Below are 122,370 nucleotides of genomic sequence, written 5' to 3'. Positions count from 1 at the left end.
GTACCGGAGCAAGGACGCAGCCTTGTTTCATGCCATTGGAGATGTTGAAGCGATCGGAAGTCTCTCCACCAGATAGGACTTCCCCTGTCATGTCTACATGAAAGAGCTGGATCAGTTTGACGAATTTTGCTGGGCAGCCGAGCTTGCTAAGGATCACCCACAATGCGTCCCTGTTCACTGTGTCGAATGCCTTTGTCAGGTCTATGAAGACAATGTAGAGACTCAGGTTCTGCTCAAGGCATTTTTCCTGCATTTGCCTCACCGTGAAGACCATGTCGATGGTGCTGCAATCTGGTCGGAAGCCACATTGTGATTCAGGCAGGTTCTGCTCTGAAAAAGATGACAGGAGTCTGTTGAGTATAACACGGGCGAGGATCTTTCCAGCAGTGGAGAGTAGTGAGATGCCTCTGTAGTTGTCACAGGCTGCTCATGCGCCTTTGTTCTTGTATAGGGCTATGATGGAGGCAACTCTGAGTTCTGGGGGCATGTCTTCCTCTTCCCATATGCTGGTTAGTACTATGTGGAAAGCCTGGAGCGCCTTTCCATTTAAGGCCTTGTACACCTCGGTTGGGATCCCGTCTTTACCAGGTGCCTTGCCTGCACTCATTTGTTTAATGGCTTTTTGGACTTCCTCTATTGAAGGAGGGACGTCAAGTTGTTCAATGGTGTGGTTTTGGGGGATCTGGTCAAGGGCGCTTTGGTTGACTGAAGAGGGTCGGTTGAGAAGCTGACTGAAGTGTTCTTTCCACCTGTCGCTGATGCTTTTTTATCTTTTATGAGAGTGTCACCGTCAGAGCATAGCAAGGGAGTGGTGGTGGGTTTTAATGGTCCATAGACAATCTTGAGGGCACTGAAAAATTGTTTGTAGTTTTCCATATCAGCAAAGCACTGGATTTCTTCTGCCTTTTTTTCCCACCATCGGTCTTGCATCTTCCTGATCTCACACTGTGCCATGGCTTGAAGAGACTTGAATCTGTCCTTTTTAGGAGCAGAGTTTGGGTAGTATTCAGCTTACAAAAACAAGTTTGTTCCTTTTTGTTGGTTGAGGACTCCTGGATAGGCTTGGGAGGGAGACTGATGAAGGACAGAAGGGGCAATGAACAGCTCAGTTGCTTCCCTTGCCTTGCCTGAGTTGGGTTGGAAGCACTGGTGTTTTGATTTGTAGGTCAAAGGAAGGGAAGGGGAGCTGACAGAGGATAGGGGAGGAGCCTTGTATATTGCCTATTTGCTGCCTAGTCAGTCATCCCTTCCTAGCCCCATCATTGGAGTGCTCTCTTTCATGAAGAGGAATAAACAACTGCCTCTTTTTACTCCTACCTTTTCCCCCAAGTTTCTCTCTCTCCCCCCCAACCCCCGCTTCCATAATTAATTTTTTTTCAGTGACAATAATCCAAGCACATTGAGAAGAGGAGTCATCTTTTAGCATGAGCCATCTGCGGAGGAAGCAAACAGATTGTCCCTTCGAACAGATTTCAGAGTCTGTATTGAATCGTGGGTGCTCAGAATAGTGAATGAACAAGGGTTCTGCCCAAGATTCCAGGTTTCCAAGAAGACCTGGTTGCTCTAAGAGGGCCTGATTTTCTTTGTATCCATTTCCTGCCTAGAAACATTACCCACAGAACTCTTCAGCATCTTCTGAAAATCAATAGGAACACTTGCTGCAAGAAATCGATTAGGTCAGGAAAAACAATCTAATGGCAGACCACTGAATAGTATCATGCTTCCAAGGCTCATTATGAAGTTTTCTTCATTATAAAAAAGTGGGTGTATATATGTGTGTACATATATTCACATGCATAGTATATATGTCCATAAAATTACACATATGTAGATACATTATATCTACACAGACATACACATATGTATATATTACACAAAAAAAGCTAAGATACAAATTGCATAATAAAGTCAGAGGCAAAGGGAGAGAAATCATTTCAAAGTATCCAAGTAACTTGTAGCTACATCATTTCAAGGTCAGACTTTTAACACACTCAAAAAGCATAGCAAGTAAGCTTTCAGATTCCTTAGGCAACAAAACTCTAGACAATATTTAAAAAAACAGCTCATATTAACAGATAGCATATTAACATAAATGATGTCTGTTGAATTGAATCAATCAGGAATCTTGGAATTAGAAGTAACTTTTGAAGTTTGTAAGGAACAGGTATTTAAAGAGGGAAAGGACTAGAGAGTTTACCTAGCCCAGGGAAGAAGAAGAAAACAAACATTTATTAAGTGACCACTATGCCTCAGGCACTAAGCTAAGTAGTTTACAAATATTATCTTATTTGATTCTCCTAACAACTCATTAAGGTGGGTGCTATAATTATTTCCATTTTACAGATAAGGAAACTGAAACAAACAGAAGTTAAGTGAACTTGCCCAGGGCCATACAGCTAGTATGTGTTCTGATTAGGATTTGAACTTGGGTCTTCCTGGTTCTTGACCGATCATTCTACCCACTGCACTCCTAGATTCTTGATCATTTTATAGATGACCACCCAGAGAACGGAAATAACACTTAAGGTTAAGCAGAACTACCTATTCAAAAGTATAAAAACCACAATTCAAACCCAGAAATCATCTCAATCCTGTGCTCCTTCTACTATACAAGTCTATTGCCCCTAAATAATATAGTTTCACCTCTCATCTAATGAAGAAACCCCCTCCACAATATCTTGGCAAGTAACCACCCAGCTTCCATTTGCAAATTTCAAGAAAGGGAGCTCACTATCCACAAAGAAACTCTTCCATTGTTGAAACACAGAATTATAAAATGTCAGAATTGGAAGGGACTCTGAGATGATCCAATTTAATTTATATCTGAATAAGAATCCCTTCTAACAAGGATCTAAGTGGTCTTCCAGTCTTTGCTTCCCCTCTTAAGAAGGGAACATGGGTTTCCCTGGAAACTCCCTCTATTTCCCCTTGGAATAGCTGGTGTTGTAAGGAAGTTTTCCTTAGGCTAAATCTGCCCCAGCCACTTTTTTGTTTAGCCCTCCAGCAACAAAAACCCAATTCTATCCTATCTTTCATGTGGCAATGCTATAAATATCTCTAATAGCAATAGTGGTTCCCCAGCTCTTTGGCCCTGTGTGGAGTGAGAAATTAGTGTGTTACTCTCAAGTTATTAAAAGTTGTTAATACCTAAAGGTTACTCTCTCTCTCTCTCTCTCTCTCTCTCTCTCTCTCTCTCTCTCTCTCTCTCTCTCCCTCCCTCCCTCCCTCCCTCCCTCCAGGCTTCCAGGCTGATGGTTTTATGGTCTTAGATCCTGAAGGACTGAGGACTAAAATTTAACCACCAATCTTCAGTAACCTTTTGTTTTAAGAGTAATCTCCTATTGTATTTTTGTATTTGGATTATTGAATATTCTAAGAAGAGGTTAAGCCCAGTGGTTTCAATGATCTTCTCCTCACCCCCTGCTACATAATCTAGTCCTGAATTCCTCCCCTCTTTATATTTGTTTACAATTTAAAATACTGATTTGTTTGGATGTACCCATGATTTCTTGAAGATATTAATTAGCTTGAATGTGTTCATTGTCAATATAAAACTATTCAACAGGGTCTCTAGCTTTGTAAAATGTTATAATCCCTTCTAGGAGACTTGATTACATCAGGCTCCTTTACAAAGGGGATTTTTCTGTGAATTATTGAGCATTTGTCTTGCGTCACAACTTGAGGCAGTGCCCCACATTTTCTCTGTAATCCCTTGGGGCATCTGTTTTGGGTCTTTGACCTGAGACAATGCCCCACCCCCCCAATCTCTCAATAAAATATTATATTTTAAACAACTGACATCCAGAGTCATATATTTTTTAATAAGTGGTAAAAGAGGGTGAACTTTGAAATTTCAAAGGCCCCCTCAATTCCCACCCCATATACCCCCTTTACACATGGGTCCCCTGAAAGCTCTCCCAAGTCTGAGGCATGTCATATTCAAGTTCCTTGATGATTGATTTCTTTTTTCCAAAAAATAGAGCCCTAATTAGTGGAAAGAAAAATACTTAGATAATTTCAGTCATTTTGTGTCCAAATTTTTGTGTCTCTATTTTGGGTTTTCTTGGCAAAGATCCTGGAGTGTTTCCTTTTCCAGTTTATTTGTCATATGAGGTAACTGAGATGAACAGGGTTAAGTGACTTGTACAGAGTCATGCAGCTAGGAAGTACCTGATTCAAATTTGAACTTAGATCTACCTGATTACAGGTCTAATGCTCTATCCACTGGGCCACCTCCTGATTAATACAGTGAAATAACTGATGAATAGTTCCTCTTCCCTACAATAGGCACAAGAGGTATATATCTTCCCACATCCTATCTGTGAGAAAGCAGATATACACAAGTAACATGTAGCCTGGGAACCCATATGATGCAATGGACAGAACGTTGGAGTCAGAAAGTCCCAAGTTCAATCCTATTTAGGCTCAGACTCTTAATAGCTGTGAGACCCTGGGCAAGTCACTTAACTTCTCCCTGTTTCAGTTTCCTTATCTGTAAAATGGGAATAATACAACATTTCCTTGCCAGGCCTGCTGTGTGGATCAAGTGAGATAATATTTATAACACTCTTTGCAAACCTTAACAAGCTATATAAATGTTGAGGCAGCTAGGTGACCCAGTGGATTGAAAGCCAGGCCTAGAGATGGGAGGTCCTGGTTCCAATCTGACCTCCGCTACTTCCCAGATATATGACCCTGGGCAAGTTACTTAACCTCAGCTGCCTAGCCCTTACCATTCTTTTGCTTTGGAATCAATACTTAGTATTCATCTAAGACAGAAAATGAGTTTAAAAGAAAGAAATTTAAATGCTAGCTATTACTATGAACTCACACTTTTGATGCTACTGCTTATTCCCCAGAAAATCTTCCAAAGCCTTTTGGTGATGGCATCCATCAGCTGGTGTCCTCTCCTGACCAGTTCTCTCTACCACGCTGCTCTCTGTTGGGATCTTCAGGGAGCTGCCCTCTCCTGGATGTCTTCACTGTTGTTGCTACTCACTCTATTGACAGTTGCAGAGTTCTGAATGCTATTAAGCATCCTCACCAATAGGAGGAAGTATCTGTCCACTTTGTCTCATATAATGCAGCCAGACTTACTCTAGGGAGCAGCGAGCTCCCTAGCTAGCAAAGCTGTTAGGTATTTAAGGATGTTTGGGGAATTGACTCTCTGTCATGCCCCCTCCCTATCCTAATCTCACATAGGGTTTGTTCATGTTTCTCTCATTCTCTTCCATTACGACAAATACAAATCAATGATGATGCTTCACTTTGGGGAAGCATTAGAGGTCTTGGTGATCACTGGCTTTTTTTTTTATTCCTGGGGTGCTTCAAGGCACTGGATGCCAGCTTGGTACCCCTTAAATTGCCAGATCCACCAGCTCACCTTTGCCACCCTTACATTCTGGGTGGCTCAAGGGATTTACCAAAGAGTACACAAAGAGGACATTTAATCTTGCAACTCCAACTAGCTTTCAGATATCCAGTCGACATCTTAAACTCAACACATCCAAAATAGAACTCATTATTTTTACACCTAAACTCTCCCCACCTCCTACATTCCCTATTTTCTAGAGAGGGAACCACCCAGTGCTTGAGACTCACAAACTAGGAGTCATCCTGTATTCCTCACTATCTTTCACCCTGACATGTTCCTGTTTTCCTTCCCAAATATAATCCCATCCTCTATTGGAATCTTTCCCCAAGTCTTTCCTTAAGTCCAATGCCTTCCTTTTTATTCTGTACATAACTTACTTGGTATATACTGATTTGCATCTTGTCTCTCCCATTAGACTGTAAGCTCCTTGAGAACAAGGACTACCTTTTGCCTCTTTTTGTATCTTCATCATTTAGCACAGTGCCTGACACATAGTTGGTGCTTAATAACTGTTTGCTGATTAAATACATAAGGCTCCAGTTCAGTTGTGAAAGACTTTATATTTCAAAAACAGGAATTTGTTTTGCCCCTAAGATGTAACAGGGGGCCAATGGACTTTACTGATCATGGGAACAATTATGGTAGACTTTAGGAATACCAATTTGGCAGCTCTGTGGTGGATGTAGTAGAGAAGGAAGAGATGGGCAATTAGGAGGATGTTACAGGAAGATGTGAGGAGAGGCATTTTTTCTTGTTATTAGAAACAGTTTTCTGTGCTATTCATGAAGATGGAAAAGAGAATGTTGTAGGAAGGAAACAAGCATTGTGTTTACTATTATTGACTGGTGTCTACAAAAATGCTCAGATCTTAGGGCAACTAGGTGACTCTGTGGATAGAGCACCAGGAGTCAGGATGACGGGTTCAAATCTGGCTTAAGATACTTTCTAGCTGTGTGAGGTTGGGGAAATCACTTTACCCATTTGCCTAGCCCTTACCCTCTATCTTAGAGTTGTTACTAAGATAAAAAGTAAGAATTTAAAAAAAGAATGCTCAGCTCCACCCTTAAAAAATGCTTGACACAACTATCATGTCAAGCTGTCATTCTACATCTCTTCCTTTTCATAGTCAAGCTCCTAGAAAAAAAGACATATATATTCTTACCTCTGCTTTCTCTACTCTCTTTCATTCACTTTTTTAATCCATACAACTTTTACTTCTCACTTTATTGCTCAACCATAACTATTCTCTCCAAAGTTAATAAATGTCATTTAACTGCCAAATCCAATTAATTCTCAGGTTCTCCTTTATTGTTCTATAGTATGACAGTTGACTATCCCTTTTCTTATTATTGTTTTCCTTCTTTGGATTTTCACAATATTCCTCTTGATTCTTTTCCTACTTGCCTACTGGCCCACCATTCCTCATTCTTTTTTGATGAATCATCCTTCATATCTAGGGATCTGGCTTATACTTGCACTTAAGAGTTGATTGTTAAATTTTCAGTATGAGCATTTGCATTTGGGAAATGAGCAAATGCTACAAATCATGGTTAGGTTTATGGTTTTGTTGGTTATCTAGACATGACATCTAGTGATAAAAAAGTGAAAATCATGAACATTAAACTTTAAAGTGTATCATATATATATATATATATATCCCCTTGGGAAATGAGTTGTTAAATAGTTACCAGGTCATTCCCTGCCCATCCCCCCAATCTCTTCTCCTTAACTATGGGTATACTCCAAGGCCCTTTCCAGCACTCTTCTCTATATATAATCTTTCAGGAACCTCATGAAATTCCTTAAGTTCAAGAGGACTTTCCTGACCTGAGGTTTAGTTCCACATCAGCAACTGCCTGTTGAATATTTGAAACTCAATCTGTCCAAAAGAGAACTTGTAATGTTGCCTTCCCAAAACTTAACTGTGTTCAGAACTTCCCTGTTTCTATAGAAGGTATCACTATTCCAGTCATGTGAATTCAAATTCTTGCTCCTCATGCTCCCTCATCTAAATATTTGTTGTTGTTGAGTCATTTCAGTCATGTCTGATTCTTCACGACCTCATTTGGGGTTTTCTTGGCAAAGATACTGGAGTGAATTTTCATTTCCTTCCCAGCTCATTTAACAGATGACGAAACTGAGGCCAACAGGCTTAAGTGACTTGGCCAGGCTCACTCATCTAGTAAATTCTGAGGCCAACTTTGAACTCATGAAGATGAATCTTCCTGATTCCAAGCCCAGGGCTCTATAAATTATGATACTTACTGTCCCCCATCCCCATACATAATCTCATTGATTCTACTTTTTCCATCTCCATTCTCTTCCCTCTACTCATAGGTCTATCACATTATTTCAGACCCTACACAACTCTCATCTAGACCACTGTAAATTTAACAGTACTTTTGTTTCTCTTTCTCTTCTTCTTCTTCTTCTTTTCCTCCTCCTCCTTCCTACTCTTCCTCCTCCTCCTTCTTCCTCCTCTCTCCTGTATAATTGGAAATCTGTTACCCTAAAAAAGAACTACATTTCCCAGGAGCCCACTGACTTCCTGTCATTATGTACTTCCTGTAGATAGGGGATATTAGGTGGGGATGTGGAAGGACACACCTCTTTACTTCTGGTCCTGAGCTTGGTGGTGGTAAGGTGGGTGTTTGAACTGGCTGATCAGCCATGGGCATGTAGTCTTTATTTTGTATCTTCTTTATTCCTTGATTTCTAATGATTATTTAATAAATCCCTTAAAATATAATATTTTTATTAGATATTAATTTTTACACTCCCCATACCTTCTCTTTTGGTATCAATTCTAAGACAGAAACACAATGACTTTGAATATAACATGCATATAAGTTATTTTCCCTTTATACAATGTAAGCTTCTTAATAGGAGAGAGATTTTCCTTTTATCTTGGTATTCTCAGGGGCTAAGTCCAGTGAGGTTCACCACTAGGATGACTACAGGGTGATGAATTTTTTGGCTGTAGTAACTCACAAAACCTAATATCAGCTCAAATATAGGGAGGTTTTAATCTATGTCAGTGGAGATAGGGTCATCAGTATTTATAAAATCATGCACTTTTAAATACTGAAATAATGCATTATCATAAAAATATTAAAAGATCTCTAGCCCAGAGACAATTTTTATGATCCTGATGATATCAGGACTATAGCAACCATTAAAAAAAAAACATTAGACATGTTTTGGTAGATGTCTGTTGTTTATGCTTACTAATATTTGTTCCAGGGGTCATGCCTCTGCAAGAGACCCTTCCATGACCCATTTTCCTCATTAAAAAAATACATATGATGTTTAGAGTGATCTCAACTTTCCCCATCTGTTTTAGCTCTTCCATAGAACCTCCCCACAGATGCTCAACTGTTTTCCTCTCTTTCAGTTCAGTCCTGGGCATAGAATGAATACGTTAATAGGGCAGGGCAGTGGAAGGGTACAAGGTTCCATTAAATAACCATTATCTGACAGACCTTACAATAACCCTATGGTTATTATTATGACATCATTATCCTCATTTTACAGGCAAGGAAACTGAGGCAGAGGTTAACTGTCTTGCCTGGGTTTACACAACTAGTAAGTGTGTGAGGTTAGATTTGAATTATAGATCTCCTATCTCAAGGTCAAGTGCTCTACTTTTGCATCTTCTTAGTGTAGTGAAAAAAGAGCTTTGGATTCTGGGAGGATTAGAAACCCTGAGCTCTATTCCTAACTTTGCCACTAGGTAGTTTAGTCAACCTCTCTAACCCTGTTTTTGTTTTTTCACCTAATTTGGAGTTAAAAGTCCAAGGTTTCAATCTCCACTGGGCTCCTTAATTCCAAATCAGTGTAAGTTTTTGTTACTATGAAAGAACACTGACAATTATGTTTTCAAATGATTTTTATTTTTTCTTGGGAGTGGTGAAGACAAAACTTTTGGTGCTATCTTGTCTTTCTCTGTACCTCAACTCTGACCAAACTCTGCCAAAGCCCACATCCCAAAAGGCACCAGTACACCATCCTGACATGCTGTATAAGAACAAAATGGCTCAATATTCTGGGATCCTTCATTAAATGATCAAAGAATGACAACATTGAATTCATGTATTAAAGCTTCCTCAGTCCTTTGTACTCTCCCAATATTAAATATGATTAAACGAGGTATACCTGGGGAGGGATGACACGTTAAGAATAAAATTACAAGTTATCTGGACACAGCAACAAAGATATCAATTACATGTTCAGTAAGAATAGAAAGCTACCCCCAAAATCTCAATTAATTAGGCCAGTCTAAGGATCATGATCCTTATGATCCTCATGATTGGGTGATGTTTATTGATATCAACTGTGGCTGGTCTATCATTTAATACTGAGGAATGCCTGCTTTCTAAAGAATGATCAAATGAGGCTTCCCAAATGAGTCATCTCTCCCCCTTCAAGTCCTTGATTGCTCCTTTGACCATCCCATTGCATCTTTGTGTATACAAAGGCCATCATTTTTCACATTTGTGTCCCCCATGCTAGTACAGTGATTTACATGTAGAAATCACTCAATGAATATTTGCTAAGTTGAGTGGAACCGAAATGCCCCACCACACTGGAGGCTGTATGGGCAAAAGGTTATCCCAGGGATAAACTACTATCTTCCCAAATGGGAAATATCCCTTCAACAGACCTTTGTGTTCTGGGCAACCTGTTTATGATCCTTCTGCCCAGGGAACACTGGGATACCTGAGATTTTTTATTGTTGTTTTTCAGGAGAAATGAGAACTTATTTTGGACACACAATCAGAAAAAAATGTTTCACCCAAATGACTGCAAGTAGGCACAACACTGAATGAACAAAAGGAATTTTTAGTTTACCCTGAAATAAACCACATATATCTGTACTTTTGTATGCAGTATCACCCACTAGAGTATCCTTAAAGTCAATATTCCTCAAAAATTAGTTAATGGAACAGATATTCATATGATGCACTCTGAGAAGGCGAAAGATGGAAGAGATGGCAGCACTTCTTTGGGGTAAAGGACTTTTTTTTTTATTCAGCAGCAGCTCCCTGGCAAGTGAGTGATATAAGCACTGTCATGCCCTAGCCACTGAAGTTCATGGGAAAATGGCATCCATTATGGACAGTGGAGACTCAGGTCTAGGACCAAAAGAACCTCCATAAAAAATACTGCCCCCATTGAGATCAGACCATTACAAAGGAGTGTAGGCTCATACTTGAAGACTCTTTTCCTCCCAATGGCAGAAGAAGCTTGGTTAGATTTCTCCAAATCCCAAAGAATTCTCTTGGGACTCCATAATTCATGGATTTGAGCCAGGATAACCTAAGGCACCTTTAGTAGCAGGGGCTAAGAAAATGAAAATGATCCTAAGGATCACCAGGGCTCCTCCTTTTAGAAATTAGAGATAGAGATGGGAGCAAATTTCCCAGTTTGTCACTGGCCTAGACTTAACAACCAGGCACAGTGAGAAGAGAAATGGTCCCAAATAACTTAAAATAGAATTGGCAATATTAAGAAAAATACATTAAAAAGATATAAGAAAAATAAAGAAGAATTGAACTTAATTTTATGCAACTTAAACATAGTCATATTGATAGAATGAAGCAAGGGATGGGGGGATGTGAGTCTGAAGTCCAGAGGGGCTGGGTTTGGGGGACAGGGATTTTTAACATTTTCTGTCTTATGGACTCCTTTGGAAGAGCAGTGAAGCCTATGGGACCCTTCTCAAAATCATGTTTTGTTAAAAAAAATTTATTTGTTTGTTGGTTCCATCAAATTCCCAGGTGTCTCCCTTCCTCCTTCCCCTCCTTATACTTGACAAAAAAAGCATATATAAACTGTGTTTTTCATGTTTCTATTTATCAAGTCTTTTTCTGGAGGTGGACACTCATGAGTTTATTCCACAGAATCATGTTTTTAAATGCATAACATAAAAAATATACAATAACAAAAGGCACCAAATATATGGAAATGAAGATGTAATTTACTTCTCATTTAAGTTCAGTGATCCCTTGAAAATTTCCCAAGAACAGAACCTCTTCTCTAGGATTTCTCCAGGGATCAGCAAGACACAGTAACTGGAAAGCAAGGTTGTTGGGGATTCCTGTCATCCTCCTTTGAAATGTTCTTGCAATGCTATTGTTTTCATAGAAAACAAGGGAATCTTCTCTTCCTGGAAAGCCACCCAACTCAACACTGTATGTGCCAGAGTTAACACACAACATCTCTTAAGGTGTGCTATAGAAAGCAATCTTTACAAGTCAACTTTGATATTTTCCAAAGGAAAGTATTCAGGGAACTATGTGCCATTCATGTTGGCTCCTGAAGCAGCAGCAGGAGCAGCAGCATCTATGGCCCATTGATTTCCAATGAACTTCTAATGCAATCTGGAAAACAACTATGGAAAGTAGAAGTCAGAGAGGTAATGTCTGAGCTTGTCAATTAGCAATACAGATTAAGGTCAAGACAAACTAAAAGCCAGCTGACAGAGATCATATGCTCTCTTCCCCAAAGCTAGAAACATCCATCCCTTTTAGGTATTCCCCTTCATGGAGAATCAGGCTCTACTCCCTAGTTCCCTTTATGCATACTTTTGGGGGGCCTTAATTCCAAACAAGATCCTCCAGCTGCTCCAGAAATCATTCCATTGAATCAGAAAGATCTGGGGGCTGGAAAAGATACTCCTTCAGAATAGAGATGTCAATCATGTGGTCCATGAGCCCTGGTCCCACAACACTACTCAGTGTAGCTCTGGCCAGATTAAAATGCAATTGGGGGGCATCTAGGTAGTTTAGTGGATTGAGAGCCATGCCCAGAGACAGGAGGTCCTAGGTTCAAATCAGACATCAGATACTTTCTATTTATGTAATCTTTGGCAAGTCACTTAACCTCCATTGCTTGACCCTTCTGCTCTTCTACCTTAAACCCAACACTTAGTATTGATTCTAAGATGGAAGGTGAAAATTAAAAAAAAACAAAAACGTATAATTGGTAAATATTTCACTAAAAATAAAATTGAATAGAACTTATATATTGTTAATATGTGGTTTTCTAAGTCGATATGCAGCTCTCAGAGATCCTTATACATAGTTTAGTGGATTTCCTTTCTATTTGAATTCACGCCATTGCTCCACAGGTCCTGTCTCATTTGACAAATCAGAAAACTGAAGCCATGAAACATTAAATGGCTTATCTAGGGTAATGTAGCAGAGATGTGAAAGAGGTAATATGAGTCCCTCATCAGTGGGAGCCAAACCGCTAAAACTTCAGAAAGCTTCTTTGAGTGGGTTAATTTTTATTTATCTCACATCTCTCCAATTAAAGGCACGTGTAGCTAAGGTAAATCTTTAACAAGAATTCTCATTCTTTTGGCATGGACCCCTTTGGCAGACTGGTGAAATCTACAGACCCTTTCTCAGAATCATGTTTTATGGTCGATTTTCACAATTGAAGGAGATTTAGAGGCTAATTAAATTAGACATAATTTTTTTTCTTTCAGTTTCCTAGAGTCCGTGACATCTGTTCAAAGACTTGGGGGTGGTCCATGGACCCCAAGTTAAGAACCCCTGATCTTTAGGTTTAGAATTCAGCTAGAAGCTCAAAATTTGAGCCTTACCACTAAACAATTATGAGCTTTCAGGCATATCATTTCCTTTCCTGGCACCTTTACCATTGATCTCCAGTGAAAAGGGAAACACTTATCTGCCTGATGAGGAAGGAGTGCTAGTAAGAATAAACAATAAATACTGTTTAACATTAAATAACGATAAGGATGTACCTGTTAGCCTATCAAAATGATAAGACAAATTCACACTTCCACCTTCAGGCAGAAGGATATTCCTAAGATTCAACTTATTGAAATATGTCCTTTGTCATTTACGAACACAGATTTATGCTCTTTGGCCAGTGAGTCACATATTTAAGCTAATCTCAAGTCCAAGAAAAGTTTAGGATGCTTTTCCAATGAGAATATCAGAATTTTCCTTGCTGTGGAAATGTCTCTCATACTTCTCTTCATGTCCCAAAGGAGATTTCAGAGTCCAGAGGAGCACTGTCTACCTTCATCCTATTGCTGTTTACTACTCTTTTCTGGGTTCACTGGGAAATCTGTCTGAAGCCAGAGGCATGAAAGATGGTTTGAGGACTATGGAAAAGACCTTGATTTCCTCATTTGATCATCTGAGTCTCTTCATCAGCATCATAGAACTCTTCTTCATAACTTTCACTGTCATCTGGGCTCTCCTTGTCTTCAGACTGAAACGAGGAGAAAAAAGATAATAGGAAAGTCATGGGATGGAGTTTCAAAAATGAAAACCAATATCCAAGACATCCAACAAATAAGTAGGTTTAATATTATCCTCTACTCCTTATTGCAGGAATTAGCCTCTGAAATGCCTTGAGAAAGCTAACAAATCATCTGTTATCTTTACTTCATAGAAAATCTGTAGCTATTAGGGTCCAAATAGTGTTTCTAGAACATCTATCTCAGTTATACGTAACCTTGTTCAAGAATTCTTCTTTTAAAACTGAGGGGACATCCCTTGATTGGGATATGATGGTGATGGAATACTATATTGCAATAAGGAAAGATGAACAGGATAATTTCAGAGAGAAATGGAAAGACCTACATGAACTGATGCAGAGTGAAATAAGCAGAACCAGGGGAACATTATACACAGTAACTGAAATATTGTGGGATGATCAAGTGGTCTTTGCTACTAATAACTACTAATAGTAATACAATGATCCTGGACAATTCTGAGGGATTTATGAAAAAGAATGCTCTCTACCTCCAGAGAAAAAAGTGTTAGAGTAGAAATACAGAAGAAAACATATAATTTATCATGTGCTTATTTGGGTATATGAGAGTTTTGGTTTTACAAGATTATTCTCTTACAAAAATGAATAATATGGAAACATATATTTTTTTTTTGTTTTGAGTGATAATACAGGTGTAACCCAGTGGAATTGCTTATCAACTCCAGAAGGGGGGAAAATAGAGGGGAGGGAGACAACATGAATCATATAACTTTGGAAAACTTATGTGTATGTTTGTTGCTGGAATAAAATAAAGATAACATTTTAAAAAAAGAATCCTTCCTTTTTCAGTCTACATTTGCATCTAAGAGGTGGATCTGAATGAGTAAGAAAAAATGTTGATATACCAGTGTGTGATCCAGTACTTGCAGAGATAATGCTTCATCCCCCAGCCTCCGATATGAATACACTTGGAGATCAGATAGTGTTTCCAGTAAAGGTCTGTTTAGGGTTTCTGGCAACAATAGACTGAGGAGCCCAGAGGACAGGCCAGCCACCCCAAATATGATGAAAGGTAAAGACCACTGCACATATTTCTGTAAGAGGAAAGAAGAAACTCAGTGTCAATTTCTTTTCTAAGCTATTATTGAACAGCACAACTCATCATTTATTTCATTCCTCTCCACCATGATCCTGTTTATGAGAACCTTTTGGCCCTCAAAGGAAGCATCTATCACGGGTAAATTACTTAAGCCTTCCGTGAGCATCTAGAGGTATTATTTAATCAGAAAGATGATGTGGGTGCAATCAGTGAGGAGCAGGAGGTTGCTCAGTGTATACTAGTAGTGTGGAAGATGAGAACAATCTGACATACCTGTGTGCAGACACCTGAATCTGTGATAGGGATGGATGCCCAAGTCTAAACTGTGTCAAGTACAAGATAAGCACTTAAAAGAAACAGGAAACAACTTGTATTTTAAAAATGGCTACCATTGGTAATTGAGATCTTAAAACATTCTATGGGGGAAAAAATTTTAAAAGAAATGTTTCAAAAGTCAAAAAGGACTTTTCATTGGAGGTTGTATCTCTGATGGGCATTTCTGATAAACAAACTAAATCTCCCTTATGTGAGGAACTAGAACATTTTATGACTTTGTTGGTTTTGTCTTCCAGAATTAATATTGATGGCTCCCCATAGATATAACTATTATCACCTAAGACCTCCATTCTGATGACTTCTTCCGACATTTTCTCATTTGAAGGATCACCATCTCCCAAAAACAAAAACCAAAAAAAAAATCTCCTTCCATCCTTACTCAGCACACAGATTTCCATATATATACTCTAAGTGCCTTGGGCCATGAGATTGAGTGAATTTTATTTGTCCAGATAAAGAGAAAAGGTGTTACAAGTATTTTCTTTCACCTAAAGTCAAAAGGAATAAACAGAAATAAATATGTGGATAGATATTAAAATATTCTAGGATATCCATCCAAAGAGAAAAACATTGTTAATCAACAAGTAGCCAGCTAGTGCCTGGTCTAGCTCAAAGAACAAGACATGATATTTTGTGTTAACTTTGTATATAATAGATATTTATTTATTTGTATACACGATATGCTCCCTTATCCCCAATAAGGCATATAAATAAATGCCTTCTGTAATGAATTGAATATGATTCCTTTATAAGAAGGAACAAAACATTAAGGAATTATAGAATAGAGAAGAATATAATAAATGATATGGTTCTTGTTCTATATTTTTCTGTATTTGTTACTGCTCCCCCTTTGAGCTGTTTGTTTTTCAAACATTTTCTGTGGCAGACAGAATGAAGGAATGCCTTATACATGATGTCCATATTGTATACTGAATACATTTTTCCTCCCTAAAACTCTAAGACCTTCCATCTTAGAATCAACGGTAAGCTTTAGGCAAGAGAGGTTAAACGACTTGTCCAGGGTCACATAACTAGAAAATATCTGAGGACAGAGTTGAACCCTGAATCTCCTATCTCTTAGTCTGGTTCCCAGTCTACTTACTGAGCCATCTAGTTGTCCCCTGAATACATTTTTTTTTTCTAAAAAGGAAAAGCCCTAGATATCAAACATACTTAAATTCTGTTATGGAGGTTTTTACTGGAATTTTGTGAGAGAAAGAGAGAGAGACAGACAGAAAGACAGACAGACAGAGAAACAGACAGAGAGAGAGAGAGACAGAATGGCCCAGCTTCAGGATGAACAGAGCCTCTTGTGTCTGGGGGTCCCCTAGGCTTTAGGTCAAAACTTGAAGAGTCAGCATGGTACAGAAATCTCAGCCCCAGATTTGGAGTTGGAAAGATCTGGGTTCAAATAATGCCTCAAATATTTACCAGATATGTGAACCTGAGCACTTAATATTTCTGAGCCTCAGTTTCCTCATCTGTAAAGTGAGGAGGTTTCGATTCATTGCCCTCTAAGATTATTTCCAGTTCTAAATCTCTGATCTTGTATACTCAGAGAAAGATGACATAAAACTGTAGTAACCAAAAGGTGCTCTACCTTTACACTACATGTCCAAACCAGGGAGTGGTTCAAAGAGGCTATTTTAGGATTAACTGAATTCATAGGACTCAAATAATCTAACAGTACTCAGCTAGTAATACAAGGATAAATACTGAGGCAAGCTGACTAGACTTCTTGCCATAAATCCCTTGGTTAGAAAAAAAATTACAGGTGGGTAAGAAAAGAACAGGTTCTGATATGAAATCATTGGGTCTTTTTTTCTTAGAGTTTAAAGGGATCTAAAAGTTTTAGTCTAACTTCTTCATTATGGCTAAGAAATTTGGAGATATAACAGCAATGCTATGAACTCACTTCTACTTGCCGTAGCTGAACTGGCATTTAGGTCCACAAGAACAGGAAAACCTTTTGGTTCATTTCATCCAAAACCCCAAGAATGTTTCCTTACCAAATTCAGGCCATAAATAATCAGAATTTGGAACTGGAAAATAAAATTCCTCAACCAACCTTCATATTTTACAGCTGCGATCTAGAGACTTGTTCAATGTCATGAAGTTAGTGAGTGGTAGAAATTGGGATGGACTCTGGATTTCCAGACTCTCAACTTAGATCTCTCCTCTATAATAGGCTGCTGCTCCTCCTTATATAGATAACAAGAGGCAAATAAGGATGCTAGGGCTAATAAGAGACAAGAAAAGTTCATCACCTTTTAAAACAATCCTGGTCACATATGATAAGACTTCTCATTCTCTAAAATATTTATAAATCTAGCAAAAAAGTCAGGTAAACATGAGCATGACTTTTCCAGTGAGCCAAAAATATTTGCTAACAGTTTATCACAGCTAAACTAAAACAACAATGTCAAACAAGTTATGCCTGGTCACAGAAGGAAGTGACTGACCTGAAACAGATATAGTTTCAACAATAAATCCAGAAATAAATATAAAATGGCAGTATAAGGAAAGAACACCTTTGTTTGATGAAAATATCACCAAGCTGCCATTGGTAGAACACATATTTGAATAGTTTTTTTCTTCAATGATTCACATAGTATCTTTGGATCACAGGCTATGAAGTTGGCTGAAATGTCCCACAAACCCTGCCAAGTAGCTGTCCATGATCAAAAGAACATGGAAAACAATAACTAGTTGATTAGAATGAGGCCACCTTTCTCAGCTGGATAGCTCAGTTTACCCCCATTGCCTAGCTCTGACCACTCTTCTGCCTTGGAACAAATACACAGTATTGATTCCAAGACGGAAGGTAAGGGTTTAAAAAAAAAAAAAGAACGGGTCCACCTTTCAGATAAGACATGAGTTGCTTAGATTCACAATTAGGAGAAAATTCCTCATGCCAATCTTTAGACATAACCTAGGTCCTTGTTTGGATTTCTGGGTCTCTGGACAGCAAATACAGGTGGTTCAGTTGCCCAGTCACACAGGACTAGGTTCAAACAATACTCAATTTCCACACTCACTGACTTTCTTAGAGTCTGAGCAGGAGAGAGCAAAACTTGACCTAAAGTTCCCCTGGGATATAGAACATATCATTAGGATTTTATTTACATTGCAGTTTGCTTCCCCCTAATATCCAGTGGGCAAAGAGAGTGAAATGTGGGTAAAGCCACATGGACCAAAGTGAACCATGGGTAAAGCCATACAGATCAAAGTGAACCATGGGTAAAGCCACACAGATCAAAGTGAACCATGGGTAAAGTGACGTTAGTCCCTTGAGACACAGAGCAACAATTGCTCAAACAAATGACCCCTTCCTTAGTAACTAAAAAGCATTCCTGAAAACCCCTATATACTCTCTTATCTTTTACACTCTTTATTTTCTCACTCTTTACTTTTACTCATCCCCTTATCGTATTTACTTACTATACTAGCTACTCTGTTACTCTGTTCTCTTATAATAAAGTGTGTTTCCTTGGAATAGAGTCATTTTGAGTCACCAATCAAATTGTTTTGAGATGAGACCTAATTAGAATGAGCCTCATCAGCTATAGAACTGTGGAGTGTCTTGGAGAATATTTAGCCCAATTTCCAGTTTCTTAAGGTCTAGATAAGTGAAGTGAATTTTTCAGGGCCATAAGGTAGTAAACAAGAGCCAGGATTGGAACCCAGAGACTTGTGAAATCTAAATCCAGTGCTCTTTTCAAGAGTGCTATTCCTCCTCCCCTCTGAAAAGGGAGAGAAGGAAAGAGGGGTCCTTTGGGATGTCATATGACAGAACAAGGATAGAATCCCTGAGGAGAGGGGTCCTACTGGATACTCATGGCATCCTTAGAGCACAAAGCTCACTAGTCCCTATTATAATGCTAGAATCTGAATTTAAAACAAGTACATAACCAATGCCCAAAAGGGGGGAAAAGTAAAGTAGGTTTAGAGGACACATGAGAGCTCCTTTATGTAGATTTATTTAGTATCTGTTAATTAGTTTTTCATATTCAAGGCATAAAGACAACTACTTCTACAGTCAAAAAGCCAGGGAAGAGAAAATCAGGAGGTACAAACCAACCAGTGAGGGAATGAAGGGTGCAATAATCCCACCAACTCGGGAAAACATCGAACACATTCCTAGTCCAACATTCCTGAAATAAAAGACAAAGGAGAGGATCAATGGCACTTCCAAGGAAAGATTTATAGGGTCCATTTTTAAAAGGAACACAAAAAATGCCTAGAAGCATCCAAAACAAAGACAAAATCCCTTAAAAATTACATTGACTATGGTGTTCACAAATTCTGCAAATTTTATAGCTACTGTCATCTATGATGACTTGGGAATATTTATCATAGTCAAGAATTATGAGACAGTGAGAAAAATAGGTAGATAAAAGTCCTGAAAAGAAATATAAAAAAAATAAACTAGAAAATGACATGATTTTCAGTGACTCAAAGAACAAAGAAAAATCAGCAAGAGGAAGGAAACCAATTGGAAAATTATGATCTGTACATAATTTCTATTAGTCTAGACAAGTGAACCCCATTACAAGTGCATTCTTGCTATCTCAGGACCCTCTAAATATTGCCTCTATACCTCCCTATGAGAGGTTAGGTCTAGAGTTTATTTTCATTATGCTTGCATCATTCTAATAATATACTTATTTGCTATATTCTTTCTTCATCTGTAAAATGGTATAAAAGGAGAAGCCTGGTTCAAGTTATCCCTATGATTCTTTTTTTTACAATTTTTCCCCTCAATTACATGTCAAAACAATTTCTAACATTTGTTTAAAATTTTTTTTTTAGTTCCAAATTCTCTTCCTTCCTTTTCTTCCCCTCTTGAGTAGGCAGCAATTTGATATAAATTATGCATGTGCAGTCATACAAAATACCTTTCTAAATTAACCATGTTATACAAGAAAACATAGACCCCTCTCAAAAAAACCCAAGAAAAATAAAGTAAAAAAAGTAATCTTTCATCTGAATTCAAATTGTATTAATACCTTCTCTGGAGGTGGCTAGCATTTTTTATCCTGAATCCTTCAGAATTGTCTTTAATCATCTTATTGCTGACAATAGCTGAATTGTTCACAGTTGAATGCTGTTACTATGTATGATGATCTCCTGATTCTGTTTACTTCACTTTGTATTAGTTCGTATAAGTCTTCCCAAATTTTTCTGAAATTATCTTGCTCATCCTTTCTTATGGCACAAAAAGATCCCATTTCAATCACATACCACAACTTGTTCAGCCATTCTCCAATTGATGGGCATCCCCTCAATTTCTAATTCTTTGCCACCAGGAAAAAAAAAGAGCTGTTATTGATATTTTTGTATATCTAGGTTCTTCTTCCTTTAAAAGAAAATCTCTTTGGGATACAGACTTACTAGTACTATAATTGGGCCAAAGGGTATATACTGTTTTATAGCCCTTTGGGCATAGTTCCAAATCACTTGCCAGAATCATTGGATCAATTCATAACTCTACCAAGAGTGTATTAGTGTCCCAATTTTTCTACATCCCCTCCAACATTTGTTGCTTTCCTTTTCTGTCATATTAGTCAATCTGACAGATGTGAGGGGGTACCTCAGAGTAGTTTGAATCTGCATTTTTTTAAACAGTAGTAATTTAGAACACTTTTCCTATGATCCCATTTTTTAACTCAAAAAAAAAAATTCTAACAACCATTTAGGAACTAATCAGGTCTTTGGACAATGTCACAGCTTCCCCGTGCCTATATGCAAGATATTCTAAAATGATGACAATCATAGAATTGTAAGGTTTGTAAAGAAATCTAAAAAAAAATCATCTCATTTGATCCTCACAAAAGTCTTGTGAATATCATTATCCTTATTTTAAAAATGAGAAAATTGAGGCATGGAGCAGATTCAATAGTTTGTCCATAGTAATACAGATAAATGTCAAAAGTATGATTTGTGCTCAGGTGTCTCCTAATTTTTAGTCTAGTTCTATTTCTCCTACATCATGCTGCACCTCTTATTAAGACTTCAGAGTCAATGTTACCATAGCAGAAGCTTTTGTGGAAGACAAAAGTATCTGCTATCATTTATCAGACCACATGAAGGGACAAAAGAGATGCCTGAAGACTGAGAGAGGTAAAATGATGAATCATTCATTTTTGGAACAGATAATACAATTGTAAAAGGCTAACCTTTAAGAGTAGAGGCTAGTCTAATTGCCTTTAGTGATAAGAATAATAGAGTAGATTTTTAAAAAAAGCAAGAATGAAATGGCAGCTTATTGTTGTCCAGTTATTTCAGCTGCGTCTGACACTTTTGTAGCTCCATTTTGAGGTTTTCTTGGGAAAGATACTAGAGTGGTTTGCCATTTCCTTCAACAGCTCATTTGACATATGAAGAAACTGAGGCAAGCAATTGGTTAAGTGACTTGCTTAGGATAATTCAGCTAGGAAGTGTCTGAGGCCAGATTTGAAATCAGGAAGATGAGTCCTCCTGATTGCAGACCTGGCACTCTACCCACTGCACCACCTAGCTGCCCCTACTTTCAATATATTGTGCTTATGCTTACATGTATACAAATTGTTTGCCCTGATAGATCATGAAACTCTTGAAGGCAGGGACTATTTGCTTTTCATCACTGCATTCCTAAAAACCCAATACTCTGTATTTTGCATAGGATAAGTATTTGTTGAATTGAATCTAATAGAGAAACCTAGATAATGTAAAGCAAAAAATATTGTCTTTCACTCAATTATATCAGGATACTTAGTCCACAATATGCCCAGTAATAAAATACCACAAAGGAACCAAGATCCAAGCAAAAACTGTCATCCCACCCCAGTGACAACCTTCATGACATTTTTACAGGTTTAAAAATGCTCCAAGGTTACAAGGCAGCTATAAGGTAAGCTTGTTTTTGACTGAAGCATAAAAGGATATGGAAGGAGGAGTTTGGAACAAATAGACTACCTGGAGAGGGCTTCTTGGATGGCTCCTTACCTGATGACCGTTGGATAAAGCTCCGATGTATAGATGTAAATAATGTTAAAAGCAGCACTGATGGTCAGTTTCCCTAATAAAGACAAAGAACGGCTATTCACCACTGCAAACACGCCTGTGTCTGGAAAAGAAAAGACAACCCCATGTAGAAGATCATTAGTAAAGATGACAATCCTTTTTTGAAGTTATACAGCATTTAGAAAAAAAAAAAGGATGCAAATCCAACCAGTAGGATGGCTGTGGTCGCTGCTACTGGAAGAAGGCTCAGAAATCAGAAGATGGACCTTTGTCTGTCTTCCAGATAATATGCCTTACAGTGTACCCAGAGCATGATAGTTATTAAATGTGCCCAGCATCTAGATAGTTCTGACAAACTGCAGCAGTCACATGCAACCTACACAGAGTTATTCATGAAATCCAGTAAAGCCCAAAAGGTATTTTATTTGATAAGAAACTAACTTGTACCTCTTTTATATTTTGATATGTACTTAAGAACTTCAAGAGAACTGCAGACACAGAGCTGAAAGGGGGAAGGGAGAGAAGGGTTCACATTTGAATATGGAAAGACAGTACATATCTATCCTTGAGAGAAGAGGCTAGCTTGTTTTTCTCTGTTAGATCCAACACAACAACAGAGCCTAGCAATAGTAGATACTATATAAATCATAGTTATTATCAATGTCAGGCTTTTTTTTTTGAAAAATTTATTTATTCTAATTAGAACATTATTCCTTGGTTACAAGAATCATATCCTCCCCCCCCTTCCACCACCCCTCCCCATAGCCAACACACAATTCCACTGCGTTTTACATGTGCCATTGATCAAAACCGATTTCCACGTTGTTGATATTTGCACTAGGGTGATCATTTAGAGTCTACATCCCCAATCACATCCCCTTGACCCATGTGATCAAGAAGCTGTTTTTTTTTGGTGTTTCTACTCCCACAGTTCTTCCTCTGGATGTGGATAATGTTCTTTCTCATAGATCCCTCTGGGTTGTTCAGGATCACTGCATTGCTGCTAGTAGAGAAGTCCATTACCTTCGATTGTACCACAGTGTATCAGTCTCTATGTACAATGTTTTCCTGGTTCTGCTCCTTTCACTCTGCATCAATTCCTGGAGGTTGTTCCAGTTCCCATGGAATTCCTCCAGTTCGTTATTCCTTTGAGCACAATAGTATTCCATCACCAACAGATACCACAATTTGTTAAGTCATTCCCCAATTGGAGGGCATGCCATATTTTCCAATTTTTTCCAAATGCCTGGCTTTTCTTGACTAATCCTACCCCCTGTGATAGCTTCTACCCATCTATGATCCCATAAGCTCATATATAATAATTCACACTATAGCAAATCATGTCTTTTGATATTCTGCTTTGTAATTGTTTAACATGAAATTTTACATTTGGTTCTTGATTTAGATTCCATGCTTTGAGAGGTCAGACTATGCCTTTTGCTTTTTAAGGCTCTCACAGGATCATTCCTACAAGATACCACATAGAGGTGGTCTTGAGCAACTATTTATTAATGATCTGAGGTTTGAAAGACAAGAATAGACCTTAACTGTATGCAATAATGACAGGAACTTATCCTTTAGACTTCTCTATTCCCCACAATACTTGGTCTGCAGGACATGTTTGCAATCGATATTTATCAAATGAATAGCTAGATGGATGTCTGATGAGGCTCTTCTTGGTGGGAGAAACCACAGTTCCACTGACTTCCTGATTTCTTTGCTGGAAAGGAAGACAAGACCTACAAAGAAAAGCCTGCTCCCAGCAATCAGAGAATCACCACAGCATCTCATTAGGCATCATCTTCCCTGCTTGATTTTCAAATCAATCTTCATGTATTTCCAAGTCCTCATCTATTTTCAAGTTTGGATATGCCAAATTGTGCCATCTGGGGCCATATCTTTCCCCTCTTGCCAGATTATCTGGAAAAGAAACCCAGTCCCTGTTTTATATGCCCTGTGGGGGGGTGTGGGGGGGAGAGAGAAATAACCTGGAAAACCAGAATTCACTGAACAAATAATGACTTGTCTTTTGGTCTTTGTTCTCTAGGGTATGTGGTTGGGCTTTTAACTATTTCTTTTTTTTTTCTTTCAGAGCTAAAAGGAGAACAGGCCAACTTCATCATTATTTTCCCCAAATCTGAGTGAGTTAGTATAACGAGTTGGGGCAGCAGGGGAGCCCGGAGAGGTGTGCTCCTCTGCTGGCTTCTATAAATGATCTTTCAAAATGATGTGCTATGTGGTCTTCCAGATAGCACCAGTATGGAGGTATTGTATATCTTTGGCAGTATGCTAGGGGCTTACCGCCCTAGAGTTTGGACTATTAAGCAAAAAAAAAAAACCCTCACTGAAAAAATAGCATCAAAATATCTATAATAGGACTCACATAATGATAGCTAAGTCTGGAAAAGATCCATCACATATGACATTGGAACCATTAGGCAGAGGCCAGCAGCAGACTCCTAGAATTCTGAACATGGGATAATAGATTGACAGTAAGGAGGGACCTCAGAGGCCACCAAATCCATTCTTCTCATTTTATAGAAGAAATCTGATCTATATTTTTTAAAGTATTTTGTGTTAAAAATTGGTTTAAATTTATTTTTGTTAGCTCATTATTTCGTGGGTTAAATTAAAATGCCCAGGTATCTCTCTCCCTCCCTCTAGAGGAATGCATTGCTTGACAAAAAAAATCTGTATGTATAAATGATGTCTTTCATGTTTCTATTCATCAGTTCTTTCTCTGGGGGTGGACACTCATGAGTAAGTCTTCAAACATTAATTCTGTAGCTGTATATGATGTTCTTTTGGCCCTATTCATTTCACTTTTTATAATTTCACGTAGGTCTTCCATTTTTTTTACAAATGTAATCTGCTCATCATTTCTTACTGCACAGTAGTATTTCATCACAATCATATGCCACAACTTGTTCAGCCATTCCCCAATTGATGGGCTTCCCCCACAGTTTCCAGTCCTTTGCCACCATAAAGAGAGGCTATAAGTATTTTAGAACATATAGGTTCCCCTCCTTTTTTCCTGATTACCTTAAGATATAGACTCAATAATGATATTGCTGGTTCTAAGGGTATATACAGTTTTATAACTACCTAAGCATAATTCTAGATTGCAATCTTATGGTATTCTTTTTTTTTTAACCCTTACCTTCCATCTTGGAATCAATACTATATATTAGTCAGAAGAGTGGTAAGAGTGAGGTAATAGGGGTCAAGTGACTTGCCCAGGGTCACACAGCTGGGAAGTGTCTGAGGCCAGGTTTGAACCCAGGAACTCCAGTCTCTAGGCCTGGCTCTTAATCCACTGAGCCACCTGGCTGCCCCTCTTCAGGTATTCTTGAATGAATGGTATCTAATGTGATCTCTCACTGCCTTCTATGCATAATCTGGGCTTGGTGGTAACACAATGTATGGTCTAGGAGTTGTGGTAGAGACTTGAAGAGAGAGAGGTTTTGCAGGACATGCCAAGATGCAAGAACCAAGGCTGGGGACCTGTCTGTCAATAAAGAAGAAGGTTCCAAATGGAATGTTACCAGGAGAGGCAGTTGGGGGAGCCTGACCAGAGGAGAGGAATTGGGACCTTGGGACTCACTCTCTCTCTGGGGGGTTATTGAACTGAGGAGGCTTGGTTTGGGGCTCTGACCAAAGGAGGAACTGATTCCCTCTCTGGGAGTTGAAGCTGACCAAGGGAGAAACTGAGAAGCTTCTGATTCTTTCTCTGGCTCTGGGAGTTGAAGCTGGCCAGGGGGATTTGTTTTTGTCTCTCTCTCTGAGATTTGACTGACCAAGAGTTGGAGGAAAGCCAGGCTAAAGGAAAGCCAGGCTGAAGGAGAGACTTTTCTTGGTGGCTGGCTGAGGGGGAAGTATCCCTGAACTAATTTTGTTACTTCTGTCCCAGACTGAAGGACCCTCAAGGGGCGGGGGGTGGGGGGAGAGGACAGAGGGCTTCTGGAGTTAAGCTGAGAGACATTGGTGGCTTTGTGAAGAAGAAAGAAGATTTTAAACAGTTGTCCTCCATCCATCTCTCTAACTGTCCCTCTGAGTCACAATTGTGACAAGACTGACTATTTCCATAACCCTCCTAAATTCTCCTTGTAGTGTAGGGAAACCCTCATCCCTCTTACCTCAGTTTCCCATCCTGTTATCACAATAAACCCCTTACCTGAGAAAGAAAACTAGACTATTTTATAGTCCACTCATGGGGGAGGGAGGAAGCCAAAAGGCTTCCGGAAGTGGGTGGTTAAGGGAGGGAGTGAGGGAGGAAGAGGGAGGAGGTTAGGAAATAGATTGATCCATCAGACATCAGTAGGGATCAGTAGGCAGACCCTAGTGTATTCCCTTGTAGCATTTCTCTCTATCTTTGTGGCAGCATCTCTCTGTATCTCTCAGTATCTCTGAAGAAAGTATTTCTATCTCCATAACTAGTAGCAGTTCTCCAGTCACAGTCAAGTCAGAGTACATTCCAGTTAGTTAGTTCAACAACAGATAGTAACACAAATTACCTATTAATACATTTGGCACCTCTAGTTTGACTGAACTCTACAGATCTCTGGTAAAGAAACAAAGACAGACAAAAATGTTCAAACAAGTGGTTTTTGGTGTGATGGTCATCATGGCCATTGCTTGCTTTTGGGTATATCATATTCTATATAGTAGGATAACCATATGGCAGTGGAAACTCTGGAGTATGTAGGCAATGTTACAACGTCAATTTTACAGTTGCCATTTCAACATGAATTGGTACTCTGGCAAGTCCTGGCACAAGTATATGTACTTTTTATGGCTATGTTGCAGACTCTAACCCATGTGAAGAAAGTTTTCAGATTTATGGTTCCCCTTAAGGCAGAGAAGATTATGGGTGTGGATACCAACTTAGAGGGCATGATTAAGGCTGTATTTGAATAATTGGTCAAGGAAAAAGGTCTATATCTAGTTACGGGCAAGAACATTGGGCGAACAGAGAATGCACCTAAGGAAAATGAAGGTGGCAATGGAAATGGGAACCAGGCTTCTAGTGACCCGGAGAAAATCTGTCCATTGAAAGAGGTCACTAAGCTAACTACTAATGCTGGTATGATTCACTCAAAAGCCCATAGACAATTCTCCACTCAGGAACTTGAGTCCATAAAGTGCCATTTCCCAAAATTTGTGGACAATCCTTTTAAATCCCAAAAGGAGCTGAAGAGAGCATTCTGGATCTTTGATCCAGATTTCGAAGATGTCGAATTCCTATTGTCTGAACTGTTCAGCTCCCATGAACAGAGACAATTTTTGGAGAAAACGAGATGACAGCAATTTGATTAGCTGTCCAACAGTAGAACAAAGAGGGGATATGGACTTTGCCAATCCAACTAGCATGTCCTATCTTAAAAGGTGCAGGGAGGATTTGCTTCAGGCCATTAAGCAATGCTGTTCTAAACCAAATGCATGGGCCAAGTTTGACAAGATCAGGCAGGATAAAGGGGAACATCCAGCCACATACATGACCGTCTGTCAGAGATGGCAGAGTCAATCTTAGGTCTAGAAGCTGACACTGACGAGACAGCTGGCCACATTCATATACAATTTCTAAGGGGATGCACACTCAATTTGAGAATATTTTTCAAAAACTATTTCCCTAAATATGACTCAGTTTCCATTGAATTGAGAGAGGCTGCAGGTTACCTATTTGAAAACAATTCAGATCAGAGTAAGGAAGTTCAAGACTTGAAAGATAAGTTAGAGAGCACTGAAAAGGATTTGAAACAAAAGGAAATTGAACAAATTAAAAATCTGAACATGGTTAGGACTTTCAAAACATCTCGTCCCCCGAAACCTAGTTACCAGGGAAGACCAGTGCAGAAAGAGACTAAGAAATGTTTCTTTTGTCATCGGAAAGGTCACTTGATTAGAAACTGTTTTTTAAAGAAGAAACATGAGAGTAATAACAAAGACAAACAAAATGCACAAACTAGGTACAGGAAGTCCACTTGTTCACATTGCAAGTTAAAGTCCTCACAATAGGCTCCAGACTTGAATGACATGCAAAAGGCAATAGAAACTGGAGCTAAGCCTTTAGGCTTATTCTGATATGGTTAGAAAATAGTTATGAAGCCAGGCCCATAAGTTGTGTAGTGTGGCACTTGGGGGTAGAAGAAATTGTGAGAATGAGGCTGAAGTTGAAAATAATAGAAGAAACTGGGGAAATAGTGTGAAATTGGTGCAAGACAGTGAATCTGTGAATGATAGCCATTGCAATAAAGCAAGAGACAGGCTGAGACAGATTAAAGAGTCAGAAACAGAACTTAAGGAAATAACATCCCAAATAGAAAGGGAAATGAAAGGCTTTGAAATGAGTTGTACAGTAACTAAACAGGAAAAGTCTGTGAAGGAAATCAGATCATTCCTAGAGAACTTTTTCCAGTGTAGAATGGATAATGGGATTGACTTAAGCAAAAGAAAACAAAAGAAAGAGTCACAAGGACTCAAACAAAAGTTTATGACTGATGCAGAAACACATAATTTCAATTCCCAAAAGGTTACTGTTAATAAAGATGACAAGGTTCTAAAAACATTCACAAATGACATCCCACCAGACTTAGTTAATTCTCCCAAGAGCTTTATGGCAGAGGTACCCTTAGAAAAGACATCTAATTTGAATCCAGAAGCTAGTACCTTCCATCCAGCAGTGAGTGATGTAGATAAGGAAAAACTAACTGAAAATGAAGCTGAAATTACTTTTGAACACAATAATTATCATATTCAAAGTAGTGGAGGTGACATATCAATTAAATTTGAATCTGGGGATGGAATGGCAGGAATTGGCTTGCTTTTAAAAAATTCTTTGGCTTCATTGGTGAGAACCTGTAAATGAAGTCTTTGATGCCAATGGCTCTGACTTGTGGCTATAAAATGGTGATCTAGAACTTGTCTTTCCCAGCAACTGTTGTAGCTGTCAAAGTTGTCACTCGGGAAAGCTTTGCACTTTCAGAATTCTTCTTTGGAAACTTTCATCAGAATCCATTTCTAAGTCAAGCACAAAAATAAAAGTTCATTGTTTTATATCCTCGATTTTTACCACAACAACCTGATCAAGGTGATTCTTTACTCCTGAGACTTGACATCAAATAATAGTTACTGATTATTTACACACGCACACACACACGCACACACACACAGAGTCCACCCTGAAAGCATGATGGTTTGTTACCAATAAGAACATGTAAAAGCAATGTGTGCGGAAGGCTCTAAAGGCATTTCTAAAAATGGGTTGGAATCATTGAATTAAATGTTTAAGCTCTTAAAGGAATTACTTTGAAGGTGGCAATCTTTGAATGTCTAAGTAAGCTAAGGAATGTTAAAAATTCAGTCTCACCTCACATGCTGGTGTGAGATTCTTGGTTTGTTTCTGAACAGCAGAGGTCAGGACCCACTAGAGAAGGCAGGTAGGAAAAGGATACACTGGGATCTGGGATGATAATCAGCTATTTTTAAGTTGAGGAACCAGATTTTTTTAAAGTGGTAGTTACAGGCAGTGAAATTTGGAAAAGCAAGTTCTTATGGATGAGACTAGACATAGGTCAGGTGAAACTCATTTCAAGGACAAGATTCACTGCACTTTTGAGTCAGGGAATGTTTTATAGTGCCCTGAATCTTCCTTGATTGAAGATGGGAAAGCGAAGAGGGAAAGAAGTAGGAAAAAGGCAGAAAATCCTTAATAGTGGGGATGTTGGAACCAGACTGGTCCATGAATGAGTAATGGGCTGTGCAAAATGAATTCCATTGTTGGATTATAAAGTAGTCATGGAGGAATTACAGGCTCCAAAAAAAGGCTGACAAGATTTGGTGGAACAAAATGCAGCCTTTAAGGCTCTCTCATAAGAAATCTTGTATGCATGTATTAAGATCAGATGTTATTCCATTAAAGAGGAAGCAATGAAAAACTTTGACAATCCTGACTGTTAATATGAAGCAGGTCATAAAATAGAGAATGCATGTTTGCCAAAGGGACTTGCCACCATCAGGTGGATTTAATTATGAATATACATGGAAGAAACATGGTGAGAGCTTCCCATTTCAAATAACAATGTGCAGGCTGAGACTGGTCAGATTTCTAAATGGAAATCACAATCATTCCCAAGACTTTTGCTTAACAATTTACACAAGAAAAACCAAGCAGATGAAGAACTATTGCCTGGGTCTATGATGTTTGGTTAGGACAGCCCATTAAGGTAATTCATCAGTATACAAATCTTTTAGCAAGAATAGTTTTTAAACCCAGAGATAATCTCCCAGGAAGAACTCATGCAATTCTTTTTTCCCTCTCTGGAAATCTTCATATATGGCCAGATGCTCACTTCTCTGAAGCTTATTTGAAGCTATCCAGTTCACTGAGGCACACCAGTATGATAGGAAAAGATCGATTAGACAAAATTATTACACTGAATCATGAAGTATAGTTGGACAGGATAAGGTAAAACCATTTGATAATACTGAAATGGATCTGAAATCTCTTTCATATGGAAGTTTCCTCCATCAAAGTAGATGACAATCCATCCATACCAATCCATACTGGATGAGTCCGTCTGATGTTTCCCATAAGGTGTCTTCCCAGTGTGTCAGAGGACTCCTTTACTTTCTCCTGACTTCATGAAGATATCAGAAGAGAACTCTTGCCATCCTACTTCACTTTTGCCATATATCAGTTCATCTTCTCTTCCTATCAGATGTTTCCTTTTACTCCTGATCTTCTTGGTGTTTTCTTGTTATTTACATACTACAGTGTGCCCATGCCCACTATCTAGTTCTCCATTGCCCTTCATGTGATATTCATTTTTAAATTCTTCCAAGACCATTACATGTCTTCCATGCATGAGGCAACATTGTCAGAATGCTGGTATTAAAAATATGGGAATTTGCTTCCACGGGAATCTTGGGATCATTAAAGAGCATGGCAATTTCTTGAAGGCAATCCAGGCTAGGCTAGTTCAGGCATTCTGGTTCATACTGCATTTTCCCAGGGAAGTCTATTAATCCAAATTAATCTAAATCTCCAGAAGTCGAAAGAACTGGAAATGGGGAAGGTTGCAGGACTATCTTCGTATAGTCCTTCTCTTCTCCCTTTTTCTACTAGATACTGGGAACAATAAACAAAAGCTCAAGGAGGTGAGGAATATCTCCATCTTTTAAAGAGTTCCCAAAGAACTGGAAGTGTGAAAAGCCCCTGACCAAATGAATTGGAGAGTTCCTTCTAGTCTTGTTATTTCTTTAAAAATGCATTTAAAAATAAAGCATTTAATGACAACAAAACTGTGGTCAGTTTCATCCAATGCGTACACTATCCTGTAGATTGAAGTTGTAAAGCTTTAGAATCACTATCATTTTGGTGAGTACCCAATAAAACACGACCCCATGTCAGATGCTGTGAAAAGCTGCAAAGGAAGGAGGACACATAGTCTCTGACCTCAAGCAGTTTATGAATCAGGACCCTAAGATTCCTCCGACCTGGGGACAGTAGTAATTTCCTCAAAGGGTTATTTATCTAATGAAATATAGACTTTCAGCTTTCAGCTTTTTGTTCTCTGGCCAGGTGGTACAGAAGATAGAGCCCTGGACCTGGAGTCAAGAAGACCTGAATTCAAGTATATCCTCAGACACTTATTAGTGATGTTGCCCTGGGCAACTCATTTAATCTCTGTTTGCCTTAGTTTCCTCATCTGCAAAATGGGGATGATAATAGCATCTACCTCCCACAGTTGTTGTGAGGATAAAATATTTGTTAAAAGCACTTAGCACAGTATTTAGCCTATCATCCTGTACTATATAAGCACTAGTTATTTTTGTTGTTGTTATTTCACCTATGAAGAAAGCACCAACATTAGGTCTTCTGTGTTAAGCTGTTTTTCCACAGTGGCTCCAGCTTTATTCTAAATCATATACCTAACATCTAGCACAGGGTTTGGCACATAGAATAATAGAGGATTGAAGAGGTCAAAAAGTCCAACAGATTTTTGTTCCTTTTTTTTCCTGATGAGGAAACTGAACTCCAGAGAGATGATGTGACTTTCCCAGGTTCATGCAACTAATGTTTAAAGTGGGCTTTCCTGATTCCAGACCCAGCACTCTTCCCACCATTCAGTAAATGCTTATTGATTGATAGAGCTTTCCTAGGCTTCCTTGTTGCCAATAATATACACTCAGAGTTAGCTGCTTCAGATTAGGGGTTCAATGCTATGGCCACAAAACAGAGATTTTCTCTGTGGGAAGCTAACGGGTCCTTATCATGATCCAATTAGCAGAACTGGCCTCACTAGTATGATGTTCTAGCCACCCAGATGGTAGCTTAATAGCCTGAAAGAATTAATAATGCACTTCTCAAAGTTCATTATTCACCCAGAGAATAGCTGCCTCACTAGGAAGGATCTGGTCCATTATGTCCTACACAATTGCTAAATAATATGCTGTCACAGAAATGAAACATGGCATATGGTAGATTCTCTTCCAGGCTAAGATCCACCATTATCAAAATGTTAACAAAAACCTTGCAAGAAAAATAAAAACAATGCACCTTTTTTTTCAGGAAGAAACATGACAATAAGACAGGCCAGTCCTCCAAGGCACAGAAAAACTGCTAATGTCCGCTTGCGACCAAACCTAAAAGAATCAAAACAAATGAGATATTCCTATTAATTATCTCTAAATCTTCCTGTTCCTCCCTACCTGACCTTCTCTTTGGTTTCCCATAATTTCTCTGTGTGTCCATAACTATACATGCATATATATATACATACATCTACACAAATGTCTGTGACTTTAATAAAATCAAAGAATATTTGCTGGATAACAGGTGCTAATAATACCAAGACATTAATGAGTCAGTAGATGTGACTGAAACATGTCAGCTTTCTTTTTTTTTTTTTAACCCTTACCTTCCATCTTAGAATCAAAACTAAGCATTGGCTCCAAGGCAGGAGAGTGATAAGGAACAGGTAATTGGGTTTAAGTGACTTGGCCCAGGGTCACACAGTTTGGAGGTGTTGAGGTCAAATTTGAACCCAGAACCTCCCATCTCCATGCCTGGCTATCCGCTGAGCCTCCTAGCTGCCCTGAATACATACTATCTTAACCACTGTTGATTATAGCAACAGGCACCACACTGCCAATACTTCTAAGATAATCAATCGTCAGTTTCCCATGGATGTACTATTTAATTGGACAAACACAAGAAAAACCTTAAACATGTCAGGAAATAGCTATAACACAACTGATCTACTTAACTAGTACTGTGATCAGTCAAATCAGCCCAAACAAAGAATGGTTCTCTATTTGATAAACTTTGTAAGATTACCAAGGACCTCATTGGAGGCTGCATAGATAAAATTTCAGGAGGTCATTGAAGTTGGATGGGGAAAAAATCAATCAATCAATCAATCAATCAATCTGTCTGTTTAAACTATCTAGTCTGTCTATCTGTCCATCCATCCATCCATCCATCCATCCATCCATCCATCCATCCATCCATCCATCCATCCATTTATTTGTCTATCTAAACTATCTGGTTTGTTTGTCTATCTGTACATCATCTACCTACCTACCTGTCTGTCTGTCTCTCTATCTCTCCATCTTTGTCTGTCTATCATCTCTCTCTATGTATATATATATATATATATTCATCTGTCTGTCTATCTATCTCTTCTGTGTCTGTCTATCTCTCTCTCTCTCCATCTGTGTCTATCATCTCTCTCTACCTATATCTCCATCTATCTCTCCATCTGTCTGTCTGTCTATCTATCTATCTATCTATCTATCTATCTATCTCTCCATCCATTCTTCTGTATCTATCTATCTATCTATCTATCTATCTATCTATCTATCTATCTATCTATCTATCTATCTATCTATCTTCATTAACCTCTAACTGAAAATTAACACTTTTTGAAATTACTTTAACAAAATATGATTTGAGAAGGTACTTATAGATTCCAGCAAACTGCCAAGAGTTCCATGAAACCAAAAAAGTTATAAAAGCTTGCACTGATTAGAACTATGTTAAGGACATAACATGTTAAACCTGATAAACTAAAAACAAGAGGGGATTTTGAATGAGCTTCATAAGCCATCATTTTCTCATCCCTAATATAAACATAATAATCAATAATAATAATAATAATAGCTATCTCATGGAGTTATTGGTGTGGAGCTCAAATGAGATGATATATGTACATAATTTTGCAAAATGACATACTTTATTATACAAAATATTGTTATTAATATAATTATGATAAAAACACTAGAAACAAGCTCATTGTGTACAATCAAAACATTCTTAAATTAGAGGTACATTTGATATTGTGTGAATTTAATATAAATTTGTATTCCTCTTTCCTTTAAAAAAGGAAAGTTTTGAAAATTCATTTTGGCCTCAACCCTACCCACTGAATGGGTAGGTAGACCTCAAGCCTGAGGTCTCATGGCTCCCTGGTGTCCTGGAAGATGCTTGCCTCTTGCCCCACAGTGACTCCTGGCGTCTGGAACACTCGCCTCTGATCTGGACTGAGGTCAAGTCTGTCTAGCCAGGTAGTCCCAGAAAAAGTGACATCACCAGAGTTATAAGTTATGGATTAAGGAAGCTTATGGTCTCTTGGCTAGGAAACAGTGGGAGTGAAGGGAGATGCACGCTACGTGAGCTGGGAACTGAGATTAGCGAGACCATGTGATTATGTGTCTTTACTTTCTTCCACCTGCTTTCACTATCTAATAAATAATTTTATAACAATAAACTAATAAATAATTTATAATAATAAACCTAATAAATAATTTTATAATAATAAACCCAATAAATAATTTTATAATAATAAATCTAATAAATAATTTTAAAATAATAAATCTAATAAATATTTTTAAATTCTAACAATACTGAATTAAACTTGGAGAAGATTCTACTTCCCTCTTCATATTCTTTCAATAAAAATGAAAACAATCTCTATAACTTGGGCTATTGCTGTAATAATTCACTTAGCTCTCACTTCAATTTTCACAGACACACAGAACTTGAAAGAAAAACAATTGTGCATAGTAAATCCAGCTATAATAAAGTTCATGAAGATGTGTTATTTGTAGAAATCCTCACTTAGAGCCTGTTTATGCTTTTAAAAAAAAAAATCCTTACCTTTTGTCTTAGAAACAATACTAAGTATCAGTTCCAAGATAAAAGGATAAGGGCTAGTTAGGGGGGTTATGTGACTTGTCCAGCGTCACACAGGTAGGAAATATTGGTAGCCAAGTTTGAACCTGGGATGTCCCATTCCCCAGAAATGGCTCTCTATCTACTGAACCACCTAGCCATCCTAAACTTTGCTTTATTTTTCCCACAACTGTAACAAGATCAGTCATCTGTTTTCCAAGCCCATAGTAAATCAGAGGGAGCAAAAAATAGAAGCAGGATATGAGTAAGCTTCACACAATGGGAGCAGGAGTGAATCTCACACAAATCAAGCAATTTGGGGCCATTTAGTACACAGGTAATCTCCACAGTCTCTGAGGACATCAGCCCAATCCAATCTAATTAATGCCTGTAATGCCATACTTAAGTCAGTCTCATGCTCACGATGTCCTATAAGAAGGTAGGAAGTGTGTGCTATGTCTTGGCAGAGAGGTGATTGCTTCTTCATGAAAATGATCAAAACAAAACAAGTCTTGCCACTTGCAAGGACAAAGCTTCGGTCATTAGGAACCTTCGCCTATACTGGAAGAGCCTATTTTCTTGGAGATGCCAGAAAAGTCTCGTGTCAGTGTAAGTTCTTAAAAGCAGATTCACTGGGGAGATAAAAACGTATCACTATGAACCATCACCACTGGCATGAGCTTCATGGCATACAATGACTTCCAACTTCTTCTACAGTTCTGAGGTGATGCCACGTTTTGTGTGAAGGGGAGCCTGGTTTCCTGAAGGCTCTGCCAGGGAATGGGGCCAATGGCAAGCCTTACCAAGCTGGAAAGACTTCATGTCCATGCCCAGGGATTATCTGAAGGTCTGTCATCCAAGGATGTCAATAACTGGGGGTCAGTCATTGAATAATGATACTCTTTGGAGCAGTGAGGGGATTGGGGCAATGGCAACTCAATTAACGGGTTAGTTAGTAAGGCAGAGTGGGGTTGGTGGAGAAAGTTGATGAAATCATCTACAGGCACACAAAATAAAGATGTCCCATGTAAAAAATAAACCAGCTTCCCATTTTCTTTTTAAAAATATATTCTTATTGATAATTTTTTTTAATAAATTTACTATTAATATTTACACTATATATTTATAAACATATAAAATTTATAATTCTAAAAATTCCCCTGCCTCTTTCTCCATCTCCTAAACAGTCATCCCTCAGAACAGCTTTTTTCTAGAATTCTAAGTTCATCTAACTTTTGCCCTCCCTACTCACTCTAATTCATCTACCAACTCCCTTGTCTTTACTTTTTGTTTGACTATCCATCCCCTTCTTTTGTTTTCTGTTTTCGATTTCTTCTCTCTTTTGTCTTTCCCTTTCCTTTCCTTTTCTCTTCTCTTTTAAAATCCTTGCCTTCTGTCTTTTTTTGTTTTATTTTATTTTAATAATAAATTCATACAAAAGTTTTCCAAATTTATATGATTCATATTGTCTCCCTTCCTTCTTCTGGAGCTGACAAGCAATTCAATCTGGGTTGTTTTAGAATCAGTTCTAAGTCAGAAGAGAGGCAAGAGTTGGGCAATTGGGTTAAGTGACTTGCCCAGGGTCACACAGCTATCACTCTGTAGCTTTTCCATCAGTCATACAATGATTATTTTCATTTATCTAGCTATCTAAATGACTGAAAGCATGAAACAGTATGTGTACACCTTTGAGATAAGTCCCAGACTGTAGCACTGAATTTTAAATTAGAAAATTTGTTTTTATATTCAAGCTATGCTATATGGCTTCAAGAAAATGATCAAGCTTCTCTGAACTCAGGTTTTATTTATTTATTTAATCCCTTACCTTCCATCCTAGTAATAAGTTCAAGATGAGGGCAAGGGCTAGCCAAACAGGGCTAAGTGCCCAGGGTCACATAGCTAGGGAGTGTCTCAGATCAAATTTGAACCCAGGTCTTCCTGACTCCAGGTTCCACTTTCTCAGGCCAGCTAGCTGCCCTGAATTCAATTTTAACACCTATAAATATGAACCAGTTGCATCAGGGTCTCTTTCAATCTTAAAATCTATCATCTAAACTTAAGGCATAGCACCTAGGAGATAAAAATGCTATTTCACATCTACAGATATGTTATCCAACTATTTTTATTGTCTTTTTTAGTTTATTTTATATTTGTCTTATTAAAATTTTTTATTATATTATTATTTTACAGATAAGGTAAATGAGGCTCAAAAGGTCTCAGTGACTTACTTTACAATGTTTCTCATGCTTTTTTCTCTTCTACACATCCATAATCCAGTTATGCAAGTTTATTTGCAGTTCCTCAAACACAGCCCTCCATCTCTTATCTCTCTGTCACCATATGTGGAATGCTTTGGCCCCTCACCTCCACCTTCAGTTTGCCTCATTTGTCAATGAGATGGAGAAGGAAATGGCCAAGAAACCTTTTTTATTTTTTTATTTTTATTTTTTAGATAATTGTAACTAATTTTATTAATTGAAATAAAATATAAATTATAACATAAAATTATATATTCATATATCATTTAATATATAATGCATCATATAATGTATATAAAATGATATAAGATTAAGATATTAAAAAATTAAAATTAAAAAAACATTGACAAAATTCCCAGTAATTCTAAAGGCAGCAGCCAGATTCTGGGCCTTGGCACACATAACCCCCCAATTTGTGAATTAAGAAAACCTTTTTAAATGGGGTCACAAACAATCCTGAGGAACTTGGGAGAAAGAATGCTATCCACATCCAGAGAAAGAACTGTGGGAGCAGAAACACAGAAGGAAAACACAGGACTCATCATGTGGTTTGATGGGTGTGTGATTGGGGCTTGGGCTTAATGAGATCGCTCTATTGCAAATATGAATAATACGGAAACACATTTTGAACAATGACACACACAGATAAATGGAATTGCTTGACGCCTCCAGGAGGGGGAGGGAATAGGGGTGCGAAAGATCTTGATCAGGAAACTATGGGAAAACAGTCTAAAGAAAGAAAGAAAAAATAAATAAAAGTAAAAACAAAATGAGGTCACAAAGAGTTGGAGATGACTAAAATGACTGAAAAACAGCAAACTTAGAGATGCAAGCCAAATCTCTCTAAAATTTTTACATTTTGCAGACCCAGTAAGGACAGTGCTTTAAGCTCTATCTAATTTATTCTCTCTTTGAAGATCCAAGATCATACAGAGGGTCAGGCTTATCTTTCCAGAGATCAATATCTCTGGATTACACTGTACATGCAGTTGTGGATAAAGCCTATGAGATGTGCCTAAATTCATTCTGACCTCAGGATGTATGCCCACAGGGTTTAGGGTGAGGGTTAGAGGCAAGGGTAAGCATCTGTCGGTTTCCTGTTAAACCCTTACTTTCTGCTGTAGAATCAATAACATGTATTGGTTTCAAGCTACAAGAGTAGAAAGGGCTAGGCAATTAGGGGTTAAGTGACTTGTTCAGGGTCACACAGCTAGAAAGTATCTAAGACTAGACTTTAACACTGGACCTCCTGACTCCAGGATTGGCTCTTAATACACTGAACTATCTAGCTAACCCCAAAATGGAGGTATGGCTTTTTTTTTTTTTTAAGGAATCCTTCCCTTCTGTTCTTAGAAACGATAACAAATATTGGTTCCAAGGCAGAAGAGTGATAAAGGCTAGGTAATTGGATTCAGCCATTTGCCCAGGTCACACAAGCTCAGAAGTATCTGAGGTCAAATTTGAACCCAGGACTTCTTGTCTCTAGGCCTGGCTCTCTAACCATTGATCCTTCTAGTTGTCTCTTCTTTCTTTCTTTCTTTCTTTCTTTCTTTCTTTCTTTCTTTCTTTCTTTCTTTCTTTCTTTCTTTCTTTCTTTCTTTCTTTCTTTCTTTCTTTCTTTCTTTCTTTCTTTCTTTCTTTCTTTCTTTCTTTCTTTCTTTCTTTCTTTCTTTCCTTCTTTCTTTCTTCATTCCTTCCTTTCTTTCTTCATTCCCTCCTTTCTTTCTTCATTCCCTCCTTCCTTTCTTTCTTTATCCCCTCATTTGGGTATTCTTGACCCATGAGCAATGGACCCTAAAGGGTTCTATGGAGAGATTTCAGAGGGGACATAAATTAGAATTAAAAAAGGCACATCTTTCCTTCAGTTCAATTGATTTCCCTTTATAATCTTATTTACATATTCTGAGGAGGGATCCATAGATTTCACTAGGCTATGAAAGAGGTTCTTGATGACAAAATTAAGAACTCTTCCCCTAGCAGATTTATTTTTCTGAGGGTCTCTTTCTCCTAAAGGTTAAGTACAGAAATCTTCCAGTAGAAATAGTTGTGGTGCTTGTAGGATCTAAGGTTACTCTTCTCAAATATTTTAGTTTATTATGGATTCCAATATTACCGATTATCAGCAAGTTACTGACTGGGAAGCAAGTTTCCCTACTTCACAGGAAAGCCAATACAGGAGGAACAGTTTAGCCAATGTACTCACCTTACAGGGCTGGGGTGAGGCTCAAAGGAGAATGCATATAAAGCATTTTGCTAATGGACCTGAATGTCCTACTCTTGTTATTGGAAACTGTGCTTTTATCAGTAAAGGGAGTTCTCACTGAGGATCCCCATATACCAGGCAGAGAGGTTCCTTCTCTCCAACTGACAGTCTTTGAGAGATTCCTGGGGGCACTGAGACACTGAATGATCTGCCCAGGGTCCCATGGCTAGTATGTGCTAGAGGAGAGAGCTGAGGGCTCTTCCTGACCCTGAGGTCAGCTCTATAGTCACTATAAAATACTCTCATCATCCTCTTTATTATTAGGGTATATGTAAAGACCATCCTCATATAGAATGGTGATAAGAGAGGAAAAGAGGAAGGAATGGATGAGGGGAAGGAGGGAAAATGGGAGCAGGGAAAGGAGGAAGGAGAAAAGGGACAAAGGAAAGGAAGGAGGAAGAAAGGAAGCAATGGAAGAAGGGAGGAAGGAAGGAAAAGACAGAAGAAGAGAGGGAGGAAAAGGAGGATAAAAGGAGGGAGAGAGGAAGGAAAGAAGGAAGGAAGGGAGAAAGGGATGGAGGAAGGAAGGAAGAAAGAGAAGGAGAGAGGAAGGAAAGGAAGGAAGAAGGAAGGAAGGGAAGGAAGAAAGGAAAGAAGAAAGGAAGGCAGGAAGGAAGGGAAGGAAGGAAGGAAAGAAGAAAGAAAGGAAAGAAGGAAAGAAGGAAGAAAGGAAGGATGGAAGGAAAGGAGAGAGGAAGGAAGGACAGGAAGAAGGGAGGGAGAGAGGAAGGAAGAGAAGAAGGGAGGGAGGGAGAAGGAAGGAAGTAGGGAAAAAAGAAGGAAGGGAAGGAGGGAGTAAGGGAAAGAAGAAAGGGAGGAATTCTGACCTTCCCACATCCCATAAAAGAGATTGAGGCTGTCCTGCCACCAAGGACAAAGTGCAATGTAAATGTAACTATAATACACATACACACACACTTATACACACACACACACACACACACAAATGCATATCTATCTTACCCTCTTTTATACTCACCATTTGTGGTTTATCAAATAGATACAGATTGGATATGAGGGAATCTCTACCAGTCCTGATAGGGCCAGGTTAGCATAAATATTTCCACCCAGATCTCCGGCACTGAGGGTTAGGCCATAATAAACTAAGCTGCATACAAACCTACAAAGTAGAAAAAATGAAGGGTTGAGGGAAGAAGGGACAAGTGAGAAAACCCCTGCAGAAGTGGGCATTTCATGATAACACATCAGATTGTCAACCAAATATATTTATACCTCAATCATAAACTTGGCCTTATTCACTAACTCTCCCTCATCATAGCCCTAGACTAGAGAAATAAATCATCACTTTGGGAAATCACACTTATTTATTTGTTTGTTTATTTATTTATTTAAACCCTTCCCTTCTGCCTCAGAATCAATATTGTGTATTGGTTTGAAGGCAGAAGAGTGGTAAGGGCTAGGCAATGAGTGGTAAGGGCTAGGCAATGAGGGTTAAGTGCCTTGCTCAAGGATACACAGCTAGGAAGTGCCTGAGGTCAGATTTGAACCCAAGACTTCCCATCTCTAGGTCTGGCTCTTAATCCACTGAGCCACCCAGCTGCCCTCAGAACTCATATTTAAGGCTACAATTCTGAAGCAAATTAGAGATGGAGAAAAGGTACAAAGAGGAAGATTTTGGCTTAATTACCAGGGTGGGGGAAATGGGAGGGGGATGAGCTTTCTAGTCATTGTTCTTATTTATTTGTTTCAGTGATGCTGAAATCTTCCTGATCCCATTTGGAGTTTTCTTGGCAAAGACACTGGAGTGATTTGCCAGTTCCTTCTCCAGCTCATACAGATGAAGAAACTGAGGCAAACAGACTTAAGTGACTTGCCCAGGGTTGCATAGCTAGGTAAGTGTCTGACGCTAATTTAGGAAGAGGAATGTTCCTGACTCTAATCCTAGCACTCTATCCACTGTACTCTTCAGTTAATCATGACCTTGCTTCAAATTTTGGCTTTCCTGCTTACCATGTATTTGATGTGGGACCTTTCTGGACCTCAGTTTCTCATCTGTAAAATTAAGAGATTGACTAGATGGCCTCTATGGTCCCTTTGAGTTCTAAGGCTATAATTCTGAATAAGTAGTTGTCTCCTCCTCCTCTTTGGACCCAACATCTATACCACAGGAACTCTTTGGGCATTAGATTTGGGTGCACTAAAGAGAAAAGAACAGTTTTCTGGGGTAGAACAGTAGATTTGGAGTCAGAGGACTAGATTTGTTTCTTCCAATTGCTATAACTGATAATACAATAATAGTGCTTCATTACTCTGAAAGATTTCTCTTCTTGAGTGTAATTCTGACCTCAGACACTTCCTAGCTGTGTGACCCTGGGCAAGTCACTTAACCCTCATTGCCTAACCCTTACCACTCTTCTGCCTTAGAACCAATACACAGTTGCCTCATCTGTCCAATGAGTTGGAGAAGGAAGCAGCAGACCACTCTAGTATCTTTGCCAAGAAACCCTCAAAGGAGGTCATGAAGAGTCAGATGTGACTGAAAAAACAATTAAATAACAGCCCATGTATACCTTAGTATTATCTATTCTTTTATCTAGAATTATTCAAAAGATGATGTCCAGATTCTCACATCAAACATGGAAGCCTCATGAAGCCACATTTGAGTCATATCCAGTCCAATCTAACAACCCCAAAGAAACTGGTCATCGATGGTATGTTCCATGTACTGCACCATGTCAAATTTACCATGATTCAATAGAATAAATAAAGGGAAGGGCTTTGTAAGCCTTGATTAAACAATCACAGCATGCACTACCACTAGCAAAGGTGTACACTCGTAATGCATTACATTAGCTGCCTCCCTCCCACTAACTTGAACACAACTTGGTATAAGCTGGAACCTTCTGAAGCTACTTTCAGAAAAACCATAGTACCCACCAGGGACAATGTGGTTCACGTTCTAAGGGAGAGCCTAGAAAACAGGGGCTAAAGGTTCTCATTTTTTGCTTAAGCCTTGGGTCTTGTGCTCCAAATTCTTGGGATCCCCCCAAAATCCAGGCTTCTGACCCCAAATCTAGTGCTCTACCCCAGAGTAAAGTTGACTTCTGCCTCTTTTCTTCTCTTTAGAGAACTCAAGTATAATGCCCGAAGAATCCTTGTGTTTTAGACACTGGGTCAGAAGGGGAGGACAAGACAACCACTTGTTTAGAGTCATAGCTTTACCAGCTGTTTGACTCTGGGAAAGTCACTTAATCCTTCCTGTCTACCTCAGTTTCCTCATCTGTTGAATGAGTTTCAGAAGGAAGCAACAAACCATCCCTTTAGTTTTAGAACTTAATGGAATCTTAGACACCATAAAGTTCCTAAAATTTAACCCATCTTTATATATGGGAAGGCAAAGTCCACTGAAATTTTTATTATAAAATCTAGACAATTATGAAATTCTTTGAAATTCCTTGAGACGATAGGCTTTCCTCTCTCCTTTAAGTCCTATTTTAAAAACCTCAGATAATAGTAGTCATTCTTCTTCATTTATATTTGTTAAGGAAATTCACATAGAAATACCTTCATAAGAAAGATCTGTCTCTCCTACTATTGTTTATCCAGTCAAGGTCACAAAGCCTCTGCATCTAACATCAGTTGTGGAGAGAAGGCAATGCCAATAGCAAAGAACAGAGCAACAGAAACTAAGGGAAAAGGCTTGTTTCTCATGCAAACATTCCTGTGATGATGAAGGAGGTAAACATTTTCAGAAATGTCGACAGGACAGCTTTTCAACAGATTGGACTTGTTGGCATCAATAGCTTTTTAAAGGCAATACCTCAAATGTTTAAGTACCAGATGAACATCATGGTCAGAGTGTGCCCCAAGAGGATCCTGTAGCGGAACAGGTCCAGGAAACTGCCGGTCTCTTTGGAGATCCCCTCTCCTGCGGGCATCAGGGAAAAAGTGCATTTGAGCTTCCGGTTCCTGCTGGCAATGAGGTAGAGGGCATCTTCTGCTTCCTGTAGTCGGCCCTGAGAGTATAACCACCGGGGAGACTCAGGAATGAATCTGGAAGAGATTTGAGATATATAATATAATATAATATAATATAATATAATATAATATAATATAATATAATATAATATAATATAATATAATATAATATAATATAATATAATACAATATAATACAATATAATATAATATATAATGTGATATGATATAATGTAATATATTATAATGTAATATAACATGTAATATAACATAACATCATGATATGATATATGATGATATGATATAATGTGATATATGACTAGAAATAACATAGACAAACTAGATTAGCAATCCAATAAGAGATATATAAATTATAGATGATTATAGACTATTAGGTAAGTCTCAGCCATGTTTTTAATACCTGGCCATCCCTCCTACCTCCCAGCCATTTTTTAGTTCTGGAACCATAATCACACCAATACTAACACTGCTACTAGAAGCAGTATTTACTAACTATCCCTATTAGTTTTCATGGAGCAGCTAGGTGGTATAGTGGATAGAGAGCTGGACTGGTATTAGGAAAACCTGAGTTCAGATCTGGACTGAGACATTTACTAGCTGTGGCAAATCATTTAACCTTGTTTGCCTCAGTTTCCTCATCTGTAAAATGAGCTGGAGAGGGAAATGGTAAACCAATCCAAGATCTTTGCCAATAAGACTCCAAATGAGGTCATGAAGAGTTAGACATGACTGAAGCAACTTAACATGTTTTCAAAGGAAAACTCCTTTGTCTGGCCATTGCTCCCACTACATGTGTTATCTCCCCCATGAGAACGTGAGCTCCCTGAAGGCAGAAACTATTTTTGTATCCCAGCACCTGGAAAAATGTTTGGTGTACAATAAATGCATATTAAATGCTTTTTCATTCATTTACTCATTAAACATCTACCATTTGCCAGGAACCATGTTAGAAGATATGGGATATAAAGACGGTAAAGATGGTGACGGAAAGGTGATAGGAATGTTATTGTAGTAAATAGCGCATTAGATTCAGAGACAGGAAGACCTCAGTTCAAATCATCAATCCATACATATTAGCTGTGTGACCTTTTTAATTCTCTGGGGTTCTACTTTTATCAGCTGCAAAAATGATGGAGTTAGACTTGACTTCTAAGTTCTCTTCTAAGTCTACGATTCTCCCCTGCAAATAGTGTAGATTTGTATAGGACATCATATCAGATTAGTTTATATTGACAAAGCCACCATTTTTTTTAGCATTTTTTCACTTAAAAAATTATTTAATTGATTAATTTAGAGTATGTTTCCAGGATTACAAAAATCATGTTTCTTTCCCTCCCTTCTCCCCAAACCCCTCTCATAGCCAGTGCACAATTCCACTGGGTTTTACATGTGTCATTGGTAAATACCTATTTCCATATTATTGATAATTGCACTAGGGTAATCATTTAGGGTTTATGACCCCAATCATATCCCCATTGACCCATGTGATCAAGCAGTTGTTTCTCTTCTGTGTTTCTGCTCCCACAGTTCTTTCTCTGGATGTGGACTGCATTCTTTCTCATAAGTCCTTCAGAATTGTCCTGGATCATTGTATTGCTACTTGTAGAAAGGTCCATTATATTTTATTGTACCACAGTGTATCAGTCTCTGTGTATAATGTTCTCCTGGCTCTGCTCCTTTTGCTCTACATCACTGCCTGGAGGTTGTTCCAGTTCCCATGGAATTCCTCCACTTTATTATTCCTTTTTGCACAATAGTATTCCATCACCAACAGATTCCACAATTTGTTCAGCCATTCTCTAATCAAAGGCCATCCCTTCATTTTCCAATTTTTTTTGCCACCACAAAGAGCGCAGCTATGAATATTCTTTTTTTATTTATCTCAAAATGTACTTTTTTTGGAAAATGTTATTTAATTAGTTAATTTAGAACATTATTCTTTGGTTATAAGAATAATATTCTTTCCCTCCCCTCCCCTCACCCCTTCCTGTAGCCAATGTGCAATTCCACTAGGTTTTACATGTGTCCTTGATCAAAACCTATTTCCATGTTGTTAATGTTTGCACTAGGATGATCATTTAGAGTCTGCATTCCCAATTATGTAGAACCTCCCTGAGGGTCTGAGGTTACTCCATCTAGATATGACAATACAGTCAAGTAATGGAGATGAGAGACATTTTGTGCTCAGGCCCATGTGCATAGGTGTCACAAAGTGTTCTGCCAATTTGGAACTATGCCCAAAGGGCACTAAAAGACTGTCTGCCCTTTGATCCAGCTATAGCACTGCTGGGTTTGTACCCCAAAGAGATAATAAGGAAAAAGACTTGTTCAAGAATATTCATAGCTGTGCTCTTTGTGGTGGCCAAAAATTGGAAAATGAGGGGATGCCCTTCAATTGGGGAATGACTGAACAAATTGTGGTATATGTTGGTGATGGAATACTATTGTGCTCAAAGGAATAATGAACTGGAGGAATTCCATGGGAACTGGAACAACCTCCAGGAATTGATGCAGAGTGAAAGGAGCAGAACCAGGAAAACATTGTACATAGAGACTGATACACTGTGGTACAATTGAAGGTAATGGACTTCTCTACTAGCAGCAATGCAGTGATCCTGAGCAATTTGGAGGCATCTATGAGAAAGAACACTATCCACATTCAGAGGAAAAACTGTGGGAGTAGAAACACAGAAGAAAAACAATTGCTTGATTACATGAGTCGAGGGGATATGGTTGGGGATGGAGACTATAAATGAACATCCTCATGCAAACATCAACAACATGGAAATAGGTTTTGATCAAGGGCACATGTAATACCCAATAAAATTGCGAGTCGGCTGCGGGAAGGGTGGGGGGGAGGGGAGGGAAATAATATAATTCTTTTAACCAAGGAATAATGTGCTAAATTGACTAAATAAATTAACTTAAATTAAAAAAAAGTGGTCTGCCATAGAATGGAGGTTTGTTTCTTATATAGGGTTTCAAGTACATACTTCTTTGGCACACAATCAATTTTCTACATATATGTTTCCATGGAACTTAACAAGACACGTAGCCTATAGATGAATGACATAAACAGGGTGATCTAGAGGTTAGTTCTCCCTGACTTAGGAGAATCATTGTTACTTTTGATCAGCTTTCACAATCAATCACAATTATTTAGGAGATGGACAACAAAACATTTCATAGCTAGGTACAAGGTTAGAGGGCAATTTAATGACAGATCAGATTTGGGGTTTTCCTCAATTTACAAGTTCTATTTTTCTTGTGTTACTTTAAAGCACCTGGCAATGTTGCCTGGTTTCTGTCCATATACAGAATTCAGTGGAGTGTGTCTTGAAGGTGATTGATGTTCTTGGCTTGCCTGGCTTGTAATGGAAGTTGATGTAGCTCTGTGAAGAGGGAAAGGAGGGGGGTAATATGCAATAATCTTTGGACTTTAATTCTGTAAATGCAATCTTTTGGGGAGGGTAATAGCCTAGGGGGATTAAAGTAGTGTATATATATGTATATATATACATATATATATCCTATATGTATTTCCTCTCATTATTTCTCCTGTATTAGGGAAGAAACAATAATCATAACAAGTCCATTAATAAGGAAAGTTGGAGAGAGAAGTCACAGGAGGGGGATAGTGGGGGACTTTTGTTTGGGGTGGCTGCCTTGCAGTTCCAGACTTCTAACTGTGACCATGTCAACCAGTGAGGGGTTTGTTGGCTCCCTGCACCCAATCATATCCCCCTCAACCCATGTGATAAAGCAGTTGTTTTTCTTCTGGGTTTCTACTCCCACAGTTTTTCCTCTGAATGAGGATAGTGTTCTTTCTCATAGATCCCTCCGAGTTATTCTGGATCACTGCATTGCCACTAATGGAGAAGTCCATTACATTTGATTGTACCACAGTGTATCAGTCTCTGTGTACAATGCTCTCCTGGTTCTGCTCCTTTCGCTCTGCATCACTTCCTGGAGGTTGTTCCAGACTCCATGGAATTCCTCCACTTTATTATTCCTTTTTGCACAATAGTATTCCATCATCAACATATACCACAATTTATTCAGCCATTCCCCAATTGAAGGGCATCCCCTCATTTTCCAATTTTTGGCCACCACAAAGAGCATGGCTATGAATATTCTTGTACAAGTCTTTTTCCTTATTATCTCTTTGGGGTACAAACTCAGCAGTGCTATGGCTGGATCAAAGGGCAGACAGTCTTTTATCACCCTTTGGGCATAGTTCCAAATTGCCCTCCAGAATGGTTGGATCAATTCACAACTCCACCAGCAATGCATTGATGTCCCGACTTTGCTACATCCCCTCCAACATTCATTACTTTCCTTTGTTGTCAAGTTAGCCAATCTGCTAGGTGAGAGGTGATACCTCAGAGTTGTTTTGATTTGCATTTCTCTGATTATAAGAGATTTAGAGCACTTTTTTATGTGTTTATTGATAGTTTTGATTTCTTTATCTGAAAACTGCCTATTCATGTCCCTTGCCCATTTATCAATTGGGGAATGCAAAGCCACCATATTAATGAAGGCTCTGATCACTTCTGGCCTGGACAACTACAATAGTCTTCTAAGTGGTCTCCCTCCCACAAGTCTCTCTGTGTTCCAATTAATTTTTCACAAATTACCAAAGTGATTTCCCTAAAATGCAGATCTGATCTCCCCTTTCATTCAATTCAATTTCATTCAATTCAACTCATTCAATTCAAATTCAATTACTCCAACTCCCTACTACTTCTTTTTTTGTTTTTGTTTTTGTTTTAAACCCTCACCTTCCATCTTGGAGTCAATACTGTGTATTGGCTCCAAGGCAGAAGAGTGGTAAGGGCTAGGCAATGGGGTCAAGTGACTTGCCCAGGGTCACACAGCTGGGAAGTGTCTGAGGTCACATTTGAACCTAGGACCTCCTATCTCTAGGCCTGGTTCTTAATCCACTGAGCTACCCAGCTGCCCCCTTCCCTATTATCTCTAAGATCAACTAGCAACTTCTTGATCTTTACAACCTGGACCCTTCCTGTCTTATTCAAGATAACTCTTCTCCACTATATAAACTGGCTTTCCTGTTTTTCCTCGTATTTTCACTTCACCCCCCAATTCTGCAACCTTTATGCTGGCCATTCTCCAGGCCATCACTGGACACTTTGATTTCCTTCAAGTCTCAGACAAAGAATTACCTACTATAATGAATGCCTTTTCTAGTGCCCTAGATGCTAATGTCTTTCCCTTAAGGCTAACTTGTATCTACTTGGTATATGTTTTAAGAAACAGACAGATAGATAGATAGGTAGATAGACAGACAGATATATTTGCCCCATTAGAATGTAAGCCCTCTGAAAGCAAGAATAGATTTACTTCTGTTGTTATATCCTTGGCATATAATACAGTGTCTGGCACTGAATAAATGCTTGTTGACTGGCCATTGCTCAGATCTTACTGGGGGGAGGGAAGAAAGCATATCTGCATACCATATGAAGCTCTAAAGATAATATTTCACTTTGAGGGCATATGTATAGCCAGAGCCATTTGCCTAAAATAAAATTTAGATGGATATCATTTATCAGATATTCATCGTAGCTGCTTAGATATCTTTCTGGTTTTCAATCAGGATAATTCTACCAATGAATTTGGAAACTTGATGGATAGTCATTCAGTAATCATGTACAAGGTACCCCCTTTCTTTTTTCCTTCTCTCTCTCCTTTTTAAAAAAATACATATTTTTCCAATTGCATGTAAAAATAATTTTTAACATTAAGAAAAATTCAAGTTCCAACTTCTCTCCATCTTCCTCTCCCCCTTTCCTAATTGAGAAGGGAAACAATTTGATAGTTTATAGATAGTATATAGTTCAGTAATACAAAACATATTTCCCTTTCAGTTATGTTGTAAAAAAAAAAAAAACATAGACCAAAAAACCCCACAAAAATAAAATAAAATTCAAAAGGCATGTTTCAGGCTAAAATTCAGATTATATCAGGAGGTGGAAAGCACTTTTTCACCCTAAATCCTTTGGAACTGTCTTAGATCTTTGCATTCCTGAGAATAGCAAATTCATTCACAGTTAATCATCATACAATATTGCTATTACTATGTACAATGTTCTGGTTCTGCTTACTTCACTGATATCAGTTCATGTAAGCTTTTCCCAGTTTTTCTGAAAACATTCTGCTCATCCAAAGTACCCACTTTCTATAGAAAAGTACAATATGCTGAAGAGAAGACAGTGGAAAGCACTTCTCCCTGATCTTGAAAACCTTTATTAATTAGCATATTAATTTATGGAGTTTAACCAAAAAGCAAACTGGGAAAGAAGGGTGGTGGTAATAAAAAAAAAAGCTTCATAAAATCATAGGATTGCTTATCAAGAGCTGAAAGGTACCTCAGAGGTCATCTAGTCCAACCTTTTCATTTTACAGAGGAAGAAACTGAGGCCCAAGAGAATTAAGTGACTTGCCTAAGATCAAGCAGGCAATAAGTGGCAAAGATAGCAATTGAACCCATGTCCTATGGCTCCAGAACCATACTATACTGCCTCCCAGGGATAGATCTATGAGCTTTCACTATCTCATTAATTGTTCCAGGAGTACTGCTCAAGGCAAACTCAAGGCCATAAAATTCCCTATGGCTAAACCGGCTGATTTGTAGATGGATCTATCTATCTTTGAGTCAGGTATCCCTGTCCCAAAAGGGTATAACACAAAACAAAGTTATGCAAAACCAACCAAAATGCAAGTCCTCCTTGACATGAAGTTATTGGCACTTCCCTTAAGGCAATAAACAAAACAATGAAAGATGGAAAACCTTTATGAGTGAATAAGAGTAAGAAAATGGCTTTTTTGAGATGGTAGAATGAATTTTCACTTGTGAAAGAGCATTTTTTTACCAACTTCCCTAATCTCAAGGGCAACAGTTCCAAGGGCTTGATGAGGAAATAAATTATTGTTTTCTTATTGGTTGTAGGAACTATTTCTAAATAATTACCATATGTTAAAAGTGCTTCCTAGGGGCAAGTCACTGAACCTCTCTGAGCCTTATTTCCTCATTTGTAAAATGAGCAGGTTGGAGTAGATAGCCCCTATGGTCCTTCTGAGCCATGACTAAGTAATTTTTATATTATAAAAAGAAATTACAGGATTCTAGAAAACCAACCACTTGGGAAGCAAAGTCCACCAGAGGAATGAGTCATCTAAGAGAGTCTGTGGGGAGGAAAGCAGAGCAAATTGGTCACCAAGCCTAGACAAACACGAACATTTACTCAAGTATCCAAATAAGTCATCTTGACATTGTAATGGAGCCACAAAGGGTACTGAGACCAGAAGTAGGGAATGATCATAGGGAAAGGAGATTAAATACAGGGGGAATGACAGCAGGTTTTCTTGAGGCATGCAGGCTCTAGAAGAAACTAAAACAAAATACTGATAAATATTGCTAATGCCACTCCAAATTTGGAATTTGATGGCATAGACCTGAATCCCAGGCTTTCTTCATCTCTCTCAACTTCACATTACTTTCCATCACTGCCTACACTTGAGTATTGAACTATTGTGGAGAGTCAAATGAGTCACCAGAAATAAAGTGCTTTATAATCTTAAAATTTCAATATAAATGTCAACTGTTGCCAGGCTGGAACTGGTAGAATGAGCCATATCAACAGTTGGGCAAATCTGCTTCAGGCAAATTGAACAAAATCTGAGATTGGGTCAAGAGCAAGTGATAAAATATGGAGAATTCCAGAAAAATATTCCATCAAAACCTCCAGAAAATTAAAGATCAGTGTGAGAAGTCCTGAAACTTAGGATCATAGAACCCAAGACAGAAGAAATTTCATAGGTCATCTAAGTTCAACCTCATCATTTTTACAGATAAGAAAACTAAGGTTAGCAGACTGGCCTGTGAGGAGCTGCATGGTAAGCATCATAAGTTAGTTCTGGACTCTTTAGTTCAGGTCTATTTCCATTATAGTCTGGAGACTGTATTAATACAGGGTGAAGATAGAACTTCCAAGAGGTCTTAGAGCTATCAGGTGCAAGGGGACTGACTGCCTAACAGTGCTCAGAGCAGCTCATAACAGCCAAGGAAAGACTTTTTAGAGATAACAGTGCTTAAGGCTGGGTAAAAGCCCCAGGCTCAGAAAAAAGACTCTGGGAGTTACAAAAATGACATGAGAAATTAGGTCTTGTTATATTAGCTTAGAGATAAGAAGTGAAGAACCTGGCTTGAGAAAGAATTGGAGTTTCAAACAGAACTGAGATAGTGTCAGTTTCAAATCTAATTTTGTGTGTGTGTGTGTGTGTGTGTGTGTGTGTGTGTGTGTGAGTTGATCTCTGGCAGTTTGGCAGAGTCACACTCTATCTCTGAGAGAGTTCAGAGTTAGAAGCTCTCTCTGAGGATTTGGAAGAGGTAAAATCTTTTTTTCCCTCTCTCTTTCACTGCCTGAGGTAGAAAGAAAGGAGGGAAAGACCTGAAGGAATTAAATGTTTTCCTTTTCCAATTTAGGAAACACTAGTGACTATCTACTACTGTTTTTATAAATGGGTTTATATTTGAGAAGACCTAAGAAAAGTCTTTGGTTTGGACTCTGAGTCTGCTAAGGCTCAGAGTCCTAACTTGGTTTGTGCTGAGACTCAGCCAGTTAGCATTTGTTATTTTTATAATTTGGAGATGAAGTTAAGAATTATAAGGATAATAGTGTTAGTTTATTTAGAATAGTAAAAATTTGGGTTAGTCAGATCAGGAATGATCAGTGTAGCCTGTGGAAACAGGAAAAATGGTTAGTTGCTGAACCAGGGAGTTTTATTTGGGTGGAGTTAGAATCCCTTAGAGTTAGACATCTTTTTACATTTTTATATTTTCAATAAACATTTTATTTTTTATAACAAGAGTCTCTTTAGAGTCCTTGTGCCTGGGCTTAAAGAGAAGTTCACTTATGAGCTTAACTTCACTTATATAAACAGAAGATACTTTGTAAGCATAGCAAGCAGAGTATCTAAATCAATTTATAACCAATAATCAATCCATTGATTTATTATTTTTACAGTTCACCTTTTATTTTTACAGTCAAGTTCCAGAAGACCTGAGAAATCTAACAGCTTTGCCAAATCAAATTGACCTACGCTACAATGACAGAGTCTGAATTAGCATTCAGGGGTAGGGGTAGCTGACTCAGAGAAAATATTCTGAATTCAATAATTTTGATTTAATAATTCTGAATCTGAATAATCTGAAAAATTCAATTGTTGAATTCAATAATTCAATAATCTGAAAAAGCTAGATGGCACAGTGGATAGAGCACCATGACTAGAATTAGGAAGACCTAAGGTCAAATTTGGTCTTAGACACTATTTATTAACTGTGTGAACCTGGGCAAGTCATTTCCTCTTGTTTGTCTCAATTTCCTCATCTGAAAAATGAACCCAAGAAGAAATGAAAAATCATTCTGGTATTTTTGCCAAGAAAACTCCAAATGGGGTCATGAAGAATCAAACATGACTGAAAAAAGACTGAACAACAATATGCAGCAGACTACAGGTAAGGGGATGCGGAGGGGCAGGAAAAATAATACATACCTAGATCTAACTTTTGTTAATCTGCATGAACTTAGCACAAGAGAACAGGATTAGTTTTTTAAGACTTTTGTGGTGTAGAAAGAAAGAAAGAAAGAAAGGGAGGGAGGAAGGAAGGGAGGGAAGAAGGAAGGAAGGGAGGAAGGAAGGAAGGGAGGAAGGAAGGAAGGGAGGAAGGAAAGAAAAAGAAAGAAAGAAAGAAAGAAAGAAAGAAAGAAAGAAAGAAAGAAAGAAAGAAAGAAAGAAAGAAAGAAAGAAAGAAAGAAAGAAAGAAAGAAAGAAAGAAAGAAAGAAAGAAAGAAAGAAAGAAAGAAAGAAAGAAAGAAAGAAAGGAAGGAAGGAAGGAAGGAAGGAAGGAAGGAAGGAAGGAAGGAAGGAAGGGAGGAAGAAAGAAAAAGAAGAGAAGAAGGGAGGAAGGGAATGAAGGAATTAAGGAAGAAAGAAAGTACTAATCTCCCTTCCTTGGAAGCCATTCCCAGTTCCACTGCAGGGTTTCCTGAGTTAAGAGAGGAGAGTAAAACATGCAACAAAGGGGAAGGGAGCAGTGCTTAGAACACGCACCAGAGAAAAATTTCTAGTTGTCCCTTTGACCACTGGTAAAATTCTAAAAATCCTTCCGTGGAAGTTTTTGACTTTCTCTCACCAGGCCAAATGAACTTAGCAATGATTTTGTTGTTGTTGTTGTTTGTGTTTCTTATATGTTCTGAAATTCTCAGCAGGATTATGGACACCAGAGTAAGTCAAGGAAAATAATTGGGGGAGTCTAGCACAACTCAGCTTAAGTCTTCTTAAGGACTTTATCAACCAATTTAAATCAATTTTTAAAACTCACACAATCAGTACAACCATTTTTGACTCCTGACTCGTTATCTCCTATACACAATGTGTTGCCAAGTTCTATCATTCTACCTTTATAGTATCTCTTGCATATGCCTCCTCCTTCTCTCTTCTGACCCTGCTACCATTTTGTAGCAGGTCCTCATCACCTCATATTTAAACCTGTGGGTTGGTCTCTCTGCTTTAAATTTCCTCTCCAGTCTATCTTCCATTCAGCCATCAAATCAATCTCCTTAAAGCATAAGTCTGACCATGTCATCCTTCTATTCAATAAACTTCAGTAGCTCCCTACTGCCTATCATCCTTAGCATCAAATACAAAAATGTTTCTTGGCTTTCATTGCCCTTCATAACCTGACCCCCTCTTAACATTTGCATCTTCCTACATCTTACTCCTCTCATATATTTTGGAAACCAGTGACACTAGCCTCCTTGTTTTTCCTGGCATAAGAAGTTCCATTTCCTGATTATTGCCATTTTTACTGCCTGTCACCCACTCATGGAATTCTCACTCTTCACCTCAATCTCCTTGCTTCCCTGTAAGTTCAAGATAAAATCTTATCTTTTTGCAAGAAGTCTTTCCAGATTCCCCTTAATTTTAGTGACTTCTTGTAGGAACTAATTCAACTATTTCAGGGAGCAGTCTGGGGTGATGCTCAAAGAATTAAAGGTCTGTGTATACCTTTTGATCCAGCAATATTGGGATTATTTCCTAAGGTGTTCAGGGAAAAAGGAAAAGAACATGCACATTCTAAAATATTTGTAGCAGCTCTCTTTGTGGTAGCAAAGAACTGAAAACTGAAGGAATGCCCATCAATTGAAGAATGGCTAAACAAGTTGTAGCGTATGATTGCTATGGAATACTACTGCCCTGTAAAAAATGATAAGCAGGATAATTTTGGAAAGACATGGAAATACCTACATGAAATTATGAAGAATGAAGCTAGCAGACCCAAGAGAACACTCTAAATAGCAACAGAAATATTGTTTGAAGAATGACTTGTGCATGTCCACCTCCAGATAAAGAACTGCTAAAAAGAGATAAGTAATAACATGTAGTTTTATATATGCATATATCTTTCCCTCAAAGGAGGTCTTTTCTAATCAGGAGGTAGGGGGAGTTAACCAAATCTTTTAATGTTAAACAAAAAAACTTTAAAAAAATGTTAGTGACTTGTCTAAAGATTATCTTTAATTTACCTCGCGTAAGCTTATTTGTGCATAGCTGTTTGCATATTACCTCTCTTATTAAATTATGAGTTCCTTGTGAGCATGGACTATTTGTTGTCTTTGTATCTCCAGAGCTTGGCACAATGCCTACACACACAGTAGATTAAAAACAAACAAACAAACCAACCCTTAGTTCCATCAAAGAATCAACACTGTGGACTGGTGACTTGGCCAGAGTTACATAGCTAGATAGTATCTGAGGCCAGATTTGAACTCAGGATCTCCCATCTCCAGGCCTGGCTTTCAATCCACTGAGCCACCTAGCTGCCCTAACATAGTAGATGTTTAATAAATGCTTTTTGATTTGACTTTACCTAGATTTCAGGAAATTTAGCAAAGCCTCTTATGGTATTCTTGTGAAAAAGATGAAGAGATATGGACCAGATGATAGTGGATTTAGGACTGGTTGAACAACTTGGATCAAAGACTAAGTGTATAAATGATTTCATGTCAGTTTGAAGAACTTCCAGTAGAGTAGTCCATAGATCTACACTTTTAAAATTTTTATCAATGACACGGATAAAGACATTGATGGGTTGCTTCTCAATTTGCAGATGACACAAAGTTGAGAGGAGCAGTTAACATAATGGATATCAGAATAGAGATTCAAAGGGATTTTGACAGGTTAGAATACTGGGCCAATTGGATCAGGAAATGAAAAAGATGGAGAATCCAGAGAATTTTTCATGCCTCTAGATATAAGGAGACCTCTGAGGCCCTCTAACTAATGGTGCCACATCTTAGGAAAGATGATGATACGATAGAGAATATTTAGCAGAGGGTAATGAAATGGTAAAGGGTAAATTTCATTTTTTGTGATATTTTGTTCTCATGTTCTGTGCCTTCTGACTGCCTTCAGGAGGAAATTTATAATTTCAAGGCAAGAGATTACTGCATCATCCCCAGGCCTCTAGCTTATTTCATTTCTCAAACTTAAACCATGTTTTCCAAATTATTCTTCAATTTCTTCTCCATTTTTTTCTTGATCTCAATTGGTTGAAAAAGTTCTTCTGGGGGCAGCTGGGTAGCTCAGTGGATTGAGAGCCAGGCCTAGAGAAGGGAGGTCCTAGGTTCAAATCTGACCCTAGACACTTTCCAGCTGTGTGACCCTGGGCAAGTCACTTGACCCCCATTGCCTAGCCCTTACCACTCTTCTGCCTTGGAGTCAATACACAGTATTGACTCCAAGATGGAAGGTAAGGGTTTAAAAAAAAAAAGTTCTTCTGCATCCACATTAGGCACTAAACAATTCCCCCTTTGTTTTCTTACTCAAAATTATTTGTTTCCAGGACAGCTAGGTAGTTTAACAGACCTGAAGACAAAAGGTTAAATCTGGTCCTAGATATTTCCTAGCTGTGTGACCTTAGGCAAGTAATTTATCCTCAATTGCCTAGTTCTTACTATTCTTCTGCCTTGAATTTGATACTTAGTATCAATTCTAAGAGAGAAGGTAAGAGTTTAAAAAAATTATTTGTTTCCAAAATTTCATTCTTTATTATTTTCTGTCCCTCCTGGACTGACTTCTGCTGTAGAGTTTTAGTTTTAAGCTCACAAGATCCTATCTTTCATTTCTATGAACACTTTGAAATCTGTTAGCCTAAAATCTAGAGTATGTCAGACTTTACCTGTGCTGACCTTTACACAGAAATCTTAGAATATCAAAGTATATTCTGACTTCATTTAGTAACAGAGGTTCTTAACTTTTTTGTGTCATGGACTCTTCTATAATCTGATGAAGCCTTCTCAGAGTATAATACTTCCAAAAATATAAATTTCATGAGATTACCAAGAAAAACAATTACTTGAAAAAAGTTTTTTTAAGTTCATAACTTCAGATTAAGAATCTCTACTTTAAAGATTTTTTTCAAGTTCTTCTCTAATTTAGTTTCTCTAATTCCTCATCCTTTGTAATAGATCAGCAGGAATAATTACCTTCAAGAAGAATTGAATTCATGTAAAATAGTGGAAAGGACATCAGATTTGCAGTCAAGAAGAATTTAGTTTGAATTCTCCTTAACATTTACTAGCTATGTGATCACTATCAAATTATTTAAATTCTCTGAGCCTTAGCTTCTATACTTATAAAATGGAAATGATAATAGTAATTATAGTACCTATAAGATGTTGTAAGGATGAAATGAAATATTGTGTTGAAAGTGCTTTGTAAATCTTCAAGGGCTACAGAAACATTAGCTGTTGTTTTTATTTCTGCTCTTCATGAATACTGCAAGATGAAATATCTAGGTATTCCATTAAGTTATTCATAGATGGACTGGTGATAAAATACAGCTCTATTTAATCAAAAGTCAACCTTCCACATATCTACAACTTTCTTTTATTTTCTAATGATGTCTACCATTGAACTATCAACATTAATAAAATTCAGTTCCTCAAAAAGGATGTTCATTTTTTGGTCACTGGACAAGGATTTCAGATTTAGATTGCTTAAGACTGCTTATAGTTAAGTTGATGATTACATGAATTATCTAAAAACCATGTCATTCTTAGCATTTATACAACTTGAAAGCAACAAGACCAGGGCCACTGACATTTTTATTTTCTTTGTTTTATGGGAAGCAATTGTCAAAGAATTCATCACTTAGTGGCCAACTTAATAGTGATGAGTCCTTCTGTAATAAGTTGGTCCTTGGCACTCCCATGATCAAGACACTAAAATATAGTTTCCTTAGCCTAAGAATTTGTAAAAAGATAAAAGATAATCACAACTGGATTAAAACAAATTACACAAAAAAACTTGGAAATTTCATAGTATTTAAGTGTGGGGAATACTATAATTAAGGTATAATATTTATGTTTATTTTCTTTAAAAGTATTTCCTACAAATTAAAATAAGTATTATAATAAATATTATACCAAGATGTTTATTAAGGTTATTAAAACAGAATAGATACATACACATACACAAAGACAGAGATAGGGAAGAATTATTATGATATAGTCTATAGAGAACTAGTCTTGGAACCAAGAAAACTTGAGATCAATTGTGTCTCTGACACATACTAGTAGTAGTATAATCCTGGGCAAATCACTTAATTTCTCATGCTCTAGGCAGCTCTCTGAATCTGGATATCACAAAGAAGGTATGAACCTGCATTGGTAGAAGGAATTTCATCATCTGGGAATTCCCCCACAACACTGGAATAACTGGTCCAGTCCCTATCCTCTGCCCCTACGTGTAACATGCAAAGTTTTGTGCTGAAATTGATCTATTTTCTTTTTTTTTTTTAATTTTAAACATTATTTTATTTGGTCGTTTTCATACATTATTCACTGGAAACAAAGATCTTTTTCTTTTCCTCCCCTCCCCCCCCCCCACACCTTTCCCTCTCCCATAGCCGACGCATTATTCCACTGGTTATCACATGTGTTCTTGACTCGAACCCATTTCTCTGTTTTTGGAATTTGCATTATAGTGTTCATTTAGAGTCTCTCCTCAGTCTTATCCCCTCCAACCCTGTAGTCAAGCAGTTGCTTTTCATCGGTGTTTTTACTCCCACAGTTTATCCTCTGCTTGTGGGTAGTATTTTTTAGATCCCTGCAGATTGTTCAGGGACATTGCATTGCCACTAATGGAGAAGTCCATCACCTTCGATTGTACCACAATGTATCAGTCTCTGTGTACAATGTTTTCCTGGTTCTGCTCCTTTCGCTCTGCATCACTTCCTGGAGGTTGTTCCAGTCTCCATGGAATTCCTCCACTTTATTATTCCTTTTAGCACAATAGTATTCCATCACCAACATATACCACAATTTGTTCAGCCATTCTCCAATTGAAAACATCCCCAATTGATCTATTTTCTTAACCGCCTCTGTACTCTAATGTAATGTAAAAGTAATGGATTACTTAAAGTAAATCCTTTATTACAAGATCACAGATATAAACTAAATGATGCAAAGAGAGGAGACTTAAAAATGAAGGTCAATCTCAATGAAAGTCATTTATAGACAACTACTGGGCTAGAGTCAACTAGATTCAATAAGTCTTATTAGCTATGTATAGTACTGTGATGGGTAATATATATGGAAAGATAATTATATCATTGATCCTGTTCTTAAGTAGTTTATAGTCTAAGGACAAGTACACAAATAGCTATGAAACTAGCTGCGCTATTTGTGGTGGCCAAAAATTGGAAAATGAGGGGATGCCCTTCAATTGGGGAATGGCTGAACAAATTGTGGTATATGTTGGTGATGGAATACTATTGTGCTAAAAGGAATAATAAAGTGGAGGAATTCCATGGAGACTGGAACGACCTCCAGGAAGTGATGCAGAGTGAGAAGAGCAGAACCAGGAGAACATTGTACACAAAGACTGATATACTGTGGTACAATCGAATGTAATGGACTTCTCCATTAGTGGCAATGCAGTGATCCTGAACAACTTGGAGGGATTTACGAAAAAGAACATTATCCACATTCAGAGGAAAAACTGTGGGAGTAGAAACACCAAAGAAAAACAACTGCTTGAATACATGGGTCAAGGGGATATGATTGGGGATGTAGACTCTAAATGAACATCCTAGTGCAAACACCAACAACATGGAAATGGGTTCTGATCAAGGAAACATGTAATGCCCAGTGGAATTGGGCGTTGACGATAGGAGGGGTGGGAGGAGGGGAGGGAGGAATAGAAAATGATTTTTATAACCAAGGAATAATGTTTGAAATTAACGGAATAAAAATAATGTTAAAAATAAAATAAATTAAAATAAAAGCCAACCCCCCCCCCCAAACCAAATAGCTATGAAACAAAAGTGTGTGAAGACTGCAAAAAAAGAAAAAAAATGAAGGGCTATAAGAAGTTGATGGGGAAAAGACCCCTTGCATTTAGATAGGAGGGAATGGGTGATGAAAGAAGGGAGAGAAATTAAGGAAAAGCAGCATTGTTAGGAAATGATGCCCAAGTTGTGTCCTGATGGAAGGAAAGGACTCCAATAGACTGAGAGGTCCATTCTGGTCATGGGGAAATGGTATGAGCAAAACTCAGAGCAAGGGGTAAGCAGGACAAGAAACGGAAATGGAGAGAGATCTAGTTTATCTGAATTTTTAGAGTATGTATGAATCTTTTGAGTTAAGACTAGGAAGGCGTATTTGAGACAGAGTAAATTCAACTTTCCATATGAAAAGTACACATTTATTCTTGATTTATATTTATTTCTGGGTGGATAAGTGATGTGATTGAAGAAAATGCATTAGAAAAATGACTAGGAAGCAGTGTGATGGAATGTGTTGGAAAGAAGGGACTGGAATGAGGAAAATCAGCTGGGAGACTACGGTTATTACATGACCAGGCAAGGAGACTATAATGTGAGCAGACAGAGGGAAAGGCAAGAGATTGCTATGGCAAGTCTTATAAGATGTGAGGGGAGGGAAGAAGAGTCAAAAATAATATAAGCATAAAATAAAATCCTTATTAACTTGGAAGATGGTGTTGTTTGAATCAGAAATGGAGAAGTGAGTTGGGTTTGGGTTGTTTGTTTTATTTTTGTTTATGGGGGAGGAATAGAGATAGACAATGGAAAAAAGAGTAATTCAACTTTAGATGTATTATTTAAGGGGCTAGTAGGACATAACAGTAGAGATAATTTGCAGACAATTAGGACTAAAGTTTTGGAGAAAAGTTATATATAGGGAAATATTTTGAAATCCCATGCAATGAAAGGGATGAAATCCTTTAAGGAAAGTGGAGGAAGGAACAGGGAAAGGGAAGGAGAAGAGAAAAGGGAGGAGGGAAGACGGAGGATGAGAAATGACAGTTAAAAATAGCTTTGAACAGACCTTTCCACCATATAATGCAAACTTATGACTCATGAAATATTGCCAGGCTTAAGTAAATAAGAATCACCTTAATTAGCACATTCACTGTATACAAAGGAATGTTTCTCAAGTGTTTGAAAAATTCAATCTTATAGGTCAAATGTTTCCTCTCTATTCTTATTTACCATTTTAACACCTCTTTCCCTCCTTGCCCCCAATTAAGGAACTGTACACTTTAGTCTAATCAATTGAAACCTGGACAGATTCTGAATTAACGAAGTTTTAATGAACCTCTTTAGAGTATGATTCCTTTTATTAAATGAGTTAATGTACATAAAGTTTTACTCCAGTCATAAGGCATTTTATATATAAAGAACATTATTCCATGTAAAACATTTTCCAGCAAAGTTGGCTATAAAAATCCCATTTTTGATGCTGACTTTCATTATAAAAAATTTATACTCTGGGATCAAAGAAATGCAAAACTCTTTGAGGCAGATGGGTTGAAGATGGCTGGGTTTCTAACACGGTGCATCTTTTGTGTCATTCCTCTGGGAATAACAGAATACAGTACTTTGCTGACTACATAATCTTCCTTATTTTGTTGCTCTCTCTACCCTCCCTCAGACCACATGAATTTCTTTCATTCCTGCAGATCCTCTGGCTTATACATCCCAATTGTATAATTGGATCCCAATATACTCTTACTATAATTGTTTTTGGCCTGAGTATATACATCTAAAATTCACATTTCATCAACAGATGTTATCATAAGATACAATATAACCTGGTTTTAAAAATCCTTGGCTTCAGGTATTTAGTATTTTATCGATCTATTTTGGGGGGTTTCTGTAGAGGAAGGGGAGGGAGTATTTAGACATGTAGGGAACTCCTGCTGTGGAGACTTTCTTCCACCTACAGATCAGCAACTCCTCAGAAGCTTCTAGTAAAGGAGAATTGTCTAGGACCGGAGAGATTAATTTGACCTACTAGGGTACATTCAAAGAAGTACTCAAATTCAGGTTTTCCTGACTCCAAAGGTATCCATCCCCTAGAGCATACTGCCTCTCTTGGTTTCAAATTATGTAAAACAAATTAGTTCCCTATCTTGACAATCTAATAACATAGACATCTTTATATCAAGAGCTCATTTGAAACAATGAACATCTGTATACTGCATATATTAATCATCTTCTCAAAAGCTGCAATGTATTTGAGAACTGATAAAGAGAATTACTTCTTCATTAAACAAGACAAGCTCCCCAAATAATAGTGTTTATCTCCTTATGATACTTTGGTAATGTATTAAATTAAAATTAAAGAAAAAACTTACAATGGCAAGAGAAAGATACTTTGGTAATATATTAAATTAAAATTAAAGAAAAAGGAAAAAACTTACAATGACAAGAGAAAGACCACCGTTCCTTGCAGGTTAACCACAACTGCAAGCGTTCTCCAGGAGCGAATGAAGTATCCTAGCAGGGCATACTGGGCAATTCCCACTGCAAAAAACAGTCCACCGATGGATCCTAGTTCATGGAGAAAATGTTACTTGAGAAAGAATATTCCACAAGACCATTTCTGATCACAGAAATCCTTTCTTGTAGTAAGGCTACCAATAAAACTAACAATTAAATGATGAAACAAAAATAGAATGACATGCTCAAATATCAAACAATGAAAGGTATGGCCTAACAATGGGGAAGTAGAAAATCAGGACAGAAGAAATGAATTCTAAACTTTAAGTCACAATGGCTTTCAACAGAGTATCCAAATTATCTTCTTATACTAGAATTTGGATGTATTGAATAATGATTAAGATGATAAGTATAAGAATAATGATTAAGATGATGGCTGGAGCTGAGAAATCAGATAAATTGTGGGCAGCTAGGTAGCACCTGGATAGAGCATCAGGTGATTCTGGGAGGCCCTGAGTTCAAATCTGGTCTCAGATACTTCCTCGCTATGTGACCCTGGGCAAGTCACTTAACATCAATTTCCCAGCCCTTAACACTGTTCTGCTTTGAAATTGATACTTAGTATTAATGCTAAGGCAGAAGATAAGGGTTTTAGTTTAGTTTAGTTTTGTTTTTAAGAAAAAAATCAAGTAAATGTATATTGGGAAGATTTTATTTGTTTTTTGCTATGATGGTATTTATTATAATAAATTTGACATGTTAGTATGAAACAACCAGGGTACCATATATCTCCTTGGAACAGTTAGCCCATGGCACAGACATATTCATGTAATGAGTCACAAACCAGACTCTGAACTTTTCAGAAGCAGTGGAAAAGGTACCTAAATCAAACTGTCTTTCTAATACACAAAACATGCATCTCTTGTATATTACTCTGACTTTTTCCCCCACTACTACAACAAATCATTTTCACAAAAATATGTTCTATATAATAAATCTCTTTCTATGTTTCATTGTTATTGAGTCATTTTTCAGTCATGTTTGACTCTTTTATTAATCAAATTTTCCCTTTTTTCCTCTTTATTTTATTCCAATAACAAATTTACACACAAAGTTTTCCAAGGTTACAAGATTCATGTTGTCTCCCCTCCCTTCACTTGTGGTGCTGAAAAGCAATTCCGCTGGATTTAAATTTCCCTTTAGATGGAGGATAATTTGATGGTGGTTTTTAGTTGTTTCAGTCATGTTCAACTCTTTGTGGCCCCATTTGAGATCTTCCTAGTAGAGATAATGGAGTAGTTTGCTATTTCGTTTTCCAGCTCATTTTACAGATGGAGAAACTGAGGCAAATAGGGTTAAGTGTCTTGCCTAGGGTCACATAGCTAGTAAGTGTCTGAGGCCAGATTTGAACCCATGAAGATGGGTCTTCCTGACTAGAGACTCAGCACTCTTATCTATTGGATAACTAGTTGCCCTCTAGGTCTCATTGCACGCTCTCAAAAATGCAGGTTGTGGATCTGAAATATAAACTCCTCAGGTTAGTATGTAAAGCCCCTCACAAAAGGACTCCATCTTATCTTTCCAATATGGCTTTCCATTACTCTACCTTCCATCGAACTGGTCGGCTTGCTATTTCCTGAACATGGAACATCTGTTTTCCTAAACTCTCGCACAGAGTCTAGAGCAGCAATTACCGTATCTTTGAGGCCACATGGAATACTGCAGAAAAGGTGGCTGGTTGGGAGTGCCTAAGTCAACTCTACCTATGAGACACTTTGCCCAGTGAAGTCAGAGGGAAGGCATTTTATCTGTTATCAGATGAGACAATGATGAGCTCAGCTGTAGAGAATACAGAGGAAAAGAGGAGAAAGTCCTTTTTTTTGGTGGAAACTAGCTTAATTGATATATCATGGGGACATCTTTAAAAAGAATTCTATAAAGAGTCTCTATGGAAGTGGTAGTCTACATAGGTATTCTGGAGAGACTGCTTCATGTGATGTCTGAAGAAAGGGTGGAAAAAAAAAAGCCCTAACGTAACTGAGAGACTGAATTTAGCTCCTTTCTTGAGAAATAGGAAGACAATTCTTGAGAGACTTTAGTGAACACCTGTTGTGGATCAAATGGCAGAAATGTGATTCTCGAAGTGAAGAAAAGACATCTACTGTTATATTGAGTGTTTGAAGTGAATCTAGGCAGTTTTTCTCATAGCCAAAATATTATAAATGATATTTTTTGTTTTTTATTTCATTTGTTAAGAAAATATAAATTTAGTCACTTTAATATACAGTCCTCCATAGAAGATCAAAAAATGGAATACAGATAATGGAATAAAAGGTTTCTCTAGTTTATTCAATGATCACATCTTGTTTATGATATTGTAAGAGCCTCAAACCTTTCCCTACTCCAATATATCCTCCACTCAGCTGCTTAAAACACAGGGCTGACTATATCTCTTCACTATTCAATGAAGTCCAGTGGCTCTCTATTTTTTGTTCGTTAGCCATTTCAGTCTTGTCCAATTCTTTGTGAACCTATTTTGGGGTTTTCTTGGCAAAGAGAGTAGAGTGGTTTGTGATTTCCTTCTCCAGCTCATTTTATGGATAAGGAAACTGAGGCAGACAGGGTTGGGTGATGCCTACAATCACGTAACTAGTGTTTGAAGTCACATTTGAACCCAGGACCTCTTGTCTCTAAATCCACTAAGCCACTTAGCTGCCCTCTAACTACTTTCTCTCTAAGCTACTTATTCTTATCTTAAGTCTTTCCTTCAGAGATTTTGTTTTATTTAAATTATTTCTTATGTTATTTATTCTGGATTTTCATGTAATTCTTATGGAAAAATGCATACATTTTATCCTCATCACTGTTACTACGAATCAACCAATCAACCTGGCTTTTTCTCCTCTCTTCCTCACTTACTCTTGGGCAAGAAGGTGGGACCATGAGCACTATTGGTCTGCCAGAAATACATTCTTTACTTTTTTCTTTTAAAGCTATGCTTTTAAAACATCCAGTGAGAGACTACATGTCTGCATTCTGACCATCAGCCCAGCTATGTTCTGGGTTGCTTAAAATCCCCAGAAGCATGACTATGAGGGAAAGATTGTCTTTTTTTTTTTATTTATAGCAATTTATGCAAAGAAGTGTTATAATCTGCATCAGTGAAGAGAATACTGAAGAAACTGAATACCTTGAAATACTGAAGAGGAAGAACATTCTGGGTCAAGCAGAAAATAATTCTTATTTTTATTTCAGTAGTAAGCTAATAATGGAAAGAGTGTGGATTCTAGAATCAAATCCAAGGCCCCGAGTTCAAATTTCCCCCTCTGTTTATCACCTATGTCACACCAGAGAAGTCATTTACTTAGCCTTCTTGGGTTTCAATGGCCTCATCTGTGCAATGACAGGGGTTGGGCTATGTGTTCTTTGAGGTGCTGTCTAGCTCTAGACTTAGCAGCCTATTAACCTCGGTGTCAGGAAGATGTGTACTGAAGTCTTACTTCTAGATAAAATTAGTTGTCTGTTTATGGAATAATTAAATTACCTAATATTTCAGTACCCCAGCCAATTCTCCAAGACAAGTTATCAATTTGTGTGTGGGGAGGGAGTTTCCAGACCAGGAATTCCTCAAACTAATGAATCAGAAGTCCAAATTCCACACTCCCCCCAAAAGCTGATAAGTGAAAAAAAAAATGTCACTGACGACAGAATGATTATTCTATTATTCTCTTTGGCATATCCCAAGGCTTATGGGATAACTGCCAAATTACATATGCATACACATTTGGTACAAAGGACAAGCCTCTTCAGGCCAGCCTTTTCTTAGTACTTTTCCAGTCCTTGACCATAGAAGACAAAGTTGTTGTCTGACTAATCAAAGTCTAGGGTCATAGCTCGGGAGCTTGAAGGTCATCTAGTGTACTCCACTCACTTAAAAATTGAGCAAACTGCCCAGGTGTCACACAGCTCATACACTTACTACCTGTATGATCCTGGGTATGTCCCTGTTTGCCTCAGTTTCCTCATCTGTAAAATGAACTGGAGAAAGGAAATGGAAAACCACTCCAGTATTTTTACAAAGAAAACCCAAAATGAGGTCAACGAGATGGACTCTAGTGAAATGACTGAACAACAAGGTCCAAGGAGAGTAAATGTCTTGGCCATGGTCATACAAGTAGCGTCACAGTTGGAATCTGAACTCGAGTCCTTTGACTCTGGGGGCAGTGCTCTTCCCTCTAGCCCCTGCTACCTCCCAATAGCAGAACCATCCCAGCTCTTTTAGCATTCTATGAAAATGGTTGTGGGAGCCTCTATATTTCTAAAGCATTTTATTACCTGTCTGTTTTCAGCTCTCAGTTTAGCAGCCTTGTTGGCTTCCCTGCTACCAAACTTATAACTACCTACTCTGCACAGATTCAAGGATGGATTGGGTATGGGGGAAAAGGAAAGGTGGGATGCTACAGTTAAAATAGGGATTAAATTATGCCTTCTTATTTCTGATGACTAATGAGGATAGAAATCAAGAGACTTAGTTTACTGACCAACTCATACCAATTTCATGGGACGAAGCCATCATAAATTGAATGGGAGTGAGTTATATATCTCACTAATCTTTTCCAGTAACAAACTGTTAACAAACAGTAAATAAAAACGAGTTAATTTAATCCAAATTTTGGAATTAATTCCAAAATATGGAAAAGTAAGATTTTTGTAGGAAAGTGACAACTTCATGAGAAATAGAGAAGATTCCTCCTTGAATTTTTAGTGTTTGAGACTATTGTGGTGATGGGAATCTCAACTAGAGGGTCTTTTCTAGTTAAATTTAATAGCAGAAACAATTAAAACTTGCTAATTTCTTTGTAAATCATAGCTAGACTATTCTGTTGCAACTGGACAATGCATTTGAAAATGTTCACTGAACTATGTTTCTTTTTAAATTATTGATACTTTTTAAATATAGTCTTAATTTCCTAAGCTGTCCATTTTACCTCCCCTACCACGAGGTACACTTCTTGAAGCAAAGAATGACAAGAGAAAGGGAAAAAAATTCAACAAAACTAACATTTCAATGTAGAAGTGGTCAATGTTTTACACCTTATTTCTGTAAGGAAGGGGAGAGGTGCATTATCAGGGCCAGTATGGTACCAGGCACAATGTGGGTACCTGATAAATATTTGATGGATTGATTTTTGAAAAAAAAAGACATTTGTTCTGCTTCCAAATGGAAGAGTAGACTACATCTTTTGTGCAAGTTCTAACTCATGAGTTGGAATGGGAAAAACAACCAAGACCAGCAGAGTTTGGAAGATCCCTCAATCCTCTGGCTGATCTGAAATTCATTTTTTTATGAAAGCAGCAAAGACCAGGAGACATGGCCAGGGAAGTCTGAGCTGATTTCCAGTTTGCTCAATGGCCCATCTCTTGTGACCATATATATTGGTCTCAATGTATTTTCCCCCTAAGCTTTGACTTAGCTAGATTGTGTGATTGTGTAAGGACCAGGGATCATGTTTCTGTCAAACCTCATCCTTTCCAATAGAGTGGTGCTAGGTATGGAATCAGGAAGACCTAGATTATCATCCAACTTCTGATACCTACTAACTCTGTGATTATAGGCAATTCATTTAACCTCTGTGGGCCTCAGTTTCCTCATCTGTAAAAAGGGAAAAATAATTATGGTATTTAACCTTTCTGGACCTCAGTTCCTCAACTGTAAAATGAGGATAATAAATAACTATGGCACCTGTTTCATAGAGTTGTTATGGGGCATAAAAGTGAGAGGTACTGTAGTTATAGTACATGAAGGAAATCTATCCACTCATCCTTTATAGTTTTGTATTCCCTTGAACTCAGATTCAGCAGGTGGATCACTAGTTTCTTGGGGGGGACATTCTACAATAGAAAAATTCTTCTTTTTGCAATACTAGAAGCAAAGGGGACCTGGAAGGATAATGAGCACTTTGTAAAGGCTCCTCCGAGGTCAACGTCTTATGTCAAAGAGAGTAAAGAAAAAAGATCTCAGATATTCTACTCTATTACTTCTCCAACCTCTTATATCTTCATTTGTAAATAAGAGGATTAAGCTAGTTGATTTCTGAGGTGTTTTATATCTTGAGTATGGGTCTGGGTGTCCAAGTACTAATCAAAGAAGAAGGAATTTAGAGTACCTAGCTTCTAATCTGCTCTGCCTGGAAATGGGAGGAATTGAATTCAAATATGGTACCAGACACTTCCTAACTGTGTGACATTTAATCCCAATTACCTACTCCTTACCACTCTTCTGCCTGAGAACCAATGCTTAATATTGATTCTAATATAGTAGGTAAGGATTTAAAAAAACAACACCATATAGTTTAAGCCAAGAGCTAGCATTGTTGGCAATGGAAAAACACTAGGAACTTCCCCAACTAAAAATTAGTTTAAAGAAAGAATACTCTTTCTTTTCAGTCTGAATTTACATATTACTAGAAATACTAAATATAACAATAAGAAAGCAAAACAAAAGTTTTAAAAATTGGCAATAAGAAGACAAGTTAATCACTGCATAATGCCATTAGAAAACCCAAGCAAATTCATGATGAAAATGAGATGATGAATAACTTCAGTAAAATAGAAATATAAAAAATAAACCTATTGAAACAATTAGGGAAGAAAAAATAGGACAAATTTCACTCAAAATAACTTTGTAGTCCATAAAATATCTTAAAAGAGTTGACTTAATAATATGTCATATAAATACAATCTTAAAATACTACTTAGAGAAAAAAAGGAAATTTCAATAATTAGAGAGATGTTCACTGTACATGGTTAGGATGTGTCAATAAAATAAAAACAACAATATTGTGGAAATTAATTTTCAAATTTTGTGCTATATCAGTCAAATCACCGAAGTGATACTTTTAGGAATAAATCATTTAGAAGAATAAAAATCTAAAATTGAGGGATATTATTAGAAAAGGCATGAATGAAGGAGGCAATGAATTATTGGGGCAACTAGATGGCATGGTGGCTAGAGTTCTGGGACTGGAATCATCCTTCTCAATGAGGTGGAATAAGGAGAGAAATGATAGAGTGGGTAAAATATCAGCAACCAATGTCATTTTTAAATGTTCAAAATAGAGAGAGAATTGACACAAATAAGACAAAGAAGCATTCTCTAACATGTCAGAGAATATGAGTCAATGAAACTGAAAAGAAGCACTGAAAACTATAAGTGATCATATGTGCCAAATTACTAATAGAAAGTAAAACAACTAAAGTATTTCACCTCACACCATGTATATTGGGAAAGGTGATAAAATATGGCAACAGTTGGAGAGGAATAGACCAATACTTTTTTTTTTAAACCCTTACCTTCTTTCTGCCTTAGAATCAATACTGTGCATTGGTTCCAAGGCAGAAGAGCAGTAAGAGCTACACATTTAGGGTTAAGTGACTTGGCCAAGGTCACATAGCTAGGAAGTATCTGAGGTCACATTTGAACCCAGGTAATCTCTCACCCACCAGACTAATATATTGTTAATAGAGATGCAGAGGTCAAATCATTCTTGGAAACAATTTGGTCCTATGGAAAAAAAAGAGTGGCTCAACTGTCCACATCCTTTCATTCAGCATTACTGCTACTGAGCACATAATCCAAGGAACTCAAGGACAGAAATAAAAGTCCACTAAATAGCAAAATACTAATAAAGGTCTATTTGGGCGTTGACAAGAAATGGAAGCAAAGAGGCTACCTGTTAATTGAGGAAAGGTTGAAAAAATGGGATATTATTGTACACTAAAAAATATGAGTATGAAAAATTCAAAGAATCAGAAAGATTTGTATGAGTTGATACAAAGTGAATACATAGAACCAAAAGAAAACTATAATAATAACCATAATAACAATAATAGCTTTTATACAGTATCTGCTACTTGCCCAAGACTGCTAAGCATTTTATAAATATTACCTCATTAGATTCTCACAACAACCCTTAGAGATAGATATTATTATTATTATCCTCATTTCGTAGATGAGGAAACTGAGGCAAACAGGTTTAATGACTTGCCTAAGGTTACATAGTAAGTTTATGAGCCCAGATTTAAACTCAGGTCTCCCTTACTCCAGTTCTCTTTGTCCTTTAACTACCTCTAAATGGACACAATGTACACAATTTCTATGATTTAAGTGATTCATGATAATGAATTTGTGATTAATATTTAACCATCAGAAGAAGATGAACTCTTAGTAACTGAAAGATCAATGAAGATCTTGGAAGATAAATGACAAAATGTTCCTCTTGCTTCATGGCAGAGAGGTGGAGGGCTATTAGAAAAGAATATTGTATACACTGACAGAAGCCTTCACTGACTCATCTATTTTCTGTGATTTTTTTTCTTTCATAGAACTTGCCCTTTGGGAGCAGAGACTGGCTTACTTCTTCCTTCCTATCAGTCTGTAAATTAAATATTTAAGGTACCCCCCAACCCAATCCCAGAAGATTCACCTACTGGGGTGTCACAAAGTCATCTGTCTTAATTTGTCAGTGTGGTGGGAGAGATTCCTGACCTCTGGAAATCAAGGATGTGACATGTAGGGACCGAAATAAAATACTAACCAATTAGAAAATCTTAGGGGATGGGTTTAGATGGAGCTGAAAAGGCCATCACATGAAGCAGACTAAATCTGCCATTTTTTGGCTTGCAAAAGAAGCTCTCTTGCTGGTGCTTATCTATGTAAGGTATCTCTGGCAAGCAGTGGAGCATGAGGTGGCGCAGCATTGGGCTGCCAGGGATCACACTGGCTGGGAATCTAGGCTCTGGCCCCTTCCTGAACTCACGTCTGCTCCTTGGCTGGCCTTAATTTGTCTGGTTAGCTAGGCCCCTATGCTTTGGCTTATAAAATGGACCAGGGTTTATTGGCAATCTAGGACCCGATGAACCAGAAGCAACACAGTCAAAGACGTTGGGTAGTTAGTCTGGGAACCTTCTTTCCCTATTTCTTTCTCTTTACTAATAAATACTTGTGAATGTAGTATAAAGTCTCTAAGACTGGTTTTTATTTATTACACCAGCAAAGGCTGGCTAGCCGGGAACAGGGACTTAATACTTGTTGATTGATTTGTCCTGAAGAAAGGTTCAGCCTGAAGAGATCTGTGTCTGAAATAGACTCTAAAGGAGAGGCATCAATAATGCTTAGCAACAACCACAAATTCAGGGACTGGATCAGTGACTGATGGTAAGGTCCCTTTCACACCTGGTCTTCTGTGACTCTAGGACTTGTGAATAAGTTACTTGTCTAAGGTCACATAGAAAAAAAATGGAACTAAACTCAGGAGAGGGAAAAATTGTTGGGCAACAACCAGACTTTGGACCATCAGAGCTGTAAGAGTCTTCTAAGATCATTTAGTTTAACCCCCTCATGTTAAAGATGAGGAAACTGAGAAGTTTCAGAGTTAGATGACTTGTTCATTATCATAAGGCTGGGAGAGAACCAGGATGGAAATTTAGGCTTTGCATCCTCTAGGTCAGCATTGTCTTCACCACCCTGGGACGAACTCTTTATATGTGAGCTTGTCTTCAAACACTTTGGCATTAAACCAGTTGTCATGATGTCCTTAATAGCATTTACCTAGATCTATTTTGTGTATAAATGAATCTAAAGGTTTACCTGCTAGTGCCCAATAGGCAGTGCCCAGGCATTCATTCAACAAAACAAAGGACACCAGCGACATCCCTCCATTCATCACTCCTACTAGGAATCGAGATATGGCGAAGAACTCATAGGAAGGGGAAAATCCATTCGCAATGGCAAACAGGATGTCAAGGGCAAAACCTAAAAAGCACAGAATAATATTCAATTACTAAAAGGCACAATAAAACAGTATTTGATGATAATCATTTATTTTATCTGTCAGTTTATGAAGAAACTCCTTGAAAATGTGAATGTTCTTAAGCTACAGTCTTTTAAGATCTATTCTTTTCATACAGCTACTAAAAAAACACTTCTGAGAAGAATAAAAACGGAAATTTTAACTATTAGCTAGCAGAGGCCCATAGCAGTGAATTCTGAATTATCTTCACCAGACTAATGTTAGTGTGTCATAATGAGAAAAGGGTTGGATTTGGAATCAGCAGATTGGTCCAAATCCCCACTTCTGCTTATTACCTGCATTGCTCAGGAAAGTCACTTTACCTCTTTGGGTTTTAGTCTCCTTATCTACTGATTGAAGTGTTTGGAGCAAGTGATCTCTAAAGTAGGTGCTTTCCAGTTCTAAAACCCATGATGTTGTGATGCTGTTGAGAATAACTTAAAACTAAATAGTTAATTCCACTGGTTTGAAGGCACAGTTTCATTCCCCACAGCAAGAGAACTTGGCAAAGTTCTTTGTAGTGTATTTGGAGAGAGGCAACCTACAGAGGAGGAAAGTTCAGCTGAAGGATTAATGTAGAGTATCTTATTCTTCCACTAGCCTCATGGGAAATTAATTTGGGAAAGCCATTCCTTTCACCTTTGTTGAGTAAAAAAGAGGCATAAAGCAACTTTGAGATTCAATGAGATTTTCAGACTAGAGTGTAGAAGAGGACAAGAGTGTTTACCAGATCAATAATTAAGGGGGATGCTAGATAGTTCAGTGCAGAGAGCCAAGAGGACCTGAGTTCAAATCTGGCCTCAGACACTGTCTAGCTGTGTGACCCTGGGCAAGTCATTTAACTCCAACTGCCATAGTCCTCACCATTCTTCTACTTTGGAACAATACCTTGTAATTCTAAGACAGAAGGTATGGGATTAAAAAAAAAAAAAGAAAATCAAACAATTTGGATTTGATCGATCATGTTGAAAATACCTAGAAAACTCAATTCTGGATGTAACTGCAAAAATGTGGGTTTCCAAAACTGTGAAATGCCAAAACTGTAAAGGATTTGGCCAAATTGTAAAGATAATTTTTAGTGTCTTGATTTAAATCAAAAATAAGTGGTCACCATGGGAAAATTCCCAAATATGAAAATACCCAAGTTAGCTGGGTTTTATGGAGATTTTAATTAATACAAATGAAGGAATTAAGGGAAGAGAGAGAGAGAAAGAAAAGAGAAAATAGTAGAAAGGGTCTAGGCCAAATGGCCTAGGCCTGAGCCTTAAGGGAGAGCAAGTCAGTCTTTATCACTCACCACAAGATCTTCTCAAGCAAGTCCAATCCTCCACTGAACTCCTGAACTGAGTTCAGAGCTCCAATTCAGCTTCTAAACTGAACTACCTTCAATTTCGAACTCCCATTCCTTTTAAAGAAATTGTCTCTTGGGTCACCTCCCCTAAATTTTCACATCTACCAATCATAGTAGATGCTTTTTTCCAGGACTGCCCATTCTTAATTTTCACTACTTTTTAGTTTTCACCTTCTCTGGGTAGATTATATCTTCTGAGTACTTCACGCCTCTTTTGTTAAGCTTGCCTTTTGTAAGTTGCTTGACCTTTTAGTGATTAATTTAACCTTTATAGGTACTTAGCACCCTTTTGTATTAGATCTAAAAATAGATCACCTAGCTTAAGGTTTTTGCTTCACTCTAAGTATGAGTTGGGGAGTTTTCATTGTTCAATCAGGAATTTGCAACTTTTTCTTCTCCTAAGGCACAGTCTGAACAGGGTGGAGTAATTTTAAAAGTTCTCAATACATTCCTGATCAAGTACCTCCATTGTTAAAAATGGGGAAATCTTAACCAAATCTTTTTTTCTTTTCTTTTTTTTAAAATATATTTTATTTGATCATTTCCAAGCATTATTCATTAAAGACATAGATCATTTTCTTTTCCTCCCCCCACCCCCCCATAGCCGACGCGTAAATCCACTGGGCATTACATGTTTTCTTGATTTGAACCCATTGCTTTGTTGATAATATTTGCATTAGAGTGTTCATTTAGAGTCTCTCCTCTGTCATGTCCCCTCAACTGCTGTATTCAGGCAGTTGCTTTTCCTCGGTGTTTCCACTCCCATAGTTTATCCTTTGCTTATGAATAGTTTAACCAAATCTTTTAAGGTATAATCTGAGCAGTTTTTAAGATTCACATGGATTTAGTTTGCTTGTTAGACACAACCAATACATAATTTGATACTTTCTAAACAGTTGTCCCCAGAGAGCTTTAAGCAGGACCACAGAAACCATGAAACTTGGGCTTAATTGGAATTGTAATAACTTACCTGTTAGATAGACCTTTTTCCTCCCCAAACGATCAGAAAGTTGGCCAAACGATATCACTCCCACAAATACACCACTGAAGAAAAATGAGCTGGCCACGCTCACTTTGTATGACTTGTTGGCAATTAAGAACCACTAAAAGAAGGGGGAAAAAAGAGGCCTTTAGGCCAAAGAAAAGATGGTGGCATTGAATCAGTCATTAAAAGGCTGCAGGTACAATGACAGCTTGTATACTTGTTTCCCCCCATGACACAGCCTACTATTATCCAGGTTGCTATATAATGAGTCCTTCTCAGATGTTATTCAAGGTTTAGTCATCAGAAATATTGAAAAGGTATTCTTATAATGCTATTATAAAGAATCTTACAGCCATTCAGTATCATATAACGAGTTGGCCAATTTCATCAGTAAGCTGATGGCTTACTTTTGGACCATAAAAAAAAAGAAGAGAGAACTCCCTACTCTCAGAGACTCATAATTATCTAAGACCAAACTTCCTAAAGAACTAGGGAAAGCATGGGCACAGGAGTGATCAGAGAGCTGAATTCCTCCCAGCATCCTTTGTAATGGGGAAATTTAAGGCTTCTGGGAGAGGTTATAATATTGTAATGGCTACAGGATTTATGTAATATTGAACAATGGCCGCCAAGGAATTTACTTATGAAATTCCTAAAATGAAACACTCAAGTCAGAATGGAGTTTATGGAGGTTTAATCACAATGGGAGTAGGGAAAAGAAGAGGGAGAGAAGGAGAGAAGAGAAAAGGGAAAGGGGCTACTCAACCTCTGACCAAGGCAGAGGGAGTTTTAGGCCCAAAAGCCCAGGTGGAAAGAATCAGTCCTTAACTCACGTGACCGATCTGAAGGAAAGCTGTCTGCGGGCGTCCTCTCTGTCCAAGCTCCTCACACCAACCTCCTTCTCGCTCTCCCCACAGGAAGTGCGCGAATTCCAGAGGCTGTTCCCTCCCTCACTTCCTGTGTCTCACAAATGCCAATGGTTGGCTCTAGCTTGGCTTAGGACAGCCCAGGTGGGCAGTTAGTTATTTCTGATTTGTCATTGACTAGCACATGCCCATGTAGTGTGGGTGTGCACAATTGTTGGGTGCTAGACCAAGATGGAGACTTTTTAAAATTCACACCTTCCAGAAGACAGCCAAGGTAGTTGAGAAAGTCAGCCTTTTCTTTAAAAAAAAAACTTCTATTTTCCTAATAGAAATCTTTCCATTTGGCTCAAGCCCAGCAAATATTCTTTCCCTGTGTTTTCTGGGGCTTATACCTGAACTTAGCATAATGACTAGCACATAGTAGGCACTTGTGTTTTTATTCTTGTTGTTCAGTCATTTTTCAGCCATGTCTAATTCTTTGTGACCACATTTTAGGGTCTTCTTGGCAAAGATCCTGGAGTGGTTTTCCATTTCCTTCTCCAGTTTCTTTTACAGATAAGGAAACTGAGGCAAACAGGATGAAATGACTTACTCAGGGTCACCCAGCTAATAAGTGTCTCAGGTCAAACTTGAATTTGGGTCTTCCTGACTCTAGGTCCAGTATTATATTCACTGCATAATGCAGCTGCCCATGTAGGCACTTAATAAGTGTTCATGTCCTTATTTCTTCTAGAGACATGGACAACTAGACTGCCATGATCATTTGTGTAGTTCTATCTTTTCTCTGAACTTCATGCTATCATAATTAAGAAAGGAACTCAACAAGATTTTAAGCTTAGTAACACTGTGCTAGAGATTAGACTGTTAAAAGTCAGACTTCTGGCAATCTCAAACCAAAAAAAAAGTCTGCATTCTTGAAATACTTATCACAAAGTCTCTTAATTGAAACCACATATTTTATTTATCCCTGAAAAAGAAACTATGGGGAAGGGGTGAGGGGAGGGAGTCAAGACTTATAATTTCTTCCATACAGGAAATTCTTTCTATCAATGCAAAGGAGGCACTGACTTGGGGTTTAATGCCTTGTCCAGGTTCACAAAACAACAACAACAATAATAATATGTATATAGCACTTGATGGTTTATTGTTATTATTTCCATTTTATAAATAAGGAAACAAATACAGATAGAGGTTGAGTTGCCCAGGGTCACACAACTAGTATGTGTCCAGGCTGGATTTCAACTCAGGTCTTTCTGACTCTATGTCCAGCACTCTCTCTATCTCCATTGTGTCACTTAGCTGCATGTATTAAAGACAAGAGTTGAACCCAGCCCTTTCTGACTTGAAGACTGATCCCATTATCCACTATGCTTTGCTGCTTCTCTGACATTTTATACAAGGTGACTGGCATTTAGTAAGGCAATAAGCACTTACTAGACACTTCTTATGCACCAGGTACTTTGCCAAGCACTGGGGATAGAAATATAAGCAAAAAGAAAGTCTCTACTCTCAAGGAATTTCTATTCTACTGGGGGAATTGAAGGGCCATGATGGAAAAGAAGGTACCTGCAGAGAGGGACTATGGGGCATTCAAGAGTAAGATGCACAGCCGGGAAGAAAATGGAGCATATTTGATTTGGGACCATCCCCAAAACAGAGGTCCCAAAAAGAAACCTGCCAGTGAGAGAAGAGGCCAAGATGGCGGCATGATGTTCCAAAGTGAGAAGATTCTAGGCACCAAGGGAAGTTTCAGGGTAAAAAAGGCAGCTAAGTCTTGGTGTACATTAAGATTTGATTCATTGCTTTGATAGTGATCTAGACCAGAGAAATTTTAGGTTATGCAAAACTTGCCAGTGTACTGGAACCAGCTCAAACTATAATTGGGAAATGTTAAACCAAACAAATAAAAATACAATGTAGATAATGTTCAATTTGTGGTTTTCTAAGTCAATATGAACCTCACCCAGGGATTGGTTTTTATTTGAGTTTGACACTACTGGTCTAGATTTAAGAAAATGATGGAGAAAATGTTAATAAAACAGATTAACTGTCATTTGTGCGTTTTTTTCCCCTTTGGAGAGTTAGGTGTTAAACATGTGTTTAACGAATGATTATACAATTGGTATATGTCCCAAGGCAGTACTTGAAAATATGTCTTCCAGGCTCCAGAACCAGTTCTCCATCTACTGTCATACTATTCATAATGAGTCATCAAAAAAGCTCAAATTATGATCATAACCTTAAGATGCAGAGAAAACAACACACACACACACACACACACACACACACACACACACACACACAGAAGACAATATGTATGGGCAGGGAAGCATGTTATATATTTTATTTGATTATTTTTTAAACCTTTACCTTTTATCATAGTAACAACTCTAAGATGAGAGGGGAAAGGCAAATAGGGTTAAATGACTTGTCCAGAGTCACATAGCTAGAAAGTGTCTGAGGTCAGATTTGAATCCAAGTCCTCCTAATTCCAGGCCTGATGCTCTATCCACTGAGCTACCTAGCTGCCTCTCATTCACAAAGATGTTCTTATGAATATATCAAAACTCAGTGTGCTTTATCCATAATGGGTACTTATTAATAAATTAGATTGAATAAAATAAATTTGTATTATTGAGGAAATGATACTTCACTATCTACCTCACAAAGTTGCAAGGAAAGCAGTGGCAATTTTTAAAGCCCTTCAGAAATAAGATAGATTATTTTTCATTTAGATCCTGGAGGGAAAGTCCAAGTAGGCTGGAGGTGTCTGAATGGGGGCTTTTGCTTACAAAGTGGGAGAGTAGAAAGAAAGCACAATGGATTTAGCAAAAGAAGAAACCGATTTGAAATCTAGCTCTGGAGTACACTGAAAACAGTTCCATTTATGGCATCAGAGGGCATAAATTCAAATCCTGCCTCTAAAGGCTTAGCTCAGACACAGACATTTGGTAATTTAGCAACATTTTAAAAAAATTTTATTCATATCTTTTATTATCACATAGCCTAAATGTTACCTCCCCCATATCTCTCTCCTTCCTCTCTTCCTGAAAGTGATTCTTAAAAGAATTTTTAGAAAAGAGTAAAAACATCAATAATAATCAATAACCAATAATCGATAATCATTGCTGAATATATGAAGCATCAACCTGGTTTTCTTTGTATAAGAAATGTAAAAGAAGTGATTTTGAAGGGCGGCTAATGCCAGCTATGGAGTAAGGAAGGTATGTGTTCAGATATTACCTCTGATATGCCTGGAAGATCAGTTTTATGACCATGATTAGATCTCTTAGCCTTTCAGTGTTGAAGACTCTAAGAATAAAAGTTAGCGAGCCAGTTAGGAGAGAGGAAGAGAGAGAGAGAGGAAAGGAGGAAGGGAGGAAGGGAGGAAGGGAGGAAGGGAGGGAGGGAGGAAGGAAGGAAGAGAAGAAGGAAGGGAGGGAGGGAGGGAAGAAAGGAGGAAGGAGAGATAATGGGATGAGTGGGGGAGGGAGGAAGGTAGTAAGAATAGAAAGGGGTAAGGGAGGGAGGACAGAAGGAAAGAAGTGGAGGATGAAAGGAAGGAAGAGAAAAACAGAGGAGGGGAGGATAGAAAGAAGGGAGAAAAAGACTGAAGGGAAGAAAGGAGGAAGAAGAAAGGAAGGAAGGAAGGATAAAGGGAGAGGAGAGAGAAAGGGAGGGAGAAAGGAAGGGTAATGAAAGGAGGAGAGTTTGGGGGAGAAGCTAATGAGTTCAATTTTGGACAGGCTGAGTTTAAGTTGTTTACAGGATAGTTTGAGATGTCTAACAGCCAGATGCAAATCTGGAGGCACATCTGGGAGAGAGAACACAAAATTTAAAAGGAAAAGAAAGAATTCAGGCTGGATTAGGGACTGACTCTAAGCTTCCTATTAGAGCAGAGGTCCATCTTTTCAATACAAACATTTTATTAGTATTACTGGATGACAAGGAGACCTAGAAACCCACTGCCTACAAAAAACTAAAGATCTTCACAAAGAGGAAAAGAGTGGATGGGGGGTGTGAGCAAGCTATAACACATAGTCAACAAAGAACTGTGAAGAATGGGAGTAGAGGATGCAATCAAAGAATTCCAAAAAAGAAAGAAGGGATCAATTAGCCAATGACAAAAGTGAGTGATGACAGAGAGATTGCCAGAAGGTTTCACTAATACTCTCACAAAGTTGGAAGAATGAAAACTCTTCCATTGGGTAGATCCAATGAGGAGGATATCAACAATAATCATTCAGGATGGGTAGGTAGAGATGGAATGTGATTTGCATTGTGGAAGGAATTTTCCCAAATTATTGAGAAAGAGAATTTTAGAGTTGCAATGAACCTTATAGATCAGTTTTAATCCCATCTGAAGCATGAATCCTTCTCAATAACATCCCTTACAATGGGCTTTCCAACTTCCCCTCAAAGATCATCAGGAAAGGGAAGCTATCATTTTATGGGGGAAGCCTAGTCCTTTGTTGCATAGCATTCATTATTTTGGGTCATGAGAGTTGACTCAGCACCTTGAGATAAATTAGAGGTAGAGAAGTTGGTAAAAGAAGGGCACAACAACAACAAAAGTTTCCATATTAAGCAATTCAATTACAAAGCTCTCTGGTAACATAACAGGCATTTTTTTCTGGAGAAGTCTACTGTAGGGAAGTTATTAGGTAAGTCTTTAAAATATAGAGTGTAGGGACAGTTAGGTAGCTCAATGGATAGAGGGCCAGGCCTGACTTCAAATCTGGCCTCAGACATTTCTTAGCTGTTTGATCCGGGACAAGTCACTTAACTGATTGCAGAGCTATTACTGCTCTTTTGCCTTAAAACCAATACTTAGAATAAAATCTAAGACAGAAGACAAAGAGTCTTTAAAAAATTTTAAATATAGTATAACCCCTAGGAATAAAATATGCACTAAAATATGCAAATCAAAGATGCACTTAGAAATATAATTCAATTAAATTTTCCAAAATGATGTTTTAAGCTGGAAATTTCAAAAACCATTTCAAACCAACCTGATATAAGCCTAATGGGCTCTTGAGTCATTTTGATGGTGTCCAACTCTTCATGATCCCATTTGGAGTTTTCTTGATTAAATTAGAATGCTTTGCCATTTCCTTCTTCAGATCATTTTGAAGATGAAGAAATTTAAAGAAAAAGGATTAAGTGACTTGTCCAAAGTCACACAGCTAGTAAAGTATCTGAAGCTAGATTTGAAATCTTAGGATGACTTTTCCTGATAGTGCTTTTTCCATGTTGTCACCTGTACTATTTATATTCATTAAAGGTAGAAGTGCAAGCCCTTCCTTCTTGGAATGTCAATTCCTTGTGTCCTAAATTTTTCATTTTTGCCTCTGAACTCTGCAATATGCTTTACAGATATTCCTATAGACATTGAATAAATGTCTGTTGAATTGAAGTATTTTAAGGCATCAGATCCCAGTATGAGATCATGTTAGGAAAAAGTAGAAATGCCAGAGAATTATAAAAAATATTAGAATTAGAAGAGACATTGGGGATAACTTTGGCCACCTCCCTCAATCCGGAAAAGGGAGAAATAGGTCTAAGGAGGTGAAAGACCTTGTCCCCAAGTTATTCAACTAGTAAGTAGCAGAGCCTGGATTCAAAATGGGGCTTCTAAGCTCAAAGATAATTCTCAGTACATGATATGGCACATTAGGTTTATCAAGAGCATTACATATGTAAGCTTATTTGACTTTCAATACAACTCTGTGAAGTCTGATGCTAGTATTATATCCATTTTATAGATGAGGAAACTAAGGTTTAGAGAGAGATTAAGTGACTTGCCTTGGGTCACACAGCTAGTAAGATTTGAACTCAAGGCTTCCTGACTCCAAATCTGGCACTTTATCCACTGAGATCACATGATGGTGAAATGAAAACATCTACAAAGAAGAATGATCCTGATATTCCATCTGCCAAAGTTATGACATTTCTAGAAGATGCCAAAATAAAATGGCACAAAAATTCAGTCTAGTGATGTATGGTGTATATATTGACCAAAGATTAGTCTACATCTTGGTAGGATAGCTAGGTGGCTCGGTGGATTGAGAGCCTTGTCTAGAAATTGGGGGGGGGGTCCCTAGGTTCAAATCTGACATTAGATACTTCCTAGCTGTGTGACCCTGGGCATATCACTTAACCCCCATTGCTTAGATGTTGCCATTCTTCTACCTTGGAACCAATATACAGGATTGATTCTAAGATGGAAGGTTTATTTTATTTAAACTTTAAATATTTATTTAAAATTTAAATAAATAAAAATTTATTTAAAATTTATTAAAGGGTTTATTTAAAAAAAAGGATTAGCCTTGGTAATTTCAGAGAGGTTTGGTCACAAGATGATGAATATGTCTGGGTTTTGGTTTCTTTTTTTTTTTTTTGGCTCACTTAGCCATCTACTAGATTAGGGAGGGGATCCTTATAATGTTAGAATTTAAAGAATAAAGGCAGTGAGTTTTCAGATTTGCCAGAGAATAATCTCTGCACTTATATGGATAATCCCAAATGCATTGACCTTTAGCTTCTCAATGCACACTCAGCTGTTTTTCAAAACAAAAATAAAAATGACTAACCTTCTTGATTCTTTAACTTGGTCAAACATTTAAAATGAGGAGAAATCTAGAAAAAAAAAACCAATAAGCTTTTTGGATTTCAGGCAGAATCTTCTCTAGGACTGGGAAATTTTAAATAGGTAATCTACAAACTGTTGCTTCCTGGGAACAGTCTTACTAACAGGGAGAAAAATGGCGGCAAGGCTACCCATCTGGCCACTGGCTTTTCTAAAAGATCAGAGCCTTAGAGGGCCTCAGTAGGAGTTGCATACTTACTATAATTCAGTCATATTAGAGGGGAAAAGACAGCAGAATTTCTTACAGAGGCTATCTGCATACAGCTTGATTATAAAGATCAGAAAAGGTTGGGTCCTTACCCATTCAGCCCTCTCACTATTGATCAACCTCTCGCCTTATTAAGCCAGAAGGCAATGGCCTTGAAAGGATTGCTTTTGAAATGACTTTGATAAAATCCAAATTGGTGCCACATTCAACAACAACACAACCAATTCAGTCACAGAGCTTGTTTAGCTCTCCAGGATGCCAGGCCAAGCTGGTATGACTAATAGCTTCTCTCAAACACAACTCTGGTCTATTCCCTCCCGATCTTTTCTCACTAGAGTATTGGATATTGACTCTGCTGCAAAGATTGAGAAAAATTCAGAAAATCTTGGCTGAATGGTAGCCTCGTCACCCTAGGCTATACTTCCTGCAAAGAGATCTGAAATTCACTGCATACTGGAAGATCTTGCTATAGGAGGAAACTGGGTAATGGGGGGCCTTCTGTGATGAGGGAGTCATTGGACAGGGTATTTCAGGAACAGTTTCATGGTGATTAACTAACTTGCTCCATCTCTATGTAGTTGTCATTCTGAATTACCACTTAATGGGTGAAGTGTGCAGCCTATTACAATCAGTAACACAGGCATAAGGAAGCAAGGCATTAAAAAAATGAGTTTCCAAAGCAATTATTGCAGTGGATTTTTCAAATAGTTTTTATACTCTCTCTTTTGACCCTGGGGTATGGCTTAGGGAAAATATATTAATCTCAAGATAATAATCAGTCCATTTCAGTTCCACATTATCCACAATGATATTAAAGAATTCAACCTTACTCTTTTTTGGTTGCAAACATTAATTAAGCATGATAATTGTGTGTCTCAGTGATGCTTGGTACTTTCTGAATGAGTCATAGCTCAGGGAATAATTTGAATACAGCAGACAGCAATTTGCTACATAAATTCACCCCAATGGCTATTAGAAGCTCATTTCAGAATAGTCAAGCCTGCCAGTTTATAGTCTTTCCAGCATACAGTATCAAGTTAATCACATCTGCATCCCTTTTTCCCTGGTTCCTTCCTAAAAGGCTCCTTAAGAAAAGTGTGTTCAAAACCCGACATGGACACAAAGTGAGGAAGGGTGGTTTTGATTTTTTGATTCCTACTTTTGATTACTTTTCTTTGAATAGGACCCATTTCAATGCTGAAACCTTCTGAAGAGTCTACCCTGATATCCATTGCTTAGGACTTCATGGTAGCTAGCCACTGCTCCTCTCTACTTTCCAGTATTTTTCATATACATATTCTCTAAAAACCCTTACCTTCCATCTTGGAGTCAAGACTGTGTATTGGCTCCAAGGCAGAAGAGTCGTAAGGGCTGGGCAATGGGGGTCAAGTGACTTGACCAGGGTCATACAGCTGAGACGTGTCTGAGGTCAGATTTGAACCTAAGACCTCCCATCTCTAGGCCTGGCTCTTAATCCACTGAGCTACCCAACTGCCTCCTGTTTTTCATATTTTTCACTCCTGTTCAGATGAGAAAATCATTTCTAATTCCACGAACACTTCCTATGGGACAAATGTGTCACCAATGTGCTTTGTTAAATCTTTCTCCCTAGCTCTACACCACACTGTAAGGAAAGTACACATTTAGGGGATTAAGCTGAGAGGCTCTATGGGATCAGAGATGGTTAATATGGAATTGAGACTAATTTTTTTTTTTTGAGCTCAGTTTCTAATTTGAGCCACAGGTTAAAATGAAACACAAAGAGAAAAGACAGCTGTTGGAGAAAGTGGAGTATGATAGATGTGTTTCATTTGGAGATGGAGTATTCTGTTTGGTGAAACTGGGACAAGTGGGCTCAAGTGACAAAGAAATACATTTCTTTACATTCAAGGAAAAACTTCCTTGCAGAGAACTGCTCAAGAGAATGACCAGTGGGGATGTCTTAGAGAGAATCCCTCCATCTTCTCTCCATTTGGAAAAAAAGTAGTTTCCTGGGTTTGTGCATCATTCTTCTCCATTTCCTTCTGTTATTTCCCTATCAGATTACATTGGCTGGACACGAGACTTCTTTGTAGCCTTCCACATCATCAAATATAGGCACTGAATAAATGTTTGCGGAATGATTTATTCCCACTCTCTTCCCTGTCTCAGTCTTCCTGGCTTCTCTGTCACAACAGATAAAAGAGAAGGTTAGGGATTTGGTTTGTGTTATAGGGACAGCTAGATGGCATAGTGGATAGATAGAATGTGGGGCTTGAAGTCAGGAAGACCTGAGTTCAAATCTGACCTCAGACACTTGTTATGTGACCCTGTGCAAGTCACTTAATCTTGTTTGCCTCAATTTCCTCATCTATAAAAGGATCTGGAAAAGGAAATAGTAAACCAGTCCAGTATCTCTGCCAAGTAAACCAAATGGGGTCAAGAAGAGTCAAACACAACTGAAATGACTGAACAACACAAATGAATTGTGATTAGTATAGTCAAGAACTATATATAGTTCTTAATTAAAATATTATATTATTATATTCAATATGTTAATTAATATACTCAAGAACTATAATTCTTGATTAATATATTATAGTCAATATAGTAATACATTTAAGAACTATAGTTATTGAAGATGTTAATATATTGAATATAAGAATATTGAACATAATAAAATAAAATAATATAGCATATTAATCAAGAACTATAGTTCTTGAATATATTAATCAATTCAGTTGTGTTGTTCAGTCATGTCACATATAATATAATATCTTAAAGAATTTTAGTTCTTGATTAATTTATTATTATATTCAATATTCAAGAACAATAGTTCTTGATTAATGTTATGTTATTATATTCAATATATTAATATATCCAAGAATTATAGCCCTTGATTACTATATTAATACATTCAGGAACTATCATTCTTGATTAAAATATTATATTTAACATATTAATTAATATGTACAAGAACTATAGTTCTTGCTTAATATATTATATTATTATACTCAATATATTAATTAATATGTTCAAGAACTACTGTACTCAATTATTATATTATTATATTCAATATATTAATATATTCAAGAACTATCGTTATCATGGTAATATGTGGAGTAAGTTGTTACATAGGAAAAATTTACTTTAGGAGACCAAAAAACAAATTAAAAAAAAAAAGAACTGTCAGGCTGGCTGGCTACTTTTGTATTGTTCTATTATGTTAGCTTCTAAAGATTTCTTCCCCTCAGTCTCTAATGCAAAGAGAAAAAAAAACCAAGTCTGTTTGTTTTTTAAACAAAAGTTAGAATCAATAATGTGTATTGTTTCCATAGTAGAAGAGCAGTAAGGGATAGTCAATGGCAGTTAAATGACTTGTCCAAGGTCACAGAGGAAGTATGTGAGGTCATATTTGAACCAAGGACCTCCAGTCTCTAGACCTGGCTCTCCATCCAGCTGCCCCCAGAATGTTTGTAAACAGCATTTTTCCATTCCTGGATGGAAAATGGTCTAGTTTGGAGAAGGCAACATTGCTATTGGTATTCTTGAGTCGATCTTCAAGTCAGGAAGCCTTAGGTTCCTGCCTCTGACATATACTGGCTATATGAGACTGGACAGATCATTGCTCAGCTCAAGGCTCTAAGCAAATTCCTGCCTGAGAAGGGGTCAAGTTGTACTGGGAGAAGTTGCTCATCAGGAGCTCCCAACCCCTCCCTCATCACAGATCCACTCTCGGTCCCTGTTTTCATTCTCCAGATAGTAACAGCCTAGCTTTATTATTGTTGATTACGAGAGTCCTTTAAGATGTATCTACAACTCAAACGGGTTAAGTTCAAAGAGCAGGGGACTATGGGTAAAGAGGCCAGTTAATCAAGTGGCCCAACGGACTGTTTGATCTTTACTTCTTGACCATTTACCTCAGAGGCGATGGAGGTGAAGCTGCCGCTGAAATGGACATGCTTCTGCATCTCGCTTCCGTTGGCTGTCAGGAACCATTCCCCAAAGGCTTGGTCTTCCGTCCTTGACTGGTTGCTATGGCTTTGATTAGGCAAGAGCTCAGCCAGGTCCCAGTGGTAGGAAGGCGTTGCCCCGACCAGTGCAATGAGGATTGCCTCCGTGGCGACATAAAGCTAGCAATACAAATGCACAAAATTGAAACATCCCCCAGAACCTTGCCATCCACCCCAAAAATCTTCCTCTCGTGAATTTTGAATTCCCCTTTAGATGAGTTTTTCCAAGCAGTGCAATCAGTGACTGTACATAATTGCAACACCATCACCATCTTGTGAATCTACCATTTCACTGTTTTTTAAAGAGCTTCCTGGAAATATTGCCTTATATTGGATCTTCATGACCCAGGAAGGTGGGCAGGATGGATGTGATATTAGCCATCACTTAGAAGTTTGGACTTGCAAAGCTGTCAGTCCAAGAGACAATTATTTCCTCCTCCCCACTATGTCCAAAAGTAAGATGACCCAAATTCAGATAAAATGCCACTTGGTTGGGGCAGCTAGGTGGCTCAGTAGATAGAGAACAAGGCTTGGAGATAGGAGGTCCTGAGTTCAAACCTGACCTAGGACATTTCCTAGCTGTGTGACCCTGGGCAAGTCATTTAGTCCCAAATGCCTAGCCTTTACTGCTCTTCTGCCTTGGAACCAATACTTAGTATTGATTTTAAGAAGGAAGGTAAAGATTTTTTTTTTTTTAAAGTCACTGGGTGATCTCCATTACTTGGCTACAGTCTCAAGGTTCAAGCAGCTGTTTCTCTTATAATTGGTTAATATAAATCCCCAGAGAATAGAACACTTTCTTCTTCATTTTGTACAATAAAAATCCCTTTCAACTTTGTTAAAAACAGCTAAACCATTGACTAGACTTGTTAGTTATGATATTTAAATATAGCATACAATATATTTTGTATAAAAACAATGTTTATTTTAATATATTTATTATGCTTTTATATACTTATAAAATATACCATACAATAGAATAAGGTTTAAAGAAATTAAACTATATTCTATATATTTATTTCAGATAGTATGTATTGTATATATTTATAAAATATACCATACAATAGAATAAGATTTAAGAAATTCAACTACCTCAAATATATTATATATTTTATATACTCTATATTTATGTATTTATAAAATATACCATATAACAGAATAAGATTTTAAGAAATTCAAATGCCTAAAATACATTACATATTTTATGTATTTATAAAATGCCATATAATGGAATAAAATTTAAAGAAATTCAAACACCTAAAATATATACTTATATATTTTAAGTATTCATAAAATATACCATACAATAAGATTTAAAGAAATGCAAATGCCTAAAATATACATATTTATATTTTTATATGTTCATAAAATATACTATATAATAGGAAAAGATTTAAAGAAATTCAAATACCTAAAATATATTATACATATATTTTATATCTTCATAAAATACACCATACAATAGAATAAGATTTAAAGAAATGCAAATACCTAAAATATGCATATTTATATATTTTATGTATTCATACAACATACTGTACAATAGTATAAGATTTAAGGAAATTAAAATACCTAAAATATATTTTATATTTTATGTGTTCTTAAAATATATCATACAATAAAAATTTAAATGAATTAAAATACTTAGGTAAATTTAGGTTCTTGGAATCATTAAGCATTAACTATTTGTTATCAATTACTCTTGAATCTATTTTTCCTTGTTTCCTTCTTTGGTTAGGAAGATTTAATTTACCTTAGCTCTTCTTATTTGTTTTCCTTTCCCTTAGATCTTTCTGAAATTTTCTCCAATTTGCTATAATTTATCCTTAATTCTAACATCCCCAAGTCTGTTTTGTCAAATTATATTTTTCTGCTGCCAATTCCATCTTCATTATAGCAAGAGGAAACTATTTCCTCTTTATTAGGGAAAAAAGTCTTTCTTGCCCTTCTAATTCTCTGCTTTGTTTCCATCTACTCCTGACCACTGGCCTCAGTTTCCCTTTTTGGCATTTTTCCACCATGTTCTCTGTTGCAAACCCTGTGACCTACTCACTGTATCTTAACATAGCACTCCATATCCCAGCTTCATATTTTTGCTTTGCATTTTCCTCACACCTGGAATGCATTCTGACCTCCTCTCCCTCTCTTAAAATCTCTAGTCACCTTCAGAACAAGTAAGATGGCAGCAGAGACCTGGCTTCTGAGTCAGTGAAACTGGGGTTCAAATACCACCCTCTGACCACTATTGGCTGTTTGATCCTGGGTAAGTCACTTGAACTCTTAGTGTTCAAGACCACTTTCTGACCCCCAATGTGATGGTAAAAGTGCTGATTTGAATCGGCAGAAAGGGTTCTTTTTCCAGAAGTTTATTATATCAATAAATGTACAGGTGTAGTCCCTATACCTTTCCCTATCCTTCTGATCATTTAGGGCTGCTACAGGGCATGAAGTTGGAGATACCTGAGCTTAAATCTAGCTTCAGGCTCTTACTAGTTGTGTGGCCCTAGACAAATCCATAAAATCTGTTTGCCTCAGTTTCCTTAACTGTAAAATGGGGATAATAATATAATTTACAAATGTGAAAATGTTTATAAAGTGTCTGTCACAGTCAATGCTGTGTAATTGTTTTTTTTCCTTTTTCCTTCCCTTTTTTCAAGATTCAACTGCAATTCCACCTTCCATATGAGGACTTCCCTCCTTACCTTACCTGCTAGTAGTTTCCCCTCTTAAAAACTGTCTTGTGTATATAATTACAAATGCTTTTGTCTCCCTATTTGCACATCAGCTTTCTGAAGATGGGTCTGATTTATTCTCATCTTTGTATCCCTGGCACCTAATGATAATAATAGTAATAATAACCACAACAGCTACCACTTATATAGCATTTCCCAGGTGCCAGTCTCAGTGCTTTATAATTCTTTTTTCTATTTGATACTTAAAATGGACCCTGAGAGGTAGGTGTTTTATTACTCCCATATTACAGACGAGGAAACTAAAGTGCCTTGTCCAGGGTCACACAACTAGTGTCTTGGACTGGATTTGAACTCAAGACCAGAACACTATCCACTGTACCATGATGCCCCAACACAGAGCCTGGCAAACCATACACATTTAATAAATGTTTGTTGATTGATTTTCTCCCTTGTGGGAGAAAGAGCACAGAGGGAAATAAAATACAGAGCAGCAATTCAGAAGCCTTTGGGAATACCTGATGGTCACCTTATTTGAATCACAAAAAGGTATTTTGCAGCTGCCTCACATGTCTTCAAATCTCTTCTCCAAAAATGTACCCATGGGGCACCTCAGTGGCCCAGTAAATAGAGAGCTACAGACCTGGAGTTTGGATGACCTGGGTTCAAATCTGACCTCAGATACTTTCTAGTTGTATGACCCTGGGCAAGTCATTTAAGCACCATTGCTTAGTCCTTACTGCTCTTCTGCCTTGGAACCAATACATACTATTGATTCTAAAACAGAAGGTAAAGGTTTTGAAGTTTTTTTTAAAGGGAGGAAATGTTAAATTTCAATTAGAGGTTAGTAAAAATAAATATAGAATTTTTTCCCCATCCAAATTCACAGAGTCCCTGAAATCTATCTAGGGAACCCAGATTAATAATCCTTGCTTTATAGAGAATTATAAAGGGATCGTTGCTCAGCCAATATTACCCCAATTATATTGATGAGAAAAGTGAAGCCAAAAGCAGGTTCAGGATTTAACTGAGGCTTCAGGATCCCTTCTTTAAACACCTTCCACAAAATCAGGTATACAAGCTTTTTGGAACTTTTTTTTAAGTTTAGCCCTCACATGTGAACTATAAGGCTGGTAACGCCTTTTTTTGTCCATCTGATCAAACTCTGGCCAACATTTGAGTTCACCTGGCTTTAGGAAAAGACATTCCTTGTTATCCACCTCCAGAAGAAAGAACCCTGGAAGCTGGATGCAGAATCTCCTTCACATTTCTTTACTTACAGTTTTATTTTGATCTCTTACAACAATAACCACTGTAGAAATGTGTTGCAAGATCCTACATGTATAACCCAGAACAAATTGCTTACCATCTTTGAGAAGGGAGAAGGAAGGGATAGAGGGAGACAATTTGGATTTTATAATTTTGGAAAACATGTTAAAAATTGTTATTACATGTAGTTAGGAAAATAAAATATCTTTGAAGAGAAAAAAAGAAAAGACATTCTTTTTCAAGAAGCTGATGAAGTGGAAATTCATGTAGGTTGTACAATGACTTTTTGATCATATGGCCCACTTGATAAAATCTGGTTGCCTCTGAAATTTAACAGGTGTTCTGCTAGCTCAAGGATAAGAAGTCTGTTTTCTATCAATTCTTTTATATAAAGGATAAAATGATCTATTTTCTCTCTATTCTGTATCAAAAGTCTATTCTGCTATTTAAAAGATAAAAATCTGCTTATTTTACAGATGAAGAAACTGAGGCAAACAGGGCAATGATCCAACTGTTAAGTTGAAAAGTGGTTTTTTAAAATAAAGGCAAAGGAAGAATTGTTTATCATATCAAGAAAGTGAAATTGCTTTGGGAAAAAAGAAAAAAGTCAAGATATAAAAAGTAGCCTACCATAAAGCTAATGTAAACTATGATGTGAAGCATCTTTACATTTTAGAAGTAAACCTAGAGGACTGAAAGGCTGAAATAGGTCACAAAAGAAAAAGAAAATGGCTTCCCTCCATACAAGAACCTATACCATAGGAAGGAGCCATGTCACTGAAATGTACAAGAATCTGAAATTACAAGTACAGCAAAATCGTATATAATCAATCACACAACAAATACCTACTATGTGTCAAGCACTGAAGATGCAAAGGCCAAAATTAAGTAATGCCTTCTCTTAAGGAAATGAGTCTATTATTGGAAGAGAGGCAGGCACAAAATCAGCTTATACAAAATTAACACAATATTTTTTTTGGCAAGGGAATATTATTAGATGGAGAGATCAGGAAAGACCCCATGGAAGAGATGCCATGAGACAAGCTTTGAAGGAAACCATGGATTACAAAAAGACAAGATGAGGCAGAAATGCTTTCCAGGCAAGGGGAACAATTTTGTTGTAGTAAATTCATGGAGACAGAAGGTATATTGTAGTATATAACAAACAGGAGGACTAGTTTGGCTGAGCCCAGGAAGTGTATGAAGGAAAAGGAACAATATTAATAAGGTGGAAGTCTAGGGTGGACCTCTCTGTAAAGTGCTTTAAAGGTAAAAGGCTTTAGACTGCCAGCTCCTTATGGACAGGGACTCTTTTTTTATTTATTGTATCCCCAGCACTTAGCAAGGTACCTGGAACATGGCAGGTGCTTAATAATGTTTATTGGTTTGGATAGGAAATGTCCAAGAGAGGAGTTTATATCTGATCCTGCTGATTACAGGGAGCTGTTGTTCAGTTATTTTTGTTGTGTCCGATTCTTTGTGACCCCATTTGGAGTTTTCTTGGCAAAAAAACTTGAGTGGTTTTCCATTTCCTTCCTCAGCTTGTTTTACAGATGAGGAAACTGAGGTAAACAGGGTTAAGTGATTTGCCCAGGGTCACAGAGCTAGTAAGTGTCTGAGACTGGATTTGAACTCAGTAAGATGAGTCTTCTTGAATCCAGGACTGGCACTCTATCCACTATACTACCCAACTGCCCCAACAGGGAGTTACTAGTATTTACTAATCAGGACAATGTGATGATTATACTTGAGCCTTAGGATATCACTGGCAGTTGTGCGTAGGATGGTTTAAAGAGAGAGAGGGAGGCAGTGATGCCAATTAAAAGGTTATTGCCCAAGTCCTGGTAAGATATGATAAAAGACTGACCCAAGCAGGCTAGCAATCTTTTCAATGGAGAAAAAGGAGAGATCTGAGAGAATGTTTTATGATATAAAAAGAGAACCTACGGCACTTAGTGACCAAGAATGAGGGAAAGGTGAGGGAGGAAGAAGAGATAAAGATGACTCTGCTTGCATAAACCTGGGAGACTGGAAGGAAAGTGCTGCTTTTGACAGAAATGGGAAAGTTCAGGAGCGGAGAGAGTAAGGGAAAAAATAACGAGGTCTGTTTTAGATACATTGAGTTTGAGATGTCTATGGGAAATCCAGTTTGAGATGTCCAAAGGCATGTGGTGACTTGGGACGGGAGCTCAAGAGAGACAAGAGCAGCATATATGTCTGGAAATCATCTGGATAAAGATGATCACTGAAACTATGAGACAAGAGAAAGAGATAGAAGGAGAAAGAGACAGAGACAAGGGTGGCATCTGGATAGATATGATATTTGAGCCCAAGGAATGAGAGACGGAGACAGGGAGAGACAGAATCAAATAGACACAGAGCCAGAGATAAAGGGCTAGAGAAAATCATAGGCAGAGTCTGGGGTGGGGAAGACACCCATAGAAAGAGTGAGATGGATGATGATCTAGCAAAGGAGACTATAGTGAAGACAAAAGGTTAGGAGGAGAACTCCTGTATCCCAGTAGTTACAAATGCTGCAGAGCCTATGGAAAGGAAGAAGTCTGAGCAAAGGCTAGGAGGTGTACAATTAAGAAGTTCCTGGTAATTTGGGGAAAAGAAGCAATTACAAAGCAGTTTCTACCTTATTTAGTATATTCAGAACTTAACCACAATCTCACACCTCATAAGTGCTATGTAAATGTTTGCTGACTTGAACTTAATTTGCTAAAGTCAACACAGGGCAGTAAAGGGGGCAGGTAAGGAGAGAAGAGAAGGTGGGAGGAAGGGGCTCAAGGGCAAGTATGTTCTGATGAGGGGGAATGCTGGGAACAGGGACTTTCTCAGGAGGTTGTGATAAGGAAAATAGAGCAGGCATCTGCCATGTTAGTCACTTAACCATCAATGCCTTTCTTTATCTGTAAACCAAAACCAAAAGGTTGAGACTAGATGGCCTCTGAGATCCCTTTGAACTTCAAATCCACCATCCTATGGACACTGGAAAGGAGATAGGAAGGTTTGGTACCCAGAGGAGAGCATTTTAATATGTAGTTTCCTCTCTTTTTCCTGTCTGTGGGGGATTAATTTCCATCAATCAACTACCATTTATTAAAAACCTGCTATGTCAACCCCTGGATTAAGCACTGGGAAAGCCAAGAAAGAGAAAGAAAAATCAGTCTTTGCTCTCAAGAAACTTACAGTCTAACTTCACAAATGTCCCCAGAAAGTGGGTAGTTATCATTTTTCTCTTTAGAGCCAGCTATGTAGAAAAAAGGTTATTTGTCTTTTCGACACAGGAAAAGGCTATCAGGTATATTGTTAAAGTTCAATACTCATACCTCATCTTATCTAGTTGTTCTGTACCTCAATTTGTATTCTTAAATCTTAGTGAAGCTTAAATGTTCCAGATCTTTCCAAAACACAAGGGTAGAGGAAGATCCTATGCGGGTGAGGGATGGGGAAAGGGCCAAACCTAAGGATACTATGGGGAACCATTCAGACCTCAATGTTCTACCCTAGTATTATAGACAAAATGAATGAAGGGTCCAGTTACCTCATTTTACAGATGATGAAACTAAAGCCTAGAGAATAAACTCAAAAGACTTGCTTGAGGTCATTATTCTGGAGTTATGACTTCTACAACAAAGTAAGCAGGATCAGTGGGCATTAGCAGATTACCTAACCCTGCCCTAATTCAAATCCATTATACTGAGGGGCACTGATACAGGTCAGGTCACCCAAAGACTGGCAAAATGCCCAATGGTGGCAAGAATTTGGGCCACAGGTGACTCTTCTGATTCTTGTACACTATGTAGCCAACCACTGGAGAAGACAAATGAACAAACAACAGCAAACAGAGCTCAGTTCCCTGTCCCTCCAATTCAAAATGTCATTTCATATTCCATCATTATTACAAGTAAAGGGGGAATCTAAGAAGCACAGTGGAGAGAGCACCAGACCTTGAGACAGGGGAACCTGGGTTCAAACCTAGTCTCAGATACTTCCTACTGGAGTGATTCCTGGGCAAGTAACTTAATTCCAAAGACCTAGCCCATGCCTTTCTTCTATCTTAGAATTGATATTAAGTCAGAAGGTAAGGGTTAAAAAACATTCAAGTAAGAGAGAAAAGTAATGGAATGGATAATCAAAAAAGTCAGTAGTTAGATTGATTCTGGACTTTGAAATATGCTCTATAGTGTTTTTACAATAGTTTCTCTTAATTATGTTTTTTTTAAACATTATTTTATTTGGTCATTTCCAAACATTATTCATTGGAAACAAAAATCATTTTCTTTTCCTTCCCCCCCCTCCCACCACCTCTCCCATAGCCAACGCATGATTCCACTGGGTATCACATGTGTTCTTGACTGGAACCCATTTCCATGTTGTTGGTATTTTCATTAGGGTGTTCATTTAGAGTCTCTCCTCAGTCATATCCCCTCAACCCCTGTGGTCAAGCAGTTGCTTTTCATCGGTATTTTTACTCCCACAGTTTATCTTCTGCTTGTGGATAGTGTTTTTTAGATCCCTGCAGATTGTTCAGGGACACTGCATTGACACTAATGGAGAAGTCCATTTCTTTCAATTGTACCACAGTATATCAGTCTCTGTGTACAATGTTTTCCTGGTTCTGCTCCTCTCGCTCTGCATCACTTCCTGGAGGTTGTTCCAGTCTCCATGGAATTCCTCCACTTTATTATTCCTTTGAGCACAATAGTATTCCATCACCGACAGATACCACAATTTGTTCAGCTGTTCCCCAATTGATGGGCATCCCCTCATTTTCCAATTTTTGGCCACCACAAAGAGTGCAGCTATGAATATTCTTGTACAAGTCTTTTTCCTTATTATCTCTTTGGGGTACAAACCCAGAAGTGGTATTGATGGATCAAACTTAATTATGTTTTTTATTGGAAGGAAGGAGGGAGGGAGGGAGAGAGAAAGGGAGTAAGAAATTGAAAGCAATATTGTGAAGTGGGCAGAAAGCAGAACTCAGTCAGGAGTGAGTTACTAGCTTCGAGTCCTGCCTCTGACACATGTTGGCTTATGTGACCTTTAACAAATCCCTTACTGTTTTAGTACCTCAAGCAACACTCTAAGATTATATTTATATTGGTCCAGAACAGATGCTAATATGGACTGCCAAAAGGAGTTTCTTCCCTATACAAATATAATACAGATCTGGCTGGTCTAGGAAAAGGGAAAAAAGAAATAAAGCATTTTGCTACTATCAGGACATCTTCTATATTAATTTTATAGGTGCATTAAAATAGCATGGGGGGGGGGGGAAGCTGGGTGGCTCAGTGGATTGAGAGCCAGGCCTAGAGACAGGAGGTCCTAGGTTCAAATCTGGCCTCAGACACTTACCAGCTGTGTGACCCTGGGCAAGTCACTTAACCCCCATTGCCTAACCCTTACCACTCTTCTGCCCTGGAGCCAATACACAGTATTGACTCCAAGACGAAAGGTAAGGGTTTAAAAAAAAATAGCATGAGGAAAAAATCTTCATATCGAATTTCTCAGATAAAGGTTAGATACCCAAGATATACAGACAGTTAACAAGCATATAATACAAAAGCCGGTATCCACAGTAGATAAGAGGGCAAAGGATATGAATAAAGTTCTCAAAAGAACTACAAACTTAACAACTGTATTAAAAAATCCTCCAAATTACTAATTTTAGGAGAAATGCAAATCAAAACAACCCTGAGGTTTCACCTAACACCCAGTAAATTGGCAAAGATAACAAAAGATGAGAATAATCAGTCTCAGAAAGGTTCTGTATAGAAGGATACATAAGCTATTCCATTACTGCTGAAATTTTGAATTGGTACACCATTCGGGAAAGCAGCTTATAATTATTCAAATAAAATGACTAAAATTTCCATACCCTTCAACCCAAAGATTCCTAGGCATCTACCCAAAGGAGTCATTCATTAAAAGGATGATTTTATATACAACAAAATATTTATAGCAGCCCTTTTTTTGTGTAGCAAAAAAGTGGAAACAAAAGAGATCCCTGCTGATTAGAGAATGACTAAATAAATTGTGCAATGAGTATAATAAAATTGTACCATGTTCTAAGAAACAAATAATATGTTTAATATAGAGAAGCATGGAAAAGTTCCTGATAAGCTGATGTAGAAAGAAAGAGAGTCCAGAACATATACACATAAGTACAACAATGTAAATAAAAAAAGAAAAATAGGAAAGCACAGTGCTAGTCACTTAACTTAGTAAGTGCTTGTTGGCTTCAAAATTAATATTGCAGAATAACAAAAAACAAAAAGAAAAACAAGACCTGTTCCCCAATTCCTTTGCAGAGGTATAGGGAAGAGTCTATGGATGTGGAACACTATATAAATTGTCAGATTTTCTCAAGTGTATCGATCATTTGTTGATTTTTTTCCTTTTATTCTTTTAAAAAAATGTGTTCTAATGGAGAGCTCTCTTGGATATGGAAGGAAGAGAAATATTGAGAGAAATTCTAGCAATATAAAAATAAAAGACATCAATAAAATTTTTAAAGTATATTTACTCTTTGTTTTTTTATAGGTTCCAAGGCAGAATTGTCAGGATGGGCAACTGGGGTTAAGTAATGAATTTCCCAGGGTTAAACAGCTAGGAAGTGTCTGAGGTCACATTTGAACCCATGCCTAGCTCTCTATTCCCTGAGCCATAGGGTTTTCCCTCCATACTTTTTATAATTGCTACTTACACATTTTTAAGAAAATAGTCATCACATTTGATCATATCTCTAGTCACACTAAAAAATTTCATGCAAAAACACCATAAATCTTTATGAAAATTAAATAAAAGTAATAAGATTCAAGAGGTAAACTGAAAAAAAAAACACCTTACCAAACAAACCAAAAGGATACAGCAATATTTTTTCAAACCCTTACCTCCCATCTTAGAACCAACACTGTGTATTGGTTCCAAGGTAGAAGAGTGGTAAGGGATAGGCAATGGGGTTTCAGTGACCTGCCCAGGGTCACACATCTCAGAAATGTCTGAAGTCCCATTTGAATCCAAGACCTCCTATCTCTAAATCTAGCTGCCAATTCACTGAGCCATCCAGCTGCCCACAAGGATAAAGCAATATTCATGTATGTGACTATTCTCTTTTTCTAAAATTGGTGGACCATATTATCCATCATTTTTTTACTTTCCTCACTGGTATAGCTTGTGAAATTTTGTAAATTAGTCATGAAGGGTGCCAAGTACAACATGACCCAAAATTAAATGCTAGGACCAACATTTTAATGAATCCTGACTCAAAGATGGCATGGCTAGGGCATGGTAGATTGACTGCATGAGTACTGAACCATATCTTAATGTAGGCTATAGTTACAGAGATCTTGGGAGTAAAGTTATATGGGTTAAGAGATGGTTAGGTTGTTTCCCATCTCTGAAGATCACAATTGGTACTGTGTATGAAAACAGAAAGAGGCCTAGGTCCAAATTGAGTTTGCTGAATTTTTGGCTCTGCCAGAGGGACTCAGAGGCAAAAAAAATGGTTGCAGAGCAAACATATTATATTCCCTTGACTAACACTCTCTTCAGCATATGAAATGGCAATGACAGTGTTTTTATTGAGGTTCACCTATTCCTGATTGCATGACTAGTCTCTGAGCACAAAGGAAGTAGGAACCATTACTATATGTGAAAGAAAATCAGTACCCTTCCTCTTCACAAGTATTTAGTATTTTGTCCAGCTAAATAGCATAGAAGGAGCACTGGACCTGAAGGAAGGAAGATCTGACAATGAATCTTGCCTGAAATACTTAACAGTAGTATGACCCTAGAGAAGTCACTTAATATCTATCAACCTCAGTTTCCCCATCTATAAAAGGAGAATAATAATAGTACCTACCTGAGTTGTCATAAGAATGAAAAGAGATCAAATCAAATGAGATAGCATATGTAACCATTTTGTAAAATTGTGTTGTTGTTCAGTCGTTTCAGTCAAGTCTGACTCTTCCTAACCATCATTTGGGTTTTCTTGGCAATGGGGAAAATCAGTATGGAACCGGGATTTTTTTTTGAGAAATAGTTCTCCCTTTGTCCCCAAGAATCATTTGATTTTTAAAACTATAAAACTGTCTATTTTCCAGGGTATGAAAATGGGCTGGGTCCTCCCATCTTTTGTCTAGATGTAAAAACCTGGGAGGCTAAAGACCTGCTCCCTATTTTGCTGTAAATTAGAACTTGTTTAGGTGATGAAATAAGCTAGGCAGACTCCATGCTGGGAAGAGAGTATATGCACAAGGTAGTCATGACTTGGGGAGGAAGAGAGTGTCTTGGTCTCTGTCAGGAAGATCACCCACCCATCCCAGGCACATTTCCTGAAAGGAAGTCTCTTGGACTCCAATGAGAAATCTCTTTGAATGTCCAGAGGAGGAACTAGATGATGATGATGATGATGATGATGATGTCAGAAGGCGTATATATTGGCTTGTGCAACAAGAAGTTCCTTTTTCTCTCTTTTGGAAATATTGACCCAGATGTGTCAGAGGTTGATAACTTGGAGCCCATCTAAGATGAAGATCTGAGTGCCCTCTGTCAAGAGGTCAAAACTCAGAGTCTGTCTGAGAACCAGCCCAAGTGCCCTCTCCCTCCCCTTCTTTAGGCCTCTTATAGTAATACATGTCAACTGCTGGAAGAGACATACTGTTGTTGATCGTTCCATGAACCTTGGATGGTACCTGAATCATAATCTTACCCCAAGTACCTATCCACATTTCTTGGAAATATTCTCTCACCCTAATTCCTGGAATCCTTATCCTGCACCAGGTGTCATATCTACCATTCTTGTTGCACTTTCCCAAGGACTGTCTCAGCCCTTTCCCAAAAACTGTCTCGGCACTTTCCAGAGGACCCATCTCAAAGGAATGCTTTCATTCTTTGTTATCTATACCTTTAAAAGTTGTTAGTAGCAAGCCATCAGCAAAGTGGAAACCATTCTGACTCCACACTGTGTTATCCTTTGATTCTTATCTTTTTCCTTGTCCTTACCTACAGGCAAGGTCCTTATAATTTCCACCTTTGTATTCCTTTATTCTTTTTTCCCTCATCCTTACCTGGGGAACTCTGGTCCCAGTACTGTCCCACCCCCCCGGGGGCTATTACACAGATGTTCAAGCTTGCCCTGACTCTCTGCTTGCCTACTGGGCTTCTCACCCAGCTGCAAATTCTATGGAGTCTGTTCCAGACTAGAGGGAGCCTGTGGCTAGTTAGATTGGAGTGAGAGGTCTATTTTATTATTGAGGGGGATTTTATTTAGTTAATTTAGAATATTTTTCCATGGTTACAAGATTCATGTTCTTTCCCTTCCCTCCCCCAACCCTCTCCAGTAGCTAATGCACAATTCCACTTACATGTGTCATTGATCAAGACCTATTTCCATATTATTGATATTTGCCCTAGGGTGATCATTTAGAGTCTACATCCCCAATCATATCCCCATTGACCCATGTGATCAAGCAGTTGTTTTTCTTCTGTGTTTCTACTTCCATAGTTCTTCTTCTGAATGTGGATAGTGTTCTTTCTCATAAGTCCGAGAGGTCTATTTTAAATAAACTAATATTTTAAAATTAAAAATAGAGCCTCCAGATCATTTCAAACATCACAGCAAAGATACAGGAGTAGCTTGGCATTTCCTTATCCATCTCATTTTACATATGAGGAAACTGAGACAAATGGGGTTCAGTGACTTGCTGAAGGTCACACAGCTAGGAAAAGTCTGGGGTCAAATTTTAACTCAGATCTTCTTGACTCCAGGCCCCTGTGCTCTATCCACTGCACCACCTAGTTGCCCTTCTAAACCTTAAAGTACTGTTGGTTAGCAATTATCACTCCAGTCTATATGCTAAGGCATCCTAAAAAGGCTGTTAACATTGTGAGGATTAGAACAGACATACCCAGGGAATGAAGAAAGAAGGGCAAGTCTTTAATAAATCAGTCAGTGGATGACTAAGAGTTTGGATAAAAATATGATCCAAAAAATCTTTATTATTGTTCAGGCTGATATTCACCAACAGTGGATGCAGCATGACAACTTTAGGCATAAAACATACAAAGTTTAGACAACTGAAGAGTTTTGACTGGTCAATGGATTAAAAAAAAAGATATTCCAAGACAATTTCCTCTTATGATTTCCAAACCTTCAGAAAAGTCAGGAAGCACTGTAGGATTGCACTGGTGCTCCCATCAGGAAAATAGCAGGTTTTCTGAGCCTCTTACTTTTATCCTGAAGGTGGATTTTCACCTTCCCTTTACCTCTTTGTATCAGAGAATGTCAGATCTTGAGGTGACCCTAAGAGAAAACCCCTTCAATGTTCATAGAGAAGTCAAATACTATGGAAAAAGTCACACCGTTCATTAGTACAGAGGAGAAATGAGAAACCAATTCTCTATAGACTCATTTTTAAAGTAGAAAGGAATACCACAGATCATCTAGTCTAACTCTGAAACAGAAACTTGATTCTTTTATAATATTCTCAACAGCTGGACTCTCTGTAAAGGACTTGTAAATTTTGGATTCTTTTTAACTGACATTTCATCTTCACGTTAATATCGATAGAGATATATACCCACAGATGTATATGTATATGAATTCCTATAACTCCTTCCTCCCTTCACTATCCAGTCATCCCCAGAAAAGTAAGTGATTTGACAAAACATAACAACTGAATGTGAGAGCATATGCAACATTCTGCACCCCTTATCTTCCACCTCTGAAGAGAGGAAGGATGATCCATCTCTTCTTGAAGACTCAGTTTGGTCACTAAAATTTATTCATCATTCAAATGTCCTTTTTCTTTCCATTTATATTACTGTATTCATCATGTATGACTAGCATCAGTTCAACTAAGTCTTTTCATGTATATGTATTCTTCACAGTCCTCATTTCTTATGGCACAACAATAGTCCATTACTTAAAGGAATTTGAAACCAAAAAAAGTATGTTTTGCCTTCCACTTTCTTTCACTTTCACAGGTATAGAAGTTGGAGATAATTCAACTAGACTATTTAACATTTTGTTGCCTCTGTGGGTGTGAACAATGTCTGGCAAACAGTAGGCACCTAATTAAATGCTAACTGACTCATTAAGCATTCCAACTCACAATTTCTACCAGGAAATAGAAACAAAAAAATGAGAAGTCAACACAAAGACTCACAGGTTAAAGATTAAAACCAACTCTTAACCAGTTCAGTCATTATATCGAAGATGTTTAAGTTTGTTTTGAAGAGAAGTATCCTATATCTGTCTTGGGCATCATGCCCAACTGTCCCTTTTCTTTACTGCTTCCCACCAAACTGGACTACTTTTTGTTCCTCAAACACATGCTATGACTTATCACTTATATACCTTTTCTTATGCTGTTTTCCATACCTGGAATCTCTCTCCTCTCACCTATTCAATTTCTGCCCCCAAAACTCAATTTAAATGTCACCCTCTCCAAGAAGCCTTTCTGGATTCCTCAGTGGTGTCAAGTTCAAATAAAATCAGATCCCAGTGAGCTTCATATTGATTTAGCAAACAATAAATTCATATTATCTGTGCTGTGTTATATTTTTATTTACTTTGGTAAACATTTCTTAATTCCACTTTAATCTGGGTCAGGGGACACTGAGTTTTTAATTCCTTTCCCCAGTCAGCCAAGCACTTTGCTCTAGGCTATAACTTTCCCCCTTAAACATTACATAGCACTTTGTGTTTACCTGTATGATACCCTGATTTCATAGTATTGCTTTACTGTCATCTCTTTCTTTAGTTGAATTTTATTTTTTTAATCACATGTAGAAACAACTTTTGATCATTGTTTCTTGCTATTTTGAGACTCAGATTCTCTTCCTCCTTTCCTCTCCTTCCCCCAGGCAGTAACTGATCTGATAGTTATATTAGTGCTTTCATATAATACATATTTCCATATTTCCCACAGTGTGACTGAAGAAATATATCACATATTCAATAAAAAAACTCATGAAGGAAATAAAATGAAGGATGGTATGTTTTGATCTGCAATCAGATCCTAATGGTTGTGGATAGTGGGTTTCTTAAAAAGCATGAGTCCTTTGCAAATCTTTGAAACCGTGTTTCTCTGATAATAGTTTAGTCCTTCACAGTTGATCATTGTACAATATTTTTGTTACTGTATTATTCACTCTCTCCTGGATCTGCCCACTTCACTTTGTCACTTTGCATCAATTCATATAACTCCAGGTTTTTCTGAACTCATCCTGTTCATTATTTCTTATGGTAAAGTGGCTTTCCTTTACAACCACATACCACATCTTGTTCAGCCATTCTCCAACTGATGGGCACCTTCTCAGTTTCCAATTCTTCACCTTTACAAAAAGAGCTGCTAAAATATTTTTGTACAAGTAGGTCCTTTCCCCTTATCCATTACCTCTTTGGGACACAGACCCAGTCAGTGATGGTATTGCCAGGTCGGAGTATGCATAGTTTTCTGGCCCTTTAGCTATGATTCCATATTCCTCTCCAGAATGGTCGTATCACTTCATAGTTCTAGCAACTTTACTATTATCTCTTGTGTGTCAGTCATATTTCCTAGTAAGATTCATGGGAGAAGGGGGTCTGTCACCTAAACTTAGTACCATGTCCTGAAAAAGGAGGGCTCAACAAATGTATCCTGAATTGAATCAAATCAATCTCTGTCTCTGTCTCTGTCTCTCTCCTCCCCCCCCCCCTCCCCGACTGAGCTAGCCTAATTTTTAGGTACATGGCCTGATTTTGTTTCTACTATCGATATTGAATGGAGTAAGAAAGGTCCACCTGCATACAAATGCTGTCCTAATTTAAAGACATTTATGAAATCAAAACACACTTCATCGTTTCATAGATTTGGAACCATAAAAGATCATAGAATCATATTTGTTGAGATAGAATGGGTGAACCTCAGAGGTTCAACCATTTTTACAGATGAGAAAACTGAGGCTAGAGAAATTAATTCTAGTTACATTAACGTAAATACTCTTGATCAGGTTTCAAATTCACCACTGATAGAAGCAAAACTGCACAGCCACAGGAGCCAGATTAAAATTGAATTGGGGAGTATTTAATGAGTCAAACAAAAATAAATAATGTGAATATGTGGTTTTTCTAAGTCAATAAGCTCCCTCTCCTTCCCTGAAGGGATAGTGTAGGAGTTTCTATTTGAATCAGACACCATAGTTTCTCCACAAAGTAGCAATTTGTATGTAAAAATACTGTTCCAAACTATGGCTTCTTTATTACAACCTTTAAAAGCCTATGATACTGTTAACAATGCAATTGCATTCATTACATTCTGTGTGCACGAACTGTTGAGCTTGAGTTCTCCATTAGACTAGGAGTTCCTGGAGAGTAGAAGCTCTCTCTTCTTTGTAAATCTTAATGGTTTATAAAAATGTCAGTACTATTATTATTATTATTATCATTATTATTATTTTAAACACTTACCTTCGGTCAGTTTTAATTCCAAGACAGAAGAGCTATAAGGGCTAGACAGTAGGGGTTAAGTGATTTGCCTAGGGTTCCATAGTTCAGAAGTGTCTCAGGCCACACTTGAACCAAGGTCCTAGCCAGTCCAGACCCAGTACTCTATTTGCTGTGCTACCTAACTGCCCCTCAGGTACTGTTATTACTTATGCACAAGATGGGGACAGTGAAGCTAAAATATGGAGAAAAGATTTTGACCAATAAGAGATTGGAAAGTCTTCCAACTCTGGCTCACTCATAGTAGACAGTGTTGATAACTGAAGAAGGTGGGAAATCCAGAGGGAGTTGGCTTTGGTATGTATTCTGGAGAATTTTGATGTTCTAGGAATTAACATATTAGACAAAATAATGAGGTCAAATTGGAATGATGCAAATATAAGATCATTTTGCCAATAGGAAGCTGAGTTGGCTTGCCCAAGAATGCACTAGTGCCTGGATTTGAACCAAAATGTCCTATTTCTCCAGACTCAGTACACTTTTCTAGGCAAACACACTCTCCTATTTTATTAGCACAAATTTTCATAAATTATTATTTTTGCCTGTTTTTTTGAAGGGGACACTATTGTTTAAACCAGATTTAATAGATTATCAAAAGATATTTTCTGAATGTATTATAGACTCCTAGTGGGCAACTAACTCTCTTGAAAACTATTTGAAATCCCTTCCCTCCTCCATTCCAAGTTCGGTGTCTTGGGGCAGAGTACTTTTCCAAAGAGTAATAAATATTTGTTTAATGAGCAAGAAGAGTGCACCAAGCATTCAAACAGCCAAATTTCAGGATAACTTTCAGAACAAAATCCATTAGTATATCTGGAATTTCCTGTCTGAGAAAAGAAAATGGAATTTGCAAAAATGTCCTTTCTCCTCCTAAGTACTGAAAGCAGCCTATACCTCAAACAACACATGAAGAGAAAAGAGAATCATTAAGGCTAGTTCCTATTTTTTCAAATTATCCTGCTGTCTCATCCTCTTATGCAAGTGTAGCAATCTTGTGGTTATACCAACTTAAACTTGTTGCGTGGCATTTTAGATAGCTGAAGAATGGCCATAGGCCTACACTGCATATTATTTAATCTCTTCTTTGATCAGTCTTGCAATTCTTGCTAATAATTTCCAAATCTGAACTCATGAGAATGGCTGTATTCTTCCACTATAGCATGGAATTTTTAGAGTTGGGTGGTATCTCCTTCCTACTTTCCTCCTAGGAAAGGGTCAGTGTTGATCCTGGGGCCCCGCTTGAAATTCACATTGCTCAGGCCTTTGTTTCCAAATGTGTTTATTGCCCAGGACTCCCTGAGCATTAAATTATTTCCATTAAAATAAAATTAATAATTGCATTTTAACATCATGGCAGTGTAGTGTCACAATAACTAGGATTTTAAGGTTATTTAAAAAATAAACCCTTACTTTCCATCTTAGAATCAATACTGTATATTGGTTCCAAGGCAGAATAGTAGTAAGGGCTCTTTGGTGAAGCCATGGCACAAGTGCACAGGGGGCTCACAGACAGCTTGAATTTGCCCTCTGGGCACTTGAAACTGGGAAAAAGCTGACCAACCTTGGTAGGCAATCAGGGTTAAGTGACTTACCTGGCCTGGAAAAACTAAAAAGTGTCTGAGGCCAAATTTGAACCCAGGTCTCCTATAGTCTGGTTCACAATCCACTGAGCTGCCCGCTAAAGTTAATTTTTGATTGGCCCTGGTAGGAAAAATCAAGGTCTTAAAGAATCTCTTCAGGGTAAGATAATTCTGAATGGCAGTGGAAAGAAGACCTTAATCAGGAGGGCATGTTTCAGTTCTAACTGGAGCTAATTAGTTGTGAAACTTCTGACAAGTCCCAACCTATCACTGGGCAGAGGTTTCCTTTCATGTAGTATATAATAAAAAGAACACTAGAATATCCGGGTCTGAATTCCAGTTCTCCCACTTACTACCTGCATGAAGTAGGGGATAGTGGCTTAATCTTTCTGGGCTCCACTTTCCCAATCTGTAAAATGATCTAATTGAACAAGGTATTCTAACTCTGATGACTTTTCCAGTCTATTAGTCTAACTCTCCGTGTTAACCGGAGACAAAAAAAATGAAAAAGAAAAAAAGTTTGAACATGTTATTCTATAAAATGGACTGAAACATGGCGGGGGGGGGGGGGTGCTCTTTAAATTCTTCTAAAGGATGCTCCCATGCAAAGAGACTGGATCAGACAGGCCGTAGACCACTTTCTAATTCCATCCAGGACAAAGGATATAAACATCTCTCTAGCATCTAGAAAAGCCATCCCTGGCACCCAGAAACCAGTGAGGAACACACTTTGCCCTTCAGGTGAGTGAAACGGGGTGTGATCGAGCGTAAGAAAGCAAGGAAAGGGCAGACAGTGGGACCAGTGTATGGATCTGAGGCTGCAAGGCCCGGAGCCACGCAGAACCCTGGCACTCTGGGCCTGAGCCTGAGCCCGAGCCCTCAGCAAAGCCCCCCCCCGCCCCCCCACACCTGGAAAAGAGGGAGGGACTCCACACTTCCAGGGCTCCAGAAAGCACAGCCTCTCTCTCTCTTTCTTGAGTGTACAGAGAGGCGGGATCGGCTAAGGAGGAGGGTCCCGCGGTGCTGGCATTCCGGGCCCTCGCCCCTAATCAGTTGCAGTGGGATGTGGCTGGCACTTACCTGCAGCAGCACGGCCAGCAGGAAGCACAGGTACATCTGGTAGATGCCCATCTCTCCCACCATCTGGAACGCTTCCTCCACCTCCATGGTCCTGCTCCCCGCGCACTCAGCCTGCCCCAGACAGGGGCCCGGAGGCACAACTTCAGGCCGCACCCCAGCCTTCCGGGGCTCCCAACTTTGCCCCCAGGCTATAGAGCTAGTGTCCCCCAGCCCGCGACCCCCCAGCGCAGCGCACGGCTCATTCAGAACCAGCCGCGGGAGAGGCGGGATAGGGCCGAAAAGGGCTGCCCAGTGCTGCGTCTGCGTGATGCGAGGCGGAGAGCCCCAGACCCCGGGAGAGCGTAGACTCGGGCTCGGCTGTAGACGGCGTTCCGCCTGCTGACCATCATTGGAGGAAACCGGAGCAAGGAGTGTGCGCAGGGGCGGGGCCACAGCGAGAAGTGGTGGGAGGACCTGGGGGGGAGCCAGGCGGAGTGGGAGCGCAGTGCGTGGAAGGGGTTTTCGCCTCAAGTGGCCCAGGCGGGGCCGTTTCCTGCAGCACTTGAAGAGAGAGCCAGGCAAAGGACTGGGACAGTCTCTTTTGGCTCTGGGAGAAAGTAGGATGCTTTGTCCTGGGAAAGCTAATCCCGAGTTTAAGGATTTCGAGGCTCTTCCAAGAAGTTGAATGGCTTTCTGCTCTCTTCCATTCCACACTGCCTCGGGTATTTTGCGTAGCTTTGTAGGGTCAGGTCAGGAGGCACTGAAGGCAGCCGGGCTGATGGGCAGTGACAACATGGTCTTGGAAGTATGACGACAAAGTTATTATTTTAAAAAACTCTTACCTTCCAACTTGGAATCAATACTGTGTTTTGGTTCCAAGGCAGAAGAGCGGTAGGGGCTAGGCTATGGAGGTTGTGACTGGCTCAGGGTCAAACAGTTAGAAAGTGGCTGAGTGTAGATTTGAACCCAAGACCTTCTGTCTCTAGACCTACTCTCTATCCACCGAGTCACCTATCTGCCCCCAAAACGAAGTTATTAAGCGATTATTAAGTGACAGGCACTGAACTAAATGCTGGAGATAAAATAAAAACAAATCCCTGCCTTCAAGCGTCTCATAGCCTTAGGACAGACAACATAAAAATAACCACCTACAAATATATGTAGTGTAAATGGAAATTAATTTTAGAGGCAAGCCACCAATAGTGAGGGAGACTTTCCCTACATATTTAGGGAATGCAAAAATCCAACAGACATGACATATTCCGGACTAATATGTAGGACACTGACCTAGGTGCTGGCAAACCAAAGACAGTAAAGAAGAAATCATGTATTCACTCCAGGTCTCAGTTTCTCTTTCTGTAAAATGAAGGGGTTGGACTCAATTACCTCCAAAGCAGCTAAGAATCTAACCCTTATGCTTATGGGACTTAGTTTAATTTAGGAACTGTGAGAGCCTCCTACACAAATTAATTCAAGACAGAATATGATAGGGGCAAAGGAGAGATCAGGAGAAATTACTCCAGACTAGCTTGAGAAAGAAGAGAGATTTGCTTTCACTCTGGATATGAGGAAAGCTTCATGAAGAAGTGGCAAGTCTGCTGGGCCTTGAAGGAAAGAAAGGATTTCACTAAAGAAAGGATATTGTTCAATCCTATTAGGCTGTGACCCTATTGGAGGTTTTCTTGGCAGAGATACTGGAGTGCTTTGCTGTTTCCTTTTTCAGCTAATTTTATAGATGAGGAACTAGGTTAAGTGACTTGCCTAGGGTGACACAGCTAGTAAATGTCTGAAACTGTATTTGAACTTAGATCTTCTTGACTTCAGGCTCACCCCTCTATCCTATGCACCACCTAGCTGCCCTAAAAGAAGGATGAAAATAGGATATATTCCAAGCATAGTATATGGCCTATAGTGATACATGAAATTGAGAGGCAGAAAGAAATCAGGGAAGAGCTATTTGATTCAACTTCTTTGAAATTAGAGCTCTCTTCAGCCAACTTTGTGACCATTCTCCAATTCTAGGAAGATAATTGCTAATACTCATAGTAAAATAAATCATAACTTACAGAAATAATTTCTAAAGACACAGATGACACCAACCTATCAAATGTTACTAATAGCAGTTTACCACTGGATGGAGCCTATGAAACAGCTAAGATGCGAAAGGAGAAGCAGAAGATATCCACATGAACTCAATTATATCAATATCAACTAGATATGATATCAATCAATATCAACTAGAGAAGTTTCAAATAAAAGTCTGAATTCAGTGACTTCTGAAATGGAGGGCTTAGTAATTGTGATACAGGAGAAAGTCATTACAACTAGAAACTACAGAAAGTCCATTGTTAAAGAACTTGAATTTATTGATCCATGCAAATTCTGCATGGAAATTTTTTAAATTATGCAACATATCCACGAAAGATGCCAAAATTTAATATCTACTAAATACCTAGAAAGATGTGATCAAATAGCAAAAATTATTCATTAGAAGTTTACTATTTTTCAAGTAGGCAACAAGATTTTATTAAATGTTGGGAATGGTGCAGAGAACTGTGCTCGATCTAAAAAAAGATAATCAAGGAAATCCTTGTTCTTAAGGAGCTTATATCCTATTTTTATGTTTTATTTGTTTTGTTTTGTTTTGGTTTTTTGCAGATTACATGTAGATATAGTTTAAGTAATCATTTCTGGTATTTGCCATCCATGTTCTCTCTCTCCTTTACTCTTCTCCCTCCTCTTAGAGATGGCAGATAATATGATATAGGTTACACATGTACAATCATGCAGAACATAATTCCATGTTCATCAAGCCATGAAAGAAGATGGATCTCTTACACTAAAGAAAAATCCATGGAGGAAATAAAATAAAGAATTGTTTGCTTCAATCTGCATTTAGACTGTCAGTTCCTTCTATGCTGGATAGCCTTTTTCATCATGAGTCCCTTGGAGTTTTCTTGGATCTTAGCATTGCTGATAATAGTTAAGCTATTCGCAGTTGATCATACATTATTGTTGTTATGTACAATGTTCTGGTTCTTCTTTTTAATTTAATTTAATTTAATTTTTTATTTTTATTTGGTCATTTCCAAACATTATTCATTGGAAACAAAGATCATTTTCTTTTCTTCCCTCCCCTCCCACCCACCACCTCTCCCATAGCCCACGCGCAGTTCCACTGGGTATCACATGTGTTCTTGATTCAAACCCATTTCCATGTTGTTGGTATTTGCATTAGAGTGTTCATTTAGAGTCTCTCCTCAGTCATATCCCCTCCACCCCTGTAGTCAAGCAGTTGCTTTTCATCAGTGTTTTTACTCCCACAGTTTATCTTCTGCTTGTGGATAGTGTTTTTTAGATCCCTACAGATTGTTGAGGGACATTGCATTGCCACTAATGGAGAAGTCCATCACCTTCGATTGTACCACAATGTATCAGTCTCTGTGTACAATGTTTTCCTGGTTCTGCTCCTCTCGCTCTGCATCACTTCCTGGAGGTTGTTCCAGTCTCCATGGAATTCCTCCACTTTATTATTCCTTTGAGCACAATAGTATTCCATCACCAACAGATACCACAATTTGTTCAGCCATTCCCCAATTGATGGGCATCCCCTCATTTTCCAATTTTTGGCCACCTAAAGTGTGCAGCTATGAATATTCTTATACCAGTCTTTTTCCTTATTATCTCTTTGGGGTACAAGTCCAGTAGTGCTATGGCTGGATCAAAGGGCAGACCGTCCTTGGGCATAATTCCAAATTGCCCTCCAGAATGGTTGGATTAATTCACAACTCCACCAGCAATGAATTAGTGTCCTTACTTTGCTGCATCCCCTCCAGCATTCATTACTTTCCTTTGCTGTCAAGTTAGCCAATCTGCTAGGTGTGAGGTGATACCTCAGAGTTGTTTTGATTTGAATCTCTCTGATTATAAGAGATTTAGAACACTTTTTCATGTGCTTATTAATAGTTTTGATTTCTTTGGCTGAGAACTGCCTGTTCATGTCCCTTGCCCATTTATCAATTGGAGAATGGCTTGATTTTTTGTACAATTGATTTAGCTCTTTGTAAATTTGAGTAATTAAACCTTTGTCAGAAGTTTTTATGAAGATTGTTTCCCAATTTGTTGCTACCCATCTGATTTTAGTTACATTGGTTTTGTTTGTACAAAAACTTTTTAATTTGATGTAGTCAAAATTATTTATTTTACATTTTATGACACTTTCTAAGTCTTGCTTGGTTTTAAAATCTTTCCCTTCCCAAAGGTCTAACAGGTCTACTATTCTGTGTTCACCTAATTTACTTATAGTTTCCTTCTTTATGTTCAAGTCATTCACCCATTCTGAATTTATCTTGGTGTAGGGTGTGAGGTGTTGATCCAAACCTAATCTCTCCCACACTGTCTTCCAATTTTCCCAGCAGTTTTTATCAAATAATGGATTTTTGTCCCAAAAGCTGGGGTCTTTGGGTTTGTCATAAACTGTCTTGCTGAGGTCATTTACCACAAGTCTATTCCACTGATCCTCTTTTCTGTCTCTTAGCCAGTACCAAATTGTTTTGATAACCACTGCTTTATAGTATAGTTTGAGATCTGGGACTGCAAGTCCTCCTTCCTTTGCATTTTTTCCTTCTTTTTGTCAGTTGATGCCCAATAGATTTGGCTCCACCCTCTTACTTTCACCCCATGCATATCTACCTTTCTCATATGTGTTTCTTGTAGACAGCATATGGTAGTGTTTTGGACTCTAATCCATTCTGCTATTTCGCTTGTGTTTTATGGGTGAGTTCATTCCATTCACATTCAGAGTTATGATTACTAGTTGTGTATTTCCCAGCATTTTGATTTCTGCTCCTTTACCTGCCTTTTCTTTTTTCACTATTTCCTTCTACACCAATGTTTGCTTTTGAACAGTCCCCCTTGTTCCCACCCTTATTTTACTTCCCTTTCTACCCCCCCTCCCTATTTATCCCCCCCTTCTTTTCCCTGTAGTCTTTCTAAAATTAACCCCCCGCTCCCTCCCTCTCTTATACTGCTTCCCTCCCCACCAGACGGTTTGTTACCCTTCTACTCCCCTATAGGGTGCAAATTTATTCTCTGCCCCCAATGGATTGGATTGTTTTTCCCTCTTTAAGTCACTTTCAAATCACATAAAAGTTGAGTATTTCCTGTCTCTGACCTCTTTACCCTTCCAGTGTATTGATGTTCTCCCCCCTCCCACCATGAGCTTCTTTATGACATATAAATTTACCCCCATTTGTTTCTTTTCCCATTTCTTTTAATATTAACCTATTTTAAAGCTCTAGTTATATATATATATATATATATGCATACTCATGTGTATGTATTTTTGCACGCATATATCTATATACCCATTTATGTCTTGTCCTTTCATCCTATACAGTTTGTTGCTGTTCCCTCTAAGTATACTTCTTTTTGCTGCCCAGCTAATAACAGTTTTTAAGAGTTACCAATGACCTCTTTTCTTATAGGGATACATATCATTTTAACTTATTGAGTCTCTTAAATTTTTTTTGTTTTTCTTTTTCCCCCTCTTTTTTAATTACCTTTTGATGATTCTCTTGAGTTCTGTGCTTGGACATCAAATTTTCTGTTCAGGTCTGGTCTTTTCTTTGCAAATTCTTGAAATTCTTCTATTTTGTTGAATGACCATACTTTCCCCTGTAAGAATATTGTCAGTTTTGCTGGGTAGTTGATTCTTGGTTGTAGACCTAGTTCCCTTGATTTCCGGAATATCATATTCCATGCCTTTCTTTTTTTCAGTGTGGAAGCAGCCAGATCCTGAATTATCCTCACTGTGGTTCCTTGGTATCTGAATGACTTCTTCTTGGCAGCTTGTAATATCTTTTCTTTGGTCTTATAGTTCTTGAATTTGGCTATAACATTCTTGGGTGTTGTCAGTTGGGGATTAAGTACAGGAGGTGATCTGTGGATTCTATCAATCTCTACTTTTCCCTCTTGTTCAAGGATTTCGGGGCAGTTTTCTTTAATAATTTCCTGTAATATAATGTCCAGGCTTTTTCTTTTGTCATGGTCTTCTGGTAGGCCAATAATTCTTAACTGTAACTTTCCAGCACTTCAGTCTCGTCTGTAATGAGAGGGTTAGACTCAATGGACTCTAACGACCTTCCCATTTCTGTGCACCATATTTTAGGTAGGCTATTCATAAGCTGTGGAGATCATCCAGAGGAAGATGGTCAAAAAGGTGAAGGATCTAAAACCACATCCTACAAAGACTATAGATACTTATTAATGATTTGTTATCTCCATAAAAGGATTGGTTAAAAGAACCAGAGAAAAGGAAACAGTTTTCTCCCCTAAGAGAATTGCCTTGAAGTGTTTAAAAAGCTAAAATGTGGTAGAAGGATTAAATACTCATTCTGTTTGGTCTAGAGGGACAGAACTGGGTACACTGGGCAGAAGTTAAAGAGTCAGTTTTTGACTTGGTGTTAAGAAAAAACAAAAACAAAACCAAAAAGCTTCCTAACAAGACTGTTTAAAAGTGGAATGAGCTTTTCCCAAAGACACTGAGTTTGCCATTCTTGAACATCTTGAAAGGAGGGGAAAATGGATGAATGCATGTTGGAGGTCTTAGAAATGGGGTCTTGCTCAGGTGCAGGTTAAGCTAGGTGATCTCTGGGGTTCTTTTTATTTCTTTTCTTTTTCTTTTTTAAACCCTTACCTTCTGACTTGGAGTCAATATTGTGTATTGGCTCCAAGGCAGAAGAGTGGTAAGGGCTAGGCAATGGGGGTCAAGTGAGTTGCCCAGGGTCACACAGCTGGAATGTGTCTGAGGCCAGATTTGAACCTAGGACCTCCCGTCTCTAGGCCTAGCTCTCAATCCACTGAGCTACCCAGCTGCCCCCAGTTCTTTTTATTTCTAAGACTATACTTTATAACTTTCTAATCATCTAGTTAAGTGTTATCTTTTCCATTTTCCTCTTTCTTGGCCTTTCTTTAAAATGCATTGTTCTTTACCACCTCCTCCTTCTAAATCAGGAATTCTTAACCTTATTTTGATGTTGTGAATCCCTATGGGAGTCTGGTGAAGCCTGTGGACTTTCCACATTCATTTGTTGCCTACATCCATAATGGAAGAAAATATTATTAGAGTTCAGTGAAAATAAAGATGTGGGTTCCCCCCCTCCCCCCATCCAAGTTCATAGATTCTGAAATTTATCCATAAATACTTTAGGAGACCAAAGACTCAAGGTTGAGAACTCTTGTTTTAAATGTTGCCTCCTTGAAAGATTCCATAGTTTTCTCCTTTTTTCCTTTCTACTCTTTTGACTCTTTCTGTCTTTTTTGCAGACAGCCACCCTCTTTCTTTTTTCCTTTGAACTTGGATGTTACTTAAGGTTCTCTCTTGGGTTCCTTCCTATTCCACTCTCTTTTTATCCTTTTCCTTGATTACCTTAATGTGTTCCTGTATCATCAACTCTCATTTAGATAGACAATTTTCAAATTTCTACATATCTGCCATTAGCTTTGATCTCTCTATCCAGCTCTCAACTTGCATCTCCAACTTACTAGACATTCAGCCTGTTTACAGGAAATAGTCAACGGTTCTATTAGAGTCTCAAACTACATATGTCCAAAATTGAACTCATCCCCATCCAACCTCAATTTATTTCCCTCCTAAATTTTAGAAGTAGGTATACCACTAATCTTTTACCTAGACTGCTAGGTACAAGTAGATAAAGCTTTGGACCTAGAGCCCGGAGGAATGATCTAAACCCAGATCCACTCTGAGACACTTAACTATCTGTGAGACCCTGGGCAAGTCACTTAACCATTCTCTTTCTCCTACTTCCCTAAGTTGTTCAGAGGATCAAATGAAATAATACTTGTAAAGCACTTTGCAATCCTTAAAGTATTACATAAATGTTACTATATTTCTTAATTATTTGTTGAAAGTCTTGGTATTACCTCTAGTTCTTTCATAACCATTAGACAGTTGATTTTACCTCCACAATAAACAGCTATTTCATCTCCTTTCACTGCCCATTGTAGTCACTGATTATTTCCATCTGCTTGAATCATTTCAGTAGGCTCCTAGGAGGTCATCTAGTCTCCATCCTTTGACTCTTCAAGCCATCACTTTATTTCCTCACTAATGTTTGTTATGCACAGACCTGGTCATGATCTTCAATTTTAATTCAATAAACTTTTATTAAGCATTTACTCTTTATTTGCCAGGCATTGTGGTGGGAATACAAAAAGGAGAGTTTCCGCTCTCAAAAAGCTTACATTCTATTGTGAAGGCATGACACAGACATAGATAAATAAATATAGGTTGTTCCCAAAGTCAGTGCAGTTTAAAGCTCAAGATTACACTGAGACTTGCAGGACGCTGCATATACATACAGGTCAGCCTTTGAGGCTACTAATATTCCAACCCTACTCACACACACTGCCTTTCCCATAAAATGACTAATATGGGGAAATGTTTTATAGGATTGCATACATAAAGTCTATATCAGATTGTTTACTGTTGAAGGGGGGGAGACGGAAGTGAGGGAAGGAGGGGGTAAGCAGGGAGAGAATTTGAAACTCAAAAACATTTTAGAACAATGTTAAAGATTGTTATTATGTGTAATTGAGGGAAAATAAAATGTTATTTAAAAAGAAAAAAAAGAAGCTGGATCTCCAGAGGGAAGTTGCTGCCAAGCTTCCTTATAGTTTAAAAATAGCCTTGAGGGATTAAGGGTATGTTTTTAATGTTGTAGCTTGCAAGTTCCCATTGGAGCTCTTTCCTTGGTTGATGTATTTAAATGTAAGGGATGCAAACAGTGATGGACACTGTTCTAAGCACTTAACAATTATTTCCACATTTGATCCTCACAACATGGAAAGTAGGTGCTATTATTACCCCCTATTTTATAAAATGACTCCCTCCCCCTCTCTCTCCTTTGTACTGCTTCCCTCCTCGCCAGTCCATTTGGTACCCTTCTACTCCCTTATAGGGCGCAAATCTATTCTCTGCCTCAATGGATTGGATTGTTCTTCCCTCTTTGGGCCAATTTCAAAGCATGTAAGAGTTGAGTATTTCCTATCTCTTTACCTTTCCAATGTATTGATGTTCTCCCCTCTCCAGCCATGAGCTTCTTTGTGACATATAAATTTACCCCCATTTGTTTCTTTTCCCATTTCTCTTAGTATTAACCTCTTTTTTTAGCTCTAGTTGTATGTATCTAGATATATACATGTATATGTATTTATGCATGCATATATCTATATATCATTTATGTCTTGTCCTTTCATCCTATATAGTTTGTCACTGTTCCCTCTCAGTGTAATTCTTCTAGCTGCCCAGGTGATAAGTTTTTAAGAGTTACCAATGACCTCTTTTCTTATAGGGATATATAACATTTTAACTTATTGAGTCCTTTAAAAAAAGGGGGGGTTGTTTGTTTTGTTTTTCTTTTATCCCTCTTTTTTTTAATTACCTTTTGATGATTCTCTTGAGTTCTGTGCTTGGGCATCGAATTTTCTGTTCAGGTCTGGTCTTTTCTTTACAAATGCTTGGAATTCTTCTATTTTGTTGAATGACCATACTTTCCCCTGTAAGAATATTGTCAGTTTTGCTGGGTAGTTGATTCTTGGTTGTAGACCTAGTTCCCTTGATTTCCAGAATATCATATTCCATGCCTTTCTTTTTTTCAGTGTGGAAGCAGCCAGATCCTGAGTTATCCTCACTGTGGTTCCTTGGTATCTGAATGACTTCTTCTTGGCAGCTTGTAATATCTTTTCTTTGGTCTTATAGTTCTTGAATTTGGCTACAACATTCTTGGGTGTTGTCAGTTGGGGATTAAATACAGGAGGTGATCTGTGGATTCTTTCAATCTCCACTTTTCCCTCTTGTTCTAGAATATTGGGGCAGTTTTCTTTAATAATTTCCTGTAGTATTATGTCCAGGCTTTTTCTTTTGTCATGGTCTTCTGGTAGACCAATGATTCTTAAATTGTCTCTCCTCGAATGATTTTCTAAATCCTCTGTTTTGTGAATGAGATGCTTCATATTTTCCTCAATTTTTTCATTCTTTTGGTTTTGTTTTATAGTGTCCTGCTGCCCTGTGAGGTCACTTAATTCCAGTTGTTGTATTCTGGTTCTTAAAGACTGGATTTCATCTCTGGCTTATCCTTCTCCTTCTGGTCTGATTTTTTTGGAGGTCATCTTTCATCCTATTTACCTTATCTTTCATCTCCTTTGCCTCATCTTTCATCTTCTTTGCCCCATCTTTCAACTCCTTTGCCTCATTTTCCAGCTGGTTGATTTTGGCTTTCAAGACACTATTTTCTCATTTTAGTTCAAGTGCCTCTGTTTCCAGATGACTTATCTTAATTTTTAAGTTCTTTTCCCAATTGTCTTCAGCCTCTCTTAATTGTGTTTTGAATTGCATTTTGAGTTCTTCCAAAGCCTGTATCCAATTCACGGGATTTCTGATTTATTGTTTGCTGATTCCTCCCCCTCTGTTCCGTTTGCTGAATAGAAGCTGTCTATTGTAATTTCTTTCTTCTTTTTCTGTTGTTTGCTCATATTTACCCTTTCTTTGCTCCCCGCTTTTGTCTGTGCTCTTGCTACTCTCATTTTTTTTTGTTTTGACTTCTGTCAGTCTCCCCTCTTGGACCTTTGACAGGAGATCTCTCGGTGGTGCAGTCTGTGGGGGAGGGTTGTTGTAGTTTGAGCTTCCCTGTCCTCTGGAGGCTTTTGATTGGATTAAAGTCCATCAGTCAGTGTGGGATGGGTGTTGGAGCCTGGGATTCCTTGAGTTCTGAAGACTTTTGATGGGATTAAGTTCAGCTGGGTTGGGCAGGGTGTGCTGAGGCCAAAACCTCCTGGAAGGCTGGAGGAATATGGAGGATCTCCACAGCTCTGACCAGGCTGCCAGCTCTATGCTCCTTCTCCAGCTCCTTCTCTGCCATCTGTGTTCAATGCTCTGAGCTTGGCACAGCCCTGCTCACAAGATATACCCTCCAGATCAGTGCCTTTGCCTGCCCAGAAGTTCCCGCTGACGCTGGAGCTCTAGGTGGGGGGGGGGAGGGGTCCTGGGACCTTCCTTCTGCCTTCCCCTTAAACCTGTGTGTTCTCTGATTCCAGCTTTTGGGGGGGGGCATAACTTTTGATTTGAGCCCAGCAGGAGGGTTCCTTGGGTCTGTCTTGTTATTAGGTTTGATTTTCAGTCCCATAGGAGTATTCAGTTTGTGATCGGTAAGGAAGGGTATTCAGAGGTCTGAACTTTTGCTCCTTCTAGGCCACCACCTTGACTCCACATCCTAGCCCCTATTTTATAGATGAGAAACTGAGTCAGAAAATGGTTAAGCCACTTGCCCAGAGTCACACAGCTAGTAAGTATCTGAGACTGGAGTTGAGCTCAAGTCTTCCTGGCTCTAGTCCCAACACTCAATCAACTGTGCTAGCTAGCTGCCTTATCCTCCTATCAGTCTATAAATTTAAGGAAGTGAGGTAGTGGATTAAAGAGAGCTTTGAACTGAGAGTTCAGAAGATCTGAGTTTAAAATCTGCTTTTAGACACTTATTAGCTGCCTGACACTGAGCAAGTTACTTAACTTGTCTACCTCAGTTTTCTCACCTGTAAAATGGAGATCATAAGAGCACCTTCCTCCTAGGGCTGTTGTGGGGATCAAATGAGATAATATTTTAAAGCATTTGTAAACCTTAGCCACTATATAAATGCTAGCTATTATTATTATGTGGACAGAACTGTGTCTTTAATCAAGAAAGAAACAAATGTAAGGTATTTGCTGTATGCCAAGCCAATATGGTTGGGTACAAAGGGGAAAAAAATGTCCCAGCACTTAAAGAGCCAGGTGATATGCTTTGTATCCTTTACTTATCTAGTAGAATGCCACTAAATGCTAAATAAATATTTGTTGAATTGAACTGATCTGAAGACAATTGTTTGGTGGTAATGGCCTCAACTCTCTTTAGCTTCTGGCATTGCACTTTAAAGATCTTTTCCATCTTAACCTGGATGGCTCTGAGGTAGCTTCAGCTCTCACTTTATATATTGCAAAGAGAACCTTGGAGCATGTATCCAAGAGCTGACACACTCAATGCAGTAATTCTTTGGTTCCAGTTATCACCTGTAGCACTTCTTAGAAAAAAGTTTCATTTAAAGAGAGCAGAGTTTCCATCTGACTCCTTTTCTCATCTTCTCCTTTTTTAGTCTACCACAATAGCTATTTGGACACGTATCTTCCTTTCATTAGGCAGGTTAAATGACTAGCTTTTCTTTCAAGTCAAAAGCGTGAAGTGCAAGTTCAGAATAGAATTTTTGTAGAGCATAAACTTGGTGATTGTGTTAACAAAAAAAGGGTCATCTGCTTCGTAAATGACATAAAAGTTGGATGGTGAACCCTTTAATTTGCTCCTATTTTAAATTTATAGTTCAATAACTCAGATGTGTAGAGTACTTTTTCATTGCTACATACACTATGTCCACATACTGCATGAAGTAAACATATATAGGATAAGAAAAGAATTTATTTCAAGAGGGGCTTAGAAAAATGATAAATGAGAGCACCATAATAGGTTATTAAAGAAAATACTGAATACAGTCTTGATATACATCCTTACACTATCATTAAATTGATATTTGGGATCATATTCAAGTGGAAAATTTACCAGTTAGAAGGATACAAGAATGGAATGAGCTGTGTTGGTAAGTAGTATCCTTGTCACTGGATATATTAAAACAAAAGGATGTGGGGAAAATTCTTTCATAGTGTAGGACTAGATCAGTCAATCAAAAACAATTTAAGGGGGCAGCTGGGTGGCTCAGTGGATTAAGAGCCAAGCCTAGAGACAGGAGGTCCTAGGTTCAAATCTGACCTCAGACACTTCCCAGTTGTGTGACCCTGGGCAAGTCACTTGACCCCCATTGCCTAGCCCTTACCACTCTTCTGCCTTGGAGCCAATACACAGTATTGACTCCAAGATGGAAGGTAAGGGTTAAAACAAACAAACAAACAAACAATTTAAGTGCCTGCCTGGCACTGGGTTAGATATTGGGGTTACAAATAGGAAAAAAGGGAAAGTTTGTACTTTCAAGGAGTTCAGATTCTGTTGAGGTAGAGGAATATTCATTGATATGTAAACATGGAATCTATACATAATAAATACAAATTGATGGAAGAAGGGGCCTTTAATAACTGGGGGAATCAGCAAAGGTTTCTTGAAAGAGAAGGTTCTCAGTTGAACTTTGAATAGAGCCTTGAGTAGACTGAGATGTTCCAGGAGACAAGAGTAAAGAGGGAGGGTATTCCAGGCATGGTTGATAACTTGTATAAAGGAATGTAGGAAGGAGAGGGGATATCATGTATAGGAAGCAGCAAGTAGGCCAGTTTGCCTGAAGCATAAAGTGTGTCAGGGAGAATGAAGTGAAATAAATCATACTTTAAAGTTGGGTGGTAGCCAAATTGGAAGAATTCTAAGTGACAAATAAAGGAATTTGTATTTATTGTAAAGGGGAAAGGAGCCTCTGAGTTTTATTGTGTAGGAAAGCATTATTATATGAGCTACTTTAGGATGATCAGTTTGGCTGTTGGGTGGAGGATGAACTGAAGAGAGAAGGAGCTGGAGACATAAGTACCTAGTTAGAAGGCAACCCCTCCCTTGAACATCCCAACACATCTCTAATTGGTAAAGAGCAAAATAGGTGGTTCATTAAACTCTTAACCCCTTGCCATTCCACAGGTGGTGGAGGTCTCATAGGCAGAAAGAGAATCATTGCCTCCTTTACCTATTAACCAGATTTTGTTAAAAGGAAAGCATTCTTTGGAATTCCTAAGAACAAAGACAATGTAAAAATCACTAGACTGGAGGCAGCTGGGTAGCTCAGTGGATTGAGAGCCAGGCTTAGAGACCGGAGGTCCTAGGTTCAAATTTGGACTCAGACACTTCCCAATCTGTGTGACCCTGGGCAAGTCATTTAACCCCCATTGCCTAACCTTTACCACTCTTCTGCCTTCGAACCAATACACAGTACTGATTCCAAGACAGAAGGTGAGGGTTTTATTAAAAAAAAAATCACTAGACTGGATAGAGTCCCTCTTATCTAGGACTCTGAGAGGGGAATTGATTGGGGTCTCTCTAATCCAGGGACCTGACATAGACATTAATACACTAAATAAAAAAATGAATTTTCACACACCTTAGAACTTTCTCTTCTACTAGTGCTCTTAGAAACTTGCCTAAAACCCTTAGTGGTTAAATGATTTGCTTAGGATCACACAGCCAAGCCATTCTCCCTCTTTTCTCAAGAAGTTCAGCACCTAACTCACCATCTTCCTCTCTCCATCAACTCCTATTCTTATTTTAAGGGACTTTAATGTTCATTCAGACACTCCTTCAAACCACCCAATTTATACCCAATTCCTTACTCTCCTTATGATGTGGAGAAGGTGATTGGGTCTTGTCCGAGGATTTGATTGATGGCTCAAATTGACTCCATCTGAGGAAATAAGCTTTATTATAAGGGAATATAGAAACAGAGTAGCTAGTATAGTAAATAAGTAAGTACGAAATTAAGCTAAGGAGGTATGGTAAAAAAAGGTAAGAAGAAGAGTAAAAGTGAGAGACAGAGAGATACACACAGAGAGAAAGATAGAGACATACACATAGAGGAGTTTTCAGAAATGTTTTTAATCTTGATTAGTTACTAAGGAGGAAGTCATTTGTTTGGGCAGTTGTTGCCCTGTGTCTCCAGGGAATTGATGTCACTTTATCCATGGCCCACTTTCATCTTTGTGGCTTTACCCATGGTTCATTCTGTTTGGCCATTTTAGGGGGAGGCAAGCAAGCCAAAATGTAAATGGGATGCTAATGATATGTCAAATACCCTGGGACAACTTTTAGCTCAAGGTTTGCTTCTTTCTGCACAGACTCTAAGGAAGGCAGTGAGTGTGGAAACTGAGCATTGTGTGAATCTAGTCCTGTGTGGCTAGGAAATTGAAGCACCTGTTCTTGTTCAGGTTTCAATCAATAACCTAGATCATATCTAAAGATTGATGTGAGAGTTTTCTCATAATCGTGAACTCGTCTTATCTAAAAGGTAGCCTCATTCTAATCAAGTGGTTATTGTTTCTATGTTCTTTTGACAGTATACAGCTACTAGGCAGGATTTCTGGGACATTTCAGCCCATATCACTTAAGCTACAACTAGGGATGGTCACACATGAGTTCTTGCCATTAATCACAAGTATTTCATTGCTCTAATTAGAAACTCTGACACATTTCCCCTATCTGGTCATAACCTTCTATTATAGCATTTCTCCCTAAGTGTCACCCTTCCTATACCTGTCCCTCATCCCTCATTGAAACCTCCATTTCTTCTACTATTCACTAACTATTACTTCTAGTCTGACTTCATTCATTTCCCTCTCTAACCTTGTGGTCTGTTTAAATTACAGATTCATGTCATATAACTACAACTAGACTTTCACAGCAGCAAGGAAGACCTTTTATTCTTCCCTAATTGATTCCCTATCCCACTCACCATGGAAATTATTCCAAACCATTGCTTTTCCCTCCTCAAGCTGCACTCCCTCCTCTTCTTTTTCTCTCAGTTGATGAGAGACTTTGCCTATCACTTTGCTCAAAACATTAAGGCCATACGATATGGGTTCTTCCTCCAGTTCTCTTCATGTCGAAATTCCTTGACATAGTCTCTCACTCTTCTCTTTTCTTCCAGTTTCTGACAAAGAAGTAATCCTTCTCCTTGCCAAGGCCAACCCTTCTATGTATACATGATCTCATTTCTCCCTGTCTTTTCCAA

The 122,370-nt window shown here is 38.1% G+C and overlaps 1 protein-coding gene across 1 annotated transcript; it reads right to left on the bottom strand.

The window, feature by feature from the left end:
• Positions 1 to 9,245: 9,245 nt before the first annotated feature.
• SLC22A15 (solute carrier family 22 member 15) lies at positions 9,246 to 106,987 on the bottom strand. The gene is made up of 12 exons (XM_001364043.5): positions 106,579 to 106,987; positions 86,366 to 86,578; positions 74,729 to 74,861; positions 72,206 to 72,370; positions 62,538 to 62,667; positions 43,564 to 43,779; positions 40,745 to 40,885; positions 32,629 to 32,714; positions 22,053 to 22,173; positions 19,147 to 19,219; positions 14,536 to 14,724; positions 9,246 to 13,624 (listed from the first exon to the last, which is right to left on the bottom strand). Exons 1-12 carry the CDS (start codon positions 106,663 to 106,665, stop codon positions 13,538 to 13,540), a joined length of 1,641 nt encoding a protein of 546 aa, XP_001364080.2. The 5' UTR covers positions 106,666 to 106,987; the 3' UTR covers positions 9,246 to 13,537.
• Between the last annotated feature and the right edge of the window lie 15,383 nt (positions 106,988 to 122,370).

Source organism: Monodelphis domestica, chromosome 2, assembly GCF_027887165.1.
Source record: "Monodelphis domestica isolate mMonDom1 chromosome 2, mMonDom1.pri, whole genome shotgun sequence".
In the NCBI taxonomy this organism is placed as follows: domain Eukaryota; kingdom Metazoa; phylum Chordata; class Mammalia; order Didelphimorphia; family Didelphidae; genus Monodelphis; species Monodelphis domestica.
Note: the sequence above shows the minus strand (reverse complement) of the source record. Positions and strands in the feature narration are given on the sequence as shown.

Coding starts and splice junctions, on each gene's coding strand:
- SLC22A15 (XM_001364043.5), bottom strand. CDS start 106,665: ATGGAGGTGGAGGAAGCGTTCCAGATGGTGGGAGAGATGGGCATCTAC. Junction 62,668..72,205: donor TGCCTATTGGGCACTAGCAG/GTAAACCTTTAG, acceptor TCCATGAACTAG/GATCCATCGGTGGACTGTTT. Junction 32,715..40,744: donor TATTTGATAAACCACAAATG/GTGAGTATAAAA, acceptor TGATTCTTTTAG/GTTTGGTCGCAAGCGGACAT.